Source organism: Suncus etruscus, chromosome 13 (assembly GCF_024139225.1).
Source record: "Suncus etruscus isolate mSunEtr1 chromosome 13, mSunEtr1.pri.cur, whole genome shotgun sequence".
NCBI classification, from domain to species: Eukaryota; Metazoa; Chordata; class Mammalia; order Eulipotyphla; family Soricidae; genus Suncus; species Suncus etruscus.
The window spans coordinates 31530038-31674216 of record NC_064860.1 but is presented as its reverse complement, the minus strand read 5'-3'; the positions used below and the strand labels follow the sequence as shown (position 1 = coordinate 31674216).

The 144179-nt window shown below is 39.4% G+C and overlaps 1 protein-coding gene across 2 annotated transcripts; it reads right to left on the bottom strand.

Moving 5' to 3' along the window:
* Positions 1–45812: 45812 nt before the first annotated feature.
* On the bottom strand, positions 45813–132812 carry GPR156 (G protein-coupled receptor 156). 2 transcript variants are annotated; one of them, XM_049785888.1, is made up of 9 exons: positions 132601–132812; positions 132287–132423; positions 70359–70494; positions 69685–69795; positions 66307–66432; positions 65246–65341; positions 60597–60833; positions 51612–51767; positions 45813–47122 (listed from the first exon to the last, which is right to left on the bottom strand). In XM_049785888.1, exons 1-9 carry the CDS (start codon positions 132694–132696, stop codon positions 45830–45832), a joined length of 2388 nt encoding a protein of 795 aa, XP_049641845.1. In that variant the 5' UTR covers positions 132697–132812; the 3' UTR covers positions 45813–45829. The 2 variants fall into 2 exon arrangements, with proteins under 2 accessions (XP_049641845.1, XP_049641846.1); XM_049785889.1 differs by having other exon boundaries at positions 66319–66432.
* Between the last annotated feature and the right edge of the window lie 11367 nt (positions 132813–144179).

Sequence of the window (144179 nt, the reverse complement as noted above, 5' to 3'; positions counted from 1 at the left end):
ATTGTTGATTGAGTTTCAGTCATATGGTGTTCTAACACCCATCTTTTTACCAGTGCAGTGTACATCCTACCATCATTATCCCCAGTTCCTGCCCCCCTCCAACCTCCCCAGTTCCTGCCCACCATCAACCTCCAACTCCTAATCTTCCTTTAAGATGGCAGACACTTTTCCTCTCTCTTTCCTTGACCCTCTCCTTTTTTTTTTTTTTTTTCATTTTAGGCACCTTGGTTTGCAATAGTGTTACTGAAATAGGATCATGCATATCCCTTTATGGCCTTTCAGCACTCAATTTTTATTGGTCTTTTAATTGACCATATCAAATATTTAACAGATCTTACTATGGACAAGGAAAAGGAAAGGAAATAGATTTTTATGAATAGACTTGATTCCAAGTCTTGGCTATTGTACTGAGTGCTCCAATAAAGAGCAGCATGCATACATCCTTTTGGATGAATGTTTTTCTATTCTAGGGAGAGAAAATACACAAAAGAGGGATTGCAGGGTCATAAGACAGCTCAATTTGGAGTTTACTGAGAATTCTCCATACTGTTTTTCCATAGGGGTTGGACCAGGCAGCATTCCCATCAGCAGTGGATGAGAGTTCCTTTCTCACCACATTGCTGCCAGTGAAGATTGTTCCCAATATTTTTGAAATGTGCCATCCTCATTGGTGTAAGATGATATCTCATTGTTGTTGTTATTTGGATTTCCCTAATTATAAGTGATGATGAACATTTTTTCATGTGTCTGTTGGCCATCTGTTGCCTTAATGATGGATTTTAAATGAATAAGCACCACAAGTTTGTAAGCCAGGGAGTAAAATTTCACGTTATAACATTAGGGGAAAAGGATTTAATGGGAAAAAAAGCAAAAACTCTACCAAAAAAATAAGAAAAAACAAAAACACTAATTTTAAGTATATATAATTATATATAAATCTATAACTCTCAAGCACTGATATTTATCAGAATTCCCCTAGCACTTTTTTTTTTGTCAAAACACAGTTGATTGGGTTACCTGGAGATTTGGATTTAGAAGTACTTAATGGAGCCTATATATGTTTATTTGAAAATATTCTATAGAATTCTGATTCAGAACTGTGGTTGAAAGCGTATATTTACAAAGAATAGTTGACCAATTTACCTACTTATCTAGTATAAATGGTTTCTTTTAGGTAAAGAAACATTTTGTAATGAAATATGACTTAACCAATTCTTTTGACTTTCTATACTTGGGAGGAGGGTTGGAAGATATATTTTATCTATTGTAAGTCTAGGTCAAGGTGTGCACATATTGGTCACTATTGTTAAAAGCTAGAAGGAAATGTAAGTTTGAAACTAATTGCTGTTTTGCTTCTGTAAACCCTGGCTTTGCTTTAGACATAAAGACTGCCATGACAGGCCTCAGATATGTGGCAGAAGGGACTAGACCAGAACAGCCAGTTCCAGGAATGTACCAAAACAGTTAAATAAACTATCAACACCAGGAGTCTGCCCAAGCCCCTCCTCTACTACTTCAGCTGATTCAAAGCTCTAGATATCTAACCATCAAAAGAAACACCCTAGACAACAGCCAATCAATTTAAAGGTTAACTGTGATGGTTTGAAACCTCTGTGGCCCTATAGAAGTATTTGGAAATTTGCTACAGGTTTGTTTCCTAACGAGGGACGACCCCAACATACTGTAATAATAAACTCCCATGCTTTATTGCAGTGCTGTTTGTCTCCTGTGATCTTTGTAGGATGGATTTCAAGGTTGGAACTTACACTATTAACTGTCAAGAATTTGTTCTTTACACTATTAACTGTCAAGAATTTGTTCTTAGGGCCAGAGAGATAGCACAGTGGTAGGGCGTTTGCCTTGCAAGCAGAAGGATGGTGGCTTGAATCCCGGCATCCCATATGGTCCCCCGAGCCTGCCAGGAGCAATTTCTGAGTGTAGAGCCAGGAGTAACCCCTGAGTGCTGCTGGATGTGACCAAAAACCAAAAAGAAAAAAAAAAAAAGAATTTGTCTTAGAAAAAATAGACTTTATAGATATTGCCTCATGAGTTCATCCTTATTAAGAATATATACAACAAGCTATTGTCACACATTTTAAAATATGTTATTGTAATAACAAAACTATTCTTAAAAATTTGAGCTTGTTTTCATTGCAAAAATATAATATATATGGTGTTTTTCTTGCATGCAGCTGGCCTGTTGATCCCTGGCATTTCATATGGTCTCCCAAGCTTTGCCAGAAGTTATTCCTGAGTACAGATCTAGGAGTAACTCCTAAGTATCACCAGGTGTGCCCCCCAAACAAAAACAAATACATATTTATAGAATGTATACATATATACATATTAGTTCGGTTCTCTTCAATTGAACTTTATTTTATATACACACTTAAATGTACAATATATATCACAAAGTTACTGTTTTAATAATTACATGATTTTATTGTTCTAACTTATTTTCACAAACTCATGAATTAGGTATTTGGTTAGTGCACTTTATGTTAAAAATGGCACAGTTGGGGCCAAAGCGATAGCATAGCAAGTAGGTTGTTCACCTTGCACAAGGCAAACCTAGGTTGGATCCCTGGCATCCCATATAATTTCTCGAGTCTGCCAGGAATAATTTTTGAGCACAGAGCTAGGAGTAACCCCTGAGTGCAGCTGGGTATGATCCAAAAACAAAAAAAAAGAAAAAAAAAGAAAAAAAAAATTAGTCTCAATGTCATGGAGTGTTTTACCTTATGGTTTCAGGCCTGATATCAAGATCTGTAATCCATTTGGATTTGACATTTGTGCATGATGTTAGATGGGGGTCTGAGTTCACTTTTCAGTTGTGCCAACACCACTTGTTGATGAAGCTTTCCTGGCTCCATTTAGAATTTCTTGCTTCTTTATCAAAGATTAGTTGATTGTATGGCTGGGGAGCATAATACTCAAGTCTATTCCACTGATCTGAGGATCTGTCTTTATTCCAATACCATGCTGTTGTTTTTGTTTTTGTTTTTTGTTTTTGCTTTTGGGGCCACACCTGGTGATACTAAGGGGTTACTCCTGGCTATGTGCTCAGAAATCACTCCTGGCTTGGGGGACAATATGAGATGCTGGCAGATCAAACCATGGTCTGTCCTAGGTTAGCGCGTGCAAGGTAAACAACCTACCGCTTGCGCCACTGCTCTGGTCCCAATACCATGCTGTTTTACTGACTATTGCTTTATAATACAATTTAAAATTGGGGAAAGTAATGCCTCCTATATTTCTTTTCCCAAGGATTGCTATAGCTATTCGTGGGTTTTTATTGTTCCAAGTGAATTTCAGGAGTGATTCACTTCTTTGAAGAATTTCATGGGTATCTTCAGACAGCACTCTCCAAACAAGTGAAAGCAGAGATAAACAGATGGGAATGTATTAAGCTGAGAAGCTTCTGCATCTCAAAGGAATAGTGTTTAGGATACAAAATCCACCCACAGAATGGGAGAAACTATTCACAAGATACACAACAGATAAGGGGCTAATATACAAATTATACAAGGCACTGAAAGAACTTAACAAGAAAAAAACCATCTAACCCCATCAAAAAATGGGGAGAAGAAATGAACGGATACTTCCTAAAATAAGAAATACAAATGTCCAAAAGACACATAAAAAAGGCTCCACATCACTAATTATCAGGGAGATGCAAATAAAAACAACAATGAGGTACCTACAATCTCACACCACAGAGACTGGCACAAATCACAAAGAACAAGAACAATCATTGCTGGTGGGATGTGGATAGAAAGGAACTTTCATTCACTCCTGGTGGGAATGCCATCTAGTCCAGCCTTTATGGAAAACAATATGGACATTCCTAAAATAACTGGAAATTGAACTCCCATATGATCCAGCTATACCACTACTAGGGATATACACTAGGAAAACAAAAACTCAATACAAAAATCCCTTCCTCATAGCTATGTCCATTGCAGGGTTATTTACAATAGCGAGACTCTGGAAAGAACCAAGATACCCTTCAACAGATGAATGGCTAAAGAAACTGTGGTACATATACACAATGGAATATTGTGCAGCTGTCAGGAGAGATGAAGTCATGAAATTTTCTTATACATGGATGTATATGGAATCTGTTATGCTGAGTGAAATAAGTCAGAGGGAGAGAGATAGATGCAGAATAATCTCACTCATCTATGGGTTTTAAAAAAATTAAGGACATTATTGTAATAATTTCCAGAGACAATAGAGATGAGGGCTGGAAGGACCGCCTCACAATATGAAGCTCATCACAAAGAGTAATGAGTGCAGTTAGGGAAATAACTATACTAACAACTATCATGACAATCTTAATGAATAAGTGAAGTAGAATGCCTGTCTCAAATACAGGCAAAGGTTGGGAAGAAGGAAGTGGGGGTATTGATGGTGGAAATGCTGCACTGGTGAAGGGGGTGTTCTGTTTATGACTAAAATCCAATTACAAGTATGCTTGTAACCATGGTGCTTAAATAAATATTTTATATTTAAAAAAGAAAAAAACTAGCACAGTTATAAAGATTATTTTTTCTATCTAAAATGTTTTAATTTTAGTTAATTTAAAAATATTGTTTTATCTTATACCTGATAGTTATTGGACATATTTATTAAAAAGAATACGGGGCTGGTGAGGTGGTGCTAGAGGTAAGGTGTCTGCCTTGCTAGCGCTAGCCAAGGAAGGACTGTGGTTCAATCCCCAGGCGTCCCATATGGTCCCCCCCAAGCCAGGGGCGATTTCTGAGCACTTAGCCAGGAGTAACCCCTGAGCATTAAACGAATGTGGCCCCCCCCCAAAAATAATAATAACAGTTTAAATTCTGAACTTTCATACTAGACTACCTGGGATCAAATTCTTGCTCTTATAGATATTTGACTTTTAGTAAATTATTTTCTTTGTGTCTCAATATTTTGTATTTAAAATGACTACAATAGCTGGAGAGATAACCCGGAGATAAGGCGTCTACCTTCCAGGCAGAAGGATAGTGGTTCAAATCCCAGATGGTCCCCGTGCCTTCCAGGGGCGATTTTTGAGCATAAAGCCAGGAGGAACCCCTGAGCTGTCACAGGTGTGACCCAAAAACAAACAAACAAACAAACAAAAAATAATTAACAGCCTGGAGAATGGAGAACAGTACAGTGGATAAAATGACTACAATAATATAATAATAATAATACAATAATAATATAAAACAATACAATAATGACTACCATGAAGGTATATTGGGAAGATTTTTGTTTGTTTGTTTTGAGTCACAGCTGTGATGTTTAGGTGTTATTCCTAGTAACTCAGAGTTTACTCCTGGATTCAGGAGTTACTCTTGGCAGCACTTGGGTGACAATATGGGATACTGGGGATCAAATCCAGGTCATTTATATGTAAGGCAAAAGCCCTATCTGCTATACTATGTCTTGAGCTCTGGAAAGATTCAAGAGAATAGTTCTACACAGTAGAAGACTGGTAGTTCAATGACAACTCTAGACTATAGAGATAAAGCTGTAAACATCAGTAAACATGCAGACATTCAGGAAGCTCATAGCCACATTGGAAGAATTACATTATGGCAGTGGAATATGTTGTTAAAAAAAGGTCGGATTTGAATATTTAATTTTTGTATTGGGAAGTCACAAAAATGTTCTCAATGTTGGTTTGAGATATTTTTTCTCATATCAACTAGTTACTATTTACTTGACCCTTGGAGTCTAGTATTTATTAATAGTATTATTAAGCATGTAATCTATAGTTGCATATAATAAAAACAATGCTCATTTCTTCCAGTCATACACACTTCTGCTGTTCCTTTAAGAGCCATTGATTTACTGTTCTCTCTACCTGGATGGAGAGTAATTCTAGTATCCACATGACTTGTTTTCTTTCCATTTTCAAATCTGCTCAACTGTCACTTTTTTTTGTTTTTGTTTTTTTTGGGCCACACTCGTTTGATGCTCAGGGGTTACTCCTGGCTAAGTGCTCAGAAATCATCCCTGGCTTGGGGGGACCATATGGGACACCGGGGGATCTAACAACAGTCCTTCCTTGGCTAGCGCTTGCAAGGCAGACACCTTACCTCTAGCGCCACCTCTCCAGCCCCTCAACTGTCACTTTTTGCAAAAGATCTTTTCCATCACCCCATCAAATATTGTGAACTATATCTTACAGACTTTAATTCTCCTTCCTTGGTTTGTCTTATTCATTGTGTAATTGACCTCAGAAACATACCAGAAAATTTATTTATTTTGTATATTTTCAGTCTCCACCATTAGCATATATGACCTAGAGAGTGAGAAAGTTTTGTTTTGTCTTTGCTAAATTCTTCAATAGTTAAAATGAGTTAAAGTACTTACTAGATAATTGATAAATATCTGTGCATTTTTAATCTATAAGCAGTAATTTATAGAAATTTAAGATTAGTACATATCACCCTGACACTTTATTTACCATTGAAACATATATATTAAATATATTTTCATGTTGTTACTATAAATCGTCCTTATTTTGTTTAACAGCTATATAATTGTTCAATATGTATAGTTTATTTTATTATTAGCAGCATACTAATCTTTTACCATTAATTATCACAAACAATCCTGTAATAAGAAGCATATCTATGTGGTTTTCTTTTTTTTTCTTTTTTAATTTTGGGCCACACTCGGTGATGCTCAGGGGTTACTCTTGGCTATGCACTCAGAAATTGCTCCTGGCTTGGGGGACCATATGGGATGCCGGGGGATCTAACCAAGGTTCATCCTAGGTTAGTGCATGCAAGGCAGACACCCTGCTGCTGTGCCACTGCTCCAACCCCTATTCTACTATTTTTATAACATATTATTTAAAAATGTTTCAAGGGGCTGGAGAGATAGTACAGTGGGCAAAGCTTTTGCCTTGCATGTGGTTGACTAATGTTCAATTCTTGGCATTCTCTCTCTCTCTCTCTCTCTCTCTCTCTCTCTCTCTCTATATATATATATATATATATATATATATATATATATATATATCCATCCAAGCCCACCAGAAGTGATCCCTGAGCACAGAACCAGGAGTAAGCCCTGAACATTGCCAGGTGTTGCCTCCAAACAAATACAAAAAAGAGTTCCTAGAAATTCTCTAGATCAATTTTAAAATCACTATATTTCATTGACACCCACAGTTTGAAAAGCTCTAAACTCTTCTTCCCCCTCCTCTGTTTTATGAACTAATCAATTGAAGCAGACATCAGTTTGAGTTGTTCTCATTGGCAAGTTGGTCATCTATTAGAATAGGAGACATCCCCTAACTCCAGAGCAAATAAGTAAGTTCTAGTTCTTATTCATTTTTTTCTTAAGGGTTGAGACCTGGCCACCACACCTGCCAAAAATAAACATATGGTTACAGCTGCTACCACAGAAGGCAACCACCTGACTTTAAATGTCACTGTCTGCTTTCATACTTGGTCACATTTGTATTAGCCCCACTCACAATCCATCTGCCTAAATCAACAGGGATATAATTTTAAGACTGTTGGATCATTTCCATGTTGATACTTAAGGGCAATTACTCTACCCATTGGGAACTGTTTCCCTAGCAGTGCTAACAAAGAACAGAAAAAAAATTTTAGATATATATTTTTATTGGGGGTGGTGGTGGTCAGGGCATAGTCCTGGGTTCTGTACTCAGAAATCACTCCTGGAGGGGCTCTGGGGATCATATGGGGTGCCAGGAATTGAACCTGGGTAGATCACACACAAGTCACTGCATACTATTGCTCCATTTTTCAGATTTTTGTTTCTTCTTATATATATACACACACACACACACACACACACACACACACACACACACACACACACACACACACACACACACATACATATATCCCACCAGAATTTGGAGAGGGGAAATACGGAAAAGGGGTGCTAGATCCAGGCTAAAAAGTTGGGGCTCAAGATCAGGAACAGCTCCAGTGATAAAGCCTTGTAGGTGCAAGACCCTAAGTTTCTCATTGTTGCAAGGTCCCAGAGCACCACATGGTATAGATTTGGTAAACTCAGAAAACTCATTGGACACACCGACCTATACTGCTACGAGGGGATCCCAGGATCCTGAGCACCTCTGGGAATGATCCATATATATATATATATATATATATATATATATATATATATATATATATATATATATATATACACACACATTTTTTTTGTTTTTTGAAAGGTGGTTTCTGGTAAAATGGATCAAAATTCATCGCTCTACTTTAGATAAGAAAGAGGGGTAAAGTGCAGATAAACATGATATGCTGAGCTATGCAAAAACATAGACACTTGTTTTATTAAATTCTACCCGTGACAAATGAAACACTGTGCTGAGGCCAGGCAACTGAGGAAGCAAAGATCAGTTTTACAACAAAGTAACCTCAAGCATGGATTCAAGGGGTGCCTGTGAGGATAGTGGAGTACCCAGGATAGACAGATAGGATAAGGAATTAAGAAGATTCCTTGGTAAATAAAGAAAATAAGAAAATTCCTTGGTTCATAAATTCAACTGATAGCACATTCTACTAGACATCTGATTTAGGACTGGTTAGAACAAAGTATTAATTAACTGAAATGCCAAATGGTACAACAAGAATTTGTAGAAAAGATGAACTCAGATAAATTTCTCCTAAGTAGGATAAGGGGATACTTCTCAAAAGAAATATTCAACTGGGATTAGAGAGATAGCTGAGGTTAAGGCACTTGCCTTGCATGTGGCTGACATATGGTGAGTCTCAGCACTGCCAGTAATAAGCCCTGAGAACAGCTGAAAGTAGCCCCAAACAGACAAACAAAAAGAAAAGAAATGTTCTATTCTTGGAAATAATTTTCTGAAGGATGGGTTTATTCACTTATATGCCCAACATTTAATTCATTTATTAGGGAGGATCCTCACTGATTGAAAGCTTGCTTTAATTCTTTCCTTCATTGTTAGATGTGCACAAGCTTTCCAGTCCCTTTGGATATAACAATCTAGGTAGCTGGGCCTTTTAAAATATATTTTTCAAATTAAATATGCATATTTCTTAGGTAACACTGTTTGGCTTTAAGGCCAAAGAGCCCCTGGAGACTAATGAAAGATACCCCAGAAATATAAAGAAACACTGTAAGAGTATAATATCCAAAGACAATAGAAACAACTGGCAGGCCAAGTGGTCTTCTGTAGGAAGCTTGCCAAGGTTTGGGGAGGAAGATTAGGATAGGGAAGAGACCTCTTTGATGATGACTGAGGTAAGTGGTCAAATTGGATGAAAGGAGGTAGTGATATGCATGATATGTGTTCAGTAGAAGTATTGCAAAGCAGTGTCTTTTTTTGTTTGTTTTTGTTTTTGGGGGGCTACACCCGGTGGTGCTCAGGGGTTACTCTTGGCTCTGTGTTCAGAACTCGCTCCTGGCATTCTTGGGGGAGCATATGGGATGCCGGGAATTGAACCCAGGTCCATCCCTGATTGGCCGTTTGCAAGGCAAACTCCCTAACTGCTGTGCTATCTCCTTGTCCCAAACCATAGTGTCTTAAAAGAAAAAATAAGAAGGGGAAAGTGCCTGCTATAGAAGCAAGGAAACTGCTTGATCATTGTATGTCTGAATTCAATCACAAAAAACTTTGTAACTTGGCAGTTCATGGTGATTTAAGAAATTCATGGTGATTCTTCTTTCCTTCTGACCTAGTATGGAGTTCAGCTCTTTTTTTTTTCTTTCTAATAAAATTATTCTTTTTTTTTTTGCCATTTCCCATATCTACATGATATGTATTGAACATGGAGTAGAGTCTATTGAAAACTTGAGATGAAACAGTTTTATATACACTTAATTTCTGTTGCTGATGTTGTTCTTCTTGAGCCACACTCAGTGGTGCTCAGGGGTAATTCCTGGCTCTGCACTCAAGAATTAATCTTGGTGGGGTTCGAGGCAATTTATAGGATGCTTGAAATAGTTGTGTGCAAAGCAACCACCCTACTGGCTGTAATATCTCCCAGATCCTGTTTATACACACTTTAGATATTGGTTATCTTCCATCATTTTTTCCTTCCCCTTTAACTCCCCAACCCAAATGGAAGGATTTAAGTCTAGGGAATAGGTGATATAGTGGTACTTCTTTATACTCATTAATGCTCCTTAAAAGATTAAGCATGGGCCAAATTGATTGCACATTGCTGACCGGGTTTCACTTTCAGGCATCCCAAATAATCCCCTAACCTCTGCTAGGAGTAATTTCTGTGTGCACAGCCAGGAAAAATTTTTGGGCATTGCTGGGTGTGGCTCAAAAAAAATAAAACAAAAGGAAAAGAAAAATACAAAAGGAAAAATAAAGGATGTCTATTTGCAATTATTAACATTCAATAATTAGTGGGTATTTGACCTTTACATTTTTCTTTCTTTTCTCCTTATGTCAACTGAAACAACTCAAGTCAATTTTTAAAAGAGAAAATAACAGTTGGGTTTAAAATACACTTTAAAAATAATCATGCTATATGGAATAATTTTAATGAGTAAATATTTCTCTCTATTGCTCACATATGAGCATAGTTGTTACACAATAAATAAAACATTTTAGTATAGGTAATTACAAAGAGGAAAATTAAAATGGGCCATATTTCCCCATATTGCCTCTGTTGATCAAGTAACCAGAGTTAATAATTTTTCCTACTTTTTTTTGTTTTGTTTTTGGGTCACACCCAACAGCGCTCAGGGGTTACTCCTGGCTCTACACTCAGAAATTGCTCCTGGCAGGCTCAGGGGACCATATGGGATGCCAGGATTGGAACCACCATCCTTCTGTATGCAAGGCAAATGCCTTACCTCCATGATGTCTCTCTGACCCCTCCTACTTTTCTAATCTTGCCAAAATAACAGGGTACCCTTGATATAAGGAGAAATTGTACTTTGACATACAATTTTGGCACCAGGATAAGGGACCAAATCTAAATCCAGCAGTGGGACCCCAAAAAAACCAAATCAAAAAATGAGTTTTTACTGAGGTAAGATAAAGAAACAATGAAAGATCAGGGGTTCAGGAGGAGAAAATTAAACTAAATGGATCCAGGGTCCAAATCCAAAACACCAGAGACCATGTTGCAGCCAACAAAAATCTAACATGGTAATCAGAAGCTAGGAGAAACTCCCAGATCTAAGCATAGGAGTTGCAAAAATATTATTTTGGAGAAACAGAGTGGGGATTGTTGATCCAAAGGACAGGGGCTAGGATAAATTAACCATACAATGCTCTTTTGGAATACCTGGGGTCCTTCTACAGTCTGTCTCCTGAGCCACAAAGCCTGGGGCTTTGAAGGCAATTAATATTGTAATATTTAGAAGGAAGTTGATGTGGTTACTGAACTTGAGATCCTAACCAACTTTATTAAATGATATTTGTAAACTCAGTGTAGGATTAGTAAGGATGGCTAGGAGTATCTCAAATATTTGAGCTATGAGACCCAGGCAAGGTCAAGATGCTGAAGCACAAAGACTGGCAGGCAGGTAGGAGGAACCCCCCAAGGCAATGAATTCTTGAGATGTAATAAAATCAAGAGACTGGATTTGGAGGAATTATCACCCGGAATCACTACAGGCCCAGAGAAGACTGAAACTCCTACCAAGAGAAGCTTTAGCAGGAACAAAGGCCAGGAAAGGAACATCAAAGAAGACCATCAACTCTTGCCCATGGCAAGCACCCCTAGCAATTTGACTCTAATCTGAGAAGAAAGTCCCACTTTGGGCAGGTTGGAAGAAACCCTATAAAAATCAACTTGGGAGCCCGGAGTGGTGGCGCTAGAGGTAAGGTGTCTGCCTTGCATGCGCCAGTCTAGGACAGACCTCGGTTCGATTCCTGCAGCGTCCCATATGGTCCCCCCAAGCCAGCAACGATTTCTGAGCACATAGCCAGGAGTAACCCATGAGCGCTGCCGGGTGTGGCCAAAAAATTAAAAAAAAATCAGTGTGGAACAAAGGAGATGCACACATGTATTTCTTTGTCTGAGTACATAGTGTGCAAGTACATGTCATCCCTCATCTCCCCTCTTGAGATGTGTACTTTTGCATTTCTATGCTTAGCTTGGTACCAGGGCTCTCTCTACCTTTGTAGAAGCCTGTGCTCACACTTACTCTCTCTTATCCTCTCCATCCCCTTCCTGAATACTTCTGAAATAAAATCTGCTTTTACTTCACTACTTGTCTCTTTCTGAAATTCCTTTCTGTGAGAGAAGGCCATAGACCTGCAAGACCTGAGTAAGGACTAGGATTGACTTTGTTTTCTTTGCCAGAATAAGTTCACAGTTCTAGATCTCCCCACCCACTACTTCCCCTGGTAGTAGAGGTCAATAGAGAGAAAAGTGGCAGATTCTGGGCCCGGAGAGATAGCACAGCGGCGTTTGCCTGGCAAGCAGCTGATCCAGGACCAAAGGTGGTTGGTTCGAATCCCGGTGTCCCATATGGTCCTCCGTGCCTGCCAGGAGCTATTTCTGAGCAGACAGCCAGGAGTAACCCTTGAGCATCGCTGGGTGTGGCCCAAAAACCAAAAACCAAAAAAAAAAAAGAAAGAAAGAAAAGAAAAGTGGCAGATTCCCTTCTTGGGGCTGACATTTTTCTCCTTCACATAAGTCACCATTGGACGTCTACCAGCAACAATGCCAAGAAAAGCAGCTGCATTATATTGTATTATACTCAGTAGCCATTGAGTTGTTTGTTACTTATATTCAAAAGCACTCTAATTCACTTTGAAAGCATATATTTTATATATGCATATACATATAAACATACACATACTTTATATGTTCATAACAAAATGCTAGAGGTCACCATCATAAAGAATATAACCATTATTTGGGGGCCAGAGTGATAGCACAACTGGTAGGACATTTGCCTTGCACGTGGCTGACCTGGATTTGATCCCTGGCATCTCATATGGTTCCCTGAGCCTACCAGGAGTGATTTTTGAGTGCAGAGCCAGGAGTAATCCCTGAGCATGGCCTGGTGTGCGGCCCCCCACCCAAAAAAGAAGGAAGGAAGGATATTACCATCATAAAGAATATTGACTTTATGTTGCTTTATATGTACATATATTATGTTTTTAAACAATAAACTAGTCTTATCAAGCAAGTTTCCCAGGCCAAGTTTCTTGCATTTGATGAAACTAAGGAAGTCTATTTGGAAGAATACATTGAAAAGATACTGGGAACTCACAATGGCGGTAGGCAGTCTGCTAAATCACACTTGGAACGAAAGCAATAATTCTGTGACTAGGGTGCCCTCAACCACACCCAGAGAACCAGTCTGGTGAGAAATTTTCCTTTGTTGCCTCTAACTTCTGTCCACCATAGCTCATGTTGCTGCCATGCTTATGTACTTGATTCTATGGAATCTGACCTGGAAGCTCTATTGTCTTTTGCCAATTCAGGAGGCATTTGCCTCTTTGTGACAATAACCCCTACTCTAAAGTCCAGAGACCTCATGTCTGTTTGATCTTAGGACAGTCTCCCAGGTCTAAGGATAAAGGAACTAGGTAAGGGAATGTGAGCTACCAGTTAGTATAGTGGAAGCAAATTATGTTTCACAGAGACTTGTGGGTAAGGGCTACTCCGAGCATAGAAAGCGAAACTAAAAATTTAAACCTTTCCTTTAAAACTATTTAAGACTATTTGCAAAAGTATTAAAGGCATCAAGAGAAATTAATTTAATAAAGAAAACTGTACGTACCATGTTTCTCACATTTTCTGGTTCTAACTGAAAGTTTGATCCAGTATCCTGCATAGTAATCCCTTGGTTGTCAGGGGCTTTCTTTTGGTAGGGGGTGTACCCCCAGTGATTCTCAGAGCTTACTCCTGGAGTTACTCCTAGTGGTGCTTGAGAGGCAATATGGGACACCAGAAACAAAACTGGGTTGCCATGTGCAAAGTAAATGCAATCCACTGTACTACCATTCTGGCCCCACTTTCAATCTCTTTAATTATATCATTGTCACTAGAAGCATTTCTTTTTATTTATTTATTTTTGGGTTTTGGGCTACACTTGGTGACGCTCAGGGCTTACTCCTGGCTATGCACTCAGAAATTGCTCCTGGCTTGGGGGACTATATGGGACTCTGGGGATCAAACTTCAGTCCATCCTATGTTAGCCATGTGCAAGGCAAACGCCCTACAGATGCACCACCGTTCCGGCCCCTTGTTTTTAGTTTTTGATTTTTGAATTTTTAACTTTAATTTTATTGAAACCATTGTGGTTTACAAAATCCTTTATAGTTAGGTTTTAGACATACAGTGAATCAGGGACAACCCCACCATTAGTGTCCACCTCTCTCCACCAATATTCCCCAAGTACATCCTGCACCCCCAGCCTGCCAGTATATCAGGCCCATTTAAATTTATATTGTTAAAGTTTGGATCTCTTGATTAAAATGCTGTTGTCTTTGGCTTAGATATTTAGTTCTGTCCTTTTTTTTTTTTAACACAACCAATACTCCTGAGACCACTTGGCCCCTGGCCCCCATCCTTTCATATTTGTGTTTCTCTTCTTCCATTCAGTTTCTTTCCTTCTCCTTACTATACTCTGGGGCATAGCATGTTTGAGATAACTCCCATATAGTCCATTGTGTTTCATCATGCACTTATTCTAGATACCACATATAAGTGATATCATTCTGTATGTATCCTTCTTCTGGTTTACTTCATTTAAAATAATATCCAGTTCCTTCTAAGTAGCTGCAAATTGCATGATTACATCATTCCTTACAGCCATGTAGTATTCCATTGTATATATGTACCAGATCTTCATGATCCACTCATCTATTGTTGGACATCTAGGCTGATCCTAAATCTTGATTATTGTACTGAGTGCTTCAAATAATAGTGGCATGCATTCATCCTTTTGGATAAATATTTTTCTGTCCTAGGGATAGATCGATACCCAAAAGAGGGATTGCTGGGTCATAAGGCAGTTCAATGTTTGGTTTTGGTTTTTGGGCCACACCCGGTGACGCTTAGGGGTTACTCCTGGCTATGCGCTCAGAAATCACTCCTAGTTTGGAGGATCACATGGTATGCTGGGGATTGAACTGAAGTCTGTCCTGTATCAGTTGCGTGAAAGGCAAACGCCCTATTGCTGTACTATCACTCTGGCCCCAACACAGTTCAATTTTGAGTTTACGGAGAAACCTCCATACTGTTTTCCGTAGGGGCTAGGCCAGGCAGCTTTCTCACCAATAGTGGAAGAGAGTTCTTTTCTAATCATATCCCTACCAACAGAGATTGTTCCAGTATTTTTCATATGTGCCATCCTCACTGGTATAAGATGACATCTCATTTATTTCTTGATTTGGATTTCCCTAATGATAAGTGATGATAAACATTTTTTCATGTGTCTGCTGGCCATCTGTTGGTCTTCCTTAGAGTTTATTTCCTCTCCTCATTTATTTTATAGGGTTTTTAGTTTTTGTGGAGTTAATCTTTGTATATCGTAGAGATCAAACCTTTATCTGATGTGTGGAATGCAAAATTTTCCTCCCATTCAGTTAGCTGTCTTCTTCTTTTAACCGCTGTGTTTCTTTTTGTTTGTTTGTTTTTTTGCCATACAGAAACTTTTTAGTTTGATTTAGTCCCATTTATTCAGGTTTGGTGCTATAGATATTGCCATTGGCATCCTATAATTGAAGGCTTCTTTAAGGTCTAAGTCTTGGAGTGTTCTGCCTATGTTTTTCTCAATGAACTTTATGGATTTGTGTCTAATCTCAAGGTCTTTAATCCAGTAGAATTGACTTTTGTGTAAGGTCAATCTTTAATTTCTTACACATGGTTACCCAATTGTTCCAAACCATTTATTGAAGACATTCTAATTGTACTTTGAGAAATCTCTGTGTTATTTTTCATATAGACTAATACAGATCAAATTATTTCCAACAGTGAATAAATATATTTCTGTCAGCCATGGTTATTTTTAGTCTTAGTCTTTTTTCTTTAAATTTTATCTCCTAGGGCCCGAAGAGATAGCACAGTGGAGTTTGCCTTGCAAGCAGCCAATCCAGGACCAAAGGTGGTTGGTTCGAATCCCGGTGTCCCATAGGGTCCCCAGTGCCTGCCAGGAGCTATTTCTGAGCAGACAGCCAGGAGTAACCCCTGAGCACCGCCGGGTGTGGCCCAAAACATTTTTTTTATCTCCTAAATTTCTGAATATAAGCATTAGGACAAATACGGAAGTATAGAATGCTCCCAAGCAATACGTAGAAGTCCAAGTTGGTCAGGTGACCCTGACCAACCTGGCTAGAAGGTTCTGTTCTAGGGCCAGTGATGCAATGCTGCTCAGGTTCAATTGAGCTAGGGTAATCAGGGCTACTTTTGGTAATACTGGTAATCAAACTCAGGGCCTCACACAATTGTGGCATGTAGCATGTGCTCTGGACTTTGAATTATTTCTCTGTCCTCAGAAAAAAATTTTGAAATGCCAATTTCATCATATTCACATTTTGATGTGGCAGCCCAACTCTATCTTTCTGGTTGTATTTCCACTGTTTACCTTCTTGAGCCTGCCTATTACTGAAAGTTAAATGGGTCAGTTGAAGGTTGTAGTTAAAAAAACTCAGCTGAACACATGCTTTATGCATTAGGGTCTGAATTTGATCCCAGCATGTCATTCATCCTACCACACCAGTACTGCTGAGGGAGACCTTGTTGGGTCCCAGCATTGGCACCACCCTGAGCAATACCATTACATTATTAAGCATTAAACCTTCAGGTGGGGCCGGGCGGTGGCGCTAAAGGTAAGGTGCCTGCCTTGCCTGCGCTAACCTTGGACGGACCGCGGTTCGATCCCCCGGTGTCCCATATGGTCCCCCAAGCCAGGAGCAACTTCTGAGCACATAGCCAGGAGTAACCCCTGAGCGTTACTGGGTGTGGCCCAAAAACCAAAAAAAAAAAAAAAAAAAAAAAAAAAAAACCTTCAGGTACTGAACCCCTGAGTACTAAATGCCTTCCCGTCATTACCTTCTCTCTTTCTTTTTCTCTTTCTCACACACTTTCACTGGGAAGATAATACAATAAGTAGGATGCTTGTCTTGCAAGAGGCTAACTTGAGTTTGATCCTGATAATCCCATATGGTCCACTGAGCACTGCCAAGAATAATCCCTGAGCACAGAGCCAGGAATGAGTACTGAGGACTGCTGAGTATAACAAAAACAAATAACCCTACCCCTTAAAGCCCCACCCCAACCACATAATAGCCAATAAATGCCAATAGATCACCAAATAAGCCTGAGACTGACATTCATATCATCTGTCCACTTTTGTACCTGGGGAATAATATCATGGAGTGATGTGTTCTTTTGCTATGGTTCTAAGAGCATCATCTCATTGTTCGCTCTGCCTTCGGGCTGCTGGAGAATTGGAGGCCAGAGAAACACTGTGTGATCCTGTGTAGATCTAAAGGGAGAGAGTGTCCCTCAAGAGGATCGAGTTTTTTAGGGGTCTATTACTTATCCCTACTCCTGTTTGGGGATTCCCAGAAATAGCTGTATGGAATTTGAGAGTGGTCATATTTCCCAGAATGGAAGGTGACTGCAGAATCAGAGAAATGCCATTTTTAGCCAATGAGACTATTTTACTGTGATTCTATTTAGCTTTAGACAGGTGTGGCTTGGGACAACATAGGCTCTACTCAATATATTTAGGCAGGAATAACAGAAATATAAAACTAGCATTTAGGTGAAGGAATTATGCGCAGTTCTTTGAAGTTACAGTTCAATATGAATATGCCATAATAGCACATATTTTAGATATATATGAACATGCTGTTAAACAGATGCTTATAAATAAGTATAATTTATGTGCATATATATGCATATATATAGTTAAAGAGTCATATTGTCTTGAAAGTTTCTAACTTGACACCTAACGACACCTAATGAGCTATTTATAGCTTCCACACTAGGGACACAGATTTTGTTTGTTAAAAATAATGTAGTTGGGGTTTGAGCAATAGTAGAGTAGGCTGGCATTTCCCTTGCATGTTGCTAAACTGGGTTCAATTCCTGGAATCTCATATGACCCCTCCCAAACACTGCTAGAAGTAATTCTTGAGTGGAGACCCAGGAGTAACCCTTGAGCATTTCCAGGTGTGTCCCACACCACACACTCACAAATAAAAATTAAGTGGTTGAACTGGAAAAATAGTATAGCAAATAAAATGCTTGCCTTGCAGGAGGCTCTCCTAGGTTTGATCCCCAGAAAATGCCCATACACTACCAATAGTGAGTAATTCTTGTTTTTTTTTTTGTTTTTTTTTTTTTTTTTTTTTTTTTTTTGGTTTTTGGGCACACCCTGTGACGCTCAGGGGTTACTCCTGGCTATGCGCTCAGAAGTTGCTCCTGGCTTCTTGGGGGACCATATGGGGCGCCGGGGGATCGAACCGCGGTCCGTCCTAGGCTAGCGCAGGCAAGGCAGGCACCTTACCTCCAGCGCCACCGCCCGGCCCGAGTAATTCTTGAGTACAGAATCTGAAGTAGCCCTGAATATTTCTAGGTGTACTCAAAATACAAAATAATAACAATAAAACAAAGAACAATATTATTTGAGACAGAAAAGAAAGCTTTCTATTAGGACTTGAATAAGGAACAAAGAGGGGAGTTACTTCCTGTACAGGAAGGAAGAGATAAAGGAAGAAACTATATGATACAGGGCTTCAGAAACCAAGGTTAGCCCTGAGTACGATTAAGTCGGAGAAAATAATGTGTTCAACCCTATGACTGTTATCTCCTTGGGCCTCATTTTCTCCCGTTTCGTTTAGTATCTTTATTATATGAAAGCATATCATGAGTTTGTTTCTCTTAGTTTTGTTTCTTGGAATTGGTTTAGCACAAGAGCTTATTCTCTGCACTGTTTCCTGATACAGTCTCTTACTGAGTGCCAGTGCTGGACTTACTCCCATGCTTTATCTGCAGGATCCTGTACCCTGCAGAGAACCGATAGGCTTTCAGAACTCCAAAGTGGATCATGAACAAATAGTAGCTTCAGGATGATATCTGCTATTTTACCTGTTTCTATCAGAGATTTGATCTGGTAAGCTGTACAATTACAGGCATGATGTGGCCTCTAGTTTTAGGTAGATGCCATGGACATCATTCCTGTGCACATGCTCTGCGGCAGGGTTCACCTGATCTTTGGAAGACCTGGGTACAATGCCTTTGCCCACTGACAGAAAGCACTGGGTGGCTAAGATAGTTATTGGCCATCCTTGAAAGGGCATACTTCCCTGTGAAGAATTTCCATTGTTTACCATGCTTTGTCATGATCCTCTTCAAATATTATGAATATTATTAAAATAATCCTGGGCTATAACCTTAAGGGTTTTGAGAATTCTCAGACTTGCCTGCAGCAGTTAATAAGAAACCTCCATCTGTCTGCAGTACTTACAAGAAACCCTTCCTCTTGTTTTTCCATCATTGCTACACAGTTCCACGTGATCAGAGATGTCACAGCCTGTTTAATATTGAGGAATGTTCTTAGAGCCTGGTGGATGTCTTGATCCATGGTGCAGATTTGTGATTACTTGGTACTTTATGGTTAGAACCTCATATGGTGGAGAATATTTGGGGTTGTTTTAATGCCCCAGCATTGCCTCACACTGAGCTTTTGTGGATCAGCTACATGCATGTAAAAAAATTTTTTTTGGGGGGGTCACACCCGGCGGTGCTCAGGGATTACTCCTGGCTGTCTGCTCAGAAATAGCTCCTGGCAAGCACGGGGGACCATATGGGACACCGGGATTCGAACCAACCACCTTTGGTCCTGGATCAGCAGCTTGCAAGGCAAACACCGCTGTGCTATCGCTCCAGGCCCAGCATGTAAAACTTGACTAATCACATTAGCTTTCTGATTTGGGGGCCTAGTCAGAGCACAGTAACTTTTACAGACACCACACCTACTATGAAATTCCATAACCTCAAGGCTTGCAGTCTTCTCACACTTTGATGTTTGAATCATCTTGGGATTTTGGAAAAATATAGCTTCTGATTCAGCAAATTTGGGTGGAGCCTGAGACAATGCATTTCTAACAAGCTCCCCGGATAAAACTGCTGGCCCAAGGATTTTATACTTCTTTTTCCTCCTCCTCCTCCTCCTCCTCCTCCTCCTCCTCCTCCTCCTCCTTCTTCCTTCTTCTTCTTCTTCTTCTTCTTCTTCTTCTTCTTCTTCTTCTTCTTCTTCTTCTTCTTCTTCTTCTTCTTCTTCTTCTTCTCTTCTTCTCTTCTTCTTCTTTTCTTCTTCTTCTTCTTCTTTTCTCCTCTTCCTCCTCTTCCTTCTTCTTCTTCTTCTTCTTCTCCTCCTCCTCCTCCTTCTTTTCTTCTTTTCCTTTTTTTTTTCTTCCTCCTCCTTCTCCTCCTCCTCTTCTCCTCTTCTCTTCTTCTTCTTCTTCTCTTCTTTTTCTTCTTTCTTCTTCTTCTTCTTTCTCTTCTTCTTCTTCTTCTCTTCTCTTCTTTCTTTCTTTTCTTCTTCTCTTCTTCTTCTTCTTCTTCTTCTTCTCTTCTTCTCCTTCTCTTCTTCTTCTTCCTTCTTCTTTCTTCTTCTTCTTCTTCTTCTTCTTCTCCTTCTTCTCTTTCTTCTTCTTCTTCTTCTTCTTCTTCTCTTCTTCTTCTTCTTCTTCTTCTTCTTCTCTTCTTCTTCTTCTTCTTCTTCTTCTTCTCTTTTTTTTTGCCACACTTGGCTATACTTGGGGGTTCTCCTGGCTTCATTTTTTTTTGCTACACCTGGTTATACTTGGGGGTTCTCCTGGTTATACGCTCAGAAATCGCTCCTGGCTTGGGAGACCAATGGGATGCCAGGAGATCGAATCATGGTCCTCCTAGGTCAGCCAAGTACAAGGCAAACACCCTACTGCTGCACCACTGCTTTGGCCCTGAACTTTATATTTCTTATTATTTTTATTTTGGTCGTTCTGGGATTGAATCCAGAACCTTAGACATGGAAGGCAAATGCTCTATCACTGAGTATCCCCAGCATCCCAACTCTTTCCCATAGTTTGAGTAGTAAGTTAATTTTTGGAGGAAATAGCAGAAGAAAACATTTCAGACATTTCCTATTACATACACACTTTCCTTGCATTTGAAAAAAAAATCCAATCAAGATAAATGGAAATAATCTATATTCATTTGACCTTTACAGTTTCCTCTCACAGACATGATAGTTAGAGAGCATCCAAGAGGCGCTCAAACTTACTTGTGCTGGTATTTCCACTTCATATAGTAAATTCCCTCAAATGTTCACCTAATCAGACCCAATTTCTCACCCTCCTGACTAGTAACACCGCGGGCAGAAGAGATTATGTGAGCTTGCTCATATCCTCAAAGGGTGAATTCCAGAAAGCTGAACATTTCAGGGCTCCTGACACATATCAAGGTTATACTTTCCTCTCTCTTCACCTACTGTCCAGGTCAACTTGGTGGGCTGGGCACTGTGGAAATCATACATAGATAAAATAAGACCTTACCTCTGCTTTCTAGATAGTTGGTATCTAGTGTCTAGTATTCTTACAGCAAGTATCTGTTTAGAAGACACCTGGTGAGAAGGCAGACTGAAGTCTGTGAAATGATTTAGAAAAGGGTTTCCAGAAGAGTAGTTTGGAGTTAAGACTTTCCCAAGTGAAAGCCAGGGAACATAGTCTAATCAAGTATCCTGACAGACCACTTAGGGAAAAGCTGAACAGAGAGCAGCAACTAAGACAAGTTTCTGGGATCAAGAGCTTCCAGAGCAACTTACCTATGGAAGGAGAGGAATGGAAATGGAAGAAAGGCCCTTGCTTAATAGATTATCATATGATGGAATGGTGTTTCAACTGAGATACTAGAGCTTTCTTTCATTTGCTGGCTCCCTAAATGGTTTTATAGGTATTTCAGCAAAATTAAAGGTAGATTAGAAATGAAGTATTAATTATGCTGAGTGAAATAAGTCAGAGGGAGAGAGAAAGATGCAGAATGGTCTCACTCATCTATGGGTTTTAAGAAAAATGAAAGACATTCTTGCAATAATTTTCAGAGACAAAAGAGGAAGTTACAGCTCACTTCATGAAGATCACCACAAAGAGTGATGAGTTTAGTTAGAGAAATAACTACATTAAGAACTATCCTAACAATGAGAATATATGAGGGAAGTAGAAAACCTGTCTAGAGCACGGGCCTGGATGGGGTAGGGAGGAGGGAGATTTGGGACATTGGTGATGGGAATGTTGCACCGGCGATGGGGGGTGTTCTTTACATGACTGAAACCCAACCACAATCATGTTTGTAATCAAGGTGTTTAAATAATATATTAAACAAAAAAAGAAATAAAGTATATATATACACACACAGAAATATATGTATATATACATGTATATCTGTATACACACACACACACACACACACACACACACACACACAGCAGGCATCCTTGTCATCCTGTGGCCTAGACCCAGAATTTTGATTTCTATTCCAGTCTTTTTAGAGGTAGACTCCTTGTGAATGAGTTATTTAGTATCACCAAACCTCTCCTTCCTTTGAGCCTAGTCCTAAGATTGGTTACTGAATAGTATTGGCCTATGAAAAGGCTGAATGGCACTAGCCCAATCAAGAAAAAAAAAATACTTAAATGCCCAGAATTAATTAAAAACAAACAAACAAACAAACAAAAAAAAAACATCTACGACTGATGCCGACTGGGTGCCTTATTTACCAGAGCAGAAGCCTGAACAGAGGAACCCAGGAGAACCAGAAGAGCAGGGGTGGAGCAAGAGTGGGCTGACCCCAAGAGAAGAAACAAACACCGGAAGAGATGGCTAGAGCTGCACTGCCTTTGATTTTATTTGTTTACCTTCTCCTGGGAAGGGGCAAATGGAAGCTGCTCAGGATATTATTTTAGAGCTATTTTCAAACTGTGTAGCTAGAAACTGTGATGCTGCTTGGCTTTGAAGAATGTTTTGCTTGTTTTATTTTTTTATAGTGGGGTTTATTCCTAGGTGCACCAGCATGATAAAATAAACATGAAGAAAGAAGTCCTTATTAGAATCTCCTACAGGATATGTGTGCCTGAGAGAGAGAGAGAGACAGAGATAGAGAGTGTGTGTGTGTGTGTGTGTGTGTGTGTGTGTGTGTGTTTGTATGTTGGGAGATAGTTGCTGACTCCCTTTGTCTAAAGTTCCATATTATTTGCCTGATTCTTCTATTATTCAGAGAAGACCCAAGGGCTTCTTTTAGAATGTGAGAGAGGTATTTTCAGATGAGGAAGCTGTTCAACAAAAGGAGGTTATTTCCACAGCCAGACAAAGCCCTCACAGAGTAGGTGAGATAGGATTATAATAAGACCTGGAACATTTGTACAGGGAGCTGAAAGGGGTTGGGACCTAGATAGAACTATCATAGACTCAGGTTGTTCTTCTGGCTTCTCAGGGACTGAGTGAAATTTGAGGTAAGTTAGATAATAGTACATTTTTTTCTTCTATTAATTGAAGGTAAAAAATTAATGCTTGATGGTATACCTTCAAACTACAAACACATGAACCTACATTTATTTCAGTACTAAGCCATACCAGTATATGGAAATAATCTAAATGTCCAATGGCAGGTGAGAGGATAAGGAAATTGGGTATATACACACGATGGAATACTACACAGCTGTAAGTAAAGATGAACTCTTCAGTTAGCTTCAACTTGGAGAGGACTGGAGCATATTATGTTAATCAAGGTAAGTCAGAGAGAAGGACATAAACCAAATGATCTTTTTTTTTTTTTTTTTTTTTGGTTTTTGGGCCACACCTGGCGGTGCTCAGGGGTTACTCCTGGCTGTCTGCTCAGAAATAGCTCCTGGCAGGCACGGGGGACCATATGGGACACCGGGATTCGAACCAACCACCTTTGGTCCTGGACTGGCTGCTTGCAAGGCAAACGCCGCTGTGCTATCTCTCCGGGCCCAAACCAAATGATCTTATTCACCATTAGTATATAGAGAAGCAACTTAAGAAAACAGATGTTAGCAAATGAAAATTAAACCGTTGGCCTTGGATTATATAACTGAGGTTGTCAAGTAGTTAGGGGAGGAGAATTTGTAGGAGGGAGAGAAGGAAGAGACAGAATAGACATAACAACAGGACAGTGGTGGAAAAGCACTCTAGACATTTTGGTGGTGATGAGGTGCAGTAATGTTGTACTCCAAAATTAGCTAAAACTGTTGTAACCATATTACCTAATATAAAAATTAATTTAAAAGAACCAGAGAGATAATGCAGAGGCTAACGCACTTGCCCAACCTTCATTCAACCCCAAATATGGTTTCCTGATCATGACCAGGGGACAATCTTGATCACAGATCCAGGAATAGCCCTTGAGTTACTGATAATCAGTAACAAAACAGAGCAAAAACAAAACAAAACAAAACACCTAAAAAAGAAAAAATTGTAAGAAACTGATGTTAATGTGAAGATTTTAAGAAGAAAGAGAGCTGGGGCTGGAGAGATAGCATGGAGGTAAGGTGTTTGCCTTTCATGCAGGAGGTCATCGGTTCAAATCCCGGCGTCCCATATGGTCCCCCGTGCCTGCCAGGAGCAATTTCTGAGCCTGGAGCCAGGAATAACCCCTGAGCACTGCCGGGTGTGACCCAAAAACCACAAAAACCACAAAAAAAAAAAAAAGAAGAAAGAGAGCTTAAGAAGAGAATGAATTTAATTTAATGAATGAATTTAACAGAGTTTAGAAGGATCTCAGTCATTTCTTTGAATGCTCATACCTTCCAATTATGATACCTCCTTTGCTCTGTTGCTCCTTTCTGTTGAAAAGGTACCTCAGCTTTATTCAAAGATACCCTCATCTAGAAGTTGTCTTATTGGCAAACAGAACTGTCATGAGGGTCTGCTATCTAATTATTTTAAGCTATGTTATTAACCAATCCTAAATATTTATAAATTTTTATACAATTTTTTACTGATAATTTTTTTTTGTTTTTGGATCACAGATTTTTGTGCTCAGGGCTTATTTCTGGCTCTATATTTAGGATCACTCCTGGCATGGTCATAGGACCATATGTAGAATCAATGATAAAATCCTGGGTTGGCCTTGTGCTAGGCAAGTGCATGACCCAATATACTATCTCTCCAGTCCTCTATACAAATAAATTTGATGAAAGTTAGTGTTTTTCTATTTCCCCAAATTGGTTAACATTAAAGTTTTGTTTAGTTCTGTATTTGTGCCTTCATTTTTACATCAAAACAGGATATTTTGTATACAATATAAAACACAAAAATTCACAGGTAATATCAAAGTTTAGTTTGATAGTCAGGTTAAAACTCAATATTAATGGTTATTCATAGCAGTGTAAGCAAGCAATTCCTTATTTCTCCTTCTCTTTTTTGCCAAAGTCTAGGGGTTGCTAGTCTTGCTTTCAGGGTTTATACACTTGAGGGTGCTTGCTATTTGTTGCACAATTAGTTTTTGTGCTTAATGGGGTATGTACATCTTAGTTGTGATACTTGCACATACTTGGTTGTGTTGTCAGGAATCAGAGATAGTAGTACCACTAGGATCTCACTCAGCAAGGACTAAAGATCAGATTTGAGGCTTCATGTTTCTTAATAAGCAAACTATCATTGAGCCATATCCCTGAGCAGCTGAGTGAGAAAAAAAATTTTTTGGGGGGGTTACATCTTGTGGTGCTCAGGGGTTACTCCTGGCTTTGCACTTAGAAATCACTTGTGATAGGGTTGGGGACCAAATGGGATGCTGGGAATACAACTGGGGTTCATCTGGGATTCGCTGTGTGCAAGGCAAACACCCTACCACTGTGCTATCGTTGTTCTATCACTCCAGCTCCAGTGAGAAATATTTATATATGTAAATATATATAAACATATATAAATCTTTATTTAAGCACCATGATTACAAGCTGGTTGTATTTGGATTTCAGTAATACAGTCATAAACAGAATACCCCCCTTCACCAGTGCAACATTCCAACTACCAATGCCCCTCTTCCCCTGCCCCTGCCTGTATTTGCAACAGGCATTCTACTTCTCTCATTCTTATCAAACATTAGTTGTCTTTATGTCTGGGAAACAGGATCTGAATACTCAAGTCTATTCTACTGATCTGAGGATCTGTCTTTATTCCAATACCATGCTGCTTTAATAACTATTGCTTTGTACTACAGTTTAAAATTGGGAAAAGTAATGCCTCCCATATTCTTTTCCCCAAGGATTGCTTTAGTTATTTGTGGGTGTCTATTGTTCCAAATGAATTTCAGGAATGTTTGATTAACTTCTTTGAAGAATGTCTGGGGTATCTTTAGAGGGATTGAAATCTGTATTTAGAAATCTGTATTTCGAGGCATTAAATCTGTACAATGCTTTGGGGAGTATTGCCACTTTAATTAGATTAATCTTGCCAATCCATGAGCAGGGTATGTGTCTTCATTTCTTTGTGTCCTCTCTTATTTCTTGAAGCAGGATTTTGTAGTTTTCTTTGTATAGGTCCTTCACCTCTTTAGTTAAGTTGACCCCAAGATATTTAAGTTTGTAGGTCACTAATGTGAATGGGATTGTTTTCTTATTTTAATTTATTTTTGGTTTTTGGGTCACACCCAGCAGCGCTCAGGGGTTACTTCTGGCTTTATGTTCAGAAATTGCTCCTGGCAGACTTGGGGGACCATATGGGATGCCGGGATTTGAACCACCATCCTTCTGCGCCTAAGGCAAATGCCTTAACGCTGTGCTATCTCTCCGGCCCCAGGATTGTTTTCTTAATGTCCATTTCTTCTCTATCATTATTAGTGTATAAGAAGGCCATTGACTTTTGCGTGTTAATTTTGTAGCCTGTCACTTTAATATATGAATCTTATTTCTAGAAGCTTTTTGACAGAGTCTTTAGGGTTTTCTAAATATATTATAATGTCATCTGCAAACAGTGAGAGCTTGACTTCTTCCTTACCTTATCTGGATGCCCTTGATATCTTTTTCTTGCCTAATTGCTATGACAAGTACTTCCAGCACTATGTTGAATAGGACTGGTGAGAGAGGGCAGCCTTGTCTTGTGCCAGACTTTAGGGGAAAGGCTTTTAGTTTATATCCATTAATAATAATATTTGCTATTGGCTTGTGGTAGATGACCTTGACTATATTGAGAAAAGTTTCTTTCATTCCCATCTTGATGAGGGTTTTTATTTACTTATTTTTGGTTTTGGGGTCACACCTGGTAGAGCTCAGGGGTTACTCCTGGCTCTACACTCAGAAATCGCTCCTGGCAGGCTCGGGAACCATATGAGATACCGACCATATCGAACCACCATCCTTCTGCATGCAAGGCAAGTGCCTTACCTCCATGCTATCTCTCCGGCCCAGAGGTTTTTATTTTATTATTATCAAGAATGGGTATTGGACCTTATCAAATGTTTTTTGATCTTTCTGTTTTCAGATTCTGTCCCTATCTGTAGGATTCATCATTATGACTAGGATGTGTCTTGGGTGCTTTTCCTTGGGTCTCTTTTAGCTGGTACTCTTCGGGCATGCAGGATTTGGTCACATGTCGTCTTTAGCTCTGGTAGTTTCTCTGTAATGATGTCCTTGACCGTTGATTCTTCCTGGTTCTCTGGGACTCCAATTATTCTTAAATTTTTTTGTTGATTTTATCAAAGACTTCTATTTTCATCTGTTCATATTGTTTGAATAATTTTTCCATTGTCTGATCATATAGGCTTTTTTCCAATCTCTTCTGCTATATGGAGTTTTTATGCATCTCATCTTCTAGCTCACTGATTCTATCCTCAGCTGCTGTTTTCTTGTTGGAGAGGCTTTCCATTGAGGGTTTCAACTCATCTACTGAGTTTTCAGACCTATTATTTCAGTTTGAAGTTTTCTGATTTCTATCTTCATATCCTCTTGATTTTTATTAGTGTTCCGTTCAACTTGATCTATGCTTTCTTTGAGTTCTGTGAACATCCTCCATATTTCTTTTCTAAACTCCGTATCTGAGAGAATAACTAGGTGGTTGACCTTTATTGGGCCATCAGAGTTGCCATCCTCATTCTCTATGCCTGGTGTTGGCCTGCATTGTTTCCCCATTGTCACAGTTGTGACAATGTGTTGTCTATGTTGACTATGTGTTGTGGTGGTATTCATAAGCTAGATGATGTGTGCAGACTCCCCAGTCCTCAGGGAGAATCCACAGAGAATCAAGTCCTAGGCCAAAGTAAACATAGAAAAGGCCAAGATGTCTGCCATGCTTCAGAGACACAGCAGAAGTCAGCTAGTTCCACTCTTTGTAGGTGGGACCAAGAAATATTTTTTTTGTTTTTTTGGGTCACACTCGGCAGTGCTTAGGGACTACCCCTGGCTCTACACCCAGAAATCACCCCTGGCAGGCTCGGGGGACCATATGGGATGCCGGGATTCAAACGACCATCCTTCTGCAAGCAAGGCAAATGCACTACCTCCATGCTATCTCTCCAGCCCAAGAAATACTTTTTCTTTTAATTTAAAACACCTGGCAGTATTCAGAGCTTACTCCTAGCTCTGCACTCAGGGATCACTCCTTGCTCCTTGTGGCACTCAAGAGATCATATGAGATGCCAAGGATCAAATCCAGGTAGGCTGCATGCAAGATAAATGTTCTACCTGCTGTACTTTCACTCTGGCTCCAATAAACAATTAGTATTGTTCCTTTTTGGTCACATCTAGCAATGCTCAGGGGTTATTCCTCCTCACTCTACTCTCAGGAATTACTTTTTGTGGTGCTGAGGGGACCCTTTGGGTTGCCAGGATTTAATCCTGGATTGGTCATGAACAAGGAAAATTCCCTACTTCTGTACCATCTCTCCAGCCTCAATAAGCAGTTTTTGAAGATTAATTTTAATGACTGTTACTAGAAATAATGTAAAAGTAGTTTTACCTTAAGGATAAGATAAGTATTATGCTATTACTGAATGCAATCTGAATTTAACATAATTCTTTATTTTGGGAAAAGAAGAATCCTTTATTGAGTTATGAATAAACCCTTATACATTTACACACAATGATAATCTCCAAGCAATAGTATCTGTATTTGAAGGGGCTGAAGAGGAAGTACAGTGAATAGTATGCAAGAATCACATGCCTTGCATGCTGCTTGACTCAGGTTTCTTTTCTGGCACCCCATATTGTCCCCCAAACCTGCCAGTAGTGCAGAACCAGGAGTAAGCCCTGAGCATTGCCAAGTTTTGAGGTTCCAAAACAAAAGAATATGGGGCCAGAGAGATAGCACAGCAATAGGACATTTACCTTGTATGTGGCCAACCTGGGAATGACCCGAGTTCAATTTTCGGCATCCCATATGGTTCGCCCAGGCCTGTGAGCAGCGATTTCTGAGCGCAGAGCCAGGAGTAACTCCTGAGTGCCTCCAGGTATGGCCCTAAAACAAACAAACAAAGCAAAGCAAAGCAAAGCAAAAGAATCTGAAAATGAAAATCACCTGCTATGACTCTGTTCTCTGAGGTCATCATGGTTAAGACTGATCCCATCATAATCAATTGCTCTAAAACAAACTATTCCCCAATATAAGACTGACTTCAACATTTTTTTGCTCACAGATTTATGCTGAGAAGGTCTAATTGTGGATAGCTTGTCTTTGTTCAAGTAAGTCTTACCTGGGTTAGTCTGAAGACTGGGGACTGGAATCATCAACAGCAGAGAGTGGCAAACCTTATTTGTAAAAAGTTGTTTTCTGGGGTCAGACCAGTGATGCAGCAGGGGGCTTTTGCCTTGCATGCAGCTGACCTAGGATGGACGGCAGTTTGATTCCATGGCATCCCATATAATCCCCCAAGCCAGGAGCGATTTCTGAGTGCATATCCAGGAATAACCAGAGCATCACTGGGTGTGGCCCAGTAACCATGGAGAACATATAGTTTCTGTCATAACTATATAACTATTTCTACCATGGTAGCATAAAAAATCAGTCATAGATAGGGCTTGTGTTAGAGTAAAATTTTATTATAAAAACAGACTATTAACAAGCTAAACTTGGCCCATGGCCAAAACCTACCAATGTCAGATTGAAAAGATTCTGTCCACTAATTCATGTTTGGCAGTTGGCATTACCTGCTTTGTGACCTTATTTGTACTTGCAGCAGACACCTACATGTGTGATCCCTCCAGGGAGCCAAAGCTTCCACATACCATGGAACTGTGTTCAAAGGACAAGAGTTGAAAGAGAGTTAGAAGGAAGTGCCATCTTTTTTTATGATCCAGCTCTACAAGTCCCCTAATTTCTATCAAAATGTGTGTGTTAAGTAATAGCAAAGCCTTACTAAGTGTGAAAAAGAGAAAATATACTTTCCTTCTTTATGGGATATTGACAATGTTCTAGAGGCACATATAGAACCAGGAATATTGCTGAGTACATTTCTGGATCATTCAATCTGCTACACTTACCATCTGCCACATGGTGATCAATTCTCCCATTACTTTTTAATTTTTTTGTTTTGTTTTGTTTTTGGGTCACACCTGGCGGTGCTCAGGGGTTACTCCTGGCTGTCTGCTCAGAAATAGCTCCTGGCAGGCACGGGGGACCATATGGGACGCCGGGATTCAAACCAACCACCTTTGGTCCTGGGTTGGCTGCTTGCAAGGCAAACACTGCTGTGCTATCTCTCCGGGTCCTACTTTTTAATATTTAAACCATTCAAAATCCTCACTTAAACAGTCAGACTTGATATCATTAGAGCTTCATTTATCACGAAAACATTCAAAAACCCAACTTTAGAAAATTTCATTTAGTATTCTCAAAATATTAACCAGATGATTCAGAACAAGCTAGGAATAATTGTTTTATCCTATCATTAAAATAAAAAGCTAATTTTCCAAAATTTCTCAGTGAGCTCTTTCAGTTCCCTGGGAATTTTTTTTTTTTTTTTAAATTTTGAGAAGCACTTCTCTAGGCTTAGGCTAGAGGGGCAAACAAATTCCTTCCAGTTCTACTTGATCCAGCTTGGATTCCTGTAGTAAAAGTTGGAAGTTCTATAATCAAAACTTGTGTGTTTGCTGTACTCAAACGTCTCTTCCCTAGAGCCTCTCCCTGGAAGCTGTAAGTGCTGGATTCACTCTTGGCTATTTCTGTCTCTTTCCCTTAGAGACACTACTCACAGTTTCTAATTGTGTTTAACCATTTTCAGTCTCATTTTGGTTCTTCAGCAACCTTTTTTCAGCAGAAGGAAGCAAGGAGTTTCTTTTTTTCTGGAAAGGCTGACAGGCCTTTCCTTGGAGGATCAAGCTAGATTCTAATCAGTAGAAGGGCAAGTATGAGATAATTTCCTGCTCAACCATTTGGCTATTCTTCTTGATTATCTGAACAAGTAGGCCTCAAAAATGATGCCCACTCTGACTAAATCATTGTGGAGCACTTCATAAAATTCTTTCAGTGGTAGAAGTTTGTAAAATTAAAAGCCACGAGTTGTGATCTCACTCCACATGATGTGTTTTTAACTCCTTAGGTGTAAGGGTCTGATGAAGCAGGATAGTGGTGGAGAAATAATACCAAGCCAGTTAGGAAAGGATGAAAAATGGCATTCATAGCCTTTTGTCTCGTGTTCTCTCTGCTGGATCCAAAAGCCAGAATGCCTTTCTTTATTCAAACCAATTCCCAATACCAGGAGGGAGAAGGTCTAGTAATCCAGGTGGGCTGTTACAAACCAAAAGAGGAGGTTTAGGGAAAGAGGAAGTTGGGGGAACACCTTTGCTTAGAGTTTTTAGCTAGTCTCCTTTTATAGAAGATGACACAGTAAGCACAATTGGGATTAATCCTTCCAGAGAATCAATAGTGGCTAGATGTAGTCTGTAGGGACAATGCAAGCACACAGCAAAACTCAGTAAATCAAATGTCAGACAAGACGGTGGAAATAGTGCTTATTTCTCATACACATGGTATCTTTTTTGTTTATTTGTTTATTTTCTGGATGTTCTATTTCTCAGATCAGATTTGGGAATGGGAGGGAGGTGGGGAAACCAAGCAGCTAGAAGAGAAAAATCATATCTAGAAGGTGGGAAGATAATAGGTAAAAAACCTCTTTTGTTGTTTTTGATGCACTTGGTAACTAAGAAGCTAAACTGTGGACCTTCCAGTTCTTTTTCATCCAGATAAGCCTTCTCTATTTTTTTAAAGCAGAAACAAGTTTTATTTGAGGTACTGAGGATAAGAAAGGCATTAAGTCACTCAGGCTTCTCCAAGGGGGTCTCGATTTAAGATGTTTTCCTTCCCTGCTGTTTATCCTTTTCCAAGTCAAACCTTTTATCCCTGACTCATATAGCTGCTATAGAGATAATTCTGATGTCAGAAGCAGAGGCCATTGATGTGAGAGGAGAGCAATGACTATTCAGAAACAAATCATTCATCATGCAAATACCCCTAATTAAGAAATTCAGGGACAGATTCTGTGTCATAGAAACAATTTCCTTTGACTCAGAAAGTTCCAGGAATTGCTGCAGGCTATCAACCTTTCTGATTCCCTGAGATTCAATGTTACTCTCTGCTCTGAGCTTTCTTGGGCAAAAATGAATTCAGTAGAGTGTTTGTAAAACATATCTCATGACCCAGCATGCTCTAGTGATCTGAGAAATTACTGTGACCTACAAATGAGCACCCGCCCTCAAGTGCAGGTGCTCAAGTACAGTGAAACAACTACTAAGTAAGAATCCCTAAATGTTAGAACATCCTGATAAAGATTTTAGAAACTGTTAAATTCCAATAGTTCATGTGTTTTATGTTTTGTTTGTTGGGCTCCGTTTGGTTTGGTTTTTGAGTCACACTCGGAGGTTCTCAAGACTTAACTTCTGGCTCTGTACTCTGGGGTCACTTCTGGCGGTGCTCGGGAACTGTTTGTGGTGCTTGTGATCAAGCTGTTGGCCACATTCAAGTCAAGGCCTTGTACCTTTACTATCTCTTCAGTCCCCAAATTCATGTGTTGAAGTCATATATCTGACCCCTAAGCCAATCCTTCAAATGTGCTTATAGTGCAAGGACTTCACAGAGGAATCTAAGTTTAAGTAATATCATTATGATATATACCAAAGAGAGATACCTAAAATAGATTTGCAGATCTCTCAAAAGAAATCAGCCCTGCCAGGGCTTTGATTTTTTTTACTTCTGGTAAAAACAAAAACAAAAACAAAAAAACAAAAAAACTATCTGGAATGGAGACAATACAATTTTGTGATCTAAGACAACCAATCAGAGGCACTTTGCTATGACATTCCTAGAAACCAGAGAGGAATTTCAGTGGACTCTTTGACACTCTCTTTTTATAATTAGGTGGGGAAAATCCTTATCTGAATTTGTAAATTTGATGTGTACAGGGTTTGCAATTACTAGATATTTGATAAATTCATTCATTTTTCTCATCTCTTTATTCTTTATTATTATCTTTATTAATTTATTAGAGATAGAAGTGAGCCATACCCAGTAGTGCTTATGGACTACAACCAATGCTGTGCTTGCTTGCTCAGTGGTCATTCCTGGAAGTGCTTGAGGGACCACATGCAGTGCAAGGATCAAACTAGGGCCAGCACATGCAAGACAGGTATCTTAACTCCGTGTAATCTCTCTGGCTCCCTTGCAATTTTTTTGTTTGTTTGATTTTAGGGCCACATCTAGAAGTGCTTAAAGGTTTCTCCTGGTTCTGCACTCAGGTGTCATTCCTAGTAGTGCTTGAGGGACCATATAGGATGCTGGAGATTGAACCTACATTGGCCAGGTACAAGACCAGGACCAAGTTACCAAGAGGTAACTTACTGAGTTACTTCTTACTGAGTAAGAAGTGATTTTACCTTGTTCCTTTCCCTCCCTCTCACATTCCATTCTCATGTTCTAAGTACTCGTTTTATATTTATTTTGTCTTATTTTGGGGGTCACCCCTTAAAGTATTCTGGTGTGGAGGGCAGGAGAAGGCAGGGAGCTCAAGGGACATGTGTTCCCAGGATTGAAGCTAGGCCTACAGAATACAAAGCATGCATTTTAGTCCAGGACTTGTAAATATGTTCTTTCTTTCTTACTTTCTTTTATATTAAATATCCCATTGTCATTAATCTCAAAACATAGTTCTTTTTCCTAAACAGTTTGTGATTTTAGGAGACCAGTTTTCTTAGGCACAGAGATCAGGGAACAGGTGAGCCTATACTAGGGTACATGTTGTTCACTGCTGTAGAGGCATGTATTGGGGGGCTGAGAGTACCCAGGAAACAGCTCATGAAGGAGGAGGAAACCTGCCCTTGAAAGGGAAGGAGGGAATAGGAAAGTGTAGGGGAGTATGAATGTTCTATGGGCTGGACAGAAAGCACAGTGATAGGGCATTTGCCTTGTGTGTGGCCGACCCAGGATGGACCTGGGTTTGATTCCTGACATCCCATATTCTACCAAGCCTGCCAGGAGCGATTTCTGAGTGCAGAACCAGGAGTAACCCAAAAACAAAAACAAAACAAAATAAAACAAAAAAGTTCCTAACACCTACTTTGGTCCAGGATATACCAGCAACTGCAGGCAGAACTTCAGAAGGAAAAAATCTTCTTCTGATTTGGATTGACAATAGTGGCTTCTGTTTTCGAGATTCAGGCCCTTCTGGCTCAGTTATATGACTAGTGGAGTTTTAAAGTGACATAAAGACATGTTGAGAATAAGACATCTGGTTGCATTCCGTAAGGATGGCCTGCTTTTCCTGAGTATAAAAAGTCCTGGCTTGTGACATCAGAAGAATGTGTTGACAGATCCATATCCTGTTTCTGATTCTCTACTGTATATTAGGGTGAGAGTAGTAGGAACAGCTGCAGATCTAACATGGTCTCCTGATTTGGGGAATGCTTTAGATGCATTTAGATAGGGCCACTAGAGAAGGAGCCCCATCATTGCTAGTGCTTGTTTGTTCACTTGTTTATTTTATGGCTGTTTGGAAAATTGGTCTAGAGTTTTGGAATATTGATACTTGTGCCCTCTTAGTTTGATTTCTCCTGGCACAATCATAATGCTTGACTCATAAAGGACTCTCAGTGACCAACCAAAAATTGTTGGTTAAGGAGAAAATATTTTCTGAGTTATTTTTTAATGCTCAAGATACTTTTGATAGAAACAAAAAGGTAGGTGCAAAGAGAGAATTGGCCAGTACTCAATGCTGATTTAGTGATCTATAAAAAACAATGGGCACTATACAAAGTATTGTGGAAAGCAATAAATTAGGTGTACCTCTTGTGTCTGAGTCTTTGATAATCTAGTAGGACACAAAAGATAGGAACACATAGAAAATAAACAATAAAGGACTGGTAACACTTCTCAAGACTACATAAAAACTGCTGTCGGGAAGTTTTCAGGAGTATAGAATTTATTTCCAAATAAGTTCTCTCTCTCTCTCTCTCTCTCTCTCTCTCTCTCTCTCTCTCTCTCTCGTGGTTTTTGGGTCCCAGCCAGTGGTGCTCAGGGGTTATTCCTGGCTCTGTGCTAAGAAATTGCTCCTGGCAGGCATGGGGGACCACATGTTTGAACTGCCATCTGTCCTGGATCGGCTACTTGCAAGGCAAATGCCCTACTGCTGTGCTATCTCTCCAACCCATATTGCCAAATAAGCTCTGTGGCTGGTTTGAACAGTAAAAAGAAAGTTCTAATTGGATAACCACGTGTAAAAAATTAAAGACAGATCCATATAGCACACCTTACACAAAAGTAAGCTTAAAGTAGATTAAAAATCTTAAGATTACACATGAATACATAAAGTTCATTGAGGAAAACATAGGCAGAACACTCCAATACTTAGACCACAAAGAAGTCTTCAATGATAGGATGCTAATAGCAAGGGTTACAGCATCAAACCTGAATAGATGGGACTGCATCAAACTAAACAGTTTCTGTATGGCAAAAGAAACACAGGCAAAAGAAGACAGCTAACTGAATGGGAGAAAATTTTTGCACTCAACACTTCAGATAAAAGTTTGCTCTCTAGGATATAGAAAGTACCCACAAAGATTAACTCCACAAAAGCTAAAAACCCCATAAAATGGGAAAAGAAAATGAACAGAGACTTTTCTGAGGAAGACCAACAGATGGCTAATAGACACATAAAAACATGCTCATCACTTATCATTAGGGAAATCCAAATCAAGACAATGAGAGATCATCTTACATCAGTGAGGGTTACACAGATCAAAAATATTGGAACAATCTCTATTCGATGTGGTGAGAACTCTCCTCCACTGTTGGTAGGAATGCTGCCTGGCCCAACCTCTATAGGAAACAGTATGGAGGGTTCTTAGTAAACACAAAATTGAACTGCCTTATGACTCAGCAATCCCTCTTTTGGTATCTTTATATATCCAGGACAAAAAAAAACATCAAAAAGGATGTATGCATGGCGCTATTTATTGCATCATTTTACATTGTATTGTATTGCAGTACAATAACCAAGATTTGGAGTCAACCTAGATATCCAACAACAGATGAGTGGATCATGAAGATGTGGTATATATAAATGGAATACTACATAGCTGTAAGGAATGATGCAATCATGCAATTTGCAGTTACACAGATGGAACTGGATATTATGTTAAATGAAGTAAGCCAAAAGAAGGATAAATACAGAATAATATCATTTTATGTGATATTTAGAATAATTTCATGAAGAAATGCAATGGTCTGAATGGGAATTGTCTCAAATATCCTTGTCCCCAGAGTATAGCGAGGAGAAGGAAAGAAACTGAATGGAAGAGGAGAAACACAAATATGAAAGGATGGGGGCCAGGGGTCAAGTGGTCTCAGGTGCATCGGTCATGTTAAAAAAGGGCATAACTAAATATCTAGTTCAAAGGCAACAACATTTTAATCAAGAGACCCAAACTTTAAGAATCTAAACTGTAAATGGACCTGGTATACTGGCAGGTTGGGCGGGGGGAACAGAGGAGGTGGTACAGGATGCATTTGGGGAATATTGGTTTAGGGAAGTAGACACTGGTGGTGAGATTGGCCCTGATTCATTGCATGTCTGAAGCACAACAATTAAGGACCCTGTAAATCATAATGTTTTCAATCAAATAAAATTAAAAAAAAAAAAACCTGTCTGTCTCACTGATGCCAGGCTTAGCTTGTGAGAATGAGGAAGAAAGAGGTTGATTGAAGCAAAAATAGAGCAATGATTAGACCCCAACATACTGTGTGATCAACAAGAAAACCATCTAGTAGAGATGAGAAGAGATTTTGGTTGGTGGAGAAGATAGGAAAAGAAAAACTTCATAAGAGAAGGTCTGAACCCCAGCTAAGGTAAGATTTCATTCTGCAGGAAATAGGGAGCAAGAAAGGTTTTTCAGCAGAGACCTGAAGTATAATCTCTGCCTTGCCACTTACTCTGTTATGTCTCAGTGGAAAATCTGGGATATACTCAGTTTCCAGTTACCACGAGGGTCTTATCTTACATCATCTTTTTCTGCTATACTTATAGACAGATACTAAACTTGAAAAAATACTTTCAGCTTGGTGATCATTGACCACACATTCATTGCACTAAGAATCTGCTTGTTTGGGGCCGGGCGGTGGCACTGGAGGTAAGGTGCCTGCCTTGCCTGCGCTGGCCTAGGACGGACCGCGGTTCGATCCCCCGGCATCCCATACGGTCCCCCAAGCCAGGAGCGACTTCTGAGCGCATAGCCAGGAGTAACCCCTGAGCGTCACCGGGTGTGGCCCAAAAAAAACAAAACAAAACAAAAAAAAAGAATCTGCTTGTTTTAAGATTTGACATTGAACTTCCTGAAAAGGAAGTACCCAGGTAGCTTTCAAGACTCCATTCCAGCCTCCAGGACTGTTCAGTAACTCAGCAACAGTAGGTATTGCAACAGAACCAGACTAACAGGCTTTTTGGAAGGAAACCTTAGTATCCTAAGAAAAATTCGGCCTGGATCTCTGCCTTGTTGCATGGAAGTTCTTACAGTCTTCTAGTTTATTTTCTTTGGGGGGGTCACACCCAGAAGTGCTCAGGGGTGACTCTTGACTCTACACTCAGAAATAGCTCCTGGCACGCTTGGGGGACCATATGGGATGCCAGGATTTGAACCACCATCGTTCTGCATGCAAGGCAAACACCCTACCTCCATACTATCTCTCCGGCCCCACTGTCTTCTAGTTATAGGCTTGTAGCACATATTCTGGAATTAGCTTTCAGGTATCCAAAAGGGGTTTTGAAATCAAATCAGATCATTAAAACCCTGGCTCCACCTCTATCTAGTTGTTTGCCCTAGGGCGAGTTACCTAACCTCTCTGAAGGACAGTCACTTCATCTGTACAACAGAAACAACATTTTGCAGGATGAGTCTAAGTAGGAGGTTAACATGAAGGTATTCATAGTAAACATCGAATTTGGGTTTTCTGTTGCAGGGGCTGGGGAAGTGGTTCAGCAGTAAGGTGGCTTTGCTTTGTGTGTGAGGTCCTGGGTTTTACCTGGTGGCAGCATCAGCAACAGAAACAGTGTTACCATCACCTCCACCACCATCACCAGCAAAAATCACAGCTATTTTTTTCTATTACAAAATGCATAATATGTTTATGAAGAAAACGTTAGCTATCTATCTTGGCTCTCCCAAATTCCCAATTTTCCAACCATACCTCTCCTTCTAGGTTGCCCTAATACTTGAGTTCTGTACTCTCTTCAGCGACTGCAGCCCAACCTAGCGGTAATGTAAGAAGAAAATTCTGTTGCCCAAGAAGTACATGAAAGGCCAAGCACTCTTTGCCAAATCTACTTAGTAAAATTTTCACTCAGGAACAAACCAAGCACGAAGAAGGGGGAGAGGTTTGATACAAAGCAAGAAAATATGAGTTCTAAATATAAAGGTTTTCCCAAATAACTAAGACAAATTCTTATTATGAGATATTGAAGATGTCAGGCACAGTTCAAAGCATTTCATGAACATTTATTCAGTTAACTTTCATAATGACCATAACCAGTAGGCAGTATTTTTCTAGTTTAGAGTTGGGACTATTGAATCCCAAGGGTGATACAATATGCTGAATGTCACACAGGGTCAGCTTAGTCACAGGTATTTAAGGAGGCATCAGAAAATTACTGTACAGGGGCCGGAGCGATAGCATAGCGACAGGGCATTTGCCTTGCATGTGACCAACCCAGGATGGACCCTGTTTTGATTCCCGGCACCCCATATGGTCGTCTGAACCTGCTAAGAGCTATTTCTCAGTGTAGAGCCAGGAGTAACCTCTGAGTGGTGCCAGATGTGATCCAAAAATCAACCCCCCAAAAAAATTACTGTAAAAAAGTCAGGAGAGAAGAGAGTCCACTTTCTTTTCTGTTGAGGAAGGATTTAGGTGTCCACACAGGGATATACACTTGGATAAACCTTCTACATGTGACATCTGAGGAGTCCCTGAAGACCAGGTGACTTCTGCTCTGAGGGCCTCATTTACAAGACCACTCTGCTTTCCTTGATTGCTTTCTTGTGACAGACATCTGCTGAACAGTAAGTATAAGCCAGACACAGTTCTAGTTGTGTGACAAAAAGATAATTATGACAGTTATATGCTAAGAAGCTCAGAGGTAATTCAGGCGAGTCTTGACTACAAGAAATGAGTCAATAGCCCCAGCTACACTGATCTTGGTTTTTCTTCACAGAACCAAAGCTGATACTTTCTTTCCTCTCTTCTTTATTTCATTCAGAAACATTGACCGTGTTAATGTCTGTGCTTTAGACATACAATATTACCACACCACCACCACCAAAGCTCTAATATCCCTTCTCTACTGTCCCTAGGTCTCTCCTCAGCTCTGTCTTTGCACCACACCTACCACAACCCTACAGCTCCTTCACTTGGTCAATTAATTTGTGTTGTCAGAGTCAAAAATGTTGTTTTCATTGGACATTAGCTAATCCCTTGCTTAAATATTTTATTTTTGTTTTTTGTTTGGCCATACCCAGTGGTACTCAGGAATTAAACTTGGAGCTGCTTGGGAGACCATTTGGGATGCTGGCGATCAAACCCACATTGGCCTCATTCAAGACAAGTGCCTTACTAGCTGTATTCTCTCTCCAGCTTCCTTGCTTAATTTTTATCTACCTAAGTCAGTTATGTGTCACACCTAATGATGCTCAGGGATTTTTTCTGGTATTTAGGAAACCATGCAGCATTGGGTATGGGATGTCAAATGTGTATCTTCTGTATGTAAACCATGTGCTCCAGCCCAGTGAGAGAGATCTCTCCTGACTACTATATCTCTATATTCCATATAGAGTGAGACCATTATTTGTTCTTCTGACTTATTTTGCTTAACATGATCCCTTCTGATTTTATCAACTTTATAGCAAAAGGCAAGATTTCATCTTTTCTTAGAGCTGAGCAGTGTGTGTATGTGTGTATGAATGTGTGTGTGTAACTTCTTAATCTACTCATGTTGTTGAGCATTTGGAATATTTTCAGATTGTGGCTTAGTAAATAGTGCTTCAGTGAACATAGATATGCTGATATTTTTTTTTCTAGTTAGTTTTAGGTGACATTGGGATAGGTACCAAGGAGAAAAATATGTGCTTTTTTTTTTGAGAGATAGTCATATTTATTGTTTTTCAGAGACAACTTCAGACTACAATGTCACTACCTGTGATAGGACAACTTTCTCATTGCATCCCTACCAGAAATAGTTATTGCAAGAACAAGAGCCATCACATACATTCATAAGAGAGGCTCTTGACACTCTGTCGGCTGCCAAGCTAGGATACTTCTCCCTCTTTGTCTTCTTCCTTTTTGATGACAAATTTAACTGTGTTCTTTGAACTTTGTGTTTCTGTCTTCTTTTGTCTTTCTCATTTTTCTTAGTATCCTAAAAATTTTTCCAAGATTTCTCTCAAGTATGCATTTTCTGAGCTCCCTATTTTATTAGTGTATGTTTGTGGGAAAAATTTCCTGTATACATTGTAAAGCTCCGAAGAGATGTTTCATCATGTGATTCTGGGGTCATCAATCTCTATAGCTTCAATAGTGAATTGAAACCCAACTACAAACATGTTTACAATCATGGTGCTTAAATAAAGATATCATTATGAAAAAAAAATAAAATAAAGTGCCAAGAGAACATATGAATATATGAATACATCTACTAAAAATAAATAGTGAATTGAACACTTCAAGATGTTCTTACTCAACACCTTGGCTGGAGATGCTATGACCAAGGAAGTGTCTGAAAGAAATATACCACATGTACTAGAGATGAGAAGTAAAAAAGTCTGATGACAAAGTGTATATTCTTTCCTGTTCTTGGCTCCATAAACACCAGCTTGGGATCAGACTTCCCATAACAAAGCCCAGATAGCGTTACTAGAGAAAAAACATAAGCTTGAGGTAACGGAGACACACATGTATTTGGGACCCTAAAAATGGAAAGATCCTGGGAAGGTGATGAGAAAGATGAGACTGCTCTTTTACTGATGAATTGCTTGAGACTCAGCTACAAACCTGTGAAGAAAGTGTCTTCAAGACCTTTATCACAAACTCTTCTCTTACATTAACTCCAACATTCTTTCTCATCACTCCCAAAGAGGTTTAGACACTGTCACTCAGAGAGTTTAGTTACTTTTGGGTCTTTGTGGGATACCCCCCCAATACACACACCAGTCATATTGGTAGGTCATGAAACCAGGTGGTTTGCCTCCCCCTCTGTGCTTTGCTAGTCCAAGAATAGGATCTTTGCCTTCCTTGGTTCTATACACTAATCTGCCTAGAGGTTTATGCATTAAACATTATTTTGTGAATTATATTGTATGAAAAGCTCAGAACATCAAAATATGTAAGACACACTTAGTGTCTTTCAGGAACTTGCAATCTGTGAAGACACATTTAAATATAGTAAAACAAATTGAGACATAAAAGAGATTTTGTGGAATTTGCACTGACTTTTCTCCTGATTTTAGAAGCTGGTTCTTTAAAAAACATACCTCCTACATCTGATGCTTTTTTTCTCCTAAGTTCTAGAAAGGCCAAGTTAATCCTTTTTTTTTTTTTTTTTTTTTGGCTCACACCCAGTGGTCCTCAGGCATTACTTCTGGCTCTGAGCTCAGAAATCGCTGCTGGCAGGCTTGGGGAACCATATGGGATGCCTGGGATTGAACTTGGGTCTGTCCTAGGTTGCTACATGCAAGACAAATACACTACCACTGTGCTATTGCTCCGTCCTCCCCCAAACCAATCCTTTAAGGTAAGAGTATAACCCTTTAAGGTCAGGGTAAAGGGACAAACTCTGGATCAGGAGGGACACCTCCATCCCCCCACCCACTACCCAACATTCCATTAATCAAAGAAACAATCAATCTGAAGCAGGCCTGGTTTCAGCCAACAATTCAGATCAACAGAGATGGATTCAGTTCACTAAAACTCAGGCAATGTTTACTTCTCCAGGATCCCACTGCTACTTCTCCATCTCCAAGAGCATTACAACCCAAACAAGGTACACACATTCCTTAACAATGTTTCACTGAATCAGCTGGTCTTGGGTAGAACATATATAGAGAAGGATCTGGTGAGGAATGAGGATGGGTGGTACAGAGAAGACAGTAGCTATGGGGCAGGTAATTGTATTTGGCACATCCTTTTGGAACCAGAAATAAGCAAAATTCAATCAAGTCTATTGAAGGCTAAAAAGGTTTTCTAGATAAAATAGACTGAACACCTTGAAATTAATAAAGTATGATATGTAGACCTCAAAACATCTTCATTCACTTTCAGTATTTTCTAACTTAACTATAGTACCCGTAGTGGGTGTTTGGATGATCTAGAAGCATATAGATGTCTTGGCTGCAATTGGGGGTGCTTTTGAGTATATTTTCAGTTTGTGAGGGAAAGAATAATTTTTTTTCAAAAGGAGTGGTAGACCAAATAGGTTTGAGAAATATCTAAAGCATGGGATCAAAACACTTTATCTAAAGTTCAGGAAAGGCTGGAGAGATAATGGCTAATCAATTTTTTTGTTTTTATTTTTGTTTAATTGCTTTTTGGGCTGCCACACCCAGTGATGCTCAGGGGTTACTCCTGGTTATGCATCAGAAATCACTCCTGGCTTGGGAGATCATATGAGATGCCCGGTGATCGAACCGCGGTCCATCCTAGGTTAGCGCGTGCAAGGCAAATGCCCTACCACTTGCGCCACCTTCCGGCCCTCAATTTTTTTGTTTTTGGACCACACCTGGCAGTGCTCAGGAGTTACTCCTGACTCTGTGGTCAGTAATCACTCCTATCAGGTTTGGGGACCATATGGAATGCTAAGGATCTAACCTGGGTTGGTGCAAGGCAAATTCTCTACCCACTGTTATTGCTACGGCCCTGTAGCAATTTGACTTTACAATGATGAGGATGAGTAATTCTCAGGATGCACTAAGTGAAAGCATAGAAGAATTCTAGGCAGAAGAGGAAAGACATGTGAAAGGGCTGGGGGTTAGAGTGAACTGAGGATACAAGAGCAGGAAAGAGTGTGGAAAGGAAGACCAGACTAAGCAACTACATAGTTCATACCAAACAAATAGGAGTTTGATATAGTGAAATATGGGTGGAAAGGACAGAAGTAAAGCCTGACATTGGACTCTGGGTGGGTAGGAAGATCCAGGGCCTCTAGTACATCTTCTTGTATGGGAACAGCATTTATGATTTCTGGGTAGAATCCTGCACAAGGAGGTACCAGAAGCATCTGCTCCAAATGGAAGTTTGGTTGATGATTGATTCAGAAGCCAGAACACAGCAGCACCGACTTTATGGTCACATAAATATGGTCAGCTTTTCAGTCTTTCCTGCACCCTCTTTTCAGAACCCCACTAGAATTTATGAGTAATCACTTATCTTTATTAAGGGGTCAGTTGGAAAACATACAGTGTTAGCCACACAGAATAACTTATAACTTATGATTTCTTTCTTTCTTTCTTTCTTTTTCTCTTTCTTTTTCTCTTTCTTTTTCTCTTTCTTTCTTTCTTTCTTTCTTTCTTTCTTTCTTTCTTTCTTTCTTTCTTTCTTTCTTTCTTTCTTTCTTTCTTTCTTTCTTTCTTTCTTTCTTTCTTTCTTTCTTTCTTTCTTTCTTTTCTTCCTTTCCTTTCCTTTCCTTTCCTTTCCTTTCCTTCCTTCTTTCTTTCTTTCTTTCTTTCTTTCTTTCTTTCTTTCTTTCTTTCTTTCTTTCTTTCTTTCTTTCTTTCTTTCTTTCTTTCTTTCTTTCTTTCTTTCCTTATATTTATTCCTTCCTTCCTTCCTTCCTTCCTTCCTTCCTTCCTTCCTTCCTTCCTTCCTTTCCTCCCTCCCCTCCCTTTCTGTTCTTTTCTTTTCTCCCTCCCTCTCCTTTCCTTTTTCCCTTCCCATGAGGCTCAAGCTCCCACACACAAATATGTGCACACACATCAACCAGGTGAGGTGAGGGGCCAACCTGGAAACAACCAGCTCAGCAACAGAGGCCTGGTCCTGCCCCATTTTCCATCCTCTTTTGGAAGGTGAGGTCAAGACTGTGGTGCTGGATAGTAAAGTAAGGGATGTTTCCCAAGGAGAAAAACCAGGTTTTGTTCCATTGAACTTTTAAGATGACTCCATTTCAGCTTCCTTCCACTATGATGTTAACCTGACTTTCTGCTCCCAGAAGAATGTGGGAAGAAGATGTGGTCCCAGAAAATCTACCCACTTGGAGTCCCATAAACTCAGGTCAGTCTTACTGGGTCATCTTCAGGACCATGATATTGGGGAAGGCACCTCAATTCTCCAAGTCTCATGTTCCCCATATGTCAAAGGTAGAATGAGTGTTATATTTACTTCCCAGAGTTATCTTAAGGAGCTCCTGTTATTTGCTATGTCATGGAATGTGCCAGATTCAGGTCAAGGTTCAAAGTCTATTTTCTTTTTTTTTTGAGGGGAGGCACACCCAAACACACTCAAGGGTTACTCCTGGCTCTGCACACAGACATTGCTCCTGGCAGGCTTGGAGACCATATGGGATGCCAGCAATCAAACTTGGGTCCATCTTGGTCGGCTGCATGCAAGGCAAACACCCTACTACTCTGCTATACTCTGGCCCCATCAAAACTTATTTCCATTTCCCAATTTCTACATCCAGTTTTATATTAGCACCAACAGCACCTCTATATCTCTGAAGTTTCCCCCAGAAACTAAGCAGAGATTTCCAGTGTGTCCCCTTCCACCTCTGGCAGAGTCAGAGAGATGGCCCAAAGCACCAGGGACAGGCTGAGCACCAGAAGCCCTATGAGCCCAGAGGAGAGATCTGGGTGCAAATCTGAGTGCCTATAAGTAAATGGGGGTTTGTCTATTGCTGGCATGATTGCCAGCTAGTAAATGTGCGTCTGAGCTGAATATGACCAGAAGATGCTTGACCTTAGGGGAAGTACTGTACACATAGCAGAAACACAACCATTCCCCACAAAGAAAGGACACCCAAGCAAGTGAGAAACTTGTCTTCTTAATGGGTCTGTCTGTCCAATCAAAGGCTAGTTTGATGAGCCCAGTCAACAATTCAGATTTAGGATAGCATTTCCATTAATTTCTCCAACTGTCTGTCTACCCAGCTGTCCATCTGGTATATAATGTTTTGTAGACTACAGGCTGATTAAACAGCACAGAGGCTCATTTAGCACCTTTTATCCAAAGAGTTATCATTCATGGTCACTCGAATTTTGCAGGAACGCTGTGAGGTAGAAACATGACATCTGATAACTGTCAGGTTCACAGAGCACACAGTGCTAGCTGCTCATCTTGGGATACTGGTCTCTTAGGCCCCTGTGGGCCTCAGTGTTGCCTGGACATGCTGGTTCTCTGTATTTGGATCTGCTCTACTGCTGTTCACACCAGTGTGGGTTTTAAGTCATCTTTGAAGTTCACGACTGGCTTTGAGTGGGACCAATGTTTTTCCCAAGAAGATAGCCCTGCAGTTTGCTCAGGGTCAGTCTCTGATGAGCCACTGTCACTGGAATCCGATGAACTCTGGAAGCAGATTTCACAGTATGGCCGGTGGCAGTGGCAGAAAAATTCGTCGGAGCTGCTGGACTCAGTGTCAAAGTAATTGCCTGGAAAAGGAAGACGAGGGCCTCTTGGGGATTCCAGAGGCTGTAGCTGCAGGTCTAGGGAGGCACTGGTAGGACTCTGTGCCTGACCAGTGCCAGAGGGCTGGCAAGGAAAGGTTGATGTGCTGCTTTCAAATGCCTGGAGTTGCACCTGACCTGATCTGCTGCTGTCTAGGGTGACTAGCTTGCCCTGACTACCTGAATGGAGCACAGGCTTCCTAGAAGAGCGTCTTGGTACCCTGGAAGTAGTAGTTTGGGCATCCAGATTGGGTGCCTCCCTGTTCTGCACAGTCAGTCCTCTATGCTCCCCAGAAACATTCCTGTTTTCTTGATGCCCTCCATTGGAGGGCCTGGAGCCAGGAAAGTGTAAGTGAGCCCGTGAAGTTGCCCGCCTTCTTCGCACCATGTATGGGCTAAAGCCCAGCTCTTTGGAGAAAGGAATATTCTGGGACTTGAGGTCAGTTTTGTTCTTCCAGGGCTGCTGGGGAGTAGATGGGGAGGAAGGGTTGGGAGCCTCAGAGCCCAGGCCCAGATCTTGTAGAACTTCCTGAAGCTTCTCCCTTATCACTGAGTCAACCCTTGTCAGACGTTCTTGGGGTTTCTCTGAATTCTCCAGCTGCCCCTGTCTCTGGGGAACAGAACTTTCTCCAGCAGGTCTGAGACTCTGGTGGGGAGTTTTTTGATTGTCGTCTCTTCTTTCTGTGCCCTGGTTTTTCTCAATCCCTGACTTCTGGCTATAGCCCAAATTTAAATGACCAGAAAAATCTTTCAAGTCTGATACAGTTTCCTTCTGCCCTGGTCCCTTGAGGCTAGGTATGCTTGAGGTGGGTATGGATGGATTTTGGTAGCCTTGAGAAGCTGTACTTGTATTTTTCTGAGAGTCACCAGGGTTTTCCAAAGGCTCTTTATCTGCTAGATTCTGGGGAGAGGCCAGAATATGCTTGTTGTGGAAAGAGGACGTAGACACAGCCCACTCTGAGGAGTCTTGTGTACATTCAGCTGACATCAGCTTCACTAACTTCTCTTTGGCATTGTTGACTTGTTCCTGCAGGCTTTCAATCACAGCATTTTTCTGTAAGTAAAAGCAAAACCATCAACAAAAGATGCATACTTTCTTCCCTGGTGAAAGTGTGGCATCAGAAGACTATGGTTTCAATTTCAACTTTTCTGTGTATTTTTGTGTGATCTTAGGCTCTGAGATGATTAGGTCTCCCTTACCTGAATAATGCACATGAAGTGCTGAGCAAAAGAACTGGCACAGAGTGGTTGGTGGAGGTCAAGCATGAATGACTGATAGATGAGATTAATCCCCCCAATCTCAAGGCATTTTGAGAAGGGAATGGAGGTGACTTGGCTTAGCCTCACCCATCTTAACAAAGAGGGAGCAGATTCATATGTATCTATATGGTATTCTGCAGAGTAGTGATACCTTTGAATACAGATACAGGATGGTTGAACTGTGTTTTCTTGAAAAATACACATAAAATGAAGATATATCTCAAGACAATGAATGAATGAGAAAACATGTATTTTGCCTCTTGGTAAATAGTACAGAGAATGGGAAGACCAAAAAGAAGAATGGAGACTTCTGGATCAAAGACCGCAAGACTGGAGCCAGAAGAAGCCAATGAGATTGTCAATTTGGTGCACACACCTCAACCCCTTGGCTGGCTCTGAGTAGGAAGACAAAGTGACTGGGTGGTTCCATCACAGTGATATCCCTAAAGAAGAACAGGCAGTAGAAATATTGGAGAAGTATTGTCAGGCTTAGGTAGTTTCACTTAGCTGATCTAGAAAGTAGCCCACATGGCAGCTTAGCCCTTGCCACTAAGCTACTTCCCTGCTGTTCACTGCCAAACAGGGTGGCCTTGACTAGTTACAGGTGAGCGTTGCAAAGGATTAGCCATACAAGTGACCCCTCAGCATTCTCCTGCATTATAGTAACTGATTCTTTCACTCCCCCTTCACGTCTATTAATCATGCTCAAAGGCAGTGAAATAGGACCAAGCCCATCTCAGAGACTGATGGTCAGAGGTAGATGATATGTGCTATAGTGCTTATCCCACATACAGATTCTTTGTTGCACCCCACTTTAAAAGTGCAGAGTGAGTATCTGGACTTGCATGGACTATGCAAGATTCCTTTCTGTAGGACACCAGCTATGTCTTCTGTGACCCAAGGTTTCATCTCATGTAATCAGAAAAGAGTTGCCCATATGTGATGCTTCCAGGGAAGCATTGGGGCAGCCAGTCTTGGGACAGCCACTCCACTGCTTGGTTGCTTCCCTAACTCATAAGCAATAAGGTGTATTCTTGGATTATGGTTTCTTTCAGTTGTGCTGGCCTTGAGACCATTTATTTTAGCATCTGAAGAATCTAGGCCTATAAATTATGGGTGAATAAGTGAAAGGGACTTGAGACTGAGCACCTGTACACATGTACTCTCCCTTTTCCTCACCCAACGAGGATAATGTTGGGGCACAGCCAGAGCAATGGGCATCTCAGGTCCCACCTGGAACAGAATGGCTCAGTGATAGGGAGATCTTCATTCAAGCTTTTCATGATGACTGCCAGGTAAAGTGCTCTCTGAGGTGTGATTGTGGCTGCACAGGAGCTCTAGACCTGCTCAACCAAGTCTGAACATTTGTTCTCCTGTTGTATGTGTGTGTCTGTTGCTTGCATTGCTGCCCATGGTTTCCCCATGAGCCAACTCAGAGAGACTTCTTTGTGCCTTGGTCACAGATTCTTTGGAGTGTTGGAAAACTGGTTAAGCAAAGTGAATAATACTCTTCTCTTAGCAAACCAAACATCTGTCACAGCTGGCTGGTGATAGACTTAGAAATGGCACCCTAAATAGTAAATTTTTCTTCTTGCAGAAAAAGAAGTAGGACTCAGTTTACATGTGGCTGCATACTAATGAGAGGTGGGGTGGGAGACCAAAGTCTGACCTCTCACAGCAGCACCCATATTTGAATATATTTTTTAATCCTGACTTTTGGCACATAATGAGGAAGCACAATGCCCACAGGTATGTTTTATAAGGTTGCAGGAGATCAGGAGAAGTAAAATTATCCTCTTGTTTTTCCTGTTCAAGGAAGGAAAGTAATAGGTATAGAGGAGATCTTTGGAAGATGATTAGATGCTGGTTTTCACCCAGCCTCAGAGGTCACTGGAGTGGAGGTGGGGCTGCCCTGAACATCCAAGTGATCCCTAGCCATAAAGGCATAGATGCAAGACTATAAAGTAGAGTTGCCCTGAGGCCAGAGTGATATTACTGTAGGTAAGTCCTTTGAAGTCACATGGATTTGATACCTAGCTTCTCAAATGGTCACTGAACTCACCAAAAGTGATCCCTGAGTGCAGGACCGGGAGATTATAATATATAAGGCCTGTCAGATGTGGCCCCAAACAAAACCAACTCAACAAATATGGATTTTTCAGATCAAAAGAGAAAAAGGAGGACATGGGGCAGCAGAGAGGCTGGTCAAAGAGAATCTTAGAGAAGCTAGGGCAAGGGTTAGCCCATATGGAGGCAAAAGAGAGCCTTTGTTTATATGTCAGACAATGCAACATTGGGGGTGCAGATTATGAACCTCTCTAGATTTGTCACTGGCTGCTGGTTTTTAGCTGTTCTGGAAAAATTGTTCCAGGTGTTGGGTGTTGTGGGGAGGCCAGTTTTTAGCTGTCTTTGCGTCTGTCCTCTATTAGATTCCTTCCTCGGCAGACTCAAGGCATACTTTTGGAAGGAGCAGACTCAGTCATTGTGTGGGAAAGTGGGTAGCTGCATGGCAGAAGTACAGAAAACACGCCACAAATTACCATAAGCTAAAGAGTCAGTCCATTTGGCTGTTCCAACATTAGCTAATTGTGAATGAAAACCACTCTGGCAGTTCTCACCAAGTTTCTGGCCTTTTCTTTAGTTGGGGGAGAAATGCAACTTTGAAGTCTTCAGAGTATGAAAGGCAATGTTAATCCTTGCCAGGTGAGAGAAGTTTGGCTTTGAAATAAGGTAGTGAATGCTTATACATAGTAAAGACATGGAAACCTACTACTCTGATGAAAAAAAAAAAAGACCTGCAATTGGGGAATGGTGTGGAGAAATCAAGGAACTGTGGGTGTTGGGGTATAAAGGGGGGCAGTGTTCCTTTGATCCCATCATCCCATCCTCTCACAGATACATAGGTACTCCTAACCTCCAGGTGTTAGTTCCATTACAAACCAGGCAGTATCCCAAATAACATAGGAGGTATGTTCTGGGTTGAAAAACAATATGGACTCTAATGCAGAGAAAATACTAATGACTTTGAGCCCTGTGCTTCCTTTCCAAAACAATACAGCCACATGCTTCTCCATGTGCTTTCTTCAATCCCTCTTCCTTCACGCTACAGTGTTAACTTCTGGGACAGGGGCCAACTCTGGCTCATGTACAGAAGAAATGAGGACTGGAAGGGAGCTATCTGGATGCTGTTATGGTATCCAGAAGTCCTAATCAGTCCCCTCCCCATAACTAGGCATTTCTTGACCTCAGGATTGATGTGAAGGTTTAGAAGGAGAGCTCTAGTTAAGAGTCTGGAAAAGACAGAAAAGGTCTCATTAGCAATTGGAAATGAGGGCACAACCCTGTGCAAAGAAGGGATATATCATCCAGAAGTAACTAGTGGCGTTTTGGACTCAGGGCCTCTGCAACAGTATTCTTCCTGCTTGGAACACACTTTCCCTTGTCTTTGTCTGACAATTTGTACTTGTCCTCAGCTCTCAGCTCACAAAATTGTTTCTTATTGCTCGAGATTAGTTCCATTGCCCTCATTATTTATTGCTTTGCCTTACCACTCTGACCTTTTCCTTAATAATTTTATTTTTTTTGATTATTATTTTTAATGTTTCATTTAATTAAAGAAATATGGTTTACAAATTTATTATAGTTGAGTTTTAGGCATATGATATTTCAACATCAATCTTACCACCAGTGTCAACTCCCATCATTATGTTCCCAAATAGTTCCTAACCCCTCGTCTCCCTCCTCCACTCTACCAGGTACACCTTAATAATTTTTTTTTTGGTTTTTGGGTCACACCCAGCATCCCTCAGGGGTTACTCCTAGCTCTACGCTCAGAAATTGGTCCTGGCAGGCTCAGGGGACCATATGGGATGCCGGGATTGAACCAATAACCTTCTGCATGAAAGGCAAATGCCTTACCTCCATTCTATCTCTCGGCTCCACTCCTTAATAATTTTAATATTTATTTGTTTTACTATACTGTGGGCTCTGTAAGAGTAAGGACTATGTAAGTAATAATCCTTTATGTTGTCAGCACTTAGCACACTGACTGGCAAACATCAATTCAACGAAGGAATCAAGTGGATGAGGGTCAAAAATGAGATGGATGATCAAGGGAGAAATGCCAAGGTTTGGCTTGTTGCTAAGGGAAGCAGGAATGACCAGGAAGTAGGTATGTGTGTGTGGGAAGGGTGTTCATTGGAGGAAGGGAGAGACTTTGGGAAGGAGAGAATCTGGGGTCCTCAGAGGTATGCATGCTTGGAGGCAGGGGAAGTAAAGCTTACTTCTGTGAGGAGTCTTTCCATAGAGTTTCTCTCTTTAGCACGACTGTTCTGATCCTCACCATACTGGTTCTGGAAGCTTTTGCTGGGAGAGCTGAAATATTTGGCCATGTGTCTGATTGTTTGGTTTTCCTCTTCAAATGCTTTCCACTGCTTCAGCTATTAGATACAAGAACACATGTTATTTATTCTGTTACATGCCCAGAAATAAATTCTCTCACTATTTCTCAAAAAGCACCAAGTAATAACAATGTCACAGATATATGGATGCACAGAATATTCTCTCTTCACAATGCAATTTACTCTGAAAAGTTTATACAGAGCTTGTGACAGAAGAGGATGCTAAGGTTATATAGATTTTTAAATGCTGAGGTAGGAGCCAGAGACAAAGTTCAAGTAGTAGAGCACATGACTAGCAATTGAAAGGCCTTGAGTTTGATCCCCAGCATTGCAAGATCCCTCAAGCACTGACAGAAATAACCCTGTGAAAGCAAAACGAAACAAAGCACTGAAAGATGATGATTTGTAAATAAGACAAAAAATAATACAGGCTTGACCCACCTATTGGTGCACTGACTAAGACAACAGAACTGAAATCAATGTTAAGGATTATATCCCAAAGAATTTAGGAGCTATATACAGGGTTAAACACTGAACGACTTAAGTAAAATTGATTCTCAGCATGTGTAACTGTTCTTATTCTCATTTATTGAGCAATGGTATTCTGACAGATCATGGAAACCCAGCTTCTTGCTGAAGGATTTCTAATACAAATTACGGCTCAGACAACTGGAAAGTCGTAGATGTTAATAAAAGCCACGGGGAATGATAGAACATTAAATTTGAGATATGACTGTTTTTCCTTCTTGGTAGTGTGGGAAGACTCAGAAGTATGACTGTCCTCATGCGCACACCATGTCACATGGTGACTAGGAAGAAAATGCCTGATCATAGCTTTGGTCATTAGGATAGGTTCTCAGAGGACATGGGTTTTGAAAAACCCTCTGTGGTTGCAGGACTATTTTAGAATTAGTCAGGATGGACAGAAACTAGAACATTCTTAAATAGGGACATTCCCTGAATTGGGCACACAGTGAGTACCAGCAATGGACATCCCCAAGGCCACGAGATGGGAAAACTTTTTCACTTACAAAGCCTCATAAGTCAGTTCCAAACACACTGTATATTCTGGTTTCTCAGACCTTGAAGAATCACTGAGTCGGGGACAGTCACAGAAATCTCTCTCTTTGCTTGCTCACCAAAAATCCACTAAGCTGATAAGGGAGTATCCCACACATTGGGCAGATCTCAGAGCATTCTGAATCATGTTCTCAATTCATTACCATCTGCTCATCCTTGTTTCTGAGCCCTGTCTCAGCTTGAATCCCCCATGATATAAGGGCCTGTGTAGGATCAGGCCATGAGCCTCAACTCTCAGAGACCCCTTCTCTAGAGTGCATTCACTTTACAACCTTCTTCAGGAGTTGTGGGGGCCCAAAATATAGGGTTATCTTGTGGCCTGGAATAAACAGAGCCAATGCCCAGTATTTTATCTGGCACTGACCCTATCAGGCTGTCATCTCTTCTCCTCCCATTACCATTTTTTAAGCAGTATACTTTGCCTTATCTCCTCAGATGCCCTCTGCAGGGATGGCAAGAATCTCTACTTAATATTCATGAAAACCAGGATGTTTGAGTTGTCTTATCCAATGCTGGGTGGGTAACTTTAGGATCTAAGTCCCCTTGACTCCCTACTTGTAAAAGAAAAAAAAAGGGGGGGGTCCTGAAGAAACCTCTCAGATTTTCTGCAGTCTAACCACAAATGACCCTATGTTCCGTGATACTTGACCTCTAGAAGGAAAGCCCTTCCCTCCTTCCTTTCTTTTCTTTTTTCTTAAGGCCCCAGGAAAGCATCTTCATAGCCCATAATAGGCTTTGGCTGACTAAGGTCCTCTCTGTCCCTTCCTCTTCCTAAATGGCATTTATTTCCTAATAGTTGGAACTTGTACATTACAAATGGAAAAGGAATTTTTTAAAGTAAAAACAAGTTTTATTCAAAGGTACTGAGGAAGGGGAGAATGAGGATAAGAAAGAGAGAGTAATGCATACAAGAGTACAGACCTCCAAAAGTAGAAAAAGCCCTTGTACATGTCCTAGAGTTAAAGTATGAAAGTACACATCTCAAGAGGGAGGTGTGAGCAACATGTGCATATAGAAACCACGCTCATAGGCTGGCAACACATGTGTCATAAATGGAAATCTTAAATATGATTAAGAATTTTGAGATGGGGATGATGCTCTGGATTATCTAAGTATAGCACAGTGTGATTATAGTGTCTCATAGAAGAGAGGTATGAGGGCTGGGTCAGAAAAAGAGACATAGGGGCTGGAGCAATAGCACAGTGGCAGTGGGTAGGGTATTTACTTTGCATGTGGCCAACCAGGGTTCAATCCTTGTCATCCTATATGGTCCCCCTAGCCTTCCAGGAGTGATTTCTGAGCACAGAGCCAGGAGAAATCCCTGAGCACTGCTGGGTGTTGCCCAAAAAAACAGAAAAAGAAATATAATAATGTAAACTAAGGTCAGAAAAAGGAAGATTTGGAAAGATCACTTTTGCAAAGGTTCTTAAGATGGAGGAAGGAGCAGAATCAAAGAAAAATGAAGGTCTCTAGAAGTTGGGGAAGCCACGGGTAAAGTGCCATTCCAGCCCCTAGTTTAGAAGAAATGCAGGCCTAATATATATATTTTTAATAATGATTTTTATTTTGACCAAAGTGGATTACATATCTTTCAGAGTAATGCAGGCCTAATATTTTGAGTTTAGCCAAAGAAGGCCTATTTAAGATGTTTGGCCTCCAGAACTATAAGATATTTGAACTGTTTTTAAACTCTTCACATTACAGAAATTTGTCATAGTAGCAATAAGACACTAATATAGAGGTTTCAAAGAAGGCATCCTTAAAAGAATACATCAGGCATTCATCTGTTCCTACCCCCTATCAGCCTCCTTTTATTTCAATTTGTGTCACAGAAAATCCAAAGCCAAGGGATATGGCTCAGTGTTAGTACATTTGCCTTGTCTGTCTGAGTTGCAAGTTCAATTCCTAGTACCCTACCACACTACAGGTGACACTGTGGCACTGTTATCCCCAGCAAAGCACCAAATTAATCTCTTGTGCACTGAAAGCAAGTGTGAAAGTACCACAGCCAAGTATGTGACCCGTATTAACACCTTGATAGTGTATGATTCTCAATGAGTAACAATACAATCACAGCAAAGGGAAGAGAAAGTAAGAGGAATACAAAAGCTTGAGGTGTTCAGACATATCCTGTTCTGTCACACCCATCTATCTTTGGTCATGGTCCTCCCCCATAATGAATGCCACCCACCATACTTTCCTAATCTGTTCAAGGAAATCTTACTCCTTCTTAAAGACAGGGTCTAAACAACCTATTTTAGGAGAAAATATCACTATTATTACCCAGGTAGACTGTGACACCCTTCCTAGGCATCATATAATACGATTTCCCCAAATACTTAATCTGTGTGGGTTAGACATCCTTTGATGTCTAATCATACTAAACCGAGGATGAAGTCCATATTCCCAGCAGCTAATAAATAGATTGGCAATATAGGAATAACTAAAATAACCTTTTTGGGGGTAAAAGCTCATATTGCTATTAGGGATGCCAGAACATATGGCGATAACTCCAGAGCACAGAAAAATGTCTAAGTAGATTCTTGTAGGTATAAATGAAATGTTTCAGGTGATTAGAAGAGAAAATTATGCCTCATAGGCAGGAAGATGCAGAAATGGGAGATCTATGTTCTAGTGGATCATAATCAGGTCATGAAAAGCAGATATTGGCTCATTGCTACTGCCCCTCTCAGGGTTTGGCATAAACAGACACTCAAGACATATCTTGAGGGCCTATGTAGAATGCTTTTCAGTTTACTTCACTCTAGTAAAGTCATCCATTTCACCTAGCTCTCTGGTGCCGCCTAGCTGCCCCTGAGAAATCTATGTCTTTGCATTCATAAACCCTACTCACCTAGCCCAGCCCTAAAACTCAGAGGAGGGTAAAAATGTCTTCTTTGCTTTCTCCACTCTTCATGCATCTTTCCAACCTTATATCGTTTATATCCTACACTCTTGGGAATACTCCCTACAGGTCTCACAGGAAGATTTTCTTTGACCTACAGTTACTGAACCAGAGTGGAAATCAATTCAGAGCTACACACAAAATGGACACATCCATGTTCACTTATGTGTTAAAAAAATATTTCCCAGGGACTCCCTCCATTTTCATTGAAACCTTGGGACATAAATTACCTTGTTTTACCTCATATTTCTGCACTTTTCTATAAAATTAAGAAGGGAAAAAAAAAAGGAAAGGATGGAGCAGGGGTCAAGTGGTCTTAGGTGCATTGGTGGAGATAAAAAAGGACAGAATTAAATATCCAAGCCAAAGTCAACAAGAATAGAATCAAGAGACCCAAACTATAACAATGTAAACTTAAAATATGCCTATTATATTGGCAGGCTAGGGGCAAAGGGTGATATTATAGATTGTACTCTGGGAACATTGGTGAAGGGAGGTTGACACTGGTGGAGGGAATGACCTTAATTCACTGTGTGTCTGAAACCCAACTATGAAGGACTTTATAAATCACAATGGTTTCAATAAAATAAAATTAAAAAAAGCATTTCCCTCCTAAGCCAGTGAATTATATATAACATAATTATGTATGCTATGTAACATACATGAATTATATAACATCTATTTTCCCATAAGCCAGTGAATTAAATATAATATAGTGAACTGTAATAATATTGCTTTTTGGCTTCAGATGATGGTCAGTCCTAAAGGAGAAAGAGTATGAGAGAGAAAACAGAAAAAGAAAAGTTCAAGACAAGTAGAAAGAAAAAGGGAATTAAGAGAAATGAAAAAGTAAGTCAACAGGATCCAATTGACCAGTTTCTCTACTACTCCCACTTCAACAATTCTATTCTTGTGACTTCATGTAGATCTTGATATCAGATTTGAAATTTATCCTCTATATTTAGGTCTTTGTATAGATTGGAAATATACCACTGAAACTCACTTAGTACTGCTGTTCTAAATGGTAAGCCAATGTCCAAGGAGAATGGAAGTCACATTGTGTCTAATGCTGGAGATGTAGGTGGCGGAGATAAAAGACCATATTGTGGTTAAGATACCTGCCAAGCATGTACCCAACCCCAGCTTGATCCCCAGCACCACTGCCAGATGTGATCCTGGATCCCTAGCATCACTGGGTGTGAACTTGGTATTCCCTAGAACTGTAGGACCTCAGAGCCAGCACTGACCACTGCATATTGGCTGAGGACTGCCTCCTGGGCAGTGAGAAAGAGCACTTAATGGGGATACGGGAAGCCTAGGTTCAATCAATCCCTACTACCACAAGGTCCCCTGAGTACTGTCAAAGGTAGGCCCACTCTCATCACTGGATGTAACTCCCGAACCAAAACAAGTTATGCAGAAGGTGAGCGCAGACAGAGGAGATATTAGAAGGTGGCTGAAGGCTGCTGATTTATTCTGTTTTAAATGGATGGAAGTAGTTTTAGATCAGAAGATTTTCCTTTAGTTGTTTTTTAGCGATCATTTCTTACTCAGATTATTTTGTTTTCTTTCAGAGACTCCTATTAATTCTACAATAGTATTTCTAGATTTGCTCTCCATATTTTCTATTCTAGTCTCTCATTTTTTTAAATTCATCTTTTTGTTGTTTCCTTCAATTAATTCAACTTTATACAATGTCTAGTTGCCTATTCAATGTTTATTTATATTGTGGTTTAAAATTTAACACAATATTTTAATCCTCTTTCAATACTTCATAAACTGTGGGACCAGGGCAATAGTCCAGTCAGTAGGGTTCTTGCCTTGGATATTAGACAACCCAGGTTTGATCCCTGGCACTTTATATAGTCCCCAGAACACCACCACTAGTGATCTCAGAGTACAGAAACAGAAATAAGCCCTAAACACAGTATGGTGTGGACCCCTAATCAATATTTCATGAACTAACACAGTCCATAAAAATGAGTTTGCTAGGGTTTAAGAGGGAAAAATATCCTTGAAATTCTCATGACATGATCAATTAGATATTTTCTCCACATCTCATGTTTTTATTTTACTCAAGAGAAAGATATCTTCCCCAAATCTTCAAAAATATCTTCCTCTTTTATTTTTGGTGCTGGTGGTGGTGGGATTGAAAGGAAGTCTTCTCAAGCAGTTCTCAGGGAGCCCAGGGGTTACTTCTGGTGATACTTGGCCAACTGGGACTGTGATACTCAGATCCATGATGCTCCGATCAAGCAGACTATCAGGGCCACTCCAGAAGTACTCAGGGACCATGAAAAACTAAGGATTTAACTTGTCTCCTTGTACAAACAAAGCATGCAATCTCCAACACCAAACCTATCTTCCCAGCCCTATGGTTCTTTTCTTCACCCCCCCCCATGGTTCTTTTCTTACATAAGGCCGTATTGATTCTTTCTTCATGGAAAGAGTATCATTTCCTATAGTATTTATAGCATAATAATATATTATCTTCATTATAACATGACTGCCATAGTTCCAGACATCACAAAAATGCCAGTATAAAGAAAGTATTAGAGGTAATTCTAGTCACAGCTATACCCTTTACAGAAAAGCATATCCTTTTTAGAAGTCTCCAAGAGAATCTTTAATGTTCTAAATTGTATGCACGCCTAAATTATATGTTAATGGTAGATGATCCTCACTAAAGAAGTTTGGCAAAACAAGTGTTTAGATATTTTACCTCTTTTTATAGTGGAGCTCAGCAAAGAATAAAGGGGTTGGAAATAAAAAGAAAAAAGGTTATTAGTTAACAGTGTTGGCTACAAGGCTGAAGCTGTTCCCACTATCCACGTTCTTTTTTTCTACCTTCTAGGGACAAGTCTTTGCTTCTGCTATACGCCAGAAAAATGGCTTTGGCTTTATTTAGGGGAATACATCTGGCTGTGATCAGGTCTTACTCATGGTTTTAAACTTAGAAAGCCCTCCTAGTGGTGCTCAGGGGGAACCAGGATAGATCCCAGTCAGCTGCATGCAAGGCAAGAACCCTACCTACTGTATGATTTCTACAGTTTTGAGCCTTGACTTTCATTGGCTTCCTTCAAGTAGCTTGTGTATCATTCAGATTTAGTAAAAAACAATTCTCTCCTTTTTTTTTTTTTTTTTTTTTTTTTGTGGTTTTTGGGTCACACCCGGCAGTGCTCAGGGGTTACTCCTGGCTCCATGCTCAGAAATTGCTCCTGGCAGGCACGGGGGACCATATGGGACGCTGGGATTCGAACCGATGACCTCCTGCATGAAAGGCAAACGCCTTACCTCCATGCTATCTCTCCAGCCCCAATTCTCTCCTTTTTTTTGCATTAGGGACACATACAGAAATGCTAGGGGCTATTCTGGGCTCTGTGCTCAGGACTGACCCCTGGAGGTGATTGAGGACCATATGTGGTGCCAGGGATTCAAAATGGGGTCTGTTCCATGCAAGGCAAGTTCTTTACCTCCTGTACAATCTCTCCAGTCCCTAAATATTTTATATTATAGCACAAAAATAAAACCATTCTTGTGTTTTCAGTGTGATGCTATAGTTTTTCCATATATGTATATCTAATTATTATTCTACTAACTTGCAAAAAAGGAATATATATTACTGTATAAATATATTTATATATATACTTGTGTAAAATGTCATGCCTCAAAGTGCATATACAGCATAAACATTATGGAACTATTCATTAGTCAATACTCTGATTTGTTTAGTTCTCTCATAGAGAGGTTAGAGTCAATTAAAGATTCACAGGAATCTAAATAGGGTCTGAAAGAAATAATAGGATGAGGGTGACCTCAGGGAGGACAAGTTCCTGAAGGGAATCAGAAAGAATGCCTACTGTCAAGTTCATTAACTTGGACATGTGTGGTTCAGTGGTACCCTCAGGCATGACATGAGTAATTTTACTTTACTTTTCAATTAGAGCCTATGGACTGCTTCACCTCATTCTCTTTCTTATTGCTGACTATATAATTCTGCTTTTGTCTCCTCCCTTTATTTTTTTGAAGGGGTTCTTCAAAGCACTGTGGTTTTGGGGGAAATAGAGTGTAAGGAATTGAACTCAGACCTCTCACAATTTACTCCAGTTCCTTTAACTACTTACCAGGTCTCTGTTTGATAAAACACATTTTTAGTTTTTCTTATTATTAAAAGAATAGAATATTCCAACTCTAATAATCAGAAAGGTAAAAACACTTTAATTTTTTTGATGGGAGAATGGAGAGTGTAAACCCGGTTGTGTTCAGGGGCCATTCCTGGCTCTGTGCTCAGGGACATATCCAGTGGTGCTTGGGAAATCATAGATAGTGCTCAGGGGACCATATGTGGTACCAGGGATTTGGAGCAGGTTTTTAGCCACAGCTATAGACAAGACAAGCTCCTTAATCCCTGTACTATCTTTCTGCCAGCAGGAGAACTATTAAATGATATAATATTCTATATGTTTTTTTCTGTGATTCTGCATTCACAAATGAAAAAAAAAGTCCTCAGACTCAGAAAAATGAAAGAAATAGCATTAACATTAATAGATTGAGGTATGTATAGGGAGGAGTGAGACCTGTCAAACTGGTGGAGAAGTGGGTCTATGGGCAGCTCTTTGATGTGGACATGGATAGTTGCTGCTGATGTTACCCAATCTCCAGTCTGTCTCCTTGTTGACTTGGCAGAAGAGCCATGTTCCTTTCGGAGTGCAAGGAGTCAATAACAGGAACAGTAAGCTTACTAGGAATCTCTTTCTTTCTGGTTTTCCAATCAAGGGCATTCCAGAGTCTCAATGAAATACACAATGAGCAATTTATCAAGATAGAAAAGCATTTAGAAGGACTAAGAGGACCAGTCCTGTTATATTCTCCCTGGACCATACCTGAGGAATGAAGATGAAGCAGTTGACAGTTGTTGTGCAAACAAAGATACCTCCAGCAGTGAGTCCGAAGACTAGGTTGGGCCAGGAGTGCAAATATCTGGTGACTACAAAAAGAAGGCCAGCAGCCAGCACCATGAGGTTGACCCCAACCATGATGGTGAGAGACTGATTCACTGGAGGTGAGCTGACATGGTCCGTCAGGCCTGCCAGGTAGGCTCCATACAGTAGCAGTAGACCCTGTTGGTAGAGAGGAAAAATCTGAGGCTCAGAAATGGCATCACTGGTTCGGGAGCACAAAACAGTGGGTTTTCCTCATCTGTGACAGGTAGCGAAATGGACAGATACCCATATTTTATAAACTAGAAAGTGAAGGTACCAGGGGAATGCAGTGGGAATAGAGATGATGGGAGTCAAAGAAAATGATAAGAGTCCTGACCTTAAAGTGTTACTAGTAGGATTTTCCAAAGAATTCATATGAAGGCACTCGGTGTGGTCTTTCAGACTTTGTAAATACTTAATGCAACTTCACACTCCTACTTTATTGAAGGCAAACAAATGACAGAACTTTGCAGTTTGAGATACAGAACAGGATGATGTAGGCAATAAAAACCCTACACAAAATACAAGGGTACTATCTTGGGACTGGAAGTTGAGGGACATGTGGAAACTCAAAGATCCCTGTGATCTACTTGTCAAGTCCTGGGCTGCAGCAGGACAGTGCCCTGAGGAAGGGACTCTTTATTTTCTCTCTAATTTTCCCAAAGGCACCATCTGCTTGCCAAACCCTGCACCTGCAAGACTGCATCTGCCTAGAAGGAATGCCTTTTGCTAATTACACAAAGGCTCTCTATAGGCTAGCAGGGGCTCTGTGCCAGGGAGATGGAAAAAAAGAGAACAAAGGCAGGCTGGGACTTAGGCAAGACTACGGGACAGGAGCAGGCAGCAAAGTCTTCTTCTCCCCCTTTCACCCTCTTTGTTATATTACCTGCTCTTGAGCCCTCATCCCCCGCAAACCCCCTGCCTCCAGAAACCCAGGATTTGATTCTTTCTTCTTTCCCAAGAGTCTAAACCTGCTTAGACTTTTTGTTTGTATGATGGAGAAAATAATTCAGTGTTTTAAAGTACTGCCTCTGTTAGAAGGAGCAGCAGTTAAATAGAAACCAAAACTTAATTCAATAATATAAAATATATAGAATATAGAATACATATCTGCCTGATTATGTACAAAGGGTGGAGGACAGGAAATAATACTATAAAGAAGGACACAGGTAGGGAAATTAACAGCTAGCACACAAACACCCATATTTCATAAACTAGAAAGTGAAGGTACCAGGGGAATGAATGGAGATAGAGACGTTAAGAGTCAAAAGGAATGATAATGGTGAGACCAGATAGCCACAGGATAACTTCCAGGGACCCTGAAATCACATGATCAGTTCAGGGATAGGTTGAAAGTGAATTTTGGAAAGAAGTGGTGTGCCTAAAGTGAAAAAGTCAGAATGGCTAAGATCCCCTCCTGGTACTCCTAATATCCAGAGCTCCAAGTGGGGCCTGAAGGCTGTGACCACTGAGAATATTCAATGACTAGATGATTCATAAGTCAGGAGACCAGTGGGCTTTCAGCAGAGTTATTGCATTCTTATTAGTAAACTTCAAAGAGGAAATTAATTTTTTTGTTTGAAAATGTTCAAAGCTGGGCCCGGAGAGATAGCACAGCGGTGTTTGCCTTGCAAGCAGCCGATCCAGGACCAAAGGTGGTTGGTTCGAGTCCCGGTGTCCCATATGGCCCCCAAGCCTGCCAGGAGCTATTTCTGAGCACACAGCCAGGAGTAACCCCTGAGCATCGCCGGGTGTGGCCCAAAAACCAAAAAACCAAACAAAAAAAAAAAAAAAGAAAATGTTCAAAGCTGATGCTACTCAAAAAAGCTGGGTATTTATAAAGTCTCTACACATACATTACTTGTATTTGAGAGTGTCATATAGATGATGGCTGTATGTCATTTTTCGTCACTCCTGAGAAATGTCTGATAAGGGGAAGTTCACAGGCTCATAAGTATGTGTGTAAGTGTATGGGGAGGGAGGGTTTATTGGAACATAAAGTGGAGATTTGGACCTGTGTCAGGAGCTGCTTATAGACCAGGAAGGATATTCATTCTCTGTCAGATTCCAGATGCTTAGCAAACGTAATCATTCCCACTTTTATTTTCTTTATCCAAAAGAAAAACAAAATGCAAATGGAGACCTTCCAGCTGGAAGGATATGCTGAGGAGGATCACTACCATGACTTCTGAGACTTTGGCCGAACTTCAGATGCCTGCAGCCTAAATGTCTGCAATTGTGCCTCACTGGAGCATTCTCTGTAGTCATAGCAGCTGCATCTTTCTGAAAGCTTGATGGAGCAGAATGAAGAAAAAGGCATATGCTGATTTCCACATAAATCATGATTTCATGAAAAAGTTTGAGAAAGGAGGAAGGCTGATTTCTTTCAAAGTAGAGAGTGATTTTGGAACAGAAAGAATTATTTGGGCTGAATTCCATGAAAGTCTGTCACTAACTGGTATTTCCTGAAACTTGAAACATGAATATTTGGGATAATGATAGTTTCTCTTGCAAAATAAACAAATAAAAAAAAAAGCCATGGAGAAAGTAAATCAAATTGAGTGGGAAAGTGACTTGCTATGTGGGAAGTGCTGAGTTTCTATGCTGAATTGGAGAGGACTCAAAAACTAGGAGACACACAGTATCAAAACTATCCAGGGAGGAAGCAAAGTCTAATAGAATGCAAAAATTAGATCTAACATGCTAGTATCTGTGAAGCAGGTGTGGTTGAAAACTAGCATGTATTATTTCAAATGTTAGAACTTCTTAGAGGAAGTTATTATTGTCCCATTTTATAGATAAGAGAACAAAGACTCAGAGAGGTTAAATGAGGCAGTGGGTTAGCTTGCAAGGAACTGAACCAGAATTCAAAACTTGCTCCATAATATCCTGTAGTTCACTTTCTTAACTAATAGAAACAAACTAGAGATCAAAAGCTTTCCACTTCCTGGTGTTGACTCTTAAAAATATCTCTACTAAATAAGTTAGAATAAGAAAGACAAACACCGGATGATCTCCCTTATATGTAGAATAAAAAGAAACAAAGCAGAGGAAGAGACAAACATCCAATAAAAACAAAACTTTAGACTACAGAGCTGAGGTTACTGGAAGTGGTGTGTGGGGAGTGCTAAAAAGAGTAGATGGCATCACTGGGCTGTAGTAGTGGAAGGATATTGGCACTTTGATCATGTGTATCGTGTGGTAGTTTGTATCTATAAAACATATAAACCTTTAAGTCTTGCAAACCAGCGTTACATTATGAGATTTAAAAAATGTTTCCATCAAAATATTGTCTATATATAGTCAAAATAGTCTTTAGATGGGCCGGGCGGTGGCGCTAAAGGTAAGGTGCCTGCCTTGCCTGCGCTAGCCTTGGACGGACCGCGGTTCGATCCCCCGGTGTCCCATATGGTCCCCCAAGCCAGGAGCAACTTCTGAGCACATAGCCAGGAGTAACCCCTGAGCGTTACCGGGTGTGGCCCAAAAACCAAAAAAAAAAAAAATAGTCTTTAGAAAGATAGTATGGAGGTTAGGGTTAAGGCTTAAAGGTGCTTTCCCTGCATATAACTGATCCCAGTTCAATCCACAATATAGCACGTATATGGTCCCCTGAACAATGCCAGAAGGAGACCCCTGATCACAGAGTTAGGAATAAGTCCTGTGTAATGAAGGACGTGACCCAAATCCTTCCACCCAATCCACCATCTGTTCCTACTCCAAAAGAAAATACTTCCTGTCCCAGCTCTGACACCAGAAACAGCCACTGAAACTCTTTTTTAGTGGTAAAGTGAGTAAAGTCAACTTTCATTTCTACAAACACTCCTACTCGGTCAGCCATGTGTTAGACAGTTGTTCTGACAGTCAACTGTAGTCTCTGTCATGGGACTACATCTTACTTGAGTCATCTTAATAATCAAAATAGAATGGCCTCAGGAGTCTCAGAACCAGTTGATGTTCCTCCTAGTTAAAAACCAGCTAACCAGACGGGTGGTTCCTCTCCATTAGTACACTGTGTAAGTATTTGTCCTCTCTGGAAACGATACTCTACTTTTGTCATCTAACAGAGACAAATGAGTCTGATAATAGGAGATAGTATGTGTGACACTTAGAGGTAGCTGGAACTACTAAAAAGACAACCTGGATGTTATCATCTGTCTAAGGCCCCATCCTGCTTCCAACCAGAAGGTGAAAGGCAATAAGATACCTTGATACAAATCCTGAAGAAAGACTTAAGATGGATAAGGAATTGTGGGTGAAATGTCTCCTCATAATTTCCCTTACAGGGAATTGAGGAAGAAAACTGGTATTTTTAGTAAATGGAAAAAACATACATACAAGAAATGGTCGAAACAATAGGTGAATTTATATTATTTTGGGGTATCCAAAGAGTTTGGAAAATTATTTCTCCAATAAGCATCTCTGAATTCAATATATTTCAAGATACACACACACACACATATAAACCACCTCATTAATTCTTGTAACTCCTCTTTATATATAATCCATTTTGTTGGTGACAGACTGTAGTCCAAGAAGATGTGGTTACCAACCTTGCATCCCAAAATGAGAGCAATCCAGACATCTGAGTATCGGGAAGCACAGAAGTGTGTGCTGGTCAGAGAGCAGGACACATCTCTCCTTGTCACCTATAAGGAAGAGAGAATAAGGACTGAGGGCACCCACAATGAACAAAAACACAATAAATCTGTCCATATCCTGGAGCAGAAACTCCTTTACAGCAGATAATTTCCTCCTTGATATGTAAAAGCTATAAAATTGAAATGACTCTATTAGAATCTAAATGAGAGTGATTATGAGTTGGAGGAAAATATGATAAAACTAAAGTGTGGCTACTTGGCGGCACTGGAGCTTATCCCTCTTATGTGCTTTTCTATTACAATGAATCTTTATCAAATCTATGATGTCAAGATTTAACTGTATTCCCCAGACCCCTGTGATATGCTAGTGCCTATTTATTGATTACTATTTACCAGGCATAGTTGAGTCATTTGCTGCCCTATTTCATTAAATCTTTAGAACAGCTCTAAGTAGTAGTATCATCCTATCTAATCTAAGACTTTTAGTGAGGTTTTTCCAAAGTTATATAGCAGATAAATGTAAGAAATTAGAGGAGAAAGTTGGCTCTTAATGATACCTTTCCCTCTAAAAGTTAGAGAAAGTCAACTTCCAATAGCTGAAGGCTCTCATTAGAGATAATGTGGAGGTAGAGATCAGGCAGATTCTAGGGTACTGAACCCAAAGTAGATATTGTTGGAAGACCCTTGGGACAGGATATGAAGATGGAATGGGACATGTCCTGTAGGTAAGGGCAGGGCATTCATTACAACTGCAGTTTCTTATTCTGTCCCCCACCTTTTTTTTTCTTGGTGGGGGAGAACACCTGGTAATACTCAGGTGTCACTCCCGGTAAGGCAAGCACACTACCCTCTGTACTATCACTCCAATCCCTCTTCCTCTTTCTATGTGTTTTCTTTGCCTGATTGGAAGGTAAACATAACACTCATGCTACTGTGTATAAATGACCTCATATGCCCACGTAAATTAGTCCCTTAGTAGAGTAATCTAATTCTCAAGCAATTTGGTCCCTCACCATCATACTGACACCAAGAATCTGGAGACACTGAATTGGATCAGTTAGTACCCATATCAGGAGCAGGATCACATCAGCTAACACCAGAGCTGCCACCAACCCCAGTAGCTGCAGGTCTTTGATTATCTGTAAAACAGAGTCAAGGTCATAGTTTTTGTTTGTTTTATTTCTAATTCATTGACAGTGTAACACAAGAGTCAAAAGTATCGCATATAGTCTGAGTTACATACTTTAGGGTACATCACTACCCCTCAAAACTTTCAAAGCCAGAAATTAAGATGAAACTGATACTAAATATGTGCAGTAATTTCTGTTTATATCATGTTTATCATGATTCTTGAGTACAAAGCCAGGAGTAACCCCTGAGCACCGAGTATGATCTAAAAACAAACAAAAAATAAACATAAACAAGAAAGTGAAGATTTCTGAAAAAGTTAACTTTGTGAAAAAAATACGGTTTTGCTTTTTATCTGTAAACTATCTAAAAGATAATAGAAATTTAAACAAAATAAATATTGTATAGTTTATAAAATATGTGCAAGTTTAAAAAATAGGACTGGAGAGATAAATGGAGGATTAAGGTGCTTGCCTTGTATGTAGCTGACCAAGGCTTGATCCCTATCATGGCATGTGGTCCCCTGAACCCTCTCAAGAGTAATCCTGAAGCACAGAGACAGATTTAAGTCCTAAGCACCACTTATGTGGCTTCCAAAATAAAACAGTCAATCAAAATCCCAACACAAACTATGCTTGGAAATGGAAAAAAATAGAAGCAACCTATTGTAGGTACTTGTATTGTGTGTGTTAATATCCATTATAAACTAATTCTTCAGAAAGAAAATTGAAGAGGGGGCTGGCGAAGTGGCACTAGAGGTAAGGTGTCTGCCTTGCAAATGCTAGCCAAGGAAGGACCGCGGTTCGATCCCCCGGCGTCCCATATGGCCTCCCCAAGCCAGGGGCAATTTCTGACCGCTTAGCCAGGAGTAACCCCTGAGCATCAAATGGGTGTGGCCCGAAAAACAAAACAAAACAAAACAAAAACAAAACAAAAAAAACAAAAAGAAAGAAAACTGAAGAGGACAAAATATACGATGGCCCTCAAGCAACATAGAGGTGGTCATTCTCTAAAGAGAAAACAATCTTTTTGACAAATGGTAGGATAACAACTGATAAATGGTAGAATAATATGAGGTATGAGAAAGAGAATATGTCGGTGTGTGTGTGTGTGTGTGTGTGTGTGTGTGTGTGTGTGTGTGTGAGAGAGAGAGAGAGAGACAGAGAGAGAGAGAGAGACATTGCATCATACACAAAATTTAACTCAAAATGGATCAGAGGTCTAAATGAGAAACTGAAAGTTAAAACTTAAACACCGGGCCCGAGAGATAGCACAGCAGCGTTTGCCTTGCTAGCAGCCGATCCAGGACCAAAGGTGGTTGGTTCGAATCCTGGTGTCCTATATGGTCCCCAGTGCCTGCCAGGAGCTATTTCTGAGCCAGGAGTAACCCCTGAGCACTGCTGGGTGTGGCCCAAAAAACAAAAACAAAAAAAACTTAAACACCATTTGTGGTGGTGGGTTTTGGGTTACACAAATATTCTTAAATCTAATACCAAACACATGATCCATAAAGAACAAATTATTAAACAGTACTTGATCAAAATGAGAAACATTGTCCTCTTTGAAAGACTTTATTAAACAAATGAAGAAAAAACTTATGCAGGAAGAAAATCTTTGCAAATCATATATCTGATAAAGAACTTGGATCTTAAATATGAAGAAATTCATATTTTTTAAAAATTCTAATTCATAAAACTCATTAATAAAAATAAATAAAAACAAATATAAATAAATAAGTGGGTGAGGAATCTTGGGTCAAGTTTGACCAAAGAAGATGTATGGATGAGAAGCATGAGAAAAGATGATAAACAATAGATAAGGGAATTGCAAATTAAAACTGCATAATATAAAATTATAAAATATAAAATTTTATATAATATATATTATTATTTATATAATACAAAATTTTTTGTTCACGAGTACTAGAAAATTTTATTTAATTTTTATCTTTGCGTCATCTTCCATATTATAACACAAAATTTAAACTAAATAATATACTATTTAAATCAACATACTAATTTAAATTAAATATCAAGAAAAATATAAACTTCTGTTTTTATTTACAGACTGTATAGGGATATAGTTAGGGTGGCATGTTTGTATGCACTTTGGCTGCCTCATAAGTACTGGGGTTGATTTCATCTATAAGATGCATTTCTTCTGCCTTGCTTGTTGCTTTGGCTCTATCCTTCTTAGTACAGGGAATGGTTTTCTTTTTCTTTCTTATTTTGTGTGTGTGTGTGTGTGTGTGTGTGTGTGTGTGTGTGTGTGTGTGTCACACCCAGCAGTGCTCAGGCATTCCTCCTGGCTCTACGCTCAGAAATCGCTCCTGGCAGGTAGGGGGGACCATATGAGATGCTGGATTCGAACCACCGTCCTTACCTCCATGCTATCTCTGCTGCCCCCTTCTTTCTTATTTTTTTTTATAAATTTTATAAATTAATTTAAACACCAAGGTTGCTCATAATACAATTGGCTTTTTTTCACAGTTAAAAAGTTGTTCACAGGCCCGGAGAGATAGCACAGCGGCGTTTGTCTTGCAAGCAGCTGATCCAGGACCAAAGGTGGTTGGTTCGAATCCCAGTGTCCCATGTGGTCCCCCGTGCCTGCCAGGAGCTATTTCTGAGCAGACAGCCAGGAGTAACCCCTGAGCACCGCCGGGTGTGGCCCAAAAACCAAAAAAAGAAAAAAAAAAGAAAAAGTTGTTCACAATTGAGTTTCAATCATACAATGTACAACAACTTTTACCAGTACACATTTCCTACCTCCAATGTCCCCAGTTTTCACCAGCCCCCCTTTCTCCCTTTCTTCTTCTCAGGAGCATATATTCTCTCTCTCTCTCTCTCTCTCTCTCTCTCTCTCTCTCTCTCTCTCTCTCTCTCTCTCTCTCACACACACACACACACACACACACACACACACACTTGTTAGCTATGCCAAGCAGCTGTCTTTCTGGGCATCCCGCTTTCCTTTCCACTTGTGCCAGATATAGCTCAGACAGTCCCAGAGTAGTACCAGGGCTTAGGGAGCATATGAAGCCAAAACTATGTTCAAAGAATCTGACTCTCAATAACACGGACATAAAGTCTTCCAGTCTTGAGAATTTATGAGGCCATGCAACTCTATGAATTGAAGTGAAGAGGAAGAATTTCAGACAGTTCTAAAATATCCAGATCCAGTAATCTGACCTGAGCTTTGCTAGCTTGTAATCAATAGGGCAATGGTTGTCTTCAAGTAAGAAGTATGAATTACTGCCTACTCACCACTCTCTTATCCGGGACCCTCTGGGTAAACACCCTGTAGAGTCGCCAGCTCTTCCCCAGTATGGGGCCAAACACGAGGGAGGTCCCGATGCACAGCATGGCCAATCTTATCTACAGAAAGGGACAGTGCCAATAGTCAGGAAAGGAATATGGGTAGTTTTGATCTATCAAACTTAAATTAAGGAGGGCATGGAGTACAAAAAGAACTTCACTAAGTGTTCTAGTGATCACCTATAAAGGTCTCATATTGAGAATAAAGGGAACCATCATCCACAGGGACAACTGGTGGTTTTTTTTTTGTTGTTGTTGTTTTTTGTTTTTTGGGCCACACCCGGCGGTGCTCAGGGGTTACTCCTGGCTGTCTGCTCAGAAATAGCTCCTGGCAGGCACAGGGGACCATATGGGACACCGAGATTCGAACCAACCACCTTTGGTCCTGGATTGGCTGCTTGCAAGGCAAACACCGCTGTGCTATCTCTCCGGGCCCGCGGGACAACTGGTTTTAAAAAACATCAAATCCTGGAGACTGAAGAGACAGCTCAAAGGGCTGTACACTATCAAACCCATGACCTGGGCTTGGTTTGATGTAAACACTAAATAATTTCCATAGCACTTTGGAGAAAAACCAAACCAAATAAAAAACATTATCAAAACAAAAATTTAAGACCACTTACCTGAATGAGAGTTTCCATTGAGCTTCCCTCCAAAGCATTTTGATCATGAATCCCAAAAAGGTAAGCACTAGTGTAAGTCAGACAACTGCCTAGCAAGGTTACAATGTTCAGATTTGGACTGGACATCTTCACAATCCTAGAGGGAAGTGAGACAATAAGTGATGAGCCTTTATTCTGGGAGTGGTCAGAGCTTTTCTACATGTATAAGTGTTGGGATTTTAGAGATAAGAGCCTCTGGGAAGAAAAGCATTTAAAATCCTGGAAAAAAAACAGTTTATTAAAATTCATTTTCCAAAAAGAACTAATTTAAATGAAAATAATGTATTCAGATTATTCCCGAGTAGTCAGGTCTGGGCTAATACTTCTATGGAATTCTCAGAATGGGTGGAGACAGTTTCCCTTTTCTACATGAATATCCAACCTATACCAACTGATTGAAAGTTCAGCTCCTCAACTGAACTCAAATAGTATGAACAGTTGAATCCTCTTAGGTATACTGAACTATGGGGCTAAAAACTCTGGAAATATTTTCAGAATGAAATTGGGTTGAACCCTCCCCTTCCCTCCCTACCACTGGAAAACCCAACAGACTGTCCACACCGACCATATTCCCAGCAGAAAACAACCCACCAAGCTCCAAAAGAAAATAATGGTTGCCAATACTTCCTAGGTAGTCTAATCCGGGCTGATTAGACTGTGAAATTCTGTGAAATTCTCAGAATGGGTGAATTCTCAGATTTCTCTTTTTGCATGAACCACAGTAGCCCAGCACCACTCCCTACACTCTTCAACAGAAATGGCTCAGCTCCCATAGGCCCCCTGGGCTGACCACTTAGTTTAGGGGACTGAGACACCCCCTCATGCCAGACGGGTCTTCAGGGCCATGCCTGGTTAATCGGGCCCTGGGGGAAGGGAAGGGGAGAGAAATTCCTCTCCTGTGAATACACAAACTACAGAGGCAGGGGCTGCTCCCAGAAGACTCCACAGGCCAGTTCTTCTGTTTCTTTTCAGCTGCTAATGTTGGGGGCTCTGGGCAGGACAGCTAGCCATAGGCCCCCTGGGCTGACCACTTAGTCCAAGGGACTGAGATCCCCCCCATCCCAGACTGGTCTTCAGGGCCACGTCTGGTAAATCGGGCCATGGGGGGAGGGTGGGGGAGAGAAATTCCTCTCCTAAGCACACTGGACCCCATTCAGGAGTTCTTTTCTTACTAGCATTCATTTTCAAAAGCGCGCGTGCCCGCACCACATATACTTTTTAACAACACCCAAAAATATTCTTAATTCTCGACTGTTTCTAGGGAAAAAATATAGAGTTCCCTAGATTTGGAGGGTAATATTCATATAGGTCTCTAAAATCAGTGTATATGTAGACTTGACTTTCTATACAGTGGTCCTCTCTGACTGCCAAGCTTAATCCATAAACAACTCATCTATACAATGTATATAGCCCCTCTGATATATTTCCCCTCCCCCACACCAGAGCCCCTTCTACTCCTTCATCTCCCAATCTGGATTTGTTATCTTACCCTTAATTAACCGCTTACCCTTAGTTCTTTAATTTGTTAGGCACCAAGAACGACCTCCTGCCCCAATAGATTCTGCCCTTTCGCACACCCCTACAAAGCTCATTATTACTCCTTAACTCTCTCACCCCAATCATCAGTACCCCACATTCATCCTTTTTAACTTCAGTATTGCACAGTCCTAATCACAGACCAAAGTTGTGCATTGAATTTAACAACCCCCAACTATTTCAAGACATAAAATGGACATATATCTTTTGAATATTTTTTTTTTTGGTTTTTTGGGTCACACCCGTTTAACGCTCAGGGGTTACTCCTGGCTATGTGCTCAGAAATCGCCCCTGGCTTGGGGGGACCATATGGGACGCCGGGGGATCGAACCGTGGTCCTTCCTTGGCTAGCGCTTGCAAGGCAGACACCTTACCTCCAGCGCCACCTACCCGGCCCCATCTTTTGAATATTTTATGTGTATTTTCTTTAGCAGCTTTAACACTTTCTAAATATTCTTTTACCGTGACAATTCTACCCACTGTTTATCTTGTCTTCTCTTTGTTAGCTGTTCAATAAGGATTTTTGGTGGAAGAGTCCCTCAGTTTAATCCTTATGATTGAACCATGTCATGGGGATTGTTGGACTTGTTCTTATGGCCCCCATATGCACCAAGAACGTCACGTGGCATTATTCCTTGTTTGCATACGCACATTAAAATGGGAAAATACTTTACATACAAATAAGTTCTTATCTAATAGAGATTGGAACACACAAATCTCGTAGTGCAATGAGACCTTACACCTTGAACATTGATATAATGACCTGGCACAGGCCTCAAAAGAATGGGCATCCTCCATTCACCCCTGAACCAGGGAAACTATATATGAAACATCCAAGGTTTTTTATAACAACACCTGGAAGCAATCCTCTACCAGGGAAGACCCTACCACTGCTCTGACATCGACCTGCTCAAAAGAGACTTCCCTTAACACTAAGAAGACTTGACAACAATAACAACCTGCTTACAGGACAGGGTTCTCTGCATTGCCCTTTAATTGTGAGGTGAAACGAGGGGACACTTTGCACCATCCTTACTGCAATGTAGGATATGCAGATTCCAGGATCTTTAATACAGAAACATGATACCAACAACAGAGACTGTGTGAAAAATAAAAGTATTGGCACTACAGACAATGACCTGGATTGGACAATCTAGTTTGCCTGGAGCCTAGAGTTGATCTTATGCCAGGAAACCTCAGGGGTAGGGTCTCCTTGTATTTAGGCCAAGGCTTTTCCTTTCCATGTCCCCCATATTTTGGTGAGCCTATGCAAACAATAATTGCCACTCTAACACCGTTTTTACTGTGCTTCTTTGACTCTAATCCTTAAGAAAAGCAACCCACTTAAACTTTTGAGGTTAACTTAAACTAATATGCATGTGCATGGAAATGTAAAAAAGTACTTTGCCTTCAATGTTTAAGGAGTTAATATAAGTTTTATGGCTTTAGATTGCTTTGTGTGCTGCTAAGAAATATTATGTACTACAATCTGGGGACTTGAGGGACAAAGTAATTGTACATGGGTTCTGTTTTATTTTTCTTAATGTTCTTTAACTGTAAGTTCAAAATTAAGGTGTCAGCAGGCAGATTTCTTCTGAGAACTCTGTTTTTGGGTGATTGTCCTTCCACTGTAACTTTACCTTGTCCTCTTTCTTTGCATCTTTGTTCTCATAATTAAAAATAAAAAATTTAAAAAAAAGAAATGGCTCAGCTGTGCAATATAACCTTATCAAATAAAATTATTGGTTTTATATCTGTAGAACCCTCAACATTTTATAGAAGTTTCAGCCCAGTAATATAACTGAAAAGCCAATGGGAAAGTTACATAGAAATCTACCAAATAGTAACAAGGAAGGCTCAACTAACACTAAGCACAACCCAATAAATTCTTAGACAATGACTTTTTAGTAATACAATGGAGATACATAACAATTACTTCAAATTGGGGTCAGAGAGATAGCATGGAAGTAGGGCATTCTCCTTGCATGCAGAAGAATAGTGATTTGAATCCCAGCACTCCATATGGTACCCTGAGCCTGCCGGAAGTGATTTCTAAGCGCAGAGCCAGGAGTAACCTCTCTGTAACCTCTCTGGTTACAAAACAAAAACAAAAAAAAAAAAAAAACAAAAAAATCCAATTATTTCAAATTAACACTTGCTGACCTAAGTTTCGATAATTTTACTTGCCTCTGTATTATAACAAGCAATTATAAAGTAAAATTTTTGTTTTTAAAAGGAGGCAGGCTACGGTAATGGGTGAAAAATTGGAGACACTGGTGAAAAGGTCACACTTTGGTGGGACTAGTGTTTGAATATTTAATGTCTGAAATGACTATATTATGAACAACTTGGTAAATCACAGTATTATAACAAAAAGCAGATGAAAAAGGAACTAACTTTGTGACTTAAAGATGGCAAACAGTCTAAAAACAGTTAGATCAGGTAAGAGACTTCTTTTGCACTATTTATGGTTGCTAAGAAACTGTTCAGCCTCTTGAGTAAAAAAAAATCACTGATTGATACAGCGCCATAGAGATTATGCTAAAGACATGTAAGGCCCAGGTTTGATACCCAGTACTTCATGGTTTCTTCTACCCTAATACTCCCCAGCTGTGGTACAAAAGCAAACAAAGAAACATAGAAAACAAAGAGGAGCCAGAGCAATATATAGTACAGTGTGAGGCATTTGCCTAGCACTTGGCTGACCAGGATTCTATCCTTGGCATCCCATATGGTCCCCCAGGCATAGCCAGGAATGATCCCTAAACAGAGCCAGGAGTAACCCTGAGCACCACAGGTGTGGGCCCCCCACCAAAAAAAAATCAAAACAAAACAAAAAAAGAAACTAACAAGAGATAAATTTTGTGCACTTTAGAAATAAGCTGTATGGTAAACTATTGGGAGGGTGGGAGAGGTTGAGAATTGTTGTCCTTAAATGCCTTACTCAGACAAACTAGTTTGCCTGGAGCCTAGAGTCAGTCCTGTGCCAGGAAACTTCAGGGGTCGGGTCTCCTTGTATTTAGACCATAATTTTTCTTTCCATGCCCCTTATGTTTTGGTGGGCCTATGCAAACAAATGCCACTTTAATACCATTTTTTACTATGTTCCCTTGACTCCAATCCTTAAGAAAAACAACCCACTAAAACTTTTGAGGTTAACTTAAACTAGTAAGCATGTGCATGGAACTAGATAAATGTACTTTGCCCTCAATGTTTAAGGAGTTACATAAGTCTAATGTCTTTAGATTATATTGTGTGCTGCTAAGAAATAGTATGTACTACAACTGGGGATTTGATGGACAAAGTAATTGTATTGTACATGGGTTCAGTTTTGTTTTTCTTAATGTTCAAGGCTGGGATATCATCGATGGGACTACCGAGAATTCTGTTTATGGGTGATTGGGCTTCCACTGTAACTTTACCTTGTCCTCTTTCTTTGCATCTTTGTTGTCATAATTAAAATTAAAAAAAGAAAAAAGAAAAAAAAAAGAAAAAAATTTAAGTGGGGAAAAAAAATGCCTTACTCAATACATAAGTTGTTGGGTTATTTTGTTTTGGTTTTGTTTTTGTTTTTGGGCCACACCCGGTTACGCTCAGGGGTTACTCCTGGCTATGCACGTAGAAGTCGCTCCTGACTTGGGGGACCATATGGAACGCAGGGGGATCGAACCGCGGTCCGTCCTAGGCTAGCGCTGGCAAGCAGACACCTAACCTCTAGCGCCACCACACCAGCCCCCATATGTTGTTTTTAACTCTCTACTTGACTGGCCAGAATGAAAGAGGAAGCAGGAATTAAAAGACATTTCAGAAGTCTTTCAGACATTTAAAATACAGGGACAGAACATTTGAGGTGAGAGAGATGAATGAACAATCAGAGATTCAAACTTTGGGCACTATCAGAGTGGATCAAGTCAGCACAAATGTACGGCTGGCTTACCCAGACTTCCTCTGGATATGAGTGAAGGCAATTAAATAGTACAAGTAACTAGCACCAATAAAGAGATATTTTTGTTTTAAATGTTATTTATTTATTTTTGTTTCTTGGGGGGCCACACCCAGTCATGCTCAGGGGTTACTCCTGGCAATGTGTTAAGAAATTGCTCCTGGTTTGGGGGACCATATGGGACACCGGGGGATTGAACCACGGTCCATCCTAGGTTAGTGCGTGCAAGGAAAACACCCTATGGCTGTGCCACCATGCCAGCCCCTAAATTTTAGATTAAATCATCTGAAATACAGTTACAAATCCCCCTCCTCCGTCAGTCACAATTTTTGATGGTTGAATTTCAGCCATACAATGTTTCAATACCCATACATTCACTAGTGTACACTTTCTTGCACTGATATCCCAGTTTCCCCCTTCTGTCCCTTCCACCCCCACTCCAACTTGCACTTATGGGAGATATTCTCTCTCTCTCCTCCCATTTTTTTCCTTTTAGGCACTGTGGTTTTCAATAGGTAGCATGCATATCATTATCACTTTCAGCACCCATTTTTTGTCCAGAGTGATCATTTTCAACTACCATTGTCATAATAGTTCCCTCTCTATCTTAACTACTCACCACCCCTCTTTGCAGTAAGCTTTCTAACACGCACCAGTCCTGCTGGTCCTCTTTTCTATTGTCTTTTGGTATTATTCTTATATTTTTTTTAATATCTTGCAAATGAGTGTGATCATTCTATGTTCCTCTAACTCATTTAATACAGAATGATATACTTAATTTCTATCCATGTATAACCATATTTGAAAACTTTATATTTTCTAACAGTTGCATGGTATTATTCCATTGTGTAGATCGTTTCTTTATTCACTCATCTGTTCTTGGGCACTTGGATTGTTTCTATATTTTGGCTATCATGAATAGTGCTGCAAAGAACATAGAAGTGCAGATGCCTTTTCTACATTGTGTTTTTGGGTCCCAGGATATATTCCCAGGAGCCATAATAGCATGCATCATAATGTCCATTGTGATGTCACAACCATGAATTATGAACTCACAGTGGTGCACATCAGATAGGAACAGAGCTTTCATAACAATGAATTATGACCTAAAAGTGATGGTGCACCATAATGTTCATTGTGATGCCACAACCGTGACTTATGACCTGATAATGGTATGCATCATAATGCCAAGAATTATAAACTCATGTTGATTGTGCATCATAATGTCCATTGTGGTGTTCACCAAAATGTGCAGTCATGAATTATCACAAACTTGAATGATGACCTCATAGTGATGTGCATCATAAAGGACTCTCTGAAGTCAAAACTATGTACTATGACCTCATATAGGTGTGCATCAAAATGCCCATTATGATGTCACAATTAATAATGACTTCACAGTGGTGACCTCACAGCATCATATTGTCCAATGGTGAATTATGATCTCATAGTAGTAGCACATCTTAGTCTATTGTGACATCAACCATGACATATGACCTCATAGTGGTATGCATCACAATGTCATTATGAAGTCATTTACTGCATATTAAAATACATTGTGACATCACAATACTTAGTGAAGTAACGAACTTAAATTATGACCTCACAGTGGTGTGCAAGTTAATGCACATTATAACATCAGAACGGTGAATTATGTCCTTATAGTAAACATTGGAAAATACATTGTGAAGTCACAATTCTGAAATATGATTTTGTAGTATTTGCTTCATAATGTTTATAATGATATCACAAACTTGAATTATGATCTCAGAGAGATGCATCAAAATGTCCACTGTGAGGTCATACTAATGTCATACTAATATGCACCATAAATTCCTTGTGATGTCACAATGCTTAATGGCTTCATAGTGGTGTACATCATAAGATCCACTGTGACATCACAATTATGAAATATGACCTCACAGATGGGTGCTAATAATGTCCATGGTGAATTATGATCTCATAGAATTGACACTTGATTCACTGTGACATCACAACTGTGACATATGACTGCCCTCAGTGTGGAACGCATCATAATGTCCCTTGTGAAGAATCATGAATTATGACCTCATTGTGGTGCACATCATATTTTCCATTGTGATGTCATACTGGTGGCTCATTTTAGTGTCCATAATATAGTACCTCATAATCATGGTACATCACAAAGGATTCAGTGACATCAAAACCATTACTTATGACCTCACAGAGGTGCAGAGGTGCACATCAAAATGTCCATTGTGATGCCATAATTATGAATTATGCTGGTGCATTATAATGTCTATTGTGACTCAATATAGAGAAAATAAAAGAGGGGCAGGAGATATAGCATGGAGGTAGGGTGTTTGCCTTGCATGCAGGAGGACGGTGGTTCGAATCCCGGCATCCATCCAGGCCTGCCAGGAGCGATTTCTGAGCGTAGAGCAAGGAGTGACCCCTGATTGCTGCCTAGTGTGACTTAAACCAAGAAAAAGAAAAAAGAAAAAGAAAAAAAATATCCATCTCTCTCATAAAAGTCTGTGCCATGTGATATTAGTATGACTACCCCAGTCTTTTTAGGGAAGTTATTTTGCTTAAATTATTGTCCTTCAACCTTTGAGTCTATTTTTGCTCTAAGTATTCAGATGTGTTTCTTGGAAGCAGAAAAATTTTGGGTTCAATTTTTGGATTCATTTTTTCACTCATCGAACTGGTGCATTTAGTTTATTAACCTTGAGAGAAATGATTATCACGAGATTTTTTTTGGTCATTTTTTGTAGAAGGTTTGTGTTTGTGGGGATTGTCTTGCCTTAATAAATGTCATAAACAGCTAAAACAATCCTTGGGAAAAGATAGGAGGCAATAGTCAAAACAGCATGGTATTTGAACAAAGTAAATGCTCATATCAATGGAATAAACTTGAGTATTCAGAGACTGACCCCCCCAGACATACAATCAATTGATCTCTATTAAAGGGGCAAAAAAATACAAAGTGGAGCAAGGAAAGTCCCCTCAAAAAGTGGTATTAGAATAACTGATAAACTACATGAAAATAAGTAATCTTAGACCTTTAATACCATGCACAAAGGTCAAAAATAGATTAAAGTTCTTGATATCAGACCTGCAAACAGAGGGACATAGAGGAAAACAGGCAAAACACTCCATGACATTGAGACTTAAGGCATCTTTAAGGAAGAAACATCAAAGGGCTATGCAAGTGGAAGCAGAAATAAACAAATTACATTAGGCTGAGAAGCTTCTGCACTTCAAAGGAAACATTGACTAAGATACAAAAGTTACTCACAGAATGGAAGAAACTATCACCCAATATCCATATAATAAGGGGTTAATATCTAAGATATACAAGGCACTGACAGAACAAGAAAAATAACATCTAACCCCACTAATACGGAGTAGAAATAGAGATTTTCTCAAAGAAGAAATACAGATGGCCAAAAAGCACATGAAAAAAATAAAAACAATGAGGTATCATTTCACGCCTGGTACACATTATAAAGAATAAGAATATTCAGTGCTGGAGTGGATGCGAGGAGAAGGTGGGAATGCCTTCTAGTCTAGTCTTTCTGAAAACAATATAGATATTCCTCAAAAAAAAATCTGGAAATTTAGCTTCTATATTATCTAGGAACACAAAACCAAAATACAAAAATTCCCTCTGTATTTCTATGTTCATCTTAGCACTATTTACAATAGCCAGAATCTGGAAACAATCAAGGTGCTTGAGAACAGGTGATTGGCTAAAGAAAATGTAGTATATCCACACCATGGAATACAATACAGTGTTTCAGAAAAATGAAAATGCTGTGTAAAATGAGTCAGAGGGAAAGGGATAAACATAAATCATCTATGGGATATAAGAAATATAAATGACAGTATGATAATTATATCCATAATCAACAGAGCTGAGGATCAGGAGGACCAGTCTATGGAAGGAAGCTTGTCACAAAGAGCAGTAAGTGCAGTTAGAGCAGAGAAGTGTTTACTATGACAATGATGGTTGGAATTGATCACTCTAGACAAGAAATGGGTGCTGAAAGGGGATAAAGTGACATACATGGCACCTATTCATTAAACCCCCCCAAAAAGTGCAAATCACAGTGTCAAATAAAGAGAAGGAAAATCTCAGGAACTGATACAACTTTAATTTTTCAGTAGACATGTTACGCCCTTATATAATGTATATATGTATACATTATATTATATACTCATGTATATAGTATATACTTACGTATATAAGGACAGACTGATTCCTGGTAATAGCTGGGTCTAATGGTTCAGTGCTCAAGGCCTAGGGCTTGGTAGTGCTAGGTAGAGGTATGTAGTACCAGGAATTGAACTCGGGCCTTACACATTCTAGGAACTAGCTCTGCTCCTTGGAGAAAAATACCCAGCCCTTATGTTTCTTTGATTATTTTAGCTTTAGTGAAAAATAAGAAAAAAATTAATGGAAGATTATTTACTTATTTTGTCTGACCAAGGGTCACTGAAAGGTGTGTGTGATTGCCATTTCAGCAGGTTAATTGTGTGTGGCTGGAGAATGTTTTTACTAGTTTGAAAGAAATTCAATCATCAAAGTCTTTTACTGAACATAGAGGAAGATTACATATGCTTAGTATTTTAATCAACCACAAACACAATTTTACAAAGCAAAAATAATACCAACAACAGTTAATCTAGTTTATCTGTTTCATTAATGAAAAGAGAAAGAGCCTAGACTAGATTTCTTGCAGTATGAAATAAGTAGGATTTTTATAGATGTTCTTTATCTTTCTCATTGTCTCATTATCTGCCTCATTTTTTTCTTTTGAAAATTACTTCATTTTATTTGAAAGAAAAAGTCATGTTCTTTTCCCAACTGTACCAGGTATAGAAATTTGTCTGATAGAGTCCCAGATAAGAAAAGTTGCATATGCAAAGATCCACTCTAAAATACTAATTGTAGTAATAAAGAATGCAAATGAAACTTTAAATAGCAGTGGTCAATACTGTTTTCATGGAAATTTAAATTTGTAAATTATAGAAGAGGCAAATTACCATATTTGTTCATCAAATTAGCAAAACAAATTTAAATATTGTTCAATGTTCAAAATCTGGCTTAGCACAGTTTGACATTATATACTGCCTCCACATTTATTGTCAATGGAAGGCAAGAGCTTTCTTGATTTTCTATTCTTAAGGCCTTGATACATATAATTAAGTTATGTCTACAACTGCAGAACCTTTATAATCCTGGATTATCATTTCAGCAGTGAGAGTTTGGAGTATGAGAATTTGTCAAGTGGTCAGAAACCCAGGGCCTCAGAGTCATTATTATGTATTGGGTCCTACTGTACCCAGAAAGCTACTAAGTGGCTCAGCTATTTTAGGAGAACACAAGGGAATTTCTTAAAACTCCTACCATTTCAAAAATGAACCTCTTTTAACACAGAGACACCAAAGCAACCTTTTTTGGTTGTTTATTTTGTTTTGGGGTCACACCTGGCAATATTTAGGGTTTACTATTGGCTCCACACTTGGAGATCACTTCTGACTCAGAGGACCATAAGGGTATTAGATGAAACTTGGATCAGACACATGCAAAGCAAGTAGCCCTGAATCAGCTTTTGATTCTCCGCACTTTGCTTCCCTTCTCAGCATGATGCTGATGGAAATCTAAAGAAAACTGGAAGAAAAGATCATAACAGGATACTTATGAAGCTTTTTGTTTTCCATTCTCAGTTTCTAAGAAAGTGGGAGTATCTTGGGTATATGTATAGACCCATATGCATGCATGCATGTGACCCTGAGTGTACGTGCACTCACTCACTCACACACATACACACACACACTTGCTTGTCTCCAATGAAATCAGACCACTTGAAAGATTCCTTTTCATTGGTTGAATTCTTCCTGGAGGAAATGCTTTGTTTAATTTACAGCTTACATCATATATAGAAAGCATGTAGGCCCTGTGATATGATGACAGCCTTTGTCAGACAGTTGATGGATGAGACCTCATCTTCCTGACCACACAGTTAAGGACTCTCAGCTGACATCTGCTTTGAGGTTAAAAACATGCATCATTCTCTGACTTCATAAAATCTGCTGGTCATGTACTGATTTCCTGCTTGCTGAGAGGCTAGAACTATGCTCCCTTTATACTTCCTACAGCCAGTAAATTATGCTTTGTCATGAACCAAACATTCAGCCCTGCCTTTTTGTTTCTGGATGGGATTGTCTTGCCTAAATCTGCCTAAATTTGCTGTAGTTGTAGTGCTTGCATATCTGTGTGTGTGTGTGTATGTGAGAGAGAGGTGAGAGAAAAGGAAAGAGAAGAGGGATAGAAAGAGTGAGAGAGAGATAGGGAATGAGAAAAGAGAGGAGAGAAGGGGGAGAGAGAGAGAAAGAGAAAGAGAAAGAGAAAGAGAAAGAGCTCTTCCCTACCTACTATTTTACCAGATCAGCTTACATTGGCCATTGGCAGGAACTGAAGAGAAACTGAAAAAATCTGCTTGCACAGCAGTTAAATGGTTAATAGAAGTTGGATCTGATGAAATACAACATCTCTTCCAGGTCTTTCTTTTCAACTTATTCTGGAGGCAAGTTTCTTTTCATGCTGTTTGCTTATTAATAAGTCAGTCACGCTTTGCTTTCCTGCCTCTCTCCCTTACATAGGAACAACAGACTGACCTGGTTACTAGAGATGCTTTAGGATTTGCATGTCAATCAATTAACCAGTTAAAATACATAACTCTGAAGTAAATGTTAAAGAAAAACTTGCTAAATATCTGTCACCAAATTCCCCTTAGCAAATAACCATGGTGGCTTCCTGTCTTATTAGTTATTATTTTCCTATGTCAACACAAAGTCACAGCACCTAGATATCCATTTGTTGAACTCTAAAGAACTCAAGCTAGGAAGGTAAGTAGATTATAAATTTTATCCTGTATATTAGGATCCCACTTCTTGGCTCCTAACTTTTTCACTACAAAGACAATTTTCATTTTAGAATTTTTGTCTTTTCTTCTTATTAGCACTTATTTTCTTAGTATCCACTGAACCTTTTAAGATATATGTATAGTACACTAAAAAAAAATCCATGTATACTGAAGCTGGAGAGATAGAACAACGGGTAGGGTTGCACGTAGCCTACCTGGGTTGATCCTCAGCATCCCATATGGTCCCCCAGCCTGCCAGAAGTAAGCCCTGAGTACCGCTGGGTATGACCCCCAAAAAGAACAAACAAAAAATGATTATGCATGTCAATATATCCATTATGCACATTTATCAGTGTATATGCATATGTTTAGAATATATTTCAGAATGTGTAAACCCTGGATTATTAGCATCTCAGATCTATTTGTGTTTTTTTTAAACCATACCTAACATTATTTGGGAATTTTTTCTGGATCTAAGTTTGGGGGTTTTTCCTTGTGGGGATCAGAGAACCATGCAGTATGAAAATGGAATGTGGACCTTTCTTATACCAAGCATATTCTCAAATTGTGCACTATCTCTTCAGACCAAGATCTATTTTACTTATTTTCATTAATAGGGCTTTGGGCCACATCCATATATGTTCAATAATTACTCTTAACTATGTGCTCAGGAATTACACCCATTGGTGCTGGAGACTGAATCAAGCTTGATTGCATACAAGCAAGTGTTAGCTTCTGTACCATCTCTCTGGCAATTTTCAAACATGTTTTGAGATATTTTGAAATGGAGGAAATTTAGATATAAGACCCATTAGTTGATTATGACTTAAATTTAGGACAGGCATACATAAAAGCACACAAAATCAAGCTGATGATAGAGAGGAAAAGGCTTCAAAAGTTTCCTTTACTAGAAAAGGAATATGTGGGGCTTAAGAGATAGTATAGTGGGTAGGGCACGTGCTTTGCATAAATCCAACCCATGTTTGATCCCTGGCACTACATATGGTTCCCAAGTCCTGTCAGAAGTGAGTAAGTCCTAGCACCATCGAGTATAGTGTGCCCCCCAAATATGAAAACTTGTGTGATTCAAATTAGGAGTATTAGTCCATATTGATTTAAAACAAACCCATTTCCAAATGTATATTTACCATGCCTTAATTATAACATATTTGAAGTATATATTTAAATTCCAAGGGAGGAAATCACTAGAAACACGAAGCATTCTCTTTTCATATAATCTCAAACCCTAGAGGGTAGGCATGTGTTGTAATTTGTGAAACAGTGATTTCAACTAACTTCCTTTCTCCTCTTAGCTGCAGAAAAAAAATTGAGCAATTCCTAGCAGGAGACTTGTGATACTTCCCAAAGGGCAGAGCAGGTGCCCTGATTTTAAGCAGAGCATATAGCACAGCACAATTGGCCACAAGAAACATCCCAATAGAGGGAATCTGTTGGACTCAGCTGACATGTAAATCCATCTCTGAATATTCTCCTGCCTTAGGAGGTTCTGTTTATCTTTACCTTCTTTATTTGCCCTCAGGTTTGGAAGCAGTACTTTGGGCCTTGATACATTCTGTAATCTTAGAAGATTCCTGAATAATTGCATCCTCACTGAGAGAGAATCTGGGAATTCAGGTTGCAGGTCCTGGATTTATCCAACTATGTCCCCCTAGGATTCTTTTTACAGCATCATATAGTATGAGTATTTATTCTAATGAGTATCCTGTTGAAAGGATGCTAAACCTAGAAGGAGCTTATAAACTATTATTCTGGATAAATCATTCAGATTAGAGGAATCTTAGAGGACCAATCTTAACAATTACGAAACAGGGAATAGCTATGAAGGCTGAACCTACTCCCCACTACTTGGTCCCTCTAATTGCTAGGACTGGATTTGAGTTAGATCGCAGTTTAAGCCAATTATCTAACTTAATTTCCTTATTTTAATATAAAGGGACCTATATGTCTTATAACTAGACAAGAACTATGTGAAAAAGTTAATCTAGAATCCTGAGTCCTGTTTACCTCCAGTGTCCTCTCACTCCCCCTGAATTTACCCACTGCCTGGCACCCTGAATCCATCCTACTGACCAATTCAAAAACCTCTACTAAAGGGTCTTTCTGACCCTGCTTCCTAACATCCTGCAGTAACACTGGCCGGCAAAAGTTTTCTGTGGCTTCCTCTTACTGAGAATCTTCAAAGACCCCATTTATTTAGTTTCATTTTATCATCAAAGGGAGACAGAGAGGAAGTCTTGAGTCCCTAGGAAGTAGAGCTTCTGTGTTTTGTCAGCTCCTTCTGATGATTGCTGGTTTGAACTAGAGCCTTGACTAGGTTCCCTCTACGACTCCTGCTTTGAGGCTCTGATTGGAACAGCAGACAAATTTTTTGCTATAACCTGCTCTAGGGCTCTTGGTTTCCATCACTGGCTAGTGTCTCCATGTCTTGGCCCTAGCAATAGCATTAAAGTGTTGGTCCTGGGTTGTAAAGAAGTTGTGTTTTTGACCTATAATTTACTACAAAATGAACAACTAAAACATAAGCTGTTTGAGTTTGTGTGTGTGTGTGTGTGTGTGTGTGTATTAAAGCAGATTTTAAGAATTATGCTAAGATAAATTCCAAAGTACCATGATGTAGTAGAAAAAGTATATGGGTTCTGGAATCAGACTGACTAGATTGACTAGCTGCATAGACAAGTGATATCTCTAGTCATGCTAAAATCTTTATGAAAACAGGAAGTGGTAGTGGTGGTGTATGTGGTAAGTAGAGTGTTGAGCCACACTCAGTGATGCTTAAGGGGGTTTCCTGGCTTTTGAGGTCACTCATGGCAGTGTCTAGGGAAAGCATATGCAGTGCAGAGGATAGGACCAGGGTCAAATGTCTTGCCTCCTGGCATTATCTCACCAGCCCCCTGAGATCTTTATGCTTGTTTACGGGCATGCCCTGTGGTACTCTAGGTAGCTACTGGAAGAGCTTAAAGAACCATGAAGTACTAGAATCCAACTCAGGGCTCTGGCATACAAAACATGTCCTTCAGTTCAAGCTGAGATTTCTTTTCAATTCAAAATGAAAAATATTCATTCTCCTGAGTGCCCTGAAAACTAGAGATAGTGTTATCTAAAATAAAAAGTAAATGAGACCTGTACTAGAAATTAACAAATATAAACTTTAAGTTAACTTATCTGTATTTAAACAAGCAAGCATTATGTACTGAAGAGTTCAAAGTATTGGAGGAACCTAAATTACTTGGAATCATCAATTAAATTTTGTTCTGCCTCATAAATTGAGGGAAAAAAGAATAGATGGTACCAAGACCAAACAGTCATATGAACATTAAGTAGAAATAAAAAATGATCAGTCTTAAGCACCAAATCCAAAGTCAATGACAACAGACTAAATACCCAATCTACAACAGGCTACACATAGAAGGGACTACTTATACTAGTAGCCTAGGGGGCAAAGGAGGGGATATGGAATACATGCTGGGAACAGGGGTGGAGGGAGGACAACACTGGTGGTGGGAATCCTCCTGGCTATGTGCTCAGAAATCGCTCCTTGCTTGGGGAACCATATGGGACACCAGGGATAGACCCCTGGTCTGTCCTGGGTCAGCCATGTCCAACGCAAATGCCCTACTGCTGTGCTATTGCACCAGCCACTCACAAAACTTTTTTTTTAAAAAAATAATTATTTCTTATTTTAAATACCTTGATTACAAACATGATTATAGTTTGGTTTCAGTCATACAAAGAACACCCCCTTCATCAGTGCAACATTTCCACCACCAAAGCCCCCTATCTCCCTCCATCCCATCCCAATAACAGTGGTAGGGCATTTGCCTTGCAAGCAGCTGACCCAGGAGCAACTGTTTTGAATCCTGGCATCCCATATGGTCCCCTGAACCTGCCAGGAAAGATTTCTGAGCTCAGAGCCAAGAGTAACCCCTGAGTGTTGCTGTGTGTGGCCTCAAAACAACAAAAGGAAAAAACAACTATTTTTTTTTAAGAAATTATTTAATAGTTGCAAAGATAAAGCAGAAGAGTTCCTGCAGATACTTAACCCAGCTTTCTCCAAAGATAATATCTTACATAGTCAGAGTGCATTCTCAAAAGCAAAAAATTAAATACTGGGGCAATACTATTAACAAAATGCTACATATATTAGTATTTCACTACTTTCACCAGAGCTGTGGAACCCAGAGACAAGAGGCAGTGGTGGCAGACCCTGCAGCTTTGGGACAAGGAAGATATGTCGGCGGTGTCCGCATGAGGGACAGAATCCAAAGCAAAAAGGTCCCTCACTCCTTCTAGTAAAGGAATTCTGGCATGGAACATAGAAAGCATCAAACTATAACCACAACAATGGGAAAACAACACAGGCCTCCATCATGCTTAGAAAATGAAGATGGTAGCTCTGATGACTCAAAAAATACTAACCACCTATTTAGCCCCTCAGATAAGGACTTTAGAAAAGAAATATGGAGGATATTCACAGATCTTCAATAAAGCATGAAATGAACTGAATGTGCCACAAATAAGAATTAAGAGAATCTGAGAGTAGAAATAAGAAAGTGTCAAACTGAAATAACAGGGCTGAAAAACTTGTAGGCAAAATAATTTCACCTCGGGCCGGAGAGATAGCATGGAGGTAAGGCGTTTGCCTTTCATGCAGGAGGTCATCGGTTCGAATCCCGGCGCCCCATGTGGTCCCCTGTGCCTGCCAGGAGCAATTTCTGAGCCTGGAGCCAGGAATAACCCCTGAGCACTGCCAGGTGTGACCCAAAAACCAAAAAAAAAAATAATAATAATTTCACCTCATATATGCATCGTTTATGCATGATGTGTGTACATTTGTGAGATTTATCACATGTATTGCTAATGTAGCCATCACTATAATCAGACTACTGAAATATAGTCAATGATGAAAACAAAACAAAACAAAACTGTCCTCAAATGATTCTTTATCTGTTTGTATTTTGGTTCCCAGAAGTGCTCTGGATCTACTCTAAGCTCCATGATTGGGGAGAGTTTCTAGCAGTGCTTTGGGGGTCATGTGGTGTTGGTGGTTAAACAAGGGTCTCTTACACACATTCATCCTTTCAAGCCATCACTCCAGCTCCAAGATATCCTTTGGTCATACCAAGGGGGTACTCAGGGCATACTTGTGGATCTGTGTTCAGGAGTCATACCTGGTGGTGTTTGAGGGACAACATGGAGTGTCAGAAATCATATCAGGATAGGCTGTGTACAAGTCAAGAGCTTTAACCCAAGAAGAGAATAATGTCTGCCAATACTTCCCAGGTAGTTCAGTTTGAGCTGATATCATTGTGCCCTTCTCTTAAAGGAGGGGGGCAGATTACACTCTCTGCACAACCTCCAACACCATCCAGCAGAAAAGATCCAACTCCATGTGACAAACTTCCAAGCCACCTAATTTGTTTTAGGCCTATAAATCCTGGACCTCGTGGCTACTGGACAACCTAATATGCTATAGTGTCAACCCAGAAGTATCATAGGAAATCTGATGGGGAAACTTACATTGTAATCTACCCATTTCAGTGAGTTTAACCAATAGTACAGAAAGCTTAACTAGCACCAAACCACAGCCCTGTGAATATTTAGACTTTAGTAATATCATGGAGCGATATGATTGTTTAAAATTGACTTGTATTGACTTAATATTTGATAATTCATCTTGCCTTTGTGTTGTAACAAGAAATAGGAAATAAATTAATTTGTGCCTGTGTGAAGGCAGGTAATAGTGGTGAATGAGTAACTGGAGATACTGGTGAAGGGGTAGCCAAACTGGTAGTAGAATTGATGTAAGAACATTTAATGCCTGAAATGACCAACTTGGTAAATCATGGTGTTATAAAAATTGGGGGAAAACTGTTCGCCTGTCCCCAGTGGGGCCACTCCACGTGGGTGCGTAGAGACCCCCGCAACCGCCACCCCATGCGCCTGTCCCCAGAGATCACTGCACCCAACCCGAGTTCAGACAGGGGAGTGCAGTTCTCTGGCACATAGCCACTCAGAGATGCCTGCGCCAGACCCACTCTGTACCTCTGGGACGGGCTGGGACCAATAGACTAGGTAAGCTTGGGCCTGCCACCTTGACCTTTGGGTAACCTAGAGCAGCCTACCCCCCTGAGCCCCGGAGTAGACCTGAAGACTCCCCAAAGGCTGAGGGCAGCTACCGGGTGGGTTTGGCTGCGGGAATTTCTTCTGCTGAAGCTCGGAAGGGGGCGGAGCTCCATTGACTCCCAGATAGGGGAGGGAGGACAGATAGCTAGGTTCAACAGCACCCTCAACCATTCTGGCCAGGAGCGGAACTGCACCGGCTGGCAAGAATAAGGAGAAGGGAATTGACCAGACCCACTGAAGGAAGTGGCAGAGCTGACTTCCAGGTAGGGGAAGGGGGGGCTAAGGAGCTAGGCTCAACAGCGCCCTCCACCATTGTGTCCAGGAGAGGAACTGCACTAGCTGGCAACAAAAGGGAAAAGCAACGGATCAGGCCACATAGAGAGCACAGGAGGAGCCAAACCTCAGAACCTCACCCAATAGACCCCTCTAGAACCACGCTCAGGGAGGGGACCCATCCCCAAGCTACAGGGGGCCAAAGCAGGCTGAATTTGGAAGGCACTGTACTCCAAGCCAATAAATGCAAAGAAATATGGGTAAATCAAGGAGAACCCTAACACCTGGAGATACGAATACAAACCCTAGCAAGTTTCCAAGTCCACCAAAACGCACAGATCCATGGGAAGGAGACCTAAAAGAAGCCATGAGAAAGGAAATTCAAGAATTCATAAAGGAAATAAAAGAAACGCTAGTCACAGAGTATAATAAATCTATGGATGAACAAATCAGCCAAATTAAAGAAGAAATGTTAAAGAACATAAGAGATTCCATACAAAAGGAATTGAAGGAATTAAAAGACAACGTAACAAGTCTTAGTAACAGAAACACACAGTTGGAGAAGCACATTGAAGAACTCGAAGGAAAACTGCAAACAAAAAATGACCAAGAAACCAACAAAAAAATAAAAAACAAAGCACTGGAAGGAAAAGTCAAGTATCTAATGATCAAGGACAAAAGAAATAACCTAAGAATTGTGGGTATACCAGAAGGGGAGGAAATAGGGAAAGGGGCAGAACAAGTATTCAGAGAAGTAATAACAGAAAACTTTTCCACCCTCTGGAAAGATTCAGTGCAAATCTAGGAAGTGAAGAGAGTCTCTAATAAAATAGACCCTAATAAACCAACACCAAGACATATAGTAACCCAAATGGCAAAAACAAAAACAAAGAAAAAGATGAGCTCCTTAAAGCAATAAGGGAAAAAACCTCAAATACAATGGCAGGAACATAAGAATCAAACCAGATCTCCCATTTGAAATAATTCAAGGAAGAAGACAGTGGAACGACATATTTAAATGCCTGAATAAAAGAAATTTCCAACCTAGGGCCCAATATCCAGCAAAACTCTCATTCATATGAGAGGGCAGACTAAAAACATTCTCAAACAAAAATAAACTTGCATTATTCGCTCAAACAAAACTGATCCTAAACGACCTACTCAGAGATGAATTACACAATCCAAACCCCCGATTGTAACAACAACCACCCTACACTGCACAACAGTCCTCACTGTCGATAATCTCCCTAAATGTTAACAGACTAAACTCTCCCATTAAGAGACACATAGTAGAGAACTGGATTAGAAAACCTAAACCAGACTTCTGCTGCCTGCAAGAAACAAACCTACAACTACAGGACAAATACAGGCTTAGAATAAAAGGATGGAAATTAATTATTCAGGCTAATAGGAAACAAAAAAGAGCAGGTACAGCCATTCTTATATCAGACCAAATTCCATTCAACCTCAAAAAAGTGATCAGGGACAAAGAGGGACACTACTTACTGATCAAGGGAACACTAGATCAAGAAGTACTAACACTTGTCAATATTTATGCACCTAATGTAGAGCCAGCAAAATATGTGAGGCAACTGCTCACAAATCTGGAGAAACACATGAAGGGAAATGTGATAATTGTAGGAGATCTCAATACTCCACTATCACCACTGGACAGATCCACCAAACAGAAAAACAGCAAAGAAATAAGAGCCCTAAATAAAAAATTAGAAGATCTAGGGCTAATAGACTTACTTATACAGGACCCTCCATCCCCAGAAAACAGAATACACATTCTTCTCAAGCCCACATGGAACCTTCTCCAGAATAAACCATGTCCTAGGATACAAATCTAACCAATATAAGACCACAAATGTAAGGATCATTAGAAGCACCCTACCAGATCACTATGCAACAGAGGTCAAAATTGACTACAAGAAGCAGCAATGGAGAAAAACTAATACCTGGAGATTAAACAACATGCTGCTCAACAACAGCTGGATCAAAGAGCAAATCAAGGAAAAAATAAAAAGATTCCTTGAGACAAATGATAATGAAGAGACAACCTGTCAAAATCTGTGAGACACAGCAAAAGCAGTAATTAGGGGAAAACTCATAGCAATACAGGCCTATGTCAAGAAACAGGAAAATGACAAAACCAACAGTTTAAAGAATCACTTCAAGGAATTGGAACAACAGCAGCAAAGAAATCCAACCACAACCAGAAGGCAAGAAATAATAAAAACCAGAGCAGAAATAAAAAACATAGAAAATAAGAAAACAATACAAAAAATCAATGAGACCAGGAATTGTTTTTTTGAAAAAATAAACAAGATAGACAAACCACTGGCAAAACTCACCAAAAAAAGGGAAAACACCCAAATCAGTAGGATCACAAATGAAAGGGGAGAGATTACAACAGAACCCCAAGAAATACAACATATCATGAAATCATATTATGAACAACTATACTCAGTTAGGCTAGAGAACCCAGTAGAAATCGACAGATTCCTGGAAAAATATCATCTTCCGAGGCCGGATAAGGAAGACCTAGAAAGCCTAAACAGACCAATCACTTCTGAGGAAATTGAAGATGTAATTAAGAAACTCCCTAAGAACAAAAGTCCAGGTCTAGATGGATTTACAGGCAAACTCTCTTGAACATTCTAAGAAGACTTACTACCACTTTTCCACAGGCTCTTCCAAACCATCAAAGAAACAGGAATCCTCCCTAACTCCTTTTATGAGGCTAATATCACACCTATTCCAAAGATGGCAAAGACACCACCAAGAAAGAAAACTGCAGATCAATCTCACTAATGAACATAGATGCAAAGATTCTAAACAAAATTTTAGCAAACCGAATCCAGCACTTTATCAAAAAGATCATACATCACGACCAAGTGGGTTTCATCCCAGGAATGCAAGGTTGATTCAACATAAGCAAATCAATCAACATCATACATCACATCAACAACAAGAAAGACAAAAACCACATGATCATATTAGTCGATGCAGAGAAGGTGTTTGACAAAAGCCAACATCCTTTCATGTTGAAAACACTCAGCAAAATAGGGTTAGAGGGAACCTTCCTCAAGATAGTTACAGCTGTCTATGAAAAGCCCACAGCCAACATTATCCTTAATGGCAAAAAACTAGAAGCATTTCCACTAAAGTCAGGAACTAGGCAAGGCTGTCCACTCTCCCCACTCTTATTCAATATAATCTTAGAAGTCCTAGTAATAGCAATCCTACAAGAGATGGGAATCAAAGGAATCCATTTTGGGAAAGAGGAACTCAAACTATCTCTTTTTGCAGATGATATGATGATAAACATCGAAAACCCTAAAGAGTCCACAGTAAAACTCCTAGAAACAATTAACCAATACAGCAAAGTGACTGGCTACAACGTCAATACACAGAAGACAAAAGCGTTCCTCTATACAAATAACGAAGTTGAGGAGAGAGAGGTCAAAAATACAACTCCATTTAAAATAGTATCAAAAAATATAAGGTACCTAGGAATCAACCTTAAAAGGGAAGTGAAGGACCTATACCAGGGAAACTTCAAAAACTCCAGAAGGAAATTGAAGAGGATCTAAGGAAATGGAAGAATATCCCATGCTCATGGGTAGGTAGAATCAACATAGTCAAAATGATTATCCTACCAAAACTACTATATAGATTTAATGCAATCCCAATCCAAATTCAAACATCATTCTTTAAAGAATTAGAACAATCAATCATAAAATTCACCTGGAACCACAAAAGATCCAGGATAGCCAAACACATATTGAAAAACAAGAAGCTGGGTGGCATCTCTTTACCTAACTTGAAACTATACTATAAAGCCAGAGTGATCAAAACAGCATGGTACTGGAACAAAGATAGGACCTCAGACCTGTGGGTTAGAACAAAATTTCCAGACATAAACCCCCAGATATACAGCCAACTAATATTTTACAAAAGAGCCAAGAACTTGAAATGGAATAAAGAAAGTCTCTTCAACAAATGGTGTTGGTACAACTGGAAAACCACATGTAAAAAAAAAATTAAAAAAAAAAAAAGAAAACCACACTTAAGAAATTAAAAATTGACCCATACCTCACTCCTTATACAAAAGTCAACTCAAAATGGATCAAAGACCTTGAAATCAGACACGAATCTATAAAGTTTATTGAGAATAAAATAGATAGAACAATCGAAGACCTCTATATCAAAAAGGTCTTCGAGGATGAAGTACCAATGGCAAGAACTTTAGTGTCAAATATAAACAAATGGGACTACATCAAACTAAAAAGCTTCTGCAACGCAAAAGAAATCTTACTTAACACAAGAAGACAGTTAACTGACTGGGAAAAGATCTTTTCACTCAACATATCAGATAAAGGGCTTATTTCAAGAATATACAAAGCACTCAGAAAGCTGAGCCCCCAAAATCAAATAAAGCCATAAAAATGGGAAGACAAAATGAATAGACACTTCTCTGAGGAAGACCGAAAGATGGCCAACAAACACATGAAAACATGCTCACCTTCACTCATCATCAGAGAAATCCAAATCAAAACAACAATGAGGTACCACCTTACACCAGTGAGAATGGCTCACATCAAAAATAATGGGAACAGTCTCTGTTGGTGGGGATGTGGTATGAAAGGCACTCTCATCCACTGCTGGTGGGAATGCCCCCTAGTCCAACCCCTATGGAGAACAGTCTGGAGAGTGCTGAAAGAACTCAGAATTGAGCTGCCATTTGACCCAGCAACTGCACTCCTAGGTATCTATCCCCAAGTCGGAAGTACATTCTTCCCAAAGTATTTGTGCACCCCCCTATTTATCATAGCACTCAGTATAATAGCCAAGTCTTGGAACAACCTCAATGTTCAACAACAGATGAGTGGATCATTAAGATGTGGTATCTATACACAATGGAATACTACATGGCAGACAGAAATGATATAATCATGGACTTTGCAGCAACCTGGATGGACCTAGAACATATCATGTTAAACGAAGTAAGTGAGAAGATGAAAGATAAACACAGAATGATAGCACTATTCTGAAGCACCTAGAACATACACCTTATATACAACTAATAATCAACAATCAAATAACAGGATTTAATAGGGTAGAAACTCCAAACACTGTAACAGTCAACATATACTGGGGAGCAGTGTCCAAAACACATGAAAGAGGAACAACACAAACTCTTGACTACACATTATACCACAAAGAAACCAGTAACAGCAGAAATAGCAGCATAGAGAGAACAGGTATATAATCAGCCTTCTACTACAAAGGTCCATAATAATCCCTTAGGGATCTTACACAGGATTACAGGTAAAGAATATCATGGGAAATCACTGACTCCAACGGAAACATCTCATAAAATATGTTTAGATGACTTAATCTTACTATATTTAAAATAACCTCTCAGCTTCTCTGTCCACAGGCATTCTTGGATACAAAGGGTGGACAAACTAAGATGGCATCTCAGACCTCAGTCACAGGAGATACCATACCCAGCTTAGACTATGAGAATGATCCAAGAAAACTCCTTAACATAGAATTTATCTCTAGGTTATACCTTCTTTTAGGACCTGAAGCACATGACCAGCCAGACCACTGAAGCAGCAACTGTGACCTACAGACTTATAGTACAGGCCCTACTCATCAAACACATCATCACTTTGTTCCTTTAATCACTTTGTTATTTCATTTTTTTAAAATCTTTGTTCTTTATATATATATGAGCACATATATTTTTATTTCTATTTTTATCTTTTTTGGGTGTGTGACCTGTTTCTGTTTTCTTCTCTTTCCACCCCCAAATGCACCGGCAATATAATGTAGCATCATTTCCCCCAGCAAAGACACACTAAAAAAAGGGGGGGGGGGAATCTTACATATAAAAACGAGCTCTTATCTACTAGGGATAAGAATTCATACTTGTTTACAATACAGGGACATCTCCCACCTTGAAAATATGTCACGTGGACCTAACTTAGACCCCAGGTGATTAGACACCATCCGTCCAGCCTTGAACCCTGGATCCCAGACACAGAAACTACACAGCTCTTCACAACAGCTACAGGAAACAAATCCCATCCAGGACATCCTTAATACTGTTGTGACACCAACAAATGCCAGCTCTAATATATCCTGACAACGAGAAAAATGGAACAACCTGACCTAAGAGCAGGTTATCCTACCCCACCAGCTGACGATAAGACAAAATCAGAAGACTTGTCACCCTTTGGTCTGTCCAAAAGCCAAGATCGCGATTTACAAATGACTAGCTGATAGAACCATGATCGAACTATATGTATCCTGGGACCAATAAAAAAGCCCTAGTCTAGGGTTTGAGCTACTACCTGCACAACAACCATGATCTCAAGTTCCAAAGGTCTGTCTTAGACCATTGCAATGGAATGGGTCTTCTGGAAACATAAAGAAAGAAGCTATCCTAGGCTCCATCCTAAGATCAGCGCAAAGACCAAGTCCACCAACCACAGAAAATGAATTAAAATGATACTGAGGGAACAGAACTTCTAGAACCACAAAGAAAGACTTCATCATAAGCTCCACTCTTGACCTGTGCAGATACTGAGATCTCTAGATACAGAGGTGTGATTTTATCACCCAGGACGAAGCAGAAGTCTTCCAAACACCACAAAAGCACCAAGGGGAGAGTAAATGAACCTGAACAGAGTCTATAGTTAATCCCATGACAATATATTCCAAGGGTGGAGAAACCCTGTATCTTTTAGGCCAAGGGAATTCCTTTTCAAATGACCCCAATATTTACTGTACCTGGGCAGGCGGGGAAAAAAAGGCAAAAAAGCACAAAACAATTATTTTATTTTATTTTTTTAATTTTTTTATTTTTAATTATGAGAACAAGGATGCAAAGAAAGAGGACAAGGTAAAGTTACAAGTGGAAGGACAATCACCCATAACATAATTCTCAGAAGTCCCCTTGCTGGTATCTTAACTTTGAAATTTCAGCCAAAGAACATTAAGATAAATAAGACAGAATCCATGTACAATTACTTTGTCCCTCAAGTCCCCAGATTGTAACACATTATAATATTTCTTAACAGCACACAAGGCAATCTAAAGCCATAAAACATACGTAACTCCTTAAACATTACAGGCATAGTATTTTATTACATTTCCATATACTTGTATATAAGCTTAAGTTAACCTCAAATTTTAAGTGGGTTCTTTTTAAGGATTAGAGTCAAAGGAGCACAGTAAAAATGGTGTTAGAGTGGCAATTGTTGTTTGCATAGGCCCACCAAAATATGAGGGACATGGAAAGAAATAACCTTGGCCTAAATACAAAGAGACCTGACCCCTGAAGTTTCCTGGCACAAGACCAACTCTAGGCTCCAGGCAAGCTAGATCGTCCAATCCAAGACACTTTCTGTAGTGCCAACACACTTTAATTTTTCACACAGTCTCTGTTGTTGGTATCATGTTTCTGTATTAAAGATCCTGGAATCTTCATATCCTACATTGAAGTCAGGATGTGGAGCGTCCTCTCGTTTCACCTCACAATCAAAGGGCAATGCAGGGAGCCCTGTCCTGTAAGCAGGTCGTTGTTGTTGTAAAGTCTTCTCAGTGTTAAGGGAAGTCTCTTTTGAGCAGGTCGATGTCTGAGCAGTGTAGGGTCTTCCATGGTAGAGGATTGGTTCCAGGTGATGTTATAGACCAGCCTGGATGTTTCGTGGATGGCTTCCCTGGTTCAGGGGTGAATGGAAAATGCCCTTTCTTCAGAGGTCTGTGCCAGGTCGTTATGTCAAAGTTCAGGGTGTAAGGTCCCTTTGCACTACAAGATTTGTGTGTTCCAATCTCTATTAGATAGGCTATTATTTGTATGTACAGTATTTTCCCATTTTAATGTGCCTATGCAAAAAAGGAGCAATGCCACATGGTGTTATTGGCGCATATGGGGGCCATAAGAACAATTCCAACAATTCCCATGATATGGTTCAATCATAAGCATTAAACTGGGGGACTACTTCACCAAACTTCCTTGTTAAACAGCTCAAAAAGAGAAGATAAAAAGTGGTTAGAATCGTCACTACATAAGACAACATTTAGTAAGAATTATAGCTGTCAGAGAAAGAACACAAAATATTCTAAAGAAATACGTGTCCATTTTATGTTTCTTGAAACAGTTTGGGGTTGTTACACACAATGCATGGCTTTGGTCTGTGATTAGGATTGTATACTACTGAAGTTAAAAAGAGTAATGTAGGTTAGTGAAGTTTGGGGGGGTTAGAGACTTAAGGAGTAAAAAAAGCTTTGTAGGGGTGTGTGAAAGGGCAGAATAAAAAAGGGATATTCTGGATATGCAGAACATAAGAATAACCCCGCGCAGTTCTGCAGTTTTTGGATGCACAGGGAGAAATTTCTCACCCCCTCCCCCCAGGGCCCTATTAACCAGGCGTGGCCCTGAAGACCCGCCTGGTGTGGGGGGGATCTTGTTCCCCTGGACTAAGTGGTCAGCCCAGGGGGCCTATGGCTAGCTGTCCAGCCCAGAGCCCCCAACATACCAGTTAAACACACCCAGAAATCCTGGCATGCGGAGTGTTCTGAGCCCAGCCGTGCCTCTGTAGTTTTTGAATGCATAGGGAGGAATTTCTCACCCCTCCCCCCCAGGGCCTGATTACCAGGCATGGCCCTGAAGACCCGCCTGGTATGGGGGGGATCTTGTTCCCCTGGACTAAGTGGTCAGCCCAGGGGGCCTATGGCTAGCTGTCCTGCCCAGAGCCCCCAACATACCAGTCAAAGATTCCAAGAAATCCTGGCATGCGGAGTGTTCTGAGCCCAGCCGTGCCTCTGTAGTTTTTGGATCTATTTTATTTATTTTTTTATTTATCTATCTAGCTTTTGTCGATTTCTTTGTTTTGGTGAGGTTATTGAAGTTGTTGTCTCCATTTATATTTATTTATTTTCTTCTTTTCTTTTCTTTCTTTATGTGCTCTGCCATGTTTATTTTTATCTCAAGACCATGGCTTTTATGTGGTGCTTATCTTTATTGTTGGAGTGCTCATTGGATATTTTATTTGACACTTCTTTTTGTACTGTTGGGGTGTTCCACCTCTTTTTCCCCTTTGTCTCTCAAACCGATGATGAGAGCCTCTAGAAGGACTCCGTCCATTTTCGGCGTATTTGATTTTTACCCCAGTTTATTACTTTTCTCTTCTTCAAACAAAATCACATAACTTGAACTATCTAGTCCCGCCCCCCAGTTACATGGGGAAATAAGGGAGGTACCAAGACCAAACAGGTGTAAGACCACTAAGTAGTAAACTAGGCATAGAGGGGACCACTTATTCTGGCAGCCCCGGGGGTGAGAGGGAGGATATGGGATGTATGACGAGAACGGAGGTGTAGGGAGGACAAATCGGTAATGGGAATCCCCCTGCTTTTATGTTGATATGTACCTATAATATTATTGTCAACAATATGTAAGCCACTATGATCAAAATAAAAATTTTATTTAAAAAAAGAAATAAAGCAAAAAACAAAAAAAAATTGGGGAAAAAAGTGGCTTATACCTTATATCTCTCCAACCCCCAAATTTATGTGTTTTGTTTTGCTCTGTTTTAGAGAGGAAACTGGTAGTGCATAGGGCTTATTCCTAGTTTTGTGTTCAGAGATGAAGAGAACATATACAGTGCTGAGGCAAATACCTTACTTTCCAAGCCTCCCAAACTATAATTTCATAGTCATTCATGCCTTTCTCCCAACCATAACTTCTGGCAACATCAAATCTATTCTCTATCATTATTATGAATTCATTTTTTACAATGAGATATAAAAGTAAACATAATGTCTAACCTTTTGAGGTTGGCTTTCTACTTCACATAATGCTTTTGAGAGTTACTTGGTTATTACAAGTATTAATAGTTTATTCCTTTCATTGATGGCTAGAGTTCTGCTGTATGATTACTCATTTTTTTCAGCCACTTGAAGGGTGTTTGGATTGTTTCTAGATTTTTGATTATGACAAGTAAAACTGCCATAAACATTTTTGTGTGAGGTTTTTACAGGTTTTTGCGTGAATGAGTTTTCATTTCTTTAGAGCTCAATATCTCTAAGTGTGGTAATAAAATTACCTAGTGAATGGATATCTAATTCTATATCAATATGGCAAACTGGTCTCCAAAATAGTAGTGCTATTTTACATTCTAGCTAAATACGAGAGACATATATTTTTCTGAACACTGATTAATGTTTAGAACTGTTGATATGTGAGCTTTGGCTTGTGTAACAAGTGTCAGCCTTTAAGAGAAGAAATTTTGGTTTTATTTAATTAACAATCTAATTGGACAAAATTCTGGAGAAGAGGGGAATATCTCTGAGGCTCTGCCTATTTCCTTCCCCCTCTCTCCCTCCCTCCTTCATCACATATGCAAGGCAAGTGTTCTACTACTTAGAGTGGAACAAATTTCCCAGAGAAATTTGGTCTAGGTGGTGATACTGGCCTGTTGTCAGTGCTTCTGTCCACCACTGGTGTATTTTGTGCCTGGAGCTGAGGGTCTCTCAGGCACATAAACATTCTAGCTCAGGGGCCAGAATTCAAAGCTTTTTATATGCTAAGGATATGACAAATTTTTTTGAGCTTGACACTGGCCAAATGTTCCCATCCTTATCACGCATCTCTAATGTGTCATACAGGAAACAAAGATATTGAGCTTAATTTTAAGAATACAAAATATAGGGGCCGGGCGATGGCGCTAGAGGTAAGGTGCCTGCCTTGCCTGTGCTAGCCTTGGACGGACCGCGGTTCGATCCCCCGGCGTCCCATATGGTCCCCCGAGCCAGGAGCAACTTCTGAGCACATAGCCAGGAGTAACCCCTGAGCATTACCGGGTGTGGCCCAAAAACCAAAAAAAAAAAAAAAAAAAAAAAGAATACAAAATATAGCAGGATGTAGATAAGGTAAATACAATTATGAAATAATAAATAATATAGATATATGCAAAATACTATGGTTATTGGACAAAGAAGCTGTGTCTTAAAATAGAGGTTCTAAAATTCCACATTTCGTAAGAACCGACTGACTGCTAATATATAGATCTGGTCTTTTTAAATGAATTAGTATCTAGAATAAAAAGAAAAATCAGAGGCCCCCACCATGTGCCAGTGGCCTCGTGGTCCGGCCTAGGGTAGGGGGGCTCGGATCTGGGTCACCCGACCCCCCTCTCCCCCATTCCTCCGGATCTCCAGGTGGGTTCCTGGAAGGAGTTGACGGGGCACCCTGGGTTTTCCCCACTCCCAGGCCGGGCCGGGACACTGGCCTAGGGGTGGGGCGCAAATCCCTGAACTTCGGGCTTGGGAGGGTCTCTCTCGCTTTCCGGAGCAGGATTTTAAGCCGGCATGGACGGGCAGCTGGCAGGCCCCCCCATGTGCCAGCGGCCTCGTGGTCCGGCCTAGGGTAGGGGGGCTCGGATCTGGGTCACCCGACCCCCCTCTCCCCATTCCTCCGGATCTCCAGGTGGGTTCCTGGGAGGAGTTGACGGGGCACCCTGGGTTTTCCCCACTCCCAGGCCGGACACTGGCCTAGGGTGGGGCTTAGGGGGTGGAGTTTGATCTGGTGGGTGGCAGATAGCTGCTTAGTTATACTCAGTCTGTCACTGGTAATTTCATACCAGTCTACATTTTGCAAACCGCGCAGGGGCTAGTGCCCCCGCGCGAACATTTGCTCCTTCCAACCATCAGTACCCCAGATTTACCCTTCATAACTTCAGTAATACATAGTTCTAATCTCTGACCTAAGACATACAGTATATCTAACAAATCCCAGAACTATTTAGAAGGACACAAATTGAACACATATATCTTTTGAATATTTTATGGGTATTTTCTTTAACTGATGTAACTCTATATATATTCTCCTACCATGATGTTTCTATTCACTTTTCATCTTGTCTTTTCTTTGTAAGCTGTTCAGTAAGGATTGTTGGTGGAACTGTCCCTCAGTTTGATGCCTATGATTGAACTATGTCATGGAAATTGCTGGTCTTGTTCCTATTACCTCCAGATGCACCAATAACGCCCCATGGCATTGATTCTTGTTTGCATAGACACATTAAAATGGGAAAACACCATACATACAGATAAGTTCTTATCTAATAAATCTCAGTACAATGTACCTTACACCCTGAACATTGATATAATGACCTGGCACAGGCCTCAGAAGAATGGGCATCCTCCATTCACGCTAGAACCAGGCAAGCTATCTACGAAACATCCAAGGTCTTTTATAGCAACAGCTGGAAGCAGTCCTATACCAGGAAAGACACTACCAAGGGTCTGACATCGACCTCTTAAAAAGAGACTTTCGTTTACACTGAGAAGACTTGACAGCAACAATGACCTGCTCTACAGGACATGGTTCTCTCTAGTGCCCCTTAAGTGTGAGGTGAAACGAGAGGATGCTCTGCACCATCCTGACTGCAATAGGGGATATGCAGACTCCAGGATCTTTAATACAGAAGCATGATACCAACAACAGAGACTATGTGAGGAATGGAGGTGTATTGCCACTACAGACGATGACTTGAATTGGACAAACTAATTTGCCTGGAGCCTAGAGTCAGTCCTGTGCCAGGAAACTTCAGGGGTAAGGTCTCCTTGTATTTAGACCATAATTTGTCTTTCCATGTCCCTTATGTTTTGGTGGGCCTATGCAAACAAATGCCACTTTAATACCATTTTTTACTATGTTCCCTTGACTCTAATCCTTAAGAAAAACAAGCCACTAAAACTTTTGAGGTTAACTTAAACTAGTTAGCATGTGCATGGAACTAGAGAAATGTACTTTGCCCTCAATGTTTAAGGAGCTACATAAGTCTAATGTCTTTAGATTATATTGTGTGCTGCTAAGAAATAGTATGTACTACAACTGGGGATTTGAGGGACAAAGTAATTGTATTGTACATGGGTTCAGTTTTGTTTCTATTAATGTTCTTTGGCTGAAAGTTCAAGGCTGGGATATCATCGATGGGACTACCGAGAATTCTGTTTATGGGTGATTGAGCTTCCACTGTAACTTTACCCTGTCCTCTTTCTTTGCATCTTTGTTGTCATAGTTAAAAAAAAATAAAAATAATAAAAAAAAAAAAAAGAAAAATCAACAACAGACTATTCAATAACCCCATCAAAAATGGAAAAATAGATGAATAGACACTGTCCTAAAGAAGACATACAGATGACTAGTAGTTATATAAAAGAGTGCTGACTATCACTTATTTTCAGGGAAATGCAAATCAAAACAGCCAGATTATCATCTCATGTCAGTGAGAATGGCATATATCAATAAGAGTAGAAGCAACCAGAATTGGTGAAGATGTAGTGAGACAGAAACCCCTATTCACTGTTGGTAGAAATGCCATTCAATTAGCCTCTATGCAAAACAGTATGGAAAATTTTCAAATGAAAGAATGGAGATTTCTGTATCACTTATCAATTCCATTTCATGGCATATATACCCCCAAACACAAAAACATAAATTCAAAATAATAATTGAACACTTATGTTTATTGAAGCATTTACTATAATAGACAAGATATAGAAACAATGCAAATGCTTAGCTACAGATGAATGGAAGTTATGGTATCTGCGCACAATAAAATATTATGCAGCTATAAGAAAATATAAAATCATAAGATTCACTGCTACATGGTTGGAACTAGTGGCAGCATGCTAAGTGAAGGAGAGGGATAGATACAGAATAATCTATCTAATTTTTGGGATATAAAGATACATAGTAAGAGCAAAAATGGCCAAAGGTAATAGAACTGAAGAGTTGATTTATATAACTGATTTTACAGGGGTAGGAAGTAGGGATGTGGTGTTGGGGAAAGGTGGGTTGGAGGGTTGCATGGGACACTGATGGAGAAATGCAGGCACTATGGCAGTAGGGGTGATGGTGGAAGGATGCTTGCATGAAACTATAATTGATAGTATTATAAACCTAGTAATGCAATAAAAATGGAAGAGAGTTTAGAAGAATGGAGAAGATGGTTAAGTGTGCTATGTCTTGAGGTTAAACAGGATAAAGTCCAAAAAATTATCAGTTTATCTAATTACCTTGGCAAAGTCACTGCACTGAAATCAGGACATGGTTTGAGGAGAGAAATAGAGATAAGGATGAGAATATGGCTAAGTAAGATTACTCTTTTAAGAAACTTGGAGGAAAAGGAGGAAAGGCATGACCTAAAGAAAGAGACATCGAGAAAAACGTAAATTTCAAAAGGCATGCCAATAGCATCTAGTGATAATGTTTTATTTATCTACCTGGCTTAAACTATGCAAAGCTATACTTTATTTTCATAAACTATTTAAACATACTACTAATTCAGTACTTGTATTACTCAATCCAAGTTGAGTGGAGTCATCACCAGAGTGATGTGCCTCAATAAATTTAGAGGCACACAATTAGTTTTGTCTTACTGTTTTGGGTCCTGAGTACTTTCAATGTCCCATTATTAAAGGCAAAAAACCAGCCTTTTTCAAATTTTATCCTTTTAATAGATTTAAATAACCCTGATATATATTTTGGACTCTCTTCAAAGGTGCTTCTCAAAGTTATTTATTTATTTATTTTTATGTGTTTAGCCAGACATTCTCTGAGCACCCTCCCTTCTCTCATCTGGAAATCATTTGACTTTCTTTGAAAGAGGGTATTATTGGATCATATAGAAGCTTAATTTTCATTTTTTGAGGAATATCCATGTTATTTTCCAGAAATGCTATACTAAACGTCATTCCCACCACCAGTGAACGAGAACTGGTTGTTCTTGTTTTCTGTGATGTGTGGTAGTCTCTGTGGTGTGAGATGATACTTCATTGTTGTTTTCATTTGCATCTCCTGATGATTAGAACTGTGGAGCATTTTTTCATGTGCCTTTTGTCCATCTGTATTTCTTCTTTGAGGAAATATCTGTTCCTTTCTTCTCCCCATTTTTTGATGAATTAGATGTGTTTTACTTGTTGAGTTGTCAGTACCTTGTATATCTTAGATATTTGTCCCTTATCTGCTTATACATGGATGGACTTGAGTGAAATGCCGAGTGAAATGACTCAGAGAGAGAGGAATAGACATAGAATAATCTTACTCATCTGTGGCTATAAGACAAATATAGGACAGTATGGTAATAATATCCAGAGGCAATAGAGATGAGGGCTGGGAGGACCAGCCCATGATATGAAGCTTGCCACAAAGAGCACTGAGTGTAGTCAGAGCACTAACTGCACTGACAATTATCATGATAATGATAGTGTGGGAGAGAAGCTTGTCCCAGAGACAGGCAGGGGGTGGTTGGGGGGAAATGGGGAAAACTGGAGGCAGGTAAGTTGCACTGGTGAAGGGTGGTGCACAATTTATGACTAAAACCCAATTACAAACATTTCTGTAAATGTAACCATGGTGCTTAAATTATATATTAAAAAAAGAAAAAGAATCAAACTCAGGTACTTCCTGGGTCAGCTATATGCAAGGCAAACACACTACAGCTGTAGACTTTCTGGCCCCAAAAAGTCCTCTTTTCTTCATGAATTTCCAATCTCATCTTTAAAAATATCTTTATAAATATTAAGAGCCCGCCTTCCTCTCAGGGCATTTCATCTCAGGGTATAATAATGCTTTGTCTCTCACTGAGTATATATCGAATCTTCAATAGTTTTACTTCAGTTTACAGTGTCTTATTATATTATTTTCTGCAGTATAAGAAGCTGGACTTCACGTTAAAGTTGAAATTGGACTTTTGTCTTTTTTAAAAGCATAACTTTGTACCAGCCCTCTTACCATAGTGTCTCAAAATCCAAGTGATTTTAAGAATTGATTTTCATGGTATACTATTTCTCTGCCCCCTTGACTTTTTTGTTTGCTTATTTGGGGCCACACCCAGTGATGCTCAGGGGTTGCCCCTGGCTCTGCACTCAAAAATCTTTCCTGGCTTGGGGGACTATATGGGACACTGGGGGATCAAACTGCAGTCTGCCCTAGGTCAGCCACGTGCAAAGCAAACATCCTACTGCTGCACCATCACTCCACCCACCCCCCTTGAATGTTTTAATTCTTTTCCCCTTTTATTCTCATAAAACTCCGGACTTTGTGTCTCCTTTGGGAGCATTTTAGATTTCTACCTGAGAATGTATACCCTGCATTGCAATGTTTCATTATAAATAAATGTGCTTTTGTGCCTTTTTTAATGACCCCTGAAGTTTTAGATTAACTAGAGACAGAAACAAGACAGAGCTAACGCTCAACTGGTGGCCTAAGAGGTTAAAACAAAAAGTAGTTTAATCCAGGAGTCCTTTAAAATACACTGGTAATTCAGGTATTAAATAAGGATGGGCCTGGAGTTATATATAGTACAGTGGGTAGAATGCTTGCTTTGCATGCAGCCAACTGGGTTCTATCCCCAGCATCTCTTATGGTCTCCTGAGCACTACAGGATTAATTCCTAAGTGTAGAGCCAGAAGCAATACCTGAGCATCACCAGGTGTGGCCCAAACCCCTTCCTCCTAAATAGACCCATAAAAATATCTAAAACCAGGAGATCATTCTTTTTTTTTGGGGGGGGCCACACCCGGCGATGCTCAGGGGTTACTCCTGGCTGTCTGCTCAGAAATAGCTCCTGGCAGGCATGGGGGGCCATATGGGACACCGGGATTCGAACCAACCACCTTTGTTCCTGAATCAGCTGCTTGCAAGGCAAACGCTGCTGTGCTTTCTCTCCGGGCCCAGGAGATCATTCTGAGGAGAGAATCAATAAGTAGTGAACTGCAAGTGAGAAACAAAGCCCATGAAATAGGTGGAGCAGTGCAGATATATAGCAGAGGCCCCGGTGAGTAGAGTGTAGTATTAAAAAAAACCTGGGCTAGGGCTAGTGTAGATGTCTAGGACTCTGGCAGGAGTGGGCCACCAGCAGAGAATGAACAGACTATGAATAAGCATTGGCAGCTTTTTATAGCCTGTTTCAGAGAATGCTGACTAGCTAGGTTGGAAAACCCTGGACATGAAAGCTAATAAACCAAACCCAGGCAAATGATACTGCACTTTGGAGTTGACTATCAGCATTCAAAGCAGATGCAGCCACTTGTATTTTTTCCTTCCAGGATGTTATAATTATCACCATGCTTTGGATTTGAGTTTTCATGAATAATATGAAGTGTGTCTTGGGGGGTTCAGTCCAAAAAAGTTATAGCCTAAAGGCTGGAGACAGGTGTGTTATAAAATGAATAAAGTATTCATTTAGGCCACTTTCTTGTGCCTAGAATCAAAGAATAGCCATATTCTGGGGTTGGACTATACTGGTAGTTGACACTTTAAGGGGTCAGTTGCAAAAAAGATGTGTACAACAATAAGATAATTAGTTCTTTGAGTCTTAGGTTGAAGAACCATGACCTAGATCCAATGTGAAATATATGAGGTTAGAAAATCATTGTCTAGATGATACATCATCAACATTATTATTGTTTTTCTTTCTTCTCTTTCTTCTTTCTCTTTTAAATATTTTGGAGAATATAGGTAGAGATATGTATCCAATAAAAGATTTCTAGAAAATTATATCTTCAGATAAGCTCTTCTAATTTGCCAGTTTTTCTGTGCTGAGGCATGTTTTCTAGCAAACACACATATTAATAAATCTATCAAGGACAGAAAGGCAGTGGGGGACAGCTGCAGCCACAGCAATCCAGGAGTGACAATGATTAATTCCTACATCTGCTCAGATAGAAACAAAGGTCACTGTGAATAGATTAGCATCTGATGACTGCCTCCTCCCAAACAGAAAGAAGCGTGCGCGCATGCACACACACACACGCAGAGGCACATGCATGAGAACAATAGCTTTCAATGTTGGTAATAGCAAAATTCAAAATGTCTGAAAAATATTTACTATCTGATATCTCACTCCCTTAGTCCCCAAAGTAATCTGGGAATCAACTAGAAGAAGGCATAAAATAAGATTTAATAATAAAATAATAAAGATAAATGTCAAATTACCATCTAATCTTTTTTTTGATTCACACCTAGTGGTGCTCAGGAGTTATTCTGGGCTCTGTGCTCAGGAATCACTCCTGGCTGAGCTCAAGGGACTATATGGGATGTTGGGGATTGAACCCAAGTAGGTTACTAGTAAGGCAAGCAAACACCTTACACACTGTACTACCGCTCCAGCCCACAATCAAATCTTTTTAGCATATGAATTAAGTGAAATGTTGGTGGAAAGCAAAAGGAAAAAACAGGAAACTTAAGAACAGATCCTCTGATGAAGTAATTTGATAAGTAGTAAATATTATTGTGGTGAAGTAGTTGACAAGTAGTTGACATATGTGGACATTTGGTAAGGCATAAAAAAGACATTTAGAAATTGTCTCTTTGTCCTCATTCCAACAGTCCCCTAAAGACAGTCATTTCCTATTTATGATTGCTACAACTGCAGATCTCTGACAAGTTGATACTTTAAAAATAAATTGGGGGCCCGGAGAGATAGCACAGCGGCGTTTGCCTTGCAAGCAGCCGATCCAGGACCAAAGGTGGTTGGTTTGAATCCCGGTGTCCCATATGGTCCCCTATGCCTGCCAGGAGCTATTTCTTAGCAGACAGCCAGGAGTAACCCCTGGCCATCACCGGGTGTGGCCAAAAACCAAATAAATAAATAAATTAAATAAATAAAAATAAATTGAGGCTGGAATGACAGTAAAGGTGCTTGCTTTCCCATTAACCAATCCAGGTTTGATCCCAGGAGCCACAAATGGTCCCCTAAGCACTGCCAAGAGTGAACCTGGAGCACAGAGCTCAGAGGTGCCCCAGATAAGCACCCTCCTCTCTTTAGATAAAACAAAAATCTTTGGCTACAAAGGCTATTTTTGAGTGCATAAATTCTACAAGGAATTTAAATTTTAAAAGGAAACTTCTATGTAACTCTCACCCAAGTCAAAACCTCCACTCAGATTTAGTCTTGATTAATATGTAAGTCAATGGGAGATTGTACACAGGATGGTGGGCCCATTATGCTATATGTAGTATATAGCATTAGTGTCTAGGTTTACACAATCGTATTCTATGGCATTCGCATAAGTATGAAATCACCTAAGGAGGTATTTCTTGGAACACAGTCCTGGCATTAAGTGACCCATGACTATATAACTTTTTTCCTTCCTCTCTAAGGATAGAGCACTATATTGACTTTTAATGCAAGTTTATTTGGTTACTGATTTTAAATATCATATAAGGCAACTCAAACTTCTGATACTTGGTCAGTATTTTTGTTTAAGTGAGTAAGTACATAGGCTTAATTCACCATGATTTTTCTTCGAATTTCCCTATGACTAATGAAATTGAGCACATTTTTGGCTGCTAACCTTTTATTTGTACTGTGAAAAATATACATTTTAATTAATTTTAGCCTTAAAAAATTACCTATGACTATTAAATGTTTCCTAAAGACAACATGGGAACTTTGTCTCTGTGGCAATTCTTGAAAAAGTGGAATTACATAAGAAACTGAAATTTTGTAAAAGCTGAAGGGAAGGGCCCGGAGAGATAGCACAGCGGTGTTTGCCTTGCAAGCAGCCGATCCAGGACCAAAGGTGGTTGGTTCGCATCCCGGTGTCCCATATGGTCCCCCGTGCCTGCCAGGAGCTATTTCTGAGCAGACAGCCAGGAGTAACCCCTGAGCACTGCCGGGTGTGACCCAAAAACCAAAACAAAACAAAACAAAAAAGCTGAAGGGAAGAGGAATACTTAACAATAATCACATTACTTGAATGATAATATACAATACTACACATTTTTTACTTAAAAAATGCATATACTATGGAAGACATCCCAAATTTCGCACTGGCAACATTCATTAGAACTTCCGAATGAAAACTAATCATACTAGACTATTTTTTCTACCTTTCCTAAAGATCATATTTAAAAATATTTAAGTAACATTTTTAGAGATATTTCAGGTGTGCATACTAAAAATCAACACATGACTCAAAGTCAAATCAATGCATATTGTATAGTGCTTCATGCTAATAATTCAACATATTGGCCCCTTTTAGACTGGCACATTCCTCTCCCTCTGGTGATACCAACTACACCTAATTAGTGCAATACTAATTTAATCTAATATTCCAAACTGTTTGTTTTCCAAAGTGGGTAATACTGCCCCCTGGAGGATCTGCATGGTGCTTTCTGTTTGTTTTAACTTTTTTAATTAAAAGATATTTTTATATCTGGAATGATGAGGATTTAATCTGGGTCTGTCCCATGCAAGGAAAGTACCCTTCTTTGGCACTATCGCTCTGGCTCCTGTTTGCTTGCTTTAAAAAGATGGACTAGTGTGGAGTTTGAGAGATTGCTTTTCTGAGATGGTAGGTCAAATAACTATAGAAAACTCCAAATGACAGTCTGTTTTGTTTAATACCACATATGGTTGTAATCATGGAGTCTTTCTCCTCTGACTTATTTTTACTAAGCTCAATACTCTTTAGGGCCATTCATGTTGTTGCAAATGGCAATATTTCATTTTTTTAAATAGCTGACTAATAGTCCATTGTGCATATATACTCTATCTTCTTTATCCCATTATCTGTTTATACAGAATAAGTTCGGTTGTTTATAGCTCTTGGTAATTAAGAACAATAATGTGAGGTATATGTGAGTGGACAGAGCTCTTTTAATTAGTGTAGTCAGTTTTTATGTTTTATTTTATTTTATTTTTAGATTTTGGGTCATACTCAGAAATACTTAGGGATTACTCCTGGATGTGCACTCAAGAAATATTCCTGGTGGGCTCAAGGGACCATATGGGATGCCGGGGATTAAACCTGGATCAGCTATTTGCAAGGCAAAGCCTCTTACCTACTGTACTATTGTCCCCCTGACCCCAGTGTTTTTTGTTTTTTTTTGTTTGTTTGTTTTTGGTTTATGGGCCACACCTAGTGACACTCAGGGGTTATTCCTGGCTATGTGCTCAGAAATGGCTCCTGGCTAGGGGGGCCATATGGGATGCTGGGGGTTTGAACTGCGGTCAATCCCAGGTGAGCTGCAAGCAAGGCAAACGCCCTACCACTGCATCACCGCTCTGGCCCCTGACCCCAGCATTTCTGTATTCTTCAGATAAATATCCAGATGCTGGGTAACTAGGCTAGTAATTTTTAATTCTGTAGACTGCTTGTAACACTTGTAAAGGTTTACATTCCCACCAAGAGCATTCAAGGGTTTCCTTCTTTGCATGTATTCAATACTTGTTTCTTGTGTTTTGAATAATTCTTACCAGTGTGAATTCATATGTCATTGTTGTTTTGATTTGCATTTCCCTAATTATGTGAAAAAAGAAAACCTCCTTTCTTGGCCATCTGTATCTTCTCCAGAGGACTGTCTATTCAGTCTCTGCCTATTTTAAAAACTGGGTCTGAGGATCAGAAAGATAGTTCAACTAGTTGAACACGTTTTGCATGAAGAGGTCAGGTTTGATTCCCACCACCATATGGTCTTCTGAGAACTGCCAGGAGCAAACTCCAAAGACTGAATTGGGAATAGCCTCTGAGCACTACTATATGGCCCCCAAGTCAAAAAAAGTTTTAAAAAGTTTAAAGATAAAAATAAGACAAGGATTTATAAGGGGATCTGGGGGAGTTTTTTATTGTATCTTGTGTGTTATTTATGTGTTTTGGATAAATGTAAAAATGATTTAAAAGTATTTTTCCCATTCAGTAGAACTTTTTTCTTTTTATGATAGATTTTTCTGTTCTGCAGAAGAATTTCTCTTGTGAAGCAGCTGTCCACATCTCTCACTCATTAAAAGGATATGTTCTCTGTGCTTTCTTCTCTCTCTCTCTCTCTTTTTTTTTTTAAGATTTTGGGACATATCCAGCTGTGCTTAGAAATTACTCTTCAAAAGAAATTACACTTCACTCCAAGAATAGGGATCACTCCTGGGTCAGTCAAGTACAAGGCAAATCCCCTACCTGCTATACTATCACTCCATTCCCTGTGCTTTATTTTCTTTTATTTCAAATCCTTTTATTCTGAATCCTGATAGCACATGCATTATACATATATTTTTTCCATGTTGTAGCTGGAGCTTTACCTTCTTTTAATGTTATCTTTTGAATACAAACTATTCTCAATATTTGTAATAAATACCTAACAACATTTTCTTTCATGAAGAGTGCTTCTAAATTTCCTACTCCAAGTTCATGACAATATCTTTTTTTTTTAATTTATTTAAACACCTTAATTACATACATGATTGTGTTTGGGTTTCAGTCATGTAAAGAACACCACCCATCACCAGTGCAACATTCCCATCACCAATGTCCCAAGTCTCCCTTCGCCCCACCCGACCCCCGCCTGTACTCTAGACAGGCTCTCCATTTTCCTCATACATTCTCATTATTAGGACAGTTCAAAATGTAGTTATTTCTCTAACTAAACTCATCACTCTTTGTGGTGAGCTTCCTGAGGTGAGCTGGAACTTCCAGCTCTTTTCTCTTTTGAGTCTGAAAATTATTATTACAAGGGTGTCTTTCATTTTTCTTAAAACCCATAGATGAGTGAGACCATTCTGCGTTTTTCTCTCTCTCTCTGACTTATTTCACTCAGCATAATAGATTCCGTGTACATCCATGTATAGGAAAAATTCATGACTTCATCTCTCCTGACAGCTGCATAATATTCCATTGTGTATATGTACCACAGTTTCTTTAGCCATTCGTCTGTTGAAGGGCATCTTGGTTGTTTCCAGAGTCTTGCTATGGTAAATAGTGCTGCAATGAATATAGGTGTAAGGAAGGGGTTTTTGTATTGTATTTTTGTGTTCCTAGGGTATATTCCTAGGAGTGGTATAGCTGGATCGTATGGGAGCTCGATTTCCAGTTTTTGGAGGAATCTCCATATCGCTTTCCATAAAGGTTGAACTAGACGGCAATCCCACCAGAAGTGGATAAGAGTTCCTTTCTCTCCACATCCCTGCCAACACTGTTTATTCTCATTCTTTGTGATGTGTGCCATTCTCTGGGGTGTGAGGTGGTATCTCATCATTGTTTTGATTTGCATCTCCCTGATGATTAGTGATGTGGAACATTTTTTCATGTGTCTTTTGGCCATATGTATTTCTTCTTTGTCAAAGTGCCTGTTCATTTCTTCTCCCCATTTTTTGATGGGGTTAGATGTTTTTTTCTTGTAAAGTTCTGTCAGTGCCTTGTATATTTTGGAGATTAGCCCCTTATCTGATGGGTATTGGGTGAATAGTTTCTCCCACTCAGTGGGTGGCTCTTGTATCCTGGGCACTATTTCCTTTGAGGTGCAGAAGCTTCTCAGCTTAATATATTCCCATCTGTTAATCTCTGCTTTCACTTGCTTGGAGAGTGCAGTTTCCTCCTTGAAGATGCCTGTAATGTCCTGGAGTGTTTTGCCTATGTGCTGTTCTATATATCTTATGGTTTTGGGTCTGATATCGAGGTCTTTAATCCATTTGGATTTTATTTTCATACATGATGTTAGCTGGGGGTCTAAGTTCAATTTTTTGCAAGTGGCTATCCAATTGTGCCAACACCACTTGTTGAAGAGGCTTTCCCTGCTCCATTTAGGATTTCCTGCTCCTTTATCAAAAATTAGGTGGTTGTATGTCTGGGGAACATTTTCTGAGTATTCAAGCCTATTCCACTGATCTGAGGACCTATCCTTATTCCAATACCATGCTGTTTTGATAACTGTTGCTTTGTAGTACAGTTTAAAGTTGGGGAAAGTAATTCCTCCCATATTCTTTTTCCCAATGATTGCTTTAGCTATTCGAGGGTGTTTATTGTTCCAAATGAATTTCAAAAGTGTCTGATCCACTTCTTTGAAGAATGTCATGGGTATCTTTAGAGGGATGGCATTAAATCTGTATAATGCCTTGGGGAGTATTGCCATTTTGATGATGTTAATCCTGCCAATCCATGAGCAGGGTATGCGTTTCCATTTCCGTGTGTCCTCTCTTATTTCTTGGAGCAGAGTTTTATAGTTTTCTTTGTATAGGTCCTTCACATATTTAGTCAAGTTGATTCCAAGATATTTGAGTTTGTGTGGCACTATTGTGAATGGGGTTGTTTTCTTAATGTCCATTTCATCCTTATTACTATTGGTGTATAGAAAGGCCATTGATTTTCGTGTGTTAATTTTGTAGCCTGCCACCTTGCTATATGAGTCTATTGTTTCTAGAAGCTTTTTGATAGAGTCTTTAGGGTTTTCTAAGTAGAGTATCATGTCATCTGCAAACAGTGAGAGCTTGACTTCTTCCTTTCCTATCTGGATTCCCTTGATATCCTTTTCTTGCCTAATCGCTATAGCAAGTACTTCCAGTGCTATGTTGAATAGGAGTGGTGAGAGAGGACAGCCTTGTCTTGTGCCAGAATTTAGAGGGAAGGCTTTCAGTTTTTCTCCATTGAGGATAATATTTGCCACTGGCTTGTGGTAGATGGCCTTCACTATATTGAGAAAGGTTCCCTCCATTCCCATCTTGCTGAGAGTTTTGATCAAGAATGGGTGTTGGACCTTATCAAATGCTTTCTCTGCATCTATTGATATGATCATGTGGTTTTTATTTTTCTTGTTATTGATGTTGTGTATTATGTTGATAGATTTGCGGATGTTAAACCAGCCTTGCATTCCTGGGATGAAACCTACTTGATCGTAGTGGATGATCTTTTTAACGAGGCATTGAATCCTATTTGCCAGGATTTTGTTGAGGATCTTTGCATCTGCATTCATCAGTGATATTGGTCTGTAATTTTCTTTTTTGGTAGCGTCTCTGTCTGGTTTAGGTATCAAGGTGATGTTGGCTTCATAAAAGCTATTTGGAAGTGTTTCTGTTTGTTCAATTTCATGAAAGAGTCTTGCCAAGATTGGCAGTAGTTCCTCTTGGAAAGTTTGATAGAATTCATTAGTGAATCCATCTGGACCTGGGCTTTTGTTTTTCGGCAGACATTTGATTACTGTTTTAATTTCATCAATGGTGATGGGGGTGTTTAGATATGCTACATCCTCTTCCTTCAACCGTGGAAGATTATAAGAGTCCAAGAATTTATCCATTTCTTCCAAGTTCTCATTTTTAGTGGCGTAGAGTTTTTCAAAGTAGTTTCTGATTACCCTTTGAATCTCTGTCATATCAGTAGTGATCTCACCTTTTTCATTCCTGATACGAGTTATCAAGTTTCTCTCTCTCTCTTTCTTTGTTAGGTTTGCCAGTGGTCTATCAATCTTGTTTATTTTTTCAAAGAACCAACTTCTGCTTTCGTTGATCTTTCGGATTGTTTTTTGAGTTTCCACTTCGTTGATTTCTGCTCTCAGCTTTGTTATTTCCTTCTGTCTTCCTAGTCTTGGGTCCTTTTGTTGAGCATTTTCTAGTTCTATTAGCTGTGTCATTAAGCTACTCAGGTAAGCTCCTTCTTCCTTCCAGATGTGTGCTTGCAAAGCTATAAATTTTCCTCTCAGTACTGCTTTTGCTCTGTCCCATAAGTTCTGATAGTTTGTGTCTTTATTGTCATTTGTTTCCAGGAACCTTTTTATTTCCTCCTTGATTTCATCTCGGACCCACTGGTTATTGAGCATGAGGCTTTTTAACTTCCAGGTGTTAAAGTGTTTCTTCTGAGTCCCTTTGGAGTTCACAAATAATTTCAGAGCCTTGTGGTCAGCGAAGGTAGTCTGCAAAATTTCTATCCTCTTGATCTTATGGAGGTATGTTTTATGTGCCAGCATGTAGTCTATCCTGGAGAATGTCCCATGTACATTGGAGAAGAATGTGTATCCAGGTTTCTGAGGATGGAGTGTCCTATATATATCCACTAGGCCTCTTTCTTCCATTTCTCTCCTCAGGTCTAGTATATTGTTGTTGGGTTTCAGTCTGGTTGACCTATCCAGTGTTGACAAAGCTGTGTTAAGGTCCCCCACAATTATTGTGCTGTTGTTGATATTATTTTTCAGATTTGTCAACAGTTGTATTAAATATTTTGCTGGCCCCTCATTCGGTGCATATATGTTTAGGAGAGTGAATTCTTCCTGCTCTACGTACCCCTTGATTAATATAAAATGTTCATCTTTGTCCCTTACAACCTTCCTGAGTATAAAGTTTGCATTATCTGATATTAGTATGGCCACTCCGGCTTTTTTATGGGTGTTGTTTGCTTGGATAATTTTTCTCCAGCCTTTTATTTTGAGTCTATGTTTGTTCTGACTATTCAGGTGCGTTTCTTGTAGGTAGCAGAAGGTTGGATTGAGTTTTTTGATCCATTTAGCCACTCTGTGTCTCTTAACTGGTGCAGTTAGTCCATTGACGTTGAGAGAAAGAATTGTCCTGGGATTTAACGCCATCTTTATTTCAAAATTTGGTGTGTCTTTTGGGTAGTCTTGTCTTAGATTAGGCCTTTCAGTTTTTCTCTTGACTGGTTTTGTGTCTGTGAAGTTTCTGAGCTGTTTTTTGTCTGTGAAGCCATGTATTCTTCCGTCAAACCGGAAAGTGAGTTTTGCTGGGTATAGTATTCTGGGTGAAGCATTCATTTCATTCAGTCTTGTCACAATATCCCACCACTGCTTTCTGGCATTGAGTGTTTCTGGTGACAGGTCTGCTGTAAATCTCAGGGAAGCTTGCTTGAATGTGATTTCCCCTTTTGATCTTGCTGTTTTCAGAATTCTGTCTCTATCTGTGGGATTTGTCATTGTGACTAGGATGTGTCTTGGGGTGGTTTTTCTGGGGTCTCTTTTGGTTGGTACTCTTCGGGCATGCAGGATTTGATCACATATATTCTTTAGCTCTGGAAGTTTCTCTTTAATGATGTTCTTGACCATTGATTCTTCCTGGAAATTTTCTTCCTGGGTCTTTGGGACTCCAATGATTCTTAAGTTGTTTCTGTTGATCTTATCATAGACTTCTATTTTCATCTGTTCCCATTCTTTGACTAATTTTTCCATTGTCTGCTCATTTGCTTTAAGTTTTTTGTCCAATCTCTCCTGCTGTATGGAATTGTTATGTATCTCATCTTCCACAGCACCAAGTCTATTCTCAGCTTCTGATACCGTGTCACAGAGCTTATCCATTTTGTCATTCACTTCGTTTACTGACTTTTTCAGTCCTGTTAGTTGACATGTTATTTCAGTTTGGAGTTTTGTGATTTCTGTCTTCATATTTTCTTGGTTCTTATTAGTGTTCTGTTCAACTCGATCCATGGTTTCTTGGAGTCCGTTGAGCATCTTCCATATTGCTAGTCTAAAGTCCTTATATGAGAGGTTGATTAGTTGGTTGGTCATTATCTTGTCCTCAGAATTGTCATCTTCATTCTCTATGTCTGATGCTGGCCTGCGTTGTTTCCCCATTGTCACACTTGTATTGTGGGTTTTTCTACTTGTTGTGGTGGTATTCATTGTCTATATGATGCAGGCAGCACACTCCTCTGGCTCCTCCCTTTCTGGATGGGCTGACTTGCCTCTAAGGGAGGGGAGTCCTCCATGGATGAAGCCTCACACTGGGTCAAATCTTAGGCCCGAGCATGCAACAGAGAAGACAGTCCGGAGAGAAATGTTTGCTTCTGTGATATAGCGCCGTTCTTAGTGTGATTTTTCCTTCTTGTTGCAATGGAGTTCTTTCCTTAGAAAGAGTGCATGGCCGCGTAGCGAAGCGGAGCAGCCATGCTCCGCTGGAGCCTCTTTTTGCCCCACTCGCAAGAGTTTCACGCAAGAGGACAGTAGACAGACATAGACAGGTCACACTCACAGTTTTTCACAGTTGGGCCCCACTGGGCCGGTGTACTTTCGCGGATTTTCCCTGCCTGGTGTCCTCATGACAATATCTTAGGTATTCTTCTTCTTAAGTTTTGTTATTTGACTTTTTCATTTAAATCTATAGTTCACATAGAGATTATTTTGTTGAAATAAAATCCACGTTGCCTTTTTTTCTGACCATGTTGAAACTCAGTTTCTCTAGTACCATTTATTAAAACATAGCTCTACATATTTGACTGTTTCTGGATTCTTCCTATTCAGTTCTTGTCTATATTTGCCCAATAGCAATGACAGCATGTGATAATTACTAACTTTTTAATAAACCTAATGTCAAAAAGAGAAAATTCTCCTCCTACCTTGCCAACTTTTCCAATCTATTTTTTCTTTCTTAAATTCCATATACATTTTAAAATCAATTTATGGAATTTCACCAGAAAAAGAAATTGTTGGTGGGCTGGGGATATAGATCAATAGACCAGAGCATATGTCTTGCATGTGAGGCTATGAGTTCAATCACTACTAGGCATGGTGTGGTCTAGTGGCCCTACACATCCCTATAGTCAGGCACAGAGCCATCAGGCCTACACAGCTGAGAGTGACACCAGCTGTGATGTCAATGTAAGATTGCTTAGAGGAGTCATCTCTCCCTCCAAAAAAAGTTTGCTGGAATTTTAAGCGCAATGATATTTAATTCATATATCAGTGTATAGAGAAATTCTTTTTTTTAGTAGTCATATAAAATCTTTATTTAAGCACCATAATTACAGGCATGATTGGAGTTGAGTTTCAGTCATAAACAGAACACCCCCCTTCACCAGTGCAACATTCCCACCACCAATGCCCCCCCCTTCCCAACCCAACTATATTCGAGACAGGCATTCAATTCTCTCACTCATTAACACTGTCATGCTAGTTATTAGTGTAGGTATTTCCCTAACAGCATTCACCATTCTTGTGGTAAGGTACATATTGTGAGCCGGTCCTTTTGGCCCTTAAACTCTATTGTCTCTTGCCTTATTACAATAATGTCATTGATTTTTTTTGTTTTTTTTGGGGGGGCCACACCCGGTGGTGCTCAGGGGTTACTCCTGGCTGTCTGCTCAGAAATAGCTCCTGGCAGGCACAGGGGACCGTATGGGACACCGGGATTCGAACCAACCACCTTTGATCCTGGATTGGCTGCTTGCAAGGCAAATGCCGCTGTGCTATCTCTCCAGGCCCTTGTCATTGATTTTTTAAAAACCCATAGATCAGTGAGACTATTCTCACGCCCATTGATTTTAGTTTGTTTGTTTGGTTTTTTGCTATCTGTTCAATAGGGAATTCTGTCAGAAGAACCTCTCTGTCTAGAGTTCATGTTAGAACCAAGTTACTGGGATTGTTGGGCTTGTTCCCTCAGCCCCCAGATGCACCAATAATACCTTGTACTATTGTCCCCCTTTTGAATAGGCACATTAAAATGGGAAAATATATGCAATTTATATTATCTACTGTCTACTTACCCCTCTAGAAAAACAAAGTCCAAAAGGGAAGACTTGTTTGCTTAGAGGTCATACCCAGGGCTGTTTGTAAGGTATTCCCAGTTTTGTGGGAGTTACTTTCTCCTAACAGTGCCCAATGTCCAGGCAGTGCTAGGGATTAAACCCAGGCTTCCAACATGTGATGTAAAACAAACTTCTAATGTGCTTAACCCACTGAGTCATCTCTCTGATTCAAGATATTTTTCCTCTTTTGTTCTCTAAAGTCATTCCAATACCCAGACTAGTAGCAGATATAATCCTAACTCATTAAATAAATATTTGTTAAAATCATATGCACATTTGTAAGAACTTAAATTTAGAATGATCTCTTAAAAGTATTGGCTTTATGGTTAAGACATCCAGAACAGACAGATTTTAGTGGTTGGTTTGTCCTGGAATCTGAGGCTCTGGTTGTTCCTCCTTGGGCTCTTGGATAAAGTAACTACCAAGAAGAAAAAAGAATAATGATGAGGAAAATTTGTTTTAACTATGGCACATACTTCACTAAAGTAAAATAATGAGACAGCTTTCTTCTAAGAACTTACTTCTATTATCATAGTCTGTGTTCTAGGCTATTTGCTCTATTTGCTCAGGAAACACGAAGTATATATAATCCATGTATAATGGAGACACAAAGATGTTTAGCATAATACTAAACTACAGAGATTCATCACTTGGGAAAGGAGGTACTGACCCTCTTCCCAGCTAAGTGAGTTGTGATGGAGGCAATGATTTGCCATCTCTAACAGCAGGGACAATGGATGCTGATTCACCTTATCTGGAGGAAATAATGATTTAGACCTGACTAAAATAGAAAAACTGTGGTCTTTTGAGCCACATCAGAAGTAATTTCTGGGGCTGGAGAGATAGCATGGAGGTAAGGCATTTGCTTTTCATGCAGAAGGTCGGTGGTTTGAATCCCGGCATCCCATATGGTCCCCCGAGTGTGCCAGGAGCGATTTCTGAGCATAGAACCAGAAGTAACCCCTGAGTGCTGCCGGGTGTGGACACCCCCCCCCCCAAAAAAAAAGAAGTAATTTCTGAGTGGAGAGCCAGGACTAATCCCTGAACATATTCAGATATGGTCCCAGAACAAAACAAAACAATAACAACAACAAAATAAAACCCCTAAATAAACCAGCTCTTGAATTCTACTCTCCAGCACATTACCCTCTTTGGGTGCTGAATCTCACACCCAAAATCTGAGCATTCAGCACCCCTTTCTAAGATTTTGAGCTCCACAGCTCACTTGGTCTGCCCCAAGTGCTGAGCACTACACCACCGTACACTTCATTGTCTCTGGAACTGAGCCTTATATACCACTATACCTATCTGACTAAGATGGAGAAACATCCGTAACATACATACCTATATTGATATAGAAATGACCCTCATACACAAATACTAAATTCTGTCTCATTAACTTTCATCAACTCATCTGTAATCCATCTGATATAAGACAATACCCTGGAAAAATTCTTCTCTGTTCATAATGTTTGCTCTTTTCACCTTATATCTGCTATTCCTATCTTTCCTGATACTATTTCTACATGCCAATGACTCATAATATATTACTGATTTTTGTCTCTATGGTTAAACTTTTCAAAGATATGGCTGATAATATTTTTCCAGCAATAAACCTGAAGATTTGGTGTGGGGATAGGATCTTTCTGCTCCTATATACTCAGCCCAAGTCAGTCCTTAGCCTTACCACATTGCCACAAATTGAGCAATGTCAATGGAATTTACTCTGTCTGACTGATATCCTTCTTTTCCAGTAAATATCAAGTTAAGGATTATAAAGATGATCCCAGAAATCCTTATAGGGCAAAGTATGAATGCAAACATTCTTATAACTATTTGGTCAGTACAACATGGCTTTCCTTTGTCCCCATCACTTTCCTTCAGTCCAAATATTCAAATCAAGATGAGACCAGACCTTAAACAATAAGAAGAAAGTTGGTTCCTAGTCCTGCAGAAGGGAATATTTTCTAATTTTTTTTAAAAAACAATGTACATTTTTTGGCCTGCTCATGTTTTTTTATATATATCATACATTTGGAATTCTCATAAATACTTAAATAATATTTTGAACAGCATTCTTGGCATAATAGGTGTTCAGTTTGGTAAATATTCACTATTGAGGTTAATAGATAACCTTTTATCATCTCATAATACAAGTAAAAAAGGAGAATAAGTCTAATTATTTTCACTAAGCAGAGAGATCTAGGGTCTTTTATAATCATAGAGACTACTGTAAACCTTGGGAATCAGAGAAATTCTCTACAGAGCACAGCACAAACTTCATGAAAATCGTGACTTTTTTTAATATCCTGGATTTTCTGAAGACAGAAAAAAAACTAAATAGGGTACATGAAGTATAACTTTGCCAGATGCTGCCAGAAGGCCTGCTTTAAGGATCTTATCCAGGAAATAAAGCAGAATAAAATAGAGAAGTGAGTAAACCATAGGGATGGACATATATCACTCAGATATCAGAGCCTGAATTTTCTGAATTATTCAGAGTTGTGTCTACAGTGCGAAACTTCAAAAGGTGAGTTAGCCTTTTCTCACAAAGAATAGGCTTGTTACCACTCAGTATAAAAAGTAGTGACTTTCATTGGCCATGATTCTACTATCATAGAAGCCCTTTTTGTGCAAGCATTATGGCCCCTGTCGCATCCTCCTGGAACTTAGGGACACAAAAAATCAATACAAACCCATCAGGAAGCTCTGATAATTTCTCCTGCCATAGGCAATGAAGTACTTTTATCTCTATACAAGAGCCTTATGTTTTCTTTTGGTATCCATAGAGTAAGAGATAACAGGTTAATTTTCAAGTAGAGTAAACGTTTTTACTCTAGGGCCAGAGAAATATTGCAGTGGTTGGGTTCTTGCCTTGCATTGGCCAATTTGGCTTCAATCTTTAGAATCATAAATGGTTCTCCAGCACTGTTTGAATGAATCGTGAATCCTCAGAGCAGAGCCAGGAATAAGCTTTGAGCATTGTTATGCATGCCCCTTCCGCAAAGAGTTTTTGCCTCGAACTATTAATTTATAATTGGCTTCTCAATTCTGAGAAATAATACTACATAAATAACTAACATCTGCAAACATAATTATAATAGTAAAATAATGTCTTAATAAATTTAGTTGAGTCTTGTTCAATTTGTATGGAAAGCAGTATGAACAGTTCTCAATGAATTCAGAATTGAATTGTCATATGACCCATCATTTCTACTTCTGGGTATCTATCCCCAGGACAGGAAAACATTCCTTTAAAAGGGCATGCACAACACTATTCACTGCGGGACTCAGTAAATTAACTAAGGATTAGATTCAACCTAGATATTGAACAACAGATGAGTGGATCATGAAAATGTGGTACATATATACAAATAAATACTACACAGTTGTAAGGAATGATACAATCACGCAATTTGCTGCAACATGGATGAATTTGGAAGATACTATGTAAATGAAGTAAACCAGAAGAAGAAAATATAGGGTGTCATAACTTATATATGATATTTAGAATAACAGCATGAAGAAATGCAATGGTTTAAATAGAGATTATTGTCTAGAACACCCTTGCCCAGAGTATAGTGAAGACAAGAGAAGAAATTGAATAGAAGAGAAAGACAGATGTGAAATAATGGGAGACAGGGCCAAGGGGACTCAGGTGCAATTGTGGTGTTATGAAAGGATAGAACTTGGGGACCAAGGGAATAGCAGAGTGGGTAGGTGTTCATCTTGCATGCAGCTGACACTATTTTGATCCCCAGTGTTCGATAGTCTTCCAAACCTGTCAGGAATGATTTCTGAGCAAAGAGCCAGGATTAAACCCCTGAATGTCACCAGGTATGGTCCAAATACAAACAAACCAAAACAAACAAAAGGACAGAACTAAATGTCCAAACCACAGAATCAACAATAATAAAATCACAAGACCCAAACTTTTATGACTAAACTTAAAAAAGTAAAAAGTTTCTGTTAAGATAGCAGGCTGGGACAGATGAGTGGGGATAGAATGACTCTGGAAACATTGGTGTAGGAGGGTTGACACTAGTGGTAGAATTTGTGCTGAAATATTGTATGTCTAAAACTTAATTATAAATAACTTTGTAAATCACAATGATTTAAATACAAATTTAAATAAAAATAAATTTAGTTGAATAAGTTTTGCTATATGCAGAACTTATCTACTTCATGCATCTCAGAGGAGGCATCAGAGCTACCCTTTGGGCCCCAGATAACTAACTTGTTCCTAGAGTTAAGCTATTTTAGTCCTTATTAAGCTGTATGAAAGATCTGGAAGTATGCTTTCTTTTGTATCAGTCATTAATAATTAGCACAGTGATCAGATGAGTCCTAGCTCCATTAACAACGTTTTCATGAAAAGGACATCAGACAGAGTATATGTTTCCTTCATGAAAGTCTTCTCAGAGGACTACTGTGAACTACATTTTCAAATAGCTTTACTGAATATCACTGACATATGATACATAGGATATATTTAGAGTTCATGACTTGATAAGTTTTGACATATGTATTTGCTTGTGAAGTAGTCATCACAATAAAGGTCATGAACACATTCATCATTTCCCAAGACTTTCACATGTCCTTTGGTAACCAATTTTCTTAACTTCCATCTTTAGTCAACCACATATCTTGTTTATCTCACTACATATGAATTAACAGAAGATTAGTTAAACTTCCTAAAAAATGTGAGCAAACTTTCATGAAGTTTAACTTATGGTACAGAGACATACTTAAACTGATTTAAGTCCAATACCATGAAAAGAGAATTTATGATAGCAAAAATTTCCTTCTTCTACCATATACACTGGGGTTAACTGCACCATAATAAGATTTATTTGTTACTATTCAATCTATAGTTTTCATTCTTTCTACCTTTTTAGAGTTCAGTACATATAATTTTTGGGGATTTTTTGACCAGCATAATTGTTTTTAATTGTTTTAAGATTCATCCATGATATTCCTTTTTTGTTATTTTGGTTTTGGTTTTTGGGTCATATTCAGTGGTGCTGGGGTTACTCTTAGGGGAGTGATTTTGTTGTTGGGGCCCCATGCATTGCCAGAAATTGAATCTAGGGTACTCACATGCAAGATCTGCACTATAGCCTTTGGATCTAGCTCCCATTATAATCTGTTCATTTTGGAGAGCTTACCCCACTTCAATAATTTAACCTTTTTATCATTAATGGCATTCCATTTTACTGATATACCACAATTTGCTTACCCATTCCCTTCCTGACGGTTATTTGTACTCATTCTAGTTTAGGGCTAATTAAACAGGGATGTAAAAGTCTTCATACAATCATGTAGTTTTGTTTTTCTTGGGTTTAAAACAAAGTCAACTTAGTCATGCTTTAAATTTAAGAAAATGTCTAAATATTTTATCTAAATATGTTGTATTGTATTACATTTCTGGTGCAATGTATGTCATCACTTCATTTTGTCTTATTTTTTTAATCAGGTATCTCCCCAATGGGCTCAGAAATCATTCAGTACAGTGCTCAAGAGTCACTCAGGGATGCTTGTAACTATTCAGAGCCAGGAGTTGAACCAGGGATATGTACTCTAGCAGGGATATGTACTCTAACTATCTGAGTTATTTTCCTAGCCTGATTTTGTCAGGCTTTTAAATTTTTAATTAGTCATTCTAATGGTATTTAATAATGTTTTAAATTTTTATTTCACTAATGACAAATTGTGTTGTTTATTGAGCTTCACCCAGCTATGTTCAGGGATCCCTTCTGGTGGGGCTCTAAGAATTATATGGAAAGCCCAGGACTGAACTTAGGTAGGCTACCTGCAAGACAAATGCTTTTAACCACTATTATTTCTCTGGCATGAGCTTTTTTTCATATGCCTATTTGCCATATCCTATCATATTTGTCTGACATGTTTATTTAAATATTTCATTTATCCTCTATTTGACTATTTTATTATTTAGTTCTTGGTGGGTTTTTTTTTTTTTAGATTCTTGCTATAGATTTACATTTATTTAAGGATATAACATTAATGACTTGCAAATACCTGTTTTGGTTTGTTTGTTAGTATATACCATTTTTTGTTTGTTTCTGGGTCAACCTGGTAGTGCTCAGAGTTTACTCCTGACTACTCTAGGGGACACATCTGGAGATGCTGGGGGACCACATGCAGTCCTGGAATTTGAACTAGTGTCAAGGCCACATTCTCATGATAGATAAACACTAACATTTCTTCTATCTCTCCAGCCCATACAAATATTTTGTTAGTGTGTAATTTTTCATTTTATTAAGGTTCTCTTTAGAAGATGTTTTAATTTCTGATTAAGCCTATTTTATCAATGCTTCCTTTTTCATGTTTCTCAAGTTATAGTTAAGACATTTTTGCTTATTCCAAAGTCACAAATATTTTCTTATATATATTTTTTTTGTTTTTTGGGGGTCACAACTGGCCATGCTCAGGGGTTACTCCTGGCTCTATGCTCAGAAATCACTCCTGGCAGGCCTGGGGGGCCATATAAGATGCCGGGATTCGAACCACCGTCTTTCTGCATGCAAGGCAAACACCCTACCTCCATGATATCTCTCCAGCCCTTTTCTTATATTTCTTTTGAGAAAATTATAATTAGATTCAAATTCCAGAATTAAATATATGATATACTTCAGAATTTGATATAAGATATATATCAAAGTCCATTTTGCTGTGGAAATTCAGTTGAGGTAGTATTATTTGTTGAAAAGAATGACTATCCCTTCTCTACTGACTTGGCAGGAAACCTCTGATGTAAGAATTTTCCATATATATGTAGGTTTATTTCTTTATTCAATTTTGTTGATTTATATGTCCTTCTTTGTCTAATACCAAGCTGTCTTCAATACTTTCAGTTTGTGGTTAAGTCTTGAAATCAGATGATCCTAATTCTAGGAATTTATCCCTTTAAAGATAATTTGGCTTTTTGAGAGACTGGTTATAAAATTCATTTTCCATATAAATTTTAGAATCAGCTTTGGATTTCAATTTATACAAAAATCTGCCAGCTTGGATTGTGACAATTAAGATTAGATAATAAGTAATTGCTAATAATATTAAATCTTCCATCTTTAAACAAGTATCTGTCCATTAATTTTGTCTTTATTTATCTGTATTTAATTCACCATGACAGTTAGTTATTCATGATGAGGTTTTACAATGTTCTAACACCAATCTTTTCACTGGCATCTACATCTTTCCACCAAAGTTCTGTTTTCTTTCCATTCTCCTAACCTACCTCTGTGACAGGCACTTGTTTCTTTTTCTTTTATCCTTTGAGGCACTGTGGTTTATAATACGGTTACTGATAGGGTATCAGGCATATCACTTTACCTCCTCTCAGCACCTAATCCTTATTTAGACCACTTCTCTCTATCACTGCTGTAGTGATCCCTTTCCTGGCCTATTTCTGCTCTCTCTACAGTGACAAGATTCCTTCTAAGGACAAGCTCTCCTGCTCTTTGGTTCATTAATTTTGGATTTCTTTAACTTCTCTCACTAATGGTTCATAATTTACTGTAGTAAGGCATTTCACATGGTTAGATTAGCAATATTTTCAGTTTTTATATTATCTCATATTACTAAAATTCATATTTTTGATTTACTGAATATGGTATTTTTAGCATAGAAATACAACTGAGTTTTGTACAGTGATTTTTAATTCTGGACTCAGTTACAATTGTGATAGTATTTGTTTTGTGGGCTTCAATTCAGGCCTTTATTCACACAAAGTAAGTACTTTGCTGCTGCATTGCACAGCCCAACCTAATTATAATAACTTTTGAAAAAGTATGTTCTACTAATTTTCTGTATAGACTAACAGATTACTGGAGAGAAAACTCATTTTCATTCTTCTTTTTTCAACTGTAAGAAGTCAGCCAGGATACTCTTGGCTCTGTATTCCAGGGTTCCTCTTGGCAGTATTCAATAGACACATGTGGTGCCATTGATCAAACCAAAGTTGGCCATGAGTGGGCAAGTGTGTAAGCCCTGTATCTTTCCAGTTCTTCATCACCAATATTTGAAAAAAAAAAAGTGGTAAAAACAGATATGTCTTCTTTATTAATTTTTTGGCTTGTTTTTGGGTCAAACTCAGTGGCCCTCAGGGGTTACTCTCAGCTCTGCACTCAGAAATTACTCCTGGCAGGCTTGGGGGACCATATGGGATACTGGGGATTGAACCTGGGTCCATCCTGGGTCGTCCGCTTGCAAGGCAAATGCCCTACCACTATGTATCTTGCAGCCCTTCTTTATTAACTTAGTGGGAAGAAAATCAATATTTTATCTTTTACACATTGCTGAGTTGAAGGTTTTTTAGTATTCCTAGTTTTTTGAGCTCACTGGTACAGATATGTATCATTTTATTTTATTTGGGATCCTTACATTAAAATGTGTAATATATTTTATGTAATACATTTAAATGTAATTTTTAGCATACATAATTAAAAGAACAGGGATATGATTTCTATATCTATTAAAGTGATTTTGTAGGGTTTTATTTTTTTGAGATGGTAAGTATAATGAATTATATTAATAGATCCTTGAATCTAAACCAATCTTGGATTTCTGGGATAAATTTCATTATATTATAACTCATTTTTGATTTGTTGTTCTACTGAATCAGCAAAAATTTCTTTAGAAATTTGGGTCTATGCTCATGAAGAACATTAGCTTATATATATTTTTTTCTCTTCTTTTTTTTTTTTTTTTTTTGGTCACAACCGGCAGCGCTCAGGGATTGCTCCTGGCTCTATGCTCAGAAATCGCTCCTGGCAGGCTAGGGGGACCATATAGGATGCCAGGATTCGAACCACCATCCTTCTGCATGCAAGGCAAATGCCTTACTTCCATGCTATCTCTTCGGCCCCATAATTTTTTTTCTTGCAACATCTTTAGTATGTTTTAATTGGGCTAAAGCTGTCCTCATAAAGTGAATCAGAAAATATCATTCTGAGCATTACAGAGGAGTATATTTTTTAAAGCTCATAGTATTTCTAAATTATAGGAACAGTTTGGCTAAATGCATGTGGCTAAGGATCTCTCACAGAAGGCAGCCACGGTGTCAGTCCTGGCTTCAGTCCTCTTGGGCTCATGGGGGGTGGAGTGGAGTGAGAGGAGATATACTTCAAAGCTCATTCACCTTGTTCTTAGCAGGCCTCAGAGGATCTATTTTCACACTCACTCACAGCTATTTATAAGCTTCAGGTCTGGTGACTAAAGACTTGGAATATCATTTTCTTGCCAAGAGGGATCTCCATAAGCAGTTTACAACTTGGCAGACTGCCTTTGAGTGAACAAGTAAAAAGACCCAAGATGGAGTCATAGTCATTTGGTAACCTATCTCCAAAAGAATATTTCATTAATAAGCAAGTTTTAAGTATAGTTTGTATTCAAGAAAAGGTGAACTATCAGAAGGTAAGAATAGCTGAAGAAAAATTTGTTGTTTATCGTCTTATTATTCTTTTAATACATGTAGAATCTTTAGTGATATCTGAACAATGTTATTGATATTCATGAAAAAATTGGAGTTTTACTGTTTTCCTATTTCCTATTTTGGGATTCCTATTTTAGGAATGAATTTTCTATTTTAGGAATGAATTTTGTAATTCATTTGTTCTTTGTTTCTGCTTTGTTGACGTCTCTCTGCTTTCCTAATATGAAGGTTAGTGCTAGAAATTTTCCGTATTATTTTAATAGCATAAATAAATTTTACTATGCTCCCTTTCATTTTCCATTCAGATTAAACTATTGTCTAGTATTTTTTTTGGATTCTTATTGTTTGTTTGTTTTTTTCTTCTCTTTTTTTGGGGGGGTGTTTTGGGCCACACCCGTTTGACGCTCAGGGGTTACTCCTGGCTATGTGCTCAGAAATCGCCCCTGGCTTGGGGGGACCATATGGGACGCCGGGGTATCGAACCACGGTCCGTTCCTTGGCTAGCGCTTGTAAGGCAGACACCTTACCTCTAGCACCACCTTCCCGGCCCCGTTTGTTTGTTTTTTTAAGTATTCTATTTAGTTTCTAAATATTTCAGAATTTTCTAGAACTCATTCTTTTTTTTTTTTTTAATTTATTTATTTATTGGTTTTGGGGCCACACCTGGCAGTGCTCAGGGTTTAATCCTGGTTCTTCATTCAGAATTTCTCCTAGCAGGCTCAGGGACCATATGGGATGCCGGGAATTGAACCGGGTCCCTACTAGGACAGCCGAATGCAAGGCAAACGCCCTACCATTGTGCTATTATCTCTCTGGCCCCTCTAAACTCATTCTATTAAAATTTCTCATTTAATTTCACTGCAGTCAAGAGAACAATGTCTGTATGATTTGAATTAAATTTGATGAACAATTTTCCATGGCTCAGAATATGACCTATCCTGGTAAATGTTCCAAGTGTACTCAAAAATAGTGAATGTTCTGCTATTGTAGGGTGCAGAATTATACAAATGTCAATTAGAACAAGTTGGTTTATGGAGTTGTTTGAGTTTTTTAACCTATATATTATCTCAGGTAGTCTACATTTTAAAATGTTACCGAAAATTAGACATCTGAAAACTCAACTTGAACGTTATTATAACATTTTATTAAAATACTTCTCATGGAGACAGAAAGAAAATACAGCAAGTAAGGCCCTTGCCTTGCATGTGGCTATCTGGGGTTAAATCTCTGATACTACATATGATGTCCACTGATATTTATGGATCATTACAAGATGAGATTCCTAAGCATGGAGCCAGGAGAAAGCCCCTGAGCACAGCCAAGTGTAATCCCAAAAGAAAAATACAAAAACCAAACAACCTAATTTCTAGAATACATATGAAAATAGTGTATTGTGGAAAAACTAATAAAGTTATAACAAACAAAACATTTAACTTTGTACATACTACTAATAAAAATAATTATCTATAATAACCCAATTTAAGACAAGATCATAGTGGATACTTGCAGATTTAAATCTATAAGATATAAGTCATTGAGGGGATTTATATCCCTTAGAAAATAGTCATAAAACTTTAATTTTTTTAATTTAATTTTTTTAATTTTTTTTTTGTTTTTGGGCCTCACCTGGCAGCGCTCTGGGATTACTCCTGGCTCTGTGCTCAGAAATTGCTCCTGGCAGGCTTGGGGAAGTGTATGGGATGCTAGGGATTGAACCTGGGTTGGCTGTATGCAAGGCAAACACCCTACCCACTGTGCTACAGCTCTAGCCCCAGTCACCAAAATTTTAAAAACTGCTCTTGATCAGTATTTTCTTTTAGCATTAGTTGTTTTTAAACACAAAGGAAATGTCTTTTTTGCTTCTTCACCTGCTCCCATAGCTTCAGTAGCAATTCTTGAAGTCATTATATACCAACTACTCTTGGCACTGAGAAGACAATGTCATAGCCTAAAGCTTCCTTCCTTATTTTAGTAAGAAATCTGGCTTATGGGGGCCCGGAGAGATAGCACAGCGGTGTTTGCCTTGCAAGCAGCCGATCCAGGACCAAAGGTGGTTGGTTCGAATCCCGGTGTCCCATATGGTCCCCCGTGCCTGCCAGGAGCTATTTCTGAGCAGACAGCCAGGAGTAACCCCTGAGCACTGCCGGGTGTGGCCCAAAAACCAAAAAAAAAAAAAAAAAAAAAAAAGAAATCTGGCTTATGAATGCTATCTAACACTAATTTGAGGCTGGATTGATAGCTTGGTGAGTAGGGTGTTTGACTGTCATAGGATTGAATGGATTCATCCCCAGTACTCCATATGGTCTTATGAGCCTGTCAGGAGTGAACATTAAACAAAAAAGTCATGAGTAAGCCCTAAGTATGACTGGGTATGTCCTCAAAACAAAAATAAAAACACCCACTATGGTTGGAGCAGTGGTGCAAGTGGTAAGGCGTCTGCCTTGCATGCGCTAGCCTAGGATGGAACACGGTTGGATCCCTGGCATCCCATATGGTCCCTCAAGCCAGGAGCAATTTCTGAGTGCATAGCCAGGAGTAATCCCTGAGCGTTATTGGGCATGGCCCAAAAACCAAAACCAGAAAACAAACAAACAAACAAACAAACAAAAAACACCCAGGAATTTTCTGGGTAGGGATAGTAAAAGATAAACCAATGACTTTATTTCATAATTTGCCAATTGAGTAAATATGCATGATAGAAATATGTTACACACACCTTAATAGACTTAATACTTGATAATTATCCATGAAATACAAGCTTTTCTAATCATTTTAGCAATAGACTTCACTGGGGTTTAAATTGCTTTCTTCCTAGAATCAGTGAAATTTACTGAGCATCTATATGTTCCAGAGACTGTTCAAATCAGTAGAAAGTTCCCAGTTGTTTGTGGGCTGCATTTTGGTAGGGGGTTATAGAAAATAAATAGGTAACACCAGAAGGTTATACTTGCTATACAAAAATACAGGGTGAAAGAATATAGAATGCAAATAGAGAGTCATGTAGATAGGAAAATCAAAGAAGGTATTTTGAAAAGGTGATGTTTGAACCAAGACTTTTTAGATGAGAAAATCTATTCTGAAGAAGATTGTAAGGCATCAGAAATGGAACAGTAAGCTAAATGCATTGAAATGGACAGTAAGTTTAGTGTATCTGAAACGTAGGACGAATGGGGACTGAGAACCACTTTGAAGATGCCCACACTACTGATACTCATGATTAAATAATGATGAAGACAAGATTCTAGAAATCACTTTAGCATAAGTTGTTCTTTGCTTCTTTAGTTACTTCTAGAATTCATAGATACTGATTTTGATGTGCCCACCAGGCAATATTGTCAAGCGTAGCAAATATTTTGTATGACTTCACTATTTGTACAGAAACAATCAGCCACAGAGACTGGTTCCTATAGTGTCATCCATAAACTTTAAAATGCTATTTTGGAATATTTTACTACATCATTTCTGATTCTAGTTATAAAAGCCTTCATCTTCTTAGGACAATATTCTTCTTTATGAATACTTTATTGTCTTAGGATATTCCTGTAGCAGTTAGCAAAAATAATGGGCTATCTTTCTCATTCAAGAGTAAACTATCCTGCAGGAACAAAATTATTCCAAGGGGACCAGAGAAATAAATAGTACAGCTTTGCAAGTGGCTGAACTGGGTTTAATCCTCAGCACCTCAGATGGTCCCCAGAGACTACTCTGAGCACAGAGCCCAAAGTAAGCCCTAAGCACAGCTGGTATGGCCTAAAAACCAATAAACAAAAAAAAATTATTTCAAGGTGGAACATCTTACAAAGTTTAATACCATAAAAAGAGACGCAAGCTGATATAAGTTGGCATCTCACAATGTCAAAATAATAGTAACATTTTAAAGAGTGTTTTGTTTATTTTCAGTGGGGGCTCCCAAGCAGTGCTCAGGAGACCTGGGGCCACTTCTGATGATACCCTGGCTGTGCTGGATGGACAGTTCAGTACTCAGGCTCAGCAATATTAGGGACCACCAGATTCATATCCAGTTACTGCTTGGGGTCTATGAAGTGCTTGAGACTAAACTCAGAACCTCCACCTGTTAAGCATGTATCAGACCTTTCAATCACCTTCCTTGCTCCACTGAGTTTTATAATTTAGGTCAGAATTCTTCAACTTTTTTTTTATACCTGCAGACTAGCACCTGTCCTGTACACCACAAACCAAAAGTTCAGCCTTTCTAAACCTGTCTGGTCCCATGAATAAATAGTTGATGACCACTGTTTAGAGATTATAGAAAATAATCACTAGCATAGGGGGTGATTACCTGTTCTTCCTGCAGCGAATCGTGAAGCCAAGGAAAAAAACTACCAAAAGAAGTCCACAGCTGAGAAAAGTCCAAACAATACCCAAGAGCACTGGAGATAATGAAGAAATAGTCTTGCTGATGTGATGGGAAGAAGTCTGAGGACACAATAGAGAAGCTATTAGGAACAAAGATCATACAGATCAGACATGATCACAAAATAGCATTTCCTCCTGATCCTTATCACCACCATAAAAAATGCCACTAACAGAAATTACAATAGCAACAGCATAGATAATCTGAGTAGCCCTGATACCCCAAGACTGTTCACTTACAATTGTTGTCCTGCAGAGATGGTGAAGGGGTCTCCAATCCAGCTCCTGATCAGAGAAACTGTCACATAATTCAGAACAGTTTATTTCAGGCTCCATGTCATCACATGTTCCTCTGTGTGCTTAGTCACAGTCTTAGCTGATTGCTGGGAAGTTACCTGCAGGTAACCTTTGACGAAAGCACAAGAGCATTTCAAATCTCTTCATGGGTGACCTTTTGGAGTTGGCTTCTGGTGCAGAATCTGGGACAAATAAGCCATTCAGATGGAAGGGAAGGCACATTACACCAGGGTCCTGCATCATAAACCCTTCAGACTCTTCTGCTGTCAGTGTAGACCTTGACATTCAGGAGTGGGCATCTCAGTAACCATTCATTTATACAAACTGCCACCAGATGGCAGTCACTGCTCCAGTACTTTCACATGTGCCTGGAAGACAAGAAGTTATTAAAAAATCAACTATGACTACATATACACAAAACATGTTTGTGTAATGTATTAATGAACAGAAGTTTCAAAATATTTTATATTTAACTATACAGTTTTCACTTGTATCAAATATATAAATACAAAATAAAGATTAATAAATCTAAATAGCTATTTGAAAAAACGGTCATAAACAATACATTAAAAGCCAAGACAACTGGGGGCCGGAGAGATAGCATGGAGCTAAGGCGTTTGCCTTTCATGCAGGAGGTCATCGGTTCGAATCCCGGCGTCCCATATGGTCCCCCGTGCCTGCCAGGAGCAATTTCTGAGTGTGGAGCCAGGAATAAGCCCTGAGCACTGCCGGGTGTGACCCAAAAAAACCACACACACAAAAAAAAAAAAAAAAAAAAAAGCCAAGACAACTGCTTCTAACAATTCATAAGGGTAAAGCTCACTTCCTTTTGCATTTTTTAATGGCCCAGTATTATGAAGTTGTATTTAAATATGTAAAGCACATCTTCCCTTAATTCCCTCTGGAAAGACTCCAGATCCTTTTAGAACCTTTCCCCGCAAACTGTGGCTTAAGATCTGGCTGATTTGGGATGGCAGGGACCCAGGTACTAGGCTTTATGCAAGCAGCGTCTGCTAGTCACTCTCCTTGTTCTCGGAGTGAAAACATTTTGTATCTAGTTAGCTGGAGTCACAAAAGGAAACAAAATCGCTTTGATAAAAGTTTTCTATTTGTTTTCACATTGTTAGTTTAGAAAAAATGGATATATACTATGGCAAATTCTCTTTTTATGTCACTAATAGAATTATGACTGTAAGTGAAATGACGTATGAAAACCAGGTCCTTAAATGGTATCATTTTCTTCAACATTAAAGGACTTTTTTTTTGTTTTTTGTTTTTTTGGGGTCATACCCAAAAACCAATAACCAGGGGTTATTCCTGGCTATCTGCTCAGAAATAGCTCCTGGCAGGCACGGGGGACCATATGGGACACCGGGATTCAAACCAACCACCTTTGGTCCTGGATTGGCTGCTTGCAAGGCAAACGCTGCTGTGCTATCTCTCCGGGCCCTAAAGGACATTTTTTTTTCTTTCATCAACATTACAAAAAAAAATATATAGTTGTTATTTGAGGAGCTGCTACAGAGTGGAATTTCCACAGAGTGAAATTTCCACAGAGTTACTACAGAAAATAGTGTCATTTTTCTCAGAAGATATTTGCAAAATAAACAATGTGCTCTACAAAGAAGTTCTGCCTGGCAGAACAAAAGACATGCAGGAAAGGCTCAAATTAGTCCTTGTAGAAAAGATAGACAGGCCTCCTTCCTTCTTAAAGCAATCCATTCAGTAATAGAGAAGACAGATTTGCAATTTTACCAAAAGGAATTTAAAAGAGGATGTTACTTCTACTTTGTGTTTCTCGTAGTGTTTTTATTGTGGAGAAAAGCTGAAAGGCTAAATAGACTCAATTATTATTATTTTTTTCACAGTCATTGAACACATGATTCCTGTTCAGCCCTAAACAGTGACAGGTGTAGACTGACACCTCTGCATTCTACGTGCTTGAACATGAACAATACAATACCAGGTGCCTCCCAGTCATCAGCTTCTTGTTTTCCTGAATAATTTAGCAGCCTCATTACCAGGAAATCCCAAGAGAACTAACAGCCACTATCTCCTGTCAAGACATTTAAATTCCTATATAGTTCTGTCATATTACTAAATACAAAACAAAACAAAAAAGGGAGTAAATATTAAAATACAATTATGTGAATCCTTTTAAGGTAGTTAAAATTTTATTTTCTGAAGAATTTTTTCTTTTTAAATAGTCAGATACTGGGGGCTAGGGCAGAAAAAAAGTCAGATACTGAGGTATCCTGAGACTTCTAGCAATAATTCTCAAGTGCATAGTCAGAACTAAGCCCTGAACATAGCTGGATATAGCCACAAAACAAAAATAATTTTTTAATTTTAGTTATAAATCCAATATCCCATAGTATGCTCTCTAGCAGACAGCAATATTGTAAACTGTAGAAGACTATATCATAATGGATTAAAAAATTTTTGTTTTACATGGTTCTTTCATTGTTAAATAAATATATTCATATTTAAACTATTAAAGTGAATAGCCTTAATTCATATGGAAAAATGCAAGTATGTGCATGTACATTTTTGTGTATAACCTTATTTTATTTTCAATACAAACATCTATCAGGTATGACAAACTGTTCCTTATTTTCAAATAAGGAAACACAGGAGTGGAGGAGAAAGACTTGTTTAAAATCTAGAGAGGCAGGGCTTGAACTCAGAGGCTGACATTCCAAAGTCAATGTCCTCTTAGTAAACACCTACATGAGGCAGATATTCTGGACCACGAAGACACCAATGGCCTGTGTTTCTTCATGTATACTTCCTGGAGCAGCACTTCTATGCTATATTGTCCAACATGTCTATGCTATACAATGTGGGATGATACCATTGTGGACCAACTGTTTTAGACTTAGTCAATATTGCACTTTCAGAGGACATTTTGCAATATCTGAAGACAATTGTCAAAGCTAAGATAACAGTATTACTGATATTAGTAGGAAGATGCCATAATACTGTTAAACATTTTATATGGCCTGAATAACAAAGAATTATCTATCGCCAAATACCAGCAGAGTTGATTAATTTGAGAAACCCTGGGCACTGTTGTTAACCAAAAGCAAGCTAACAATTCTAAACCAGGATTATCATTGAAAAATTATGTGAACATTAAGTTGTCTATTTGAACATAAATTGGGTGGGGGAATCTCTAAATATATTCCAATACTTTGCTTTATTTATTTATTTATTTATTTATTTATTTATTTATTTATTTATTTATTTATTTTTGGTTTTTCGGGCCACACCCGTTCAATGCTCAGGGGTTACTCCTGGCTAAGTGCTCAGAAATTGCCCCTGGCTTGGGGAACCATATGGGACACCGGGGGATCGAACCGAGGTCCTACCTTGGCTAGCGCTTGCAAGGCAGACACCTTACCTCTAGCGCCACCTTGCTGGCCCCCAATACTTTGCTTTATAAACTTAGCCTCCTGAGGCCTGAGACCCTCCTCAATCTATGACTATTCATTATAGGAATCATATACCATAATACTGACTCCCCATGGGGCAATTCAATTCTAATATTATCACACATTTGTAGAGATTTACACTTGGGGAGCTGATAAAAACATAAATGACTTAAAAAATGAGAGGAATTGAATATTTTAATTGGAATAAGTGAATGGGAGTAATTTGTCAAAAAGGGTACACTGAGGCAATAAAACTAGGAGTCCATGAGGAACTCAGTTTCTTTGCAGAACACAACCTAATTTTCTTTCTTAGGGACTGGAGAGATAGTAATAGGGGATAAAGCACTTGCTTTCCTTCTTGCTGACCTGGTCAGATCCCTTGTACCACATATTGTACAAGAAAACTGAGAGATGTCACTTGAGCACAGAGCACCTGTACTCTGCTGGCTATAACTCTAAAACCCCCAAATAAATAAATAAATGAATAAAAGATGTAGCTCTCAACAACAACATTTTAGTGACCATCATCCAATAAAAATTTATAAGTCATGCAGAGAAAAATATGACCTATAACCACGTATCTATTTAAAAACAATAACAAATACAGAAATGATAAAAATAAAATACAAGAATATTAAAACAACTATAATAAATATACTCAAAGATATAAAATAGAAAATGAAAAAATATGGAGAGAAATAATTGATCAAATAAACAGTTCGATGTAGGCAGCCTGGGTTTGATCCTCAGCACTGCATGTGGGCCTCTGAAAACCATCAGGAGTGACCCTGAAGCAAGGAGAAACAGCTGTGTACTACTGAGTGTGGTCCCAAAGCCAGAAAAAAAAAACTAAAACATAACCGGTAGAAACAAAATATGGGGCTGGAGCGATAGCATAGCAGTAGGGTGTTTGCCTTAAACTCGGCTGACCCAGGGCAGGCCTGGGTTTGATCCCTGGCATTCCATATGGTCCCCTGAGCCAGGAGTGATTTCTGAGTGCATAGCCAGGAATAACCCTGAGCATCACTGGGTGTGGCCCAAAACAAAACGAAAAAGAAGCAAAATATAATTCTCAATTTAAAAAAACATCATTGAACATATAAAATAAAATGCTGGTTTACTTAAGAATGGAACAATTGGGGGCTGGAGAGATAGCATGGAGGTAAAGCGTTTGCCTTTCATGCAAGAGGTCATCGGTTCGAATCCCAGCATCCCATATGGTCCCCTGTGCCTGCCAGGAGCAATTTCTGAGCATGGAGCCAGGAGTAACCCCTGAGCACTGCCGGGTGTGACCCAAAAACCACAAAAAAAAAAAAAAAAAAAAAAAAGAATGGAACAATTGGGGCTGGAGAGATAGCATGGAAGTAAGGCGTTTGCCTTGCATGCGGAAGGCCAGTGGTTGAATCCAGGCATCCCATATGGTCCCCTGAACCTGCCAGGAGTGATTTCTGAGAGTAGAGCCAGGAGTAACCCCTGAGTACTGCCGCTGTGACCAAAAAACAAAACAAAAAAAAGAACATAACAATTGGGGTGGTATAACTCAAAGTGTAAGAGTGGGACCGGAGAGATAGCATGGAGGTAAGGTGTTTGCCTTTCATGCAGAAAGATGGTGGTTCGAATCCCAGCATCCCAGATGGTCCCCCGTGCCTGCCAGAGGTAAGCCCTGAGCGCTGCCGGGTGTGACCCAGAAACAAATAAACAAATAAATAAATAAAAAGTGTAAGAGTATCATGCCTTGGGGCCGGGTAGGTGGCGCTGGAGGTAAGGTGTCTGCCTTGCAAGCGCTAGCCAAGGAAGGACCGCGGTTCGATCCCCCGGCGTCCCATATGGTCCCCCCAAGCCAGGGGCGATTTCTGAGCACATAGCCAGGAGTAACCCCTGAGCATCAAACGGGTGTGGCCCAAAAACCAAAAAAAAAAAAAAAAAGAGTATCATGCCTTGCATGTGGGAACCCCCTGGATTTCTAGTATTCCTAGTTTGGCCAACAAAATAAAGAAAACAAAACAAACCAACAAAAAATTGCTGCAATGTAAATAAAATCAAAGAGTAAATGAAATGTTATAATGAGGAACAGAGAGAAATACAATAAAGATAGACAGCTAAGTGACTTATAGAGTAATAGCAAATAGTATAATATATAGTTCTGGGAACAATAGAGAATAATGAGGCAGCAGATACATGGATAATTATGGATGTTAATGTAGGCAGCTGACACACGGATAATATAAAACAAGTAGGGAATATAAAATGGATTTTAATTGCCTTTTAATGCATTGTGTTATGTTGGGGCAGCAAATCTGGAAACATCCTGAATATGGGTTACTTATACTGATAATAAAATTCATTTCTATTCCATGAGCAAACTCTGCTTTCTGTGGGGGCAGCAGATAGGGAGAATTGAAAAGGGAGTTCAACCTCTGCTAAAGAAGCTATATAACAGATTCGTAATACAAAAGGTGGATGATAGCTGTGAATACTTTCTAAGGTAGCATGAGTTCAGGATAGGAAAGCACTGCATGCATTAGAACAGATAGCAAAGTAGCAGAAATTTAGAGTGGCGGATTTGAAAATACCTCAAATTTCTTAAGTATGTGGTGATAAATAGTGTCACTAGAGGTTTTGGGGCACAAGATCAGATGCTGAGTACAGGAAATGAATTAGTCTCCCAAGCTCAGTGATCTTTCTAAATTGAATTTTCAAAACATTTATGGGGCCCGGAGAGATAGCACAGTGGCGTTTGCCTTGCAAGCAGCCGATCCAGCACCAAAGGTGGTTGGTTCGAATCCCGGTGTCCCATATGGTCCCCCGTGCCTGCCAGGAGCTATTTCTGAGCAGACAGCCAGGAGTAACCCCTGAGCACCGCCGGGGTTGGCCCAAAAACCAAAAAAAAAAAAAAAAAAAAAAAAAAAAAAAACATTTAAAGGTTGCTACTGGGGACCTTCCACACATTTGAGAAAGCTGGAGCAAAGGTCTGGGCTTGGGGAAGGAAAAATGAATTCTATGTGTGTATGCTGGATAGGAGGGCAAGTCTGACTTGAATGTGTGAACTCGCGGCCCCCGGCCCTTTTGCAGCCCTCCATACAACATTTTGTGCCCCTTCCCTAGAGGAACTAAAACAAAAGTTTTACTTGTTTGGGTCACACCCCCCAATGTTCAAGGCTTACTACTGACTTTGCACTCAAGGATTACCCCGACTTTGCTTCCTGCGGCACCCAGGTAAATTGAGTTTGAGACCTCTGGACGCAGACAAAGCATTGAAGACAATTGGAGAAGGCAGGGTCATAAGAAAATCAGCTCTAATGCTGCTGTTAGAAGTTTGTGTATCTCTACCTGTGTAACATCAGGGATCTAGAACTGTGTTCCTCAGAAACCCTGAACTTGTTTGACCTCAGGGACTGTGGATCTGTTTGACCTAAGGGTCCCTGGATCTGTATGACTTTGGGGAGCCATCTTTTCACAGTTCATCATTTTATCATCTAGGTGGGTTTGGGGCCAGATCTGATGGTACTCAGAATTACACCTGTTTTATGCCTCGTGGGACTCAGGGATCCTGTCTGGGGCCTGGCATGAACCTGGTCCAAGAAGACAAGTGCTTTTACTGTCTCCCCTGCTGGCTCTACCCACATACTCTCTGGGTCCCCCAAACTCTTCCCTCTCCGGGCTTCCCCCCTGTTCCCTCTTGGTGTCCCTCCTTCTAGCATGTGGAGTTCTCCCTTCCACTTTACAACCCTGGGTTCCACATCTTTCCACTCTCAGTGCTCACACTGCTTCACCCTTGGGTTCCCCAGCCTCTACTTGGGGAGTTCCTCCCTCAAATATAGAGCATATCCAGTATAAGGAATTATGGAATAAGGTGTCATTATACATTTCTAGAATTATCATGTATAATGAATGGTGTAGCAGAACACAAAATAAGTTTGGATTTAAATCTCGGTTTGGTTATTTTCTATCTGCAGTTTGTATGTATGTTTGGTATTTGTTTTTGTTTGGGGGTCACACTCTCAGTGCTCTGGGATCACATCTGGCAGGCTCAGAAGACCATACAGGGTGTAGGCTCTGACCAAGACAAATGCCTTACTCACTACATTATTGCTCTGTTCTCACAAGATTTTCTTTTTTAATGATTAAATCATTTATGAGCTTGCATAAATGTACTCTGTTATATAACTATGAGTAAATATCAGCTTTCATTTTATTTTATTTTTGGTTTTTGGGTCACACCCTGGCAGTATTAGGACTTACTCCTGGTGCTGTGCTCAGAAGTTGCTCCTGGCAGACGCTGGGGATCATATGGGATGCTGGGATTCGAAACAAGGTCTGTCTTGTGTTGGCTACATGCAAGGCAAACACCTTACCACTGTGCTATTGTTCTGGACTCCAAATTCTTTCATTTTTACAATAGAGAAGGGTCAGCAGTCAGTAGACTTAATAGACAAAATTTCAGTAGACAAAATTTGAGTTATCCATCTTGCCTCTAAACTTCCTAATAGACTCCCAAGTTTTGACTCATTGTTTCTTCTTACTTGAAAAGTATTGATCTTTATACAAATGTTTAAAATCAAATTTTGTAAGAAAAATGAATGGTAGATCCCTGGCAGTAAACCAATGTCTAAGAAATACTGATTGATCCCCACAAAAAATGTTAGTCATTGGGCTAAGAGCTTGGGATCCAGTAGGCAAATGGCCAACTGTATGGTTACTTAGCATGATACATGGTACATAGTCATAATGAACATATATTTGCTAAGGTGAACTGGGAGATATTAGTTTGTTATGTTGCAGTGCTTGGAAGGGACCATTGGTTCTGGCGTTTGGCTACATATAAGGTGAATGACAACTCCTATACTCTTTCTCTTCCCCAACTCAACAGATGTTTGGCACAAACAGTGTAGGGAAAAGGCACCTAGTAACAATCTGTAGATTGTAAACAGTATAGGAAGCAAGAAACCTAGGAACAATAAAATGCTCCTAAAACATAGGAGAAGCAGGAGGTTTGATTAAAAATGAAGGGCTACAAACATCATCCCCCTGACTACTATGGGAATATCTCTTGATTTCAGAGAGCTACCCTGATATATCTTATTGATTCTCTTTGTATTCTTACATACAAGATGGCACAACCATAGGGCTGTGAGTCACTGCTGTCTTCTAGATGGATCCTAAAGAGACTGAAGCTGGGAATAATTTTTTTTTACAAAGAAGCAATAAACAACTAAATCCTAACTTACCAAAACCCTCACTAAATTCCCAGAATTGGAGTCACTTAAAACCACTAAAATACTATTGTGCAAATTATATTTACATGATTTACATAAAAATTAGTGACAAATGTCAATTAGTGCACATTAATATGCAATAAAGTTGTCATTTGGAAAGTATTAGGAGCCAAGAATGAATTCTACTTGGCTCCCCCCCCTTAATGAGAATTGCTGTAAAGTTTTTTATGCTATTTCTCATCAGTGAAACAGTTAGGTATCAAAACTAATCAAGCTCTAGGCAACAGCAAGAGAAGAGAGAATGATTATTTGAATGTTTCATAGGCTGATTTGGAGAGCTCATGTTTTATGTTGCTACAGCTGAAATCTCAATCCAGTTGGGTACTCAGAGCATAAGCTGAAAAATTAATTTATTTTATTTTATTTATTTATTTATTTTATTTTATTAAAACCATTGTGATCTACAAAGTCCTTTATGGTGGAATTTCAGATATGCAGTGAATCATGGCCATTCCTACCACCAATGTCTATCTCCCTCCACCAATGATCCCAGAGTATATCCTATACTACCACCCTTTGCCCCCTGGCCTGCCTGTATAACAGGTCCATTTAAGTTTAGATTGTTAAAGTTTAGGTATCCTGATTCTATTCTTATTGACCTTGACCCACCAAAATATGGGGGACATGGAAAGGAAAAGCCTTGGCCTAAATACAAGGAGACCCTACCCCTGAAGTTTTCTGGCATAAGACCAACTCTAGGCTCCAGGCATACTAGGTTGTCCAATTCAAGTCATTGTCTGTAATGCCAATACAGTTTTATTTTTCACACAGTCACTGTTGTTGGTGTCAGGTTTCTGTATTAAAGATCCTAGAGTCTGCATATCCTACATCAAAGTCAGGATGATGTGGAGCATCCTCTAGTTTCACCTCACAGTAAGAGGGCATTGCAGAGAGCCCTGTCCTGAAAGCAGGTCGTTGTTGTTTTCTCGGTGTTAAGGGAAGTCTCTTTTGAGTAGATCGCTGTCAGAGCAGTGGTAGGGTCTTCCCTGGTAGAGGATTGCTTCCAGGTGATGTTATATACAACCTTGGTTGTTTCGTAGATGGCTTCCCTGGTTTAGGGGTGAATGGAGAATGCCCATTTTTCTGAGGCCTGTGCCAGGTCATTATGCCGATGTTCAGGGTGTAAGGTCCCATTGCATTACAAGATTTGTGTGTTCCTATCTCTTTTAGATAAGAACTTTTATGTATGTATAGTATTTTACCATTTTAATGTGCCTATGCTAAAAAGAAATAATGCCATTTGGCGTTATTGGTGCATTTGGGGGCCGCTAGACCAAATCCAACAATCCCCGTGACTTAGTTCAAATATAAACATTAAACTGAGGGACTCTTTTACCAGAATTCCTTATTGAACAGCTTACAAAGAGAAGAACAGACAAAAAGTGGGGAAAATTGTCACTGTATAAGAGCATATTTAGTAAGAGTTTTAGCTGTTAAGGAAATATATATAAAATATTCAAAAGACATATACATGTCGGGGGTTGTTAAACCCAGTGCACCACCTTGGTCTGTAATTTGGCCTGTGCAGTACTGAAGTTGAAAAGGGTAAATGTGGGGTAATGAAGGTTGGAGGCGATGGAGTGAATGACTAAGAATGAGCTTGTAGGGGTGTGGGAAAGGGCAGAATACAAGAGGCCATTCTGCACATGCAAAACATATCTTAATCATAGGGGATACTATTAATATATACTGTTTTCAAAATGGAGACCGGTTAGAAGTTGCCAGTGACTGCCTTAGCGCAACCAAGCAACTCCCGGCATTCTCCAAGCTAGGGACCCACCTTTCTGGCCACCTGGGCTGGCACCCAGGGAAGGCCTAGAGACTGGGGGGAAGAAGAGGGGGTCGGCTGGGGGCCTGCCAAGGTTCCCAGCACCCCCAAGCTAGGAAGAAGGCTTTCGGCCTGGGTTCTCCCCAAAACCCATGCCAGCTAGAGCTAGCCTCCAGATCAAGAAAGCCGACACCAATTTTTGTTTAAAAAAAAGTAAATAGGTTATTTTAGGTACCACTGTACCTGAATCCATAGCATATGTCTTGGTAAAAGTTTGGAGAATTATTACCTATAGATGTATGTTTTACATAAAAACATTAATAAGTGTAAATCTTTATTAAGAAATAAATATCAGGCCTTACTATTAATCTCTGGAAATGGGGCTGGAGATAATAATAATAATAATAATAATAATAATAATATAGTGTGTAAGAAGCTTGCTTTACACTCTATGGATCCTAGTTCGAATCCTGGAATGAAATGTGATTCTTTTATAATAAATTAGGAAAGACCAGCTTATAGTAGAAACTGGTTTTACTATTATGATTACTTGCCAGCATGTATTTTAAAAGGAAAGTATATTTAAAGTAGTATATATTTAAAGTAGACATTAAAATAAAAATATATTAAGGCAAAGGCCAACGTTTATTCTGCAGGTTTATACATGTTCAAAGTTAAATTTTCCACTTGGAAGTTTATAGCAATAACTTCTATTTTGATTTTCTTTTCTTCCTTTAATGTTCAATCTCAGACATAGAATCCATTTCAAAGCTACTTAGTATAAATTGCAACACATGTTAGAAAAGCTGAAAGTAAAATGTCTGCCACTAGACTTCATCATTTCTTTCCTCGCCTTCACTAATTTTTGTATTCTGATCAGATTCACATTGGGTTTCTAAGACGATCAAAGATCACATATTCTCATCATGTGTCCAGAAGCTGACAGGCCCACTAGTCACACAGCAGTCTTCAGCAGAAGATCTTAAATTCTCACTTGCTTCTTGCTATATTGATAGGTTACTGTTTATATTTCCCTGGTCCATA

What these genes read in the sequence shown, in the direction of transcription:
- GPR156 (XM_049785888.1), bottom strand. Translation starts at nt 132,696, where the DNA reads ATGGAGCCTGAAATAAACTGTTCTGAATTATGTGACAGTTTCTCTGAT. An exon ending in GGGTCCCGGATAAGAGAGTG is followed by an intron (nt 66,433 to 69,684) that starts GTGAGTAGGCAG and finishes TCTGTTTTACAG; the next exon opens with ATAATCAAAGACCTGCAGCT. An exon ending in GCTTCATCTTCATTCCTCAG is followed by an intron (nt 51,768 to 60,596) that starts GTATGGTCCAGG and finishes TGTATCTAATAG; the next exon opens with CTGAAGCAGTGGAAAGCATT.